The following is a 144,179-nucleotide window of genomic DNA, read 5'->3' on the forward strand; positions in this document are numbered from 1 at the left end:
TAGCTTATCTCAAGGCACCGTGTCAAAATCTTTTGTAGAGTCAACAAAACATCACAATAGATCGAACTTACTAATACGTAATTCCTTGGCAATGATCCTAAGAGTGACAAGATGGTCAATAGTTGAGTGATGTATTCTAAAGACAGCTTTCCCTTTAGCCCTTTTGCCATGGTTTTCAAGCCAAACATTAATCTTTTTTTTTTCTATAATGAGCCCATAAATATTGGCTAAGATGTGGCTAATCATAATGGACTGATAGTTAGAGGGAATGTTTTTGTCCCCACTTTTAAAGATGGGCACAATAGAGCTTTATGTCCAAGGCTTAGGGAAGCTGTGTTTTCACAACCAAATTGAAGTTTGTGAATATGAGGAACGATGATAGATGTTCCCATTTTGAAAATTTTAGCTTGGTAGCCCTCAATATCCCTGAATTTCCCATTGGCGAGTTTCTTAATCCCAAAATCCACATCTTCCAAAGAGAAAATATCCTCATTTATAGGAGAATTTATGATGTTTTTCATGGTGTCTGGAGAGTTACAGAGATTCTTAAGATAATTATCCCAATTCTTCAAGGGGGTCATATTATTTTCTTTTGTTTTATGAACAAGTATATATATGTGTGTGTGTGTGTGTATAAAGGTTGAGTACATGTTCTCAACAACTCACATAAGAGCCTTCAACTCTCTTTAATGTTGGGTCCATAATCCATAGTTTAATTTTTGTTAGAGTATGACAACAATTAAAAGAAATATCTGAATCAAATTTACTTACGTATATTTGTATACGATTACTCTACCAATGTTGGAAATTGAGTAGTTTTCGTAATGAATATAATGGTTCCTACTTCATTTTTAAGCCCGAGAGGTTGTGTAGCTATAAACTTGATTGTAAAATTTTCTCCGTGATAATAAAATCATTGCCTTGTCTGTAGATGTTTCCTTTGAAAATTTGTTAAGGTTTTACCACGTAAAATCATGTGTCTACTATTGATGAAAGTGTGGAAGTTTTGAAAGGTTTGAAGTATGTTGGGTAATGCAAAGTGAATGTAGATGGCTGGTTGGTCACTCATTATCATTTTGGAGCAAGAGAATTTAGTACAAGTTAAAAATTCGACTTTTGTTACGCAAATGCTACACAAGTTGAGAATAGTCATTTTACGTCGTAAAACCCTAACAATTTTTTTCTGTCATTATTTGTGTGTCTTAAATGTTTTTACAAACTATGAATACCAACAAGTGGTATTAGATCCAAGGACCTAAGCCTAGGGCCAAGCTTTGTCAAGTAATTTTGGATGCCCACATGCAGAAGAAGAGGGGCTATTAGGAGGATACGTTTTGGTGAATTTTGTCACACAGAGATACATAGCATTATTTGCAATTCCAACCATCAAAAAGGAGGAGAGAGATACCATTTGCAATCTTGTATTTGTAGGATTATTCATGTTTGAAACCCTAGCTACCATTCATAGCCTGTGTGTTTGACTCAGTTGTACAATTGCGCAAAAAGGTGTCAAGCTAGTGCTTATTAAAGTTGAATCCATTTGGGTTATTGACCACAACAAGGTGAAATCAATTATGCAAAGGAGAAAGGTCATGTGCATGATGTTAAAGTTGGTCAAAGGAGAGATTGTTGATATTCTAAGTCCACCTAGAGTATGTAGACTTGTGAAATGATTGTAATTCACCTTTTCATGCCTGATTGGTGAAGCAGGCAATTGAAAGAGAGTTGTTTGAGCGCATTTCATGTAGTTTTCCCACACAGAGGAGGACGAAAAAGGAAGTTCAAGGTGAACATTTGGTTCATGCTAGTGCATAGCTTGCCATGGAGTTTGGTGGTTATCCACACACACACACAGATATATATTTTGGTGGAGGTTTGAACTCATATTATATAAATACTTTTGTGTTATCTTTGTATCCTTATTTTTTTGCATTTAATATTTATTCAAGAAACTTTCAAGAAATCAAGTTTAAAAAACTAGGTTTGAAAAATAGAGTTTGTGAAGGAGGGTTTCTTAACAGAGTTTGTGAAATGGAGTTTTTGAATTGGCATATTTAAATATATATATATATATATATATATATATATATATATATATATATATATATATATATATATATATATATATATATATATATATATATATATATATTGGAGGGAGAGTCTATGTATAGCGAATAAAAGTGAAGGTGATGAATATTAAACTCAAAGTTAAAAAAATTAACGGAAAACATAATTTTAAATTGTGGAAAACTAAAAGTATGATATTTTACTAGTACAACAAGGCTTACATAAGGTGTTAGGGGGAAAGATGGAAAAACTTGCAACAATGATTGGTGAATAGGGGGAGCACATGGATGTCAAAGCCCTCAATACAATTTAGTTATGTCATGTGGATGATGCCTTGCTCAACATTATTGGAGAAGTAACAATAACAAGCATGTGGACCAAGTTAGAAGGAATTTATATGATGAAGCCCTTGATGAATCAGATCTAGTAGAAGAGACAATTATACAGTCTAAATATGAACAAAGGTATGAAAATTACAGATCATTTGAATGCGTTTAATACACTTATTTTTTAGTTGAGTAGTATGGATATTAAACTTGATGGTGAAGATAAGGAAGATACATTGTTGTGTTCATTTCTTGAACTGTGGGATAACAAAGTGATCCAGGTGGATATTGGTGGCCACCCGCCTATTCCACTTGGACCCCCACCATTGTGTATTTTTAGTTTCCTTAATTGTAGCACAACTTACTATTTTTGGTAGTTTTTCGAATCCTAAACTTCTAGAGCCGTTTTGAGGGACTAAAAGACGTTTTTAGGGAAAATGGAGAGACTGGAAAAGTCCCAAACCAACTTTTCTTCTTTAAGATATGTTTTGGCCTCCTCTTTAAGATATTTGATACGAGGTATTATGATAGCAAAATGGAGACTGTATGCCAAAGTTATGACCCATGGGAAGTTGATGTTCCAATTTACCCAAACGAGGCCCACAATTTTGACACTTCATCTCCTAGGGTTAGGTTTTTGGATGTTTATGGTTTTCCATTGTTTCTCAATAATAAATATGCATTTGAGCCTCATTGTAACATAATTCAGAGGCATGTAGCTGCCACATCTCTTCTCAGAGATAAGCTACCATTGCCCAAGCTAGTTTATTTTTGTTTTTGTATGTAAGCATATTTCAGTTCTTTGATATTAATGAAATGAAGTTTTATTTCTGTTGCATCTCTGTGTATATGGGTCTTTTTGTATTTTGTTGCATTCCTGCATAATTTTGGATCAGTGGTATCAGAGCGTTCTTCTCTTTCTCCGTTTTTCTTTGCATGCCCCCAACGAGGTCAGGATATAAGGAGTTAGGGCTTGATTTGGTTGAACCTTTGCAAGAATAACCTCACAAACCCCAATGACCTCACATGGCAGAATAAAAGAAAGGTGAGGGGGCAGGAGATTCTTCCAAAATGCTGCTCGAGGAAGGCCTTGAGCGATAGAGGAACACAATGATGGATAACTTTTCCTAGATCCTTCGACGGCTACCCACAGGCAACACATCTTCATCAAACAACCACTCTAGAGGCACAACTCCTTTTAAGATACAAGTTAACTTTGATATTCCCATATTTGAGAGCCAAATAGATGCAGATGTCATAGATGAATGGTTAAATATATTGGAAGGATATTTTTCAGATGACACGATATTTTGTGACACCTCTTGTACTCCCTCGTGAAACACCCTAAAGTGCCTGAAACATGACCATCATTCAGTGTACTTATTCAGATATGCAACTCATATCCTCCCTATAACATTGATTGGAAAATGCCTTAAGCTTTCCCCTCAAGAAATAGCTCTAAAACCCTAATTTTGAGACTCGTCATTCTTATGAAGTTAAACACTGTGATGGTCACCGGTTTCATCACTCTTGATCTGCGATGGCATCTCTTTGTTCACTAGTATACTCGTGATGATCCCCCAAAAGGAAATTTTCCCAAAGAGGATGAGAAGCTTTGTGATCTAGAAGCTTCCAGGGCGATGAGCTGGAGGTTGTTCAACATGGATGAGGTCGAATTCTCCCAACATGAGCTCTTGGTCTTATCCCTATGAGCTACCTCCTTGAGATGAGGGCCTACTCCTATATTTGGAGAGATCCTAACTCCCTTTCCCTACCTATATATTCATCTTTTCCCAATCAAAAATCATTGGTCTATGTCTATTTTCACCCTTATGTTAAGATTGTGCCTATATGCTACTCATTTGGCTTGGAGAAGGAGTGCTTGGAGAGCTTAGCTTGGACTTGGATATTCATTCAAGGAGATCCTATCAACATCAAGGCTTGGTTGTATGCTTCCATTTATTTTCTATTAATATATAACACATGGTTCATTTTCCCTAAATGTGTATGCTCATGTATCATTTAGCTTAACATTCCTTGATCAATTAAGTAGGTTGCTTTTGAATATGCTATTTGTATTTGCATGCCTTGTTGTGTCTTGACCTCTCATGCAAGTGCATAAACACTGAAAGCAACAGGAACGAGCCCGTGACACAAGTGATTCAAGGTCTTCAACAAAGGAGATCGAAATAGCATCAGAACGAGGTAGGTCATCTTCTTCATTTCTCTTTTCAATTGTAACTTAGGAAAGTGTCTGGTAGATTGTCACTTCAGTTACTAGACCCACTCATTGGGCTAGAGGGATCGTCTCTGTTTACCTACACAAAAAAATGGCAACTCCATTGGGGAAATTATAACCCTTTCCATCCATTCCTTCAATCAGATCCTATGACTAGTTAGACCAACCGTCGATTTCTCGACTTGTCTGCATCAGTCTGGGTTTATACCATCACTAATTACTGCCTTAGAGTGCTAATTTTGAATTGTTTCTTGGAATCCTTTTCATTTTTTCCCATATTCCTCACCCATCGCGGGTTTAGCTCTAATAGTTGCAATGAAAAAAAAAATCTTCACTGTTTGGTTGCGTTGAAATCATCACTACGTTTGCTATACAAAGTAGTGATGATGACCCCGACCATTGTGGGTTTGGGTGTGCAAAGTAGCGATGATAACCCAATCATCACGGGTTTGGGTATATAAAGTAGCAATGATAATTGAATGTGGGAATTGTTAAGGTTTCTTCCTTAGAATCCAGTGTGTCTTGGCCCCTAAGGTATTTTCCTATCCTGTATGCTTGGATTTGTCAATTTTTGATTGATTGTCTTGATTAATTTGCAAAATTTGTCTCATTGGCTTTGAAGTGAAATCTAACTGAGTTCTGGTTTTCTAGTTACTTGGTCATCACTTGCTGCTTGTTGATGTCATTGAGATGTTTATTTTGTTGATTGATTGAGTGTTGTTTTCTATAGAAATCATTGTTTTTTATTTGTTTTAGCTTGTATTTCGAAATTTACTTTTCGTTAAAATGCATTGGATTAGTTGCATTAAAAAGTTATTTTTTGAGATTCATCATTGAAAATAGATCACATTTTTTGGTATTTGAAAGCTAAAAACTTTATTAGGTGCATCAAATCATTCAAAATGAAAAGAAAAGCATAATTCATATAAATGCATCTTAGTAAAGTCAAAATCATTTTGTTTTCAAAAAAGTTGCATTTAGGATAGTGAAAAGTCATAATCATTTTTACTTTTGGCATTGCATTTGGAAGATGAAAATAAAATTTAGTGGAAGGCATTTTTGCATGATGCATTATTGATTGAAATTTCTTCCCTTGATTAGTCTAGCTTTCATTGAAACAAAAGTTTTCCTTTTCTCATATAGTTTCATCATAGGTGTTCAGGTGACATCGTTAAGGCCTTGAAACCGAAACATAATTTCAAGATCAACTTTAAAATCTATCAATTAACCTAAGGAGCATTTGAAACATTCACGCTCAAACTTAGTGGTCTAGGCTAGAGATGTGTTCCGACGTCTATAAAACTCAACAGTTGTCGTTCACAATACTCTTGCATTAGATAGCGGTAGCACGGTCTTGTGCTCCCCGTACCATTGAGTATATAAAGGGATACTCTCATAGGTTGCCGAGTCTACCGCCCTGTAAATGTGATACACTGAAAACAACATTCGGGGAGATTGCTTGCATGTATGTCAAGTCCTTAGTAAATTTATTTGCTAAGGTGTATATTGCAGTTCACGGTTACTTGGTAATCCCTTTTGAATAGAGTATCCTGAGTAGTCATTTTGTTTTCTTCTAACTCCTTGAATTTGAAAAGATCATTGAACACTTGTCATTTCAAGCTCGTTAAACCAACAAAAGAAACTAGAGTCACCTTTTCATCCTTTTCTCGTGATCTAGATCTTGGGGGGAGGCCCCCAAGATCTAAAAGATAGAAATGGACAGAAGAAAAAGAGGAGAATGCCCAATAAACAAAACCTCAAAGAAACTTTTTATTAAAATGGAGAATAACTGTAAAAGCTACATTTTGCTGGAAAAACTGTCCTTTTACAAAATGCAACTTGTTACTTATAGTGTTTTTCAGTTACAATACCACGGGTCAATTCCATGGGTGAATGAATACCATGGGTGGATGTCACAATACCATGGGAAAAATCCATGGGTGAATGAATACCATGGGTGTATGTCACTTACAATATCATGGGTGGATAAATACCATGGGTGGATGCGACTTACAATACCATGGGTAAATTCCATGGGTGGATGAATACCATGGGTTGATGCCATTTTCCATTCAGATCATCTTGACTCTTAAAACACGAAAAGGCAAAGTTTTTATTTCAAACTATAAAATTAATTGACCACGGAACAACATCCTTCCTATGGAAATACTCCTTGATTGACCATTGGTCTGCCATTTGGTTATTTTCAACCCTGGTGGTTTCGAGTGTCCAAACTACTTTTCAATCGAGTTCTCCTCCACCTAAACAAAATCAACTTCATGCTGATCCTAAAGTTGATCCCCCTCCTTCTTCACCTAGTTCTTCATCTTCACCTGGTGAAAGACTGAATTCTAGTAACCAAGAAGCTAAGAAGAAGAAGAAGAGGACGAAGAAGAAGAAGCAAAATAAGCAAGGGGACAACCAAGCAGTCATTTCTACCGATGCAACTAATGAAGAAAAATATTCCAACCAAGCCCAGAAAGTAAAATTCCCTTACATGTTATGTAAGGGTGACCATCTTTTTCAGAATTGTCCTGGTATTCCCAAGGTCTTAGAAGTGTGGTCCGTAAGTTCACATCGACCTTTGTCATTAACCTCTGGCGATCATGCTAGTGACAAACCCTCAACTAGTAACAATAAAGTCCATTGGAAAAAGTGAAAAGTCAAATTTCCTTGTAAGTTGTGTGAAGGTAATCATCCCATTTACCCTTGTCCTCTTATGGATGAAGCTTCCAAAGAGTTGGAAAACCTTACAGCTTCCCAACCTCATCCTCTGACTGGGTATCGAAAGCTTTCCCCTGATCCTTTGCTAGTTGATCAAGTGATTGATCAAAAGCCATCTTTGGTCAAACCTGTTGTCTCTGAAAGTGAGTCTCGTGAGTCCCTTATCGACCAAACATTGGTCAAGAAAATAATAGACTTGGTTCTGCCTTCAGTTAACCTTACCTTTTAGGTAGAGAGTGAACCCGATACCGCTCAAGTTCTTCTGGTTTCTTTAGTTTTGAATGAACTAGAGGGAAATCCTCCTATTCTTGAGCTGCATGAGAATAGTTCTCCTATTCCCATGGAGCAAGAGGGTAGTTCTCACGTTCCTATGACACCCCCTCAGAGTAGTTTGGTCACTTCTTTTGATTGGAGTTGATTGGGAGGATATTGCCATCCGTCTTATGTGCCTTTCCAGATTACAGTACATGCCTACCATCTGGCCATACCTAGCACAATTATAGATGAGGGCGCATCTATTAGCATCTTGTCCTCAACTACTTGGCAAGATTTAGGTTCTCCTCAACTTGTCCCCATCACCCAGAATCTGTTAGATTTTAACAGAGAAACCAGTCAATCGTTAGGGATCCTTCCTAAGTTACCTATTACTTTGGGAGGAAATATTGTCTATATAGATGTGATGGTTGTCCAAGGCCCTTTAGATTTTAATCTACTCCTTGGTCGTGACTATTTTTATGTCATGGGAGCTCTTATTTCCTCCCTCTTTCGAGTGATGTGTTTCCCACATGAAGGAAGCATTGTGATCATTGAACATCTTACATTCATTGATATTGAATCAACTACCACTAAACCATCATCCCTATATGGTTCTTATATGCAAGCGGTATCACCCTCGCCACAGGTTAATTACTTGGCCACCTATTCAATGCCCACATCTACTGATGATCTAGTAGGTGATGTAGTACACCATGTACTGGGGGCATTGGAGCCTAATTTTTCATTCAGATCCTTGGACATGTATCTCTTCCAAAGTGTTGTTCTCCCATCTAATAAGAACCTCTTGGAAGCCATGGCCTCTTTTGGTCTGTGATCAAAGGACCCTAGAGCAAAGTTCCTTGTCTTGTGTCAACCTCATTAAAAAATTAAATAGGTTCCCATGAGGATAGTTATTTTACTATTTCAACCTCGTTAAACAATGAAATAGGTTCCCATGAGGATAGTTCTTTTACTATGTCAACCTTGTTAAAAAATGAAATAGGTCCCCATGAGGGTAGTTCTTTTACTATTTCATCCTCGTTAAAAAATGAAATAGGTATCCATGAGCAAAGTTTTTTTACTTATGTCAAGCTCGTTAAAAAATGAAATAAATCCCCTTCCAATTCGAGTCTTTGACTAAATCTCGTAAAATCCCAGTCGAGTCTTTCACTTGATCTCGTAAGTGAACCTTCTACTGAGGTGAATGAGATGAACCTTTGGGGGCATGAACCTCGAATTGAGTCATTATGCTGGGGGCATGCAAACTCATCTCAAGCATAGTTTATATTTGTTTCAAGCTTGTGTAAAAATCAAACCAAATCCAAGCGTAGTTTGTTTTCGTTTTAAGCTTGTGAAAAATGAAACCATTCCCATTTTACATTTTGTGATTGCCATCTTTATCAGCCTGTTTTTGCTAGATAAGCCTTCGTTTTTTTCATTCCATCGTCACCATCTCTTTGGCTGATCATATGCTATTCACTTGATTGTTTTGCTTGTGCCTGAGGAACATCTATGATGGGTGGTCTTATTAGCCAACCTCTTGACCATTACATGTTTTGAGCGGTTCCATCATTATTGGAACCAGTTGCTATCCTTTTATACCACTCGTTCCTCGCGGAGGAGTCATCTTTAAGCTCTTTTTTGACTCTCTAAAAATGAAAATATACGTTTACCATTTTTCGGATGGAGATTGACTATTTACGAAAAAGGTACACCTTGGTCGAAATGGTCAAGAGGTTCTCTCAAATATTGTTTTCTACCTTTTTGGGTTCGAGGGACAGATTACGAAAAGGGACATGATGGAGTTTTCTTTTTCGCCTCTTTTTCAAACTCTCTAAATATGAAAGAGATACTGAGTTATTCTTTTGTCGAACTTGTTAAAATTTTTTACGACAAAAGACTCGTCATCATAACAAGATCGATTTTCTCCCTCCTAGGACCAGTAAAACTTACTAGGATGGATTTATCCTAAGGGTGAACTTATACGATAAGAATATGGTATCCTCTTCAAGCTTGTGTAAAAATAAAGAGGTACTCACTAGAAATAGTGGAGGTTGTTGGTGTCTGAGACTGAATACCTATTCAACCCTTTTCCACATTTAATTTATCAATCCAGGTGCGTACATTATTTCAAGGTAACGCACAAAATATATGCAGGTAGCAATGACACAATCAATCACCAATCTTAGATTCAATAACTAAGTTAATGAAAGAACCACTGTGATAGTAAATAAGAGTAAATTGCAGAACTATAAAATAAAGTACTGTAACAACAATTGAAATAAACCAACACACATGAAATAACAACACACAGAATTAATGCAACACCTAATCAGAAGAGTGGGCCCAACTCCCTGACCAAGGCTGCGGTGGATTCACAGCTTATAGAGAGAACAACAAAACGAATGGGATTCAATTAATTGACTAGTCTTTTGTTACAATCTCAATCTCTTTCATGGCTAACCTCAATTCACAACATTGAAACCCTTCTTATACAATACACAGAGAAAATTGTCTCTCAATATGGCAGCTAATGTCTATCATTATACAATCGTTGAAATGGCCAACTAGTTGCCGAGAGAAAGACAAGAAAGGTTTGGAATAGGCTTGAAATCCATTATGTTGTTACAGTGCTTGCCGATATGGTGCTGGAAGCTCGAAATTACTTCTGCGATTTGCAGTTGTAACCTTTGACCACCGGATCTGCGAAAAAGTCAAGATTAGTAACTTGCATAGGTAAAATCTCCATGACTATTACTTCATTAATTAAATATTCCAAGAAGACAATGGAAGAGGGCTTACCTTGTGCATTTAAAATGATTAGCGAATATAAATGATAGAAAAGGAGTGAGAGAGAGAGTGAAAAAGTATGCAAATTTGGCACCCAACATCTCCCCCCAACTAGTCTTTCTGCATGCCCTCATGCATCTCATCATCTCTTTAGATCTGGATTGGACCGGCTGTCTTCAACATGAAACTGAGCAAGGTCGTATTCTTTGGCCATCTTTGTCCCTAGAGGTTTATATCCTTTTTTCATAAGGACATCCTTCCACCAATCATTGCTCACATTGTATGCTGGAGTGTAATATTTTGCTGGCAACCAAATGAGGGGAAATTGAAACCTCAACCCCATCTGCTGAACCCCACAAGTCTGAATGCATGCAACAAAACGTGACACCCTCTCTAATGCCTGTGCAAATTGGGTGCTCCAAAAGGTTCCCAGTTTCTGACAGCTGAGGATGACATCATCCATATCCTTTGACAACTGTCAAGGTCTTCATCTTTGAAAGTGACTATCTATCTGACACAAACGTCAGTACACCATCTCTGTGTTGCCAACATTCATTCCTTAGATCCCTCAATTTGTAGAAAGGTGGAGTGTTTGTTATAAATAGTCATTGACTAACCATTCTCCCTCCTTATCATCAGTGGATTTGTAGCTTGATTCCTTTCAAAATTATCACAAGCCTTCCTCCATTTAACCTCGTTAATGGTGGAGGAGGTGAAGGCTCTCAGGTGAACATCTCCCATGAATGGAACCAGGTTAAAGCTCTCGTCATCCCTCAAGAAATAACCGTGCATGTAGAGCTCGCACATCAAGTGTTGGTTCACGATATCATGGATTCTTATAATATGAAGGAATTATATCGGCTTTTAGATTTCATGGTTAATCTCCTTATAGATGCCTTCTAGGAAGAAGAAAAAGAACTGCTCATGAAGAAACAAAGAGTCACTATGGGCAGGAGGCCGACAGGCCATTACCTGCTGTACTAGGATAAAGATTTGCTCCTTATCTACCTTTTGTTAGACTCGGTCTTTACATCCCTCTGTCAGAGATCATGTCTCTTATTGCATTTCATTTTAGGTGTCTCATCCTGCTCAATCACCTGCATTCCATTTAGGAGCATGCCATAATCTAACGGAAGGGCTTTGTCATTCATTCCCCTCATGTCTTGTACCTGCTAGCTTAGGTCTTTTTGTCAATGTTTATTAAAGTCCATGACAGTCAATGTTTGATATTTTAATGGACAAAGAGTCATGTCAATATTAGGTCTAGGGTTTCACAAATTGAGTCATTAAAGTGCCCAAATGCCAGCAGGCCAGAGGGAGGTTCTACACATTTTTTTTTTTTATTTCGCAAATTTCATCGTCGATGGATTATGATTGTTCTTCAAAACTCTGTTTTGAAGAAAATTTAACATTTTGTCTTTTGTAACATTTTCTAAAAAGTTCTTCAGTTATTGAATTCTTCAGGTGCAACCCTGGTCTCCTTTGCCAAATTCCATGTTAGTTATCCCTGCACAAAATTGCCAAGAATTTCATCATTTCAGTCAAAAATCAAAAAGGAAATTTAAAAATAGAGTTCTATTAAAGTGGAAAAGGTGCCAATGCCAAAACATTACAATGATGGGTCTTGGAGAGTCAAAAATTAAATCCATGTATTTATAAAGATATTTTCATGAAGATCAATTCATTTGCATGCTAAGACCAAAGAGAAGCCACTCAAAGCAAATTGGTTGAGTTAGTGCGCGATTTGGGTGAAGTTAGAGGAAACTTGGCTGGCGCAGTGCATAGAGCAGGTGGCGCGGTGCACCAGGGAGGCGCAGTGCACTGGGAGAATTTGCGCAGTGTAATTTTGAACGGGCGCAGCGCACTGGGACGACGCAGCGTGTTGGGCAAGCTGCGCAGCGCACTCAGCTGTCTGGCCCAAAAAATGCCATAACGGCCTCCAAACACCAAAATCATGCCATTTTCTCTTGAATTCAAGTAGGTTGAGCTCCTCCTTCGTTGTTCACACATTCAAGTTTATGGTGTATGTTATGGTTGATGTGTTGAGCTTCCAAATAAACGATCAAACCCTATCATTTTGAATTCTTCACATATAAGATGCTGCCTAGGGTTTCAAAACTTGTTTGCCACCAAGGTTACTCTTTTCCATTATTTCTTTTATCCTTGATTCCCTTTGTTCCTTGACTCCATTGTTCCCCATCCCCTAAAATTACTAAACCCCTATCCCAAATTCCCTGTCCCAAACTTTTAAATGTGAAAACCCTAAACCCTATTCCTACACCTAAATCCTAAACCCCCTCCTATATTTCCCCAAACAAATCTCTCCCAATAATTCCTAATCCATTAATATTATTTCCCCTTCCTAATAGCCCCTGTTTCATTTGTTTCCCCTTGGTGGCAGAGTTTGCACACATCACTAAAAGAGCAGTCCAAACAGTTTTCCTACACCAGCATCTTTTTCTCCAAGGCAGTTTGAATAAGAGCAGTCATGGCATCTGAGCATTCATCGGATTATGAAATGGAAACCCAAAGTGACTCCCCCATGGAGGAACATGCACCCCGGAGGCCTCATAGAGGAGGTAGACATATTAGAGAAGAGCCAGTCACCCTCACTAAATTACAGGCCTGCCCTCTTGCCATGTTTTGTTTTCAACATCAGTCATGCTATGAGTTTTGTCAAAAGGTGGCTAATGTTCAATTTCATCATGAGTTGGCTCATCTATTTGTGCTGCATTTACATGGAGATCAAGCTACCTTAGCCAGTGTCACCTTCACACTTACACCAAAATCTGTCTCACTAGCAACCGGCATACCAAACATTGGGGAACCATGGACCAAGAGGAAGAAGATTGACCGGCAGCATTATGAGCCATACATTAAAACCAGTTTCTTAAGGCAGCTCAAGAGATTGTTTCCATTCCGATATCTGAAAGATGAATATGCTCCACTAATGAAATTGATCATGAAATATTTCAGCTATGAGGGACGGTTCTCTCGTCTCTATGCTTAACACATCAGGTTGCTCACGCATTTCACCAGGGTACGGATGATGAACATTCCGTATTTCATTTGTCGGAACATAGAGAGGATGACACCCTTGTGCAACACAAAACACCTCAGCAGCAACTTAACAGTGTTTATCATTTTGCTCTTATTAAGATTTTGGTGGTTCATCAGCTTGGATTACAGGGCATCACTTGGGATGATTTCATCTCTCGTGACTTCTTCAGAGCTTCACAAGGATTATCAGAGGTCAAGCATGAGACAGCCGGACCCTCTCATCAATATGAGCGCCATGAGACCGCTAGTGTGCCAGTATTCATCACATATCAGAGGGGCACTAGACATTTGTTTGCAGCAGCAAAGCGAGTGTTATCTCCACCCGGGGTGGAAGGGGCCTCGCTTCCTCCATCAGCATCACAGGTACAGGACAAAGGCAAGAGGCCAATGCAGGATGAGGGGCCTTCAGGTGAACAAGAGACCAACTTCATTCTCATTCATGATGATGATACAGATACGGGCCCACAAAGTGCCAAACTTAGGGAGATCATCTAGGAGCAGCAAACAGAGATCCAAGCCTTATCCCTTGACTTGGAGAGAGCTAAGTGGACTATGAAATACTTGGAGCAGAGGAACAAATAGCTTGAAGATCAGCAAGCAATCATGGAGTTACAAAACATCCGCGAGAATCGCCAAGCTGCATAAAGGAGAAGAGTTGAGCTCACTTCATTGGAGCAAGAGATTAATGAGGATCGAGAGTCTAATCTCAAGAGAATCAACATCCACTTGGAGAGACTGCTGGACAAGGTTGATAAGGACCATGCATTGCTGAGACACATGGCTTTTCACTACATGGCACGGAACAAGGTCTGCAAGGCACGAATCAGGAATTTAAAGGCAAAATTGAGGAAGGCAATAAGGAAGCAAAAGAGGCAAAGGGAGCTTGATCATCTTTAGATATTGGCCGAAGCCTCTTTAGCCCAGCGTGACACTTAATGAAGAAACTCCAGCCCAAATCTCAAGCAATTTGGGGAATTTTTGGCATTTTGACAAATTTTGGCACAAAAAACAGGGTTTTTCTCCCTATGCACCACGCCATGTGCCGCGCGCTTTTGCTAGGGATCTCCAAATTGCAAAACGTTTACATCATTGGATTTGGCATGAAAAATCATGACTTCTGGTGCATGGCCAAGAAGTTTGGGCAAGTTTTGAGTCCTCAAGAGGTAAAAAACACTCACAAAATGACCTCTCTGCCCCTATTTTGACACACAGGAAGAAGCCCTGGGAGATTGTAGTTTTGGAGGGGTAAATGACGTCCAAATTGAAAAATTCCACTTGGGTTGGAAAGTAGACAGGCAAGGATTTCCAATGAGCTATCTTGGGCTCAATTTAGACTTCAGGAAGTGCCTCAAACTCAGCCTCAAAGTGGCGCGACGCATAGAGGATTTTTGCTCAAATTTTCACCTTCCAGCTCTGAAATTCGGTCAGTTTGACTAGTTTTGCTTTTTGATGTAATTTTTTATCTATCTTGATGTAACTGGATAAAAATGATGTAATTTTGGCACTTATTTACTTTTTCTAGAAGATTCATTCACTAAAAAGTGAAAATTTAATGAATGAATCGGTTTCCTACCTTATAGAGGCAAGTTGTTTTGATTGCCTAGATTTTAGTGCTTTGTTTAGAATTGGTTGAAACAGCTCCTAGAATGATGAGATCGACCCCTAGAGGCAAGGGAATGGGTTGGGCTAGTCTATATCATGTAATTCCTAAGTCATTTTTAGGGTTGGACACTAGGGATTGCTTTGGCATATCATTGTACATTCTATCTCTGCATTTTTGGCAAAGGAAAGACCAGGGTTTTGCAGCACTGTTTGGGATCCATGTGGCTTTATGTTTTGATGGTGTTCTTATCTAAGTAATTGTAAGTTCATTAGTGTTATGTGTATCATTTTCCTGTCTCTTCTTCTGAATTTAAACAAATGAGTGATTAAGGTAGAATCCATTAACTGCTATGCTCTGCCTTTGAATTTGTTTAAATTTCCATGTTTTCATCTGTTTAAGGAGAATTCTTGAGACTCTATTGCTCTCCTTAGCTCCTTACTAGTCTTATCTATCCATTCACTCACTTTAAAGCATCAAAACAATTGCCTTCCTTGCCCCAATCAGAACTCTACAGAAACTGTGCCTCATCCCCAAGCCCAATTTGCCTTTCCCTATTTCCAGCACAAAACCCCCAAAAACTCAAATCAAACCCTTGTACTTCATACCTAGCCTAAAATTAGCTTTTATTTCAGTCATCTCGAGCCCCATCGCTTGTCTTTTGCCGAGATCGACATGGAGAGAGCCCTCCCGTATTCTCGTAGGGCTAGCTACGAGGCTGAGCGTGGTTTGATGTGGACCTAGAATCTTAACTTTTCAGCCTAAGGTAAATCTAGGCTCTAACACCTTCAACACCTATATCTGCCCTTCTAAATCCCTTATCTTTCTCTATTGTTTCTCCTGCCTCTACTTTTATTTTTCCAGCTGGTCTACATACTCAGTGATAATCGCGGCGGCCTGCTCTCAAACCCTTGTTGTCTCCTTATTTTGTTCATCCATTGCAGATTGCCATCTTTGAATTATAGCCGCTAGGAAGAATTCTTGGGCCTCGAACAATTGTTCTGCAGGACCAGTCTGTGTAGCAGCAGAAGTTGTGGGAACATCTTCTATCTATACAATTGTTGAGGAGACCTTGACCTTGGGCCTTACAGCCTTCCATTTATATTTCTTTACCTTCTTCTTCAGCCAAGATACCTACTTCCGAACCTCCATCTTTAGCCACATTGTTTCTCCAAATTGAAGTTGACAACTCTCCTTGAGAGGTGGTCTCCTTCTCTCACACTATTCTACCCATTCTTGTTTAACAGTGAATTCATTTCCTAGCCCTGCAGCTAGTTCATGAAGTAGTGGATTTCCTTTAGAGGCATCAGCTAACTCGTCTACCAGGTCTTCCTTACTTGGTTTTCTGTCCTCAGAAGAACTTTCTTCCTTGACTCGTCTCAATTCGAAAACATTTGTCGCCTAGACAGTGCCCTCGTCAATCACTCTTTGCTCTAATCCTGCTGTAAAAATTTATTTCTCGGCTTGTTCTTTAGGAAGCTCTTATTGGGAATCTACAGGCACTGATCTAAAAATGGTTTCACACTCCTTCGGGCTGATGTACTTCAATATGGGGGGAACAAAAATTTATTCTATTAAATAACAGGGGGAACAAACCTTCCTCGCTCCTCTTGGCATTGTGGCATGGAATGGAGAGTGGGGAATGTCCTCCACTTGGTCTATATCGGTCATGTCTGCTACCTCTATCTCTTTTTCATCCTCGCCTTCATTCCTCAATTGGGCCGAGCCTTATTCATGTGGTGCCTCTTGCCCTGCGGTCGACGTTGTTTCTTGTTGAACAACATCAACCTCAGGGTTTGTCGCTTCCACATTATCCTGCCCTAACTGAGTTGGTGGTGATTCTTGTGTGGCACCCTTACTCATTTCAACATCCACATCTGTTTGGGCAAGTGATGCTAGTCCTGGTGTAACAACATCACTCGCTAGCTCTTTGACCAAAACTTCTTCTCCTTGTGCTTCATTAATGAAAGTTGATTCCTACAGAACAACATCAACTTCATCCATTATCTTCATATCTTCATCGATAGGTTCCACAGGCGAGGCTGGTTCTTGTGTGGCAGCCTCGACCGTATCACCAACTATTTCCTCCACTTCCATTTCTTCATTAACAGGTTCCACAGACAGGGTTGGTTCTTGTGTGACAGCCTCGACTGTGTCACCAACTGTTTCTTCCACTTCCATGTCTACAATAATAGGTTCCACAGTTTCTTCCACTTCCATCTCTGCATTAACAGGTTCCATAGACGGGGTTGGTTCTTGTGTGACAACCTCAACTATGTCACCAACTGTTTCTTCCACTTCCACTTCCATCTCTTCCGGTTCCTCTTCTTCTTTCTCCATTTCCTCAGGCTCTTCTTCTCCTCCTGCTGTACCAGCAGGGGATGCCAGTCTTTCCTTTGATCCCTCTGGTTCTTCCTCTCCTCCTGTTGTACCAGCAGGAGATGCTAGTTCTTCCTATGATCCTTCCAGTTCTTCCTCTCTTCCTGATGTACTAGCAGGAGATGCTAGTTCTTCCTCCCCCAATTCCTCAGGCTCTTCCTCTCTAGCAGTTATAATAGTTGCTACTTCCTCCTCTGCCATCTCAAGGAATTGTGCCCAAGGTACTTGCAATCAGGTCAATGCATGCATGACCAATAGTCGAACTAGTCCATGATTTGTGAGGACCACCAGCACTTGGCGTGAGCACTGAGTAGACTGCGCCATAAGTTGAAGACTCTTCATAAAGAAGAAAGGCCTGCTCAAAGAATGAACTTGTGCTTGCGAAAATCGAAGGTGGACTAGAATTTTGAAGTGGTATTTGAACAGGGTGGTAAACCACCCTTCACAGGTTATATATTTCATGACAAAGCCTGCTACCTCACCCCATGGATGCGGCAAGGACTTACGGTCATACCCCCTTCCCTTCAGAACAATGCTTTCTCCAGCCTGTAAAAATAATTCCGAGAATTCGGGCAGCAGAGCCTTCCTTGAGAACCACTTTTGTCCCTGCTGTGTTAACCCACTGACTTCTGCAATGGCCTCCTCTGTGACAGGGATTTCTAATCCTCTAACCTGCGAGAAATTCTCATCCAAATTCATTGTGAATTCTACCATGATCCCCTCATCGAACCCCTGCAATCTGTTGAAATAAATATCCCATCCTGCCTCTACAAAGACCCACCATACATCTGCATTGCTGTGGACCAGGGTTGTATCCTTGGGTTCATGATGCATAGCTAGTCCACCCATCCTGTAGAAACTGTAACAGCACTTCGGACACAACAAACCGTTGGGAGGAGTGACAACGACCAACTTCTTTTAGTAATAGCATGGTAAAAAAATGAATGAGGTGGAACGATGGTAAAATGGTAGGTGATTTCTTGGGAAACGAAGAGAATCATGGTGGATTATGGTGAATGCGGTGAATGGTGTGGTAATTATTCCACATTAAATGAGAAGGTACATGTTTCAAATCCCAATGCATGCCAATGATTATGCGAAATAATGATGGAGATCATGGAGCGTACCATCACACAAGGTTTAATGATGGTAATGGATTAATCATTAGTGCAGTTTAATTACACCGTCGTTTAATTATGATGGCAACCCCCAACTTATAAATAGTTGTCCACAGCATGCCAATGTCTTGTCCACAAAATATTTAATTAAATTCATAAAAGTCAATGGAGACGTACCTGGCCACCTACCTAAGAGAAGTGACAGTTGGCAGAGTAACGACGAACTGACAGTAACCAAGGAGTAACAACATCAGTGGAGTAACTGTGACCGAGGAGTAACAGCATCGGCAGAGTAACAAAAACCAAGGAGTAACAACATTGGCAGAGTAATAGCATCCGAGGAGTAACAATATCCAAGGAGTAATAGCAACTAAGGAGTAACAACATCGGTGGAGTAACAACAACCGAGGAGTAACAGCATCGGCGGAGTAACAACAACCGAGGAGTAACAACATCTGAGGAGTAACAACATCCAAGGAGTAACAACATCCCAGGAGTAATAGCAACAACGGAGTAACAACACCCTAGGAGTAACAACATCCGATACTTAGAAAAATTTCCAAGAAGATCAGTGTTAGTGGAGTGACTGTCCCAATTACTCAAGAAATTTTCAGCTCCTCAATTATTGCGCCTCAATAGTAGCTCCTACAAAAAGACAAACAAGTGAGTAGTAACAACATTATATATATATATATATATATATATATATATATATATATATATATATATATATATATATCTATATATATATCTATATATATATCGATATATATATATATATATATATATATATATATATATCTATATATATATATATATATATATATATATATATATATATATAGATATATATATATATATATATATATATATATATATATATATATATATAGATATATATCTATATATATATATATATATATATATAGGTCAAGGGTGCATATGAGGTATCTTTTGCACCAACAACCTTCAATCCAGATTTTTCAGAGAGATGTTTGATGAAGGCTTCTCTGGAGGCTGGGTGGTGGTAAAGTCTAAGTCGATGTCCATTCACAACAAAAGAAACATGGGAATCATCGATTGTAACCAATCTAACAGTCCCATTGTCAAATACCGCATCAACCTCATATGGGCCCAGCCATCGTGAGTGAAGCTTTCCCTTAAAATCCTTAAAATAGGAATCATACAGTAATGCCCAATCCCCTCTATGAAACACCTTATTTTTAATAAATTTATCGTGTCATTTTTCTCTCTATTTTTGCATGACAACAGTCCTCTGGACAACCATTAAACGAATTTCATCCAGTTCATTTAGCTATTCCAGCTGGTGTTTCTGGGCTTCTGAGAGGTCCAATCCTACTTCCAGAGCTATTCTGAGTGTACTGATTTCAAATTCCACTGAGAACAATGGGGATTTACCATAGACAAGTTCAAATGGTGAGAATCCTGTCGTGTTCCGCCATGTTGTTCTATACACCCAAAGAGCCTTAGGGAGTTTTTCAACCCAATCTTGGCAATGATTTGCCACGGTCTTGGTGAGAATGTTTTCCAATACTTTGTTTGTGCTCTCCACTTGACCGTTCGCCTGAGGATGATATGGGGTTGTTATCCTATGCTTGATCCCATATTTTTCCATAAGCTTTGCTATCATGTGTGACATGAATTGTGCTCCTCCATCTAAAATTATCTCTCTAGGAGTACCATATCTAGCAAATATTTCTTCAAATAAAAAGTTCGAGACAACCTGCTCTGTTGCTTTTGTTACAACCTTGGCTTCTACCCACTTCGTCACATAATCTGTGTAGACTAAAATGTGGAATTTCTGATGTGAAGGTGGGTTAAATGGACCCACAAAGTCAATAGCCCATCTTTTGAAGGGCTCAAGAACTACCTGTGGCTGTAATGGCATTTCATCTGAGTGACCAGGCTGACCCATCCATTGGCAGCTATCACATCTTTGAACATAATTCCATGCATCACTGAAGATAGAGGGCCAATAATATCCCATCTGTAACACCTTGTGGCCAGTTCGCTTGTCTACAAAATGCCCCCACAAGGGACATCATGAGCAGCTTTCAAAACCTCATAGATGTCACTTTCTGCTACACAATGACGGATCTGCCGATCACCCCTTGTATAAAATAGATATGCTGCTATCCATGAGTGATAGGAACTATGATGAATAATCCTTCATTGTTCCCTGTATGGCAAACGCTGAGGTACTTTTCCTGTAGAAAAATAGTTAGCAATGTCTGCATACCAACTGGTATTAGTAGAAATTGCAAATAAATTCTGATCTAGAAAGCTATCTTCTACAGGTTCTCCTTCACTATCAGCATTTAATCTAGACAGAAAATTAGCAACTACGTTATCCTTCCCTGGTTTATCTATAATGGTGATATCAAATTCTTGAAGTAATAATAGCCACTTTGTGATACGCCCAGGAGTTACAGGTTTGTTCATCAAATACCTAATTGCTGCATGGTGAGTGTGTACAAAAGTAGGATACCTAGTAATATAGTGTCGAAATTTATTAACAACATAGATGATAACCAAGAATTCCTTCTCTATAACTGTATAGTTTAGCTCAGTAGACGTTAAATTCTTGCTAACATAAAAGACCGCATACGAATTCTTGTCTTCTTGTTGTCCCAACACTGCCCCTATAGCCGTTTGAGAGGCATCTTCATGGATATGAAATGGGAGTTCCCAGTTGGGACAATGTAAGATTGGAGCTTGGCAGATTAGTTCCTTGATCTTCTCAAAAGCTACTTCACAATCATCTATCCATAAAAATTTTGCATCTTTAGTTAACAGCTGAAAAAGTGGAAATGTGATCTTGGAAAAAATTTCTATAAAACACCTATAGTAACCAGCACAACCAATAAAACTGTGTACCTGAGTCGGTGTCTTGGGAACAGGAAAATGCAAAATTACCTTTACCTTGGCAGGATCAACTTGTATTCCAGCAGCCGAAAGAAAATGTCCTAGCACTACTCCCTCTTCTCTCATCATATGACATTTCGTTGTACTCAGAGAAACATGCATTTGTCTACATATTTTAAGGACTTTCTCCAAGTTTGCAAACCCTTCTTCGAATGACCTCCCATATGGTGTAAAATCATCCATATAAATTTCAACATTGTCATCGAGTAAATTAGAAGAAAAAAAATCCATAGTATTTCCCTTTGAAAGGTAGTGAGCGCATTACAAAGACCAAACGGAAGGACTCGGTAAGCGAATGTTCCCCAAGGGCATGTAAAGGTAGTTTTGTCCTGATCCTCAGGAGCTATTTGGATTTGGTTATACCTACTAAACCCATCCAAGAAAGAGAAAAACTTCTTCCCGACTAGGGTATCAAGGACTTGGTCGATAAATGGCAAAGGAAAATGATCTTTCAAGGTTGCTTTATTCAACTCCCTATAGTCTACACAAATTCGCCATTTACCATTAATTTTAGGAACGATGACCAGCAGGGATACCCATTCGTTGTCCGAGATTGGGTTAATAAATCCTGCATCCAATAACTTCTAGAGCTGCTCTTTGACAATGTTCTTCAAGGCAGGGTTCATCCTTCTTTGGGGTTGTCTCACGGGTCAACAATATTCTTTAATGTAGATATGATGAGTACACAAATCGGTAGGGATACCTTTCATATCAGTATAATCCCAGACGAAAGCTTCTTTCTGTTCTTGAAGGATCTTTAGGAGTTGTTCAGTCTAGGCCGGTGAAAGATTTGGGTTGATATTCAATGTCTTCCCTTGCTCAATCTCCACTGGTATGCTGTCAGAAAGTGTTGTTACAAGAATGTCTTCCCCTTCGATTTCAGATCCAATAGTTTCATGTGTTTCACAACTCATGATTGATTCCAAAAACTGTCGAGTTGGATCTGCAATAGCATGAGGGCTACTAATAAAAGTGTTGATAGTATCATCCTCTGTCTCATTCTTAAAGCAGAGGGCTTGCCCCATGGTAAGCACTGGCTGGAGTTCCTGCTGTTTAGTTTCGATCCCATCCAAAGACAAAGAGTTCTGCTTTGGATTTTTCTGTGAGCTTGGTTCAGTAGGGGGATAGAGAATAAGATTTTTCGTATTTTCCCCATTATAAATTATCATGTTCCCTGACCGACATCCGATATAGGCATCAGTGGTTGCAAGCCACGACCGTCCTAAAATAAGGGGATGACCACCAGCTAGGGACTACGTATGTAAGACTAGGAGGTCAACAGGATAGCGCCAAGAATCCACCAAAATTGTTATGTCTTCCAATTTCCTATTGGTCTGATTGTAGATCTGTCGGCTAATTCTAAGACTATAGGGGTTGGCTTAAGACCACACAATCCCAGTGTAAGCATGGTTTCAAAAGTAATTACATTAATTGTAGCGCCCAAGTCTACCAACATGTTCGGAATATCTACCCCGTTAATTTGAACTGTTAGAATTGGGTTCCCAAGATCCCCATATTTTACAGGCATAACCTTTCCCAGCATAATGTCAGATAACCTCCCCATAACGTGAATTGTAAGCAGATCTTTTGTTTTCTTCCCAGGTTTCTTAGAAAAATATTCTCTTATATTTTTAGCATAAATTGGTACATCTTTCATGGCCTGAAGCAGGGGGATTTTTACAAACAAATTCTGCAATTCTCCTAAAAGATCAAATTCTGGTTGAGGGACCTGTTTACTCAAGGCTAATCATTCTGGATAAGGAGGATTGGTTTGACAGGCCTGAGTAACAGTCAAATGAGAAGGAGAATGTTCCACAGATGGTTGGGTTGTTTCATCCCTGACTGCTTGAGATTCTGGATTCTCATCGTCAAGATGTTCAACAATAACGGGCAATGTAGGAGCATTTACTACCCGGCCAGATCGTAGATTTATCTCATTAAACCCTGCAGTAGAAATGTTGTACGAAGGAAGGTTGAGGGTGTCTACTTGCTGAGCACCCTTATTGTTTGGATTTGGGTTTGGCTGAATAGGAAGTTGAAGCTGAAGAGGAGGATTATTGGAGGGAATGTTAGAGGGTAGATGTAGTTGCTGTTGCTATGTAGGTTGAGGAAATTGAGCAGAAGGGGGAACATGATTATGCCAGCCTTGAGACCATGAAGAACTTGAATTAGGTTGAGGACACCATGGTTGCCAAGGTGGGTATTGATAATATTGAGGCCAAAAAGGAATTGACTAAGGATTCATATTATAATATTGAAAAGGATTCTGAGACGTACTTGGATTTAAGCCTAATGATCATGGCTACCATGGTTTTTTAGACCCCATGAAGCATAGTTGATCCTATTCTTCATTCGTCCCCTGAAATACTACCTTTAGTGTTGGAAGAGATGGACATGCACCGATGGAGTGACTCTGTTCACAGATAGCCCATGTCTCTATAGTGTCTAGTGGGCACTCCTTCAGTGGGTGTTTCTCTCTACATCGTGGGCAGAAAATAGCCATAGTTTTTTCCAACTCCATCTATTTCTGCTTTGCCTATAATGTGTCCATTTGGGAGGATAATGTACTTAGGATATCAGTTTTCAAATTATCTAGCAAGCTCCCAATTTCTTCTTTTGTGATTCCCCCGCTTGATGCTTTAAAAGTTCAGATTCCTTGTTTATTCCTTGCAGCTCCCCTTCAACATTGAATACAAAGTTCACAAATGGTGTCAAAGTCTTCCTTAGATATATCTCCTTTACCTACTATGTTTAACAACTCCAAAGATTCTTCCTTCAGGGTCTGGAGAAAAATAACTTTCAAAATATCCTTATCCAGGTCATTATGGCCAGATCTCTAGAGAGTATACTCAAAACGTTCCACACAATCCTCCATGTTTTCATCCTCCTTCTGCATAAATTTGAAAATTTCTTCCTTAATGTCCTGGGTTTTACAGTAATCTGGATATTTTTCTAGGAAAGCCTTCTTCATGTCATCCATGGTAGAAATGGTCTTTCCTCATATACCCATAAACCATCGCAATGTTGTCCCTTTTAATGTAGTAGGGAAAATTTTCAGCTTCTTATCATCATTGACATAGGCATACCCTCTGCAAACGCTATCAAACTTGAATAGGAAGGTGTCTGGATCCTCCGTGGAAAGCCCATGGAAGTTTGGAAGTGTGGATAGTGGAATAGGCTTCATTATTGCATCACCCGTAATTTTCCCAATTGGGAATACAAATGAAGATGTTGCGGGTGCCATAAATATCCTCCAATACTCACTTGGAACTTCAACAGGTTCTTGCTGTGTAACAACTGGTGGTTGTGAAATTTTGACAGCACTCCCCTGATCGTGAGGTGAAGAAAATCCTTTGGTATTTCCTTCTTCAATCGTTGAGTGGAGTTCTTCTTTTGACCCTCTACTGGAAACCTCCTCCCTATCTGATACCATACGAAGTGTCTATGCTTTCTCTGATGCCCTGCTTATTGCTTCTGTTGTAGCTGTTGAAAGGGATACTTCCACCTTTGAAGGCTGTATAGGTTGTTCCACAGAATGTCCTTCGGATCTTGTGTGAACCTTCACCCTAGCAACAACTTGCGAAGAGGCTTTTGATGCAGCTTTTGTGATAATTTCCTGGATATAGGTATTCCTCCCCAAATCCTTCCTTCCTTGCCTTTGGGGTCCTCCTCTGCCCCTTTTATTTGAACCCTTGTTCATACATTTATTGGAAAGAAAACATAAAAAAATTATAGCTCAAGACCTAGAGCAGGGCGAAAAACTCTTTTCCCTCCCCAGGACGAGAGGAAGATTTGAAAACAATAAATCAGTAGAAAGAAAACTAAAGCTCAGGAACTGGAGCAGGGTGAGAAAACTCTTTCCCTCCCTAGGACGAGAGAGTGGCCCCTATGTAAAAATTGAAAAGAAAACAAAAGGAAAAACCAAAAAGAACAGCTAAGGCTCAGGATCTAGAGCAGGGTAACAATCCCCCCCCCCCCCCACAATAAAACGAGAGATTGGTTTCTAGGAAATCAGAAAAACAAAAAGCAATCAAAAAGAAAAGAAAACAGAACACTATGCTCAGGACTTAGAGCATGGTAATAAATTCCCTCCCTAAGACGAGAGATTGATCCATAGATCAGTGTAGATCATGTTCTTGCACCTTGTTAGCCTCCCCGGCAACGGTGCCAAAATGTTGGTGTCCGAGTGTGAATACATATTCAACCATTTTCCACAATTAATCTATCAATCCGGGTGCGTACATTATTTCAAGGTAATGTGAAAAATATATGCAGGCATCAATGACACAATCAATCACCAATCTTAGATTCAATAATTAAGTTAATGAAAGAACCATTGTGATAGTAAATAAGAGTAAATTGTAGAACTATAAAATAAATTATTGTAATAGCAATCGAAATAAACCAACACACATGAAATAACAACACACAGAATTAACACAACACCTGATCAGAAGATTGGGCCCAACTCCCTGACCAGGGTTGCGGTGGATTCACAGCTCATAGAGATAACAATAAAATAACTTGCATTCAATTGATTGATCAGTCTTCTGTTACAATCTCAATATCTTGCACGGCTAACCTCGATTCACAACATTGAAACCCTTCTTATACAATACACAGAGAAATTTTTTTCCCAATATGGCAGCTAATGTCTATCATTATACAATCGTTGAAACAGCCAACTAGTTGCCGAGAGAAAGACAAGAAAGGTCTAGAATAGGCATGAAATCTGTTATGTTGTTACAGTGCTTGCCGATATGGTGCTGGAAGCTCGGAATCACTTCTGTGATTTGCACCTGTAACCTTTGACCACTGGATCTACGGAAATGTCAAGATTAGTAACTCGCATAGGTAAAATCTCCATGACTATTACTTCATTAATTAAATATTCTAGGAAGACAATGGAAGAGGGTTTACCTTGTGCATTTAGAATGATTAGTGAATATAAATGATACAAAAGGAGTGAGAGAGAGATTGAAAATGGAGGGAAAAAGTATGCATATTTGGCACCTAACAGGGGGGAAATGAAAGTGAAACATCTCTTGTATAGATAGCATGTCGCTCTTGAACATGACACTCATCTGCGTCTCGTGTCAGGTTTGGGATATCCTCGCTCAGTCACTTGTCTTTCTGGGTTTGGGTGATCCATTTTGCCTCTCATTCCACTTTGTTATTATGACTCATTCTCCTATGTTGATTCAAATGCTACCACACTCCAGAGTCGTCTCACCACTATGTTCAAGAGAATTCCTATCCGCAGTTTACTTTAATCCTTGTTTCATGTAGATGATGAGGGAATCATTATGACCCTCCTTCGACAGGTCACTTCCTATCGACTTCAACTCATTATCCAAGGAGATGGATTAGAAACTCCCTTTCAGTACCTTAGATCTTGCATGTCTTAATGGAAAGTTCTTCTTATTCAACGACATGTTTTCATCATTGGCCTTCGATCGGGTGATTCCATGAGTGTTCGACTCCAAATTCATTTTTCACATTCATGGATTGTACTATTGTACCTTGAGATCCATTGTCATTACTGGTTGTTTCTCTCGTGCATGTTAATGGTTCACATCATTGACCGATAATCAGGTGGTTTAGCATGTTTGACTTCGGCACATCCATTCTTATGTTAGAAATCATGCTTTGATCGGGTTGGGATGGAGTGCAATACCCTAAGTTTACTCTGCTATGACTCAGGATGCATGGAGCTATGTATCGTTAATGATTGTACACATGTTTATACTATGTGGATGGTTGCGACCATATCGTGGGACTTTACATTTGTGATGATCCTTCTATATCGGATGGTTGCGACCATTCCTTGGATCTTAGATTTATATATGATCCTCATTATCTGCATGGTTGTTCCTATACCATGGATCTTTTCATATAGTCCTTATCATCCGTATGGCTCTGTCCATACCGCGGATACATGTTTTGATATCAGATATGTATATGTATATATGCATTCTTGATTTTCAAGTCTCCTGATAGTGGTTGTCCTCGTCCTTGCAAAATCTCATAAAGCATCTCAGCGATCACTCTCTATTCTACCTTCATGCTTTAGGGGGCATTTGTTACACAATATTTTTTCAGACATCCTGCACTTCCCCATGACATACCCTGAAGTGCCTGAAACATGACCATCAGGCAATATACTTATTCAGATATGCAACTCATATCCTCCCTTAAACATTGATTGGAAAATGCCTTAAGCTTTCCCCTGAAGAAATAGCTCTAAAACCCTAATTTTGAGACTCGTTGATCTTATGAAGTTAAAAATTGCGATAGTCACCTGTTGCATCACACTTAACTTGTGATGGCATCGCTATTTTCACTTGTATTCCCGCGATGATCCCCAAAAAGTAAATTTTCCCAAAGAGGATGAGAAGCTTCATGATCTAGAAGCTTCCAAGGCAACGAGCTGGAGGTTGTTCGGCTCGGATGAGGTTGAATTATCCCAACTTGGGCTCTTGGTCTTATCCCTATGAGCTACCTCCTTGAGATGAGGGTCTACTCCTGTATTTTGAGAGATCCTAACTCCCTTTCCCTGCCTATATATTCATCTTTTCGCATTCAAAAATCATTGGTCTATCTATTTTCACCCTTATGTTAAGATTGTGCTTATATGCTACTCATTTGGCTTGGAGAAGGAGTGCTTGGAGAGCTTAGCTTGGACAAGGATATTCATTCAAGGACAACCTATCGACATCAAGGCTTGGTTGTATGCTTCCCTTTATTTTCTATTAATATATAGCAGCTGGTTCCTTTTCCCTAAATGTGTATGCTCATGTATCATTTAGCTTAACATTCCTTGATTAGTTAAGTAGGTTGATTTTGAATATGCCATTTGTATTTGAATGCCTTGTTGTGTCTTGACCTCTTGTGCAGGTGCATAAATGTTGAGAGCAGTAGGAATGAGCCCGTGACGCAAGTGATTCAAGGTCATCAACAAAGGAGATCGAAATAACATCAAAACGAGGTAGGTCATCTTCTTCGTTTCTCTTTTCAATTGGAACTTAGGAAAGTGTCCGGTATATTGTCACTTCAGTTGATAGACCCACTCATTGGGCTAGAGGGATCGTCTCTGTCCGCAGAGAGGATTTACATAGACAACAACGTCTCTTCCACTCACAAATATGGGTGAAGGGTTCTCCACTATAGTTCATTATCGATAATGGGACCCAAAAGAACCTCATTTTGGTAGAGGTCATGAAGGAGCTGGGCCTACTGACTACAACACATCTATAGTCGTATACCATTAGTGGCTTCACCAAGGACATGATCTCCATGTCAGCCAGTAGTGTCAGCGTCACTACAACATCAAGCCCTTCACGGATGAGGTACTGTGTGATGTTGCTACTCCTGAATTTTGTGATGTATTATTAGGACAACCATACTTGTGGAAGTGACATGTTGTATATGAGTCTAGACCTTGCTCTGTGATTATTACTTTGGGTGATAAGTTTTATAGGATACCGAAGGTAGCCCTGCCTACTGCTATCTCTTTGATTACTGCAAAGAAATGTAGTGAGATCATTTCCCAGAGCAGGAAATTTGTTTTCCTTATGATTCGCCTTGAGGGCAAGAAGAAGGTTGTGTCCACGAATTTTAGAAAGGGCTCCTCTGCACAGAAACAACATATGGATAAGGTTGTGGAGGAGTACAGGGACATTTTCACCTCACCTACAAGGGTACCTCTGCACTGTCAAGTCAAGCACTCCATCGATCTGACCCCGGGCACGCCACTACCCAATGGACCGATATATTGATGCTTTGTTATGGATAATGATGAGATCAAGAGGTAGATTCAGGAGTTGTTTCAGAAATGGCACATCAGACCAAGCTCATCACACCATGGGAGCCCAATTATATTGGTACAGAAGAAAGACGAGACCTGGAGACTCTGTATTGACTATTGGGTGCTGAATGGAATCATTGTCCGGAATAGGTACCCAATCCCATTGATTGATGACCTTCTGGACCAGCTCAAGGGTGCCAAATATTTCAGCAAGATTAAGTTGAAGTCTAGTTATTACCAGGTGCCTATAGAACCCTCTGATGTGTGGAACACTGCCTTCAAATCCAAGGAGGGCCATTTCGAATGGTTGGTCATGCCTTTCGGGTTGACAAATGCCCCTACAACCTTCATGAGATTGATGGAAGACATATTGCAACCCTTTACAAATGCATTCATGGTGGTGTATTTAGATGACATATTGATATTCATCTAGAGTTTGGAAGAGCACCTCCACCATATCCGAATGATCCTTCAAACACCACGACAACAGAAGTTGTGTTCCAATTTGGAGAAATGCACTTTTGGCATGACTTAGGTTCAATATCTGGGGTACATCATTGATGAGAAGGGTGTTCATGTGGATCAAACCAAGATACAAGTCATTCGGGATTGGCCAGCCCCAACCACTCTAACAGAGATCCGCAACTTTCTGGGTCTTGCTAATTTCTATCGCAAGTTTTTGTTGGGGGTTCTCTCATATCACTTGGCCTTTAATTAAATTCACCAAGGGTGGAGTGAAAGAAAAGTTCTTTTGGCCTGAATCCCAATAGAAGGCATTTTCCAAGTTGAAGCATTGCCTCTTCTTTGCACCAATGCTCACACTACCAGACCTGCAACAACCATTTGAGATTGAGACAAATACCTCCAACTATGTTATTGGTGTAGTTCTTACTCAAAAGGAGCATCTAGTGGCATATCATAGTGAGACACTTTTAGACATAGTCCGAAAGTATCCCACCTAAGACAACGAGATGTATTCCATTGTGCAAGGCTATCGACAATGGAAGCATTACATTATAGGGAATGAAACGATCATCCAAAATAGACAAATGACCCTTGCAGTTCATACAAACACAAGGGAAGTTGCAGAATGATCACCATAAAAATGGTCCACAAACCTGCAACAATTCCAATTGAACATTAAGTAAAAGAAGGGCAGCACCAAAAATGTTGCAGACTGCCTCAGCCAACCACCAGTGATGGTGCTAACCACTATGCTCGACTCTTGTGGGCACGAGATGGAGGGGTGGTTTCATCTTTAGAAAAGCAATCCAGAATCCGGCAACACATACTAGACACTCTTGGAAAGTAAACAAGTTCCAAATTTTCACCTCCAGGATGCACTGTTATGCCACCTAGGAGACATATTTGTTCCTTCAAGCAAGTGTGTCAAGATGATTTGGGAGGCACACTATAGTTGGGTCGCTGGACATTTCAGGGTAGAGAAAACAGTGGCAGTTTTGTAGAAGTATTTTTATTAGTCAAACCTTCAATAGGATGTTGGGAAGTACATCAAATCCTACACTACCTGTGCCATTTCCAAACCGACCATCAAGAAACAAGGTCTATATACTCCTTTGCCTATTCCTATTTGACCTTGGGAATCCATCTCCATGGATTACATGTCAGACCTTCCTTCTAATAAGCATGACAACGACTGCATTTTCGTGGTAGTCGATAGATTCTCTAAGATGACCATTATGGTGGCTTGCAAGAAGAGTATCACAGCAGAAGCCACTACTAAGCTCTTCTTTGAACAAGTGTGGGTACATTTTGGGATCCCACAATCCATTATCTTAAATTGGGACAACAAGTTCCTAAGTACATTTTGGTCAAGTCTCTGGTCGAGTTTGGATACCAAGCTAACTAAGTCCACGAATTTCCACCCCCAAACTGATGGCCAAACAGAGGTCATCAACGAGATGAACGTACATATTTTGCATATGTACAACTCGAAGCATCCATGCACATGGGATGAAAGCCTCCCCTATGTCCAACACAGCTACAACAAAACTCTCCATAGCTCAGCTAGATTCCAGCCACTATGTCCCATTTATGTGGCCATACAATTAGCAGTTACTCAGGCAAATTTGGCCCATGTACAGTCTAAAGATGACAAGGCTAACAACATCATTGAGTGGATTCAACACATCCTCTAGTAGGTCCATGACATATTGGACACAGCCAATGCTAAGTACAAGCAGTGTCATGATCAACAATGGCTGCCACACAAGTTCCAGGTGGGTGACAAAGTTTGGTTACATTTGCAGAAGGAGTGCCTCGCTGGGCCCCACCGTAAGCTTTGTCTGCCCCAATATGGGCCTCACACCATCACTAAGGCCATAGGGGACAATGTTTTCGAGCTCAACATTCCACCATTCCTTGGCCTGCACCTAGTTTTCAATGTGGATCCCCTTTGACCATACTTTCCACCATTACTGGACACATTAAACATTGCAGAACAAATAACACAAATAGAGTTAAACCCATACTGCACGGAACATGCCACAACTGATCGGATCATGGACACGCATATCAAGAACACTCGCCAGCAGAAGATCCAACTGTATCAGGTTGTCAAAGTTGGCCAACTCCTGCACCAAGGCAAGTGGCTCACCAAGGACCAAGCTCAGCAAAAGTTTTCCCATCTCATGGAGGCACTCAATGCAATGGGGACCATTGCTTCCTAAGGGGGGAGGACTGATCTAGGTGGATATTGGTGGCCACCCGCATATTCCACTTAGACCCACACCATTGTTTCTTTTTAGTTTCCTTATTTGTAGCACAACTTACTATTTTTGGCAGTTTTTTGAGTTCTAAACTTTCAGAGCGGTTTTGAGGGAATAAAATACATTTTTACGGAAAACAGAGAGATCGCAAAGTTCTATATTAATTTATATTATTTTTTTTTGTCCTCCTCTTCCTCAAGATCTTCGAGACGAGGTATTATGATAGCCAAATGGAGATCGTATACCAAATTTACGACCCCGAGAAGTTGATGTACCAATTTACCCAAACAGGACCCACAGTTTTGGCACTTCATCTCCTAGGGTTAGGTTTTTGGATGTTTAGGGCTTTCCATTGTTTTTCAATAATAAGTAGGCCTTTGAGCCTCATTGTAACATAGTTAAGAGGAATGTAGCTGACACATGTCTTCTCATAGATAATTTGCCATCGCTCAAGTTAGTTTATTTTTATTTCTGTATGTAAGCATATTTTAGTTCTTTGATATTAATGAAATGAAGTTTTATTTCTGCTACATCTCCCTGTATATGGGTATTTATGTATTTTGTTACGTTCCTGCATAAGTCAGGATCAAAAAGTTTAATGAGAACTTTAACCTCAAAATGAGAAATCTAACTAAAAAACCCAAAAAAACATGAAAAACAACCCAAAAATGAAAAGCGTTGATGGCGAAATGACATATTTTTATTTTTATTCTTATTTTCAACATTTTTTAAAAATGACAGTAAAAACCATTTTTTTGCGCAAAAAACACCCTGAAAATGAAAAGTGATGATGTCGTAACAACATTCTTTTCCCGGGGTAAATTTTATAACATTTTTTAGTAATGACGTTAAAGATAAAATATCATGACTTCAAAAAACCTTAAAATTGCAATAATTTTCAGGCATGATGTTAACGACAAAATATCACGTCTATGAAAATCCTTAAAATTCCAATAATTTTCAACCATGGCGTTGAAGATAAATATTTTCAGGCCATGAGGTAACTCCTCAAAATGAATTGTGATTTTGTATTAAGGTTGATCATAGATATATACATGGAGGGAGAGACTCTTGGACTTCATCTCCCAGTGTCTCTTCATATTCCAATTCTCCTTATTTTCTATTTACACTATTTTACATGGATTACCTAATCCAAAAGATTAGGTGTCAACAAATATCATGACTTTGAAAAAAAATTAAAATTTTGACAGTTTTCAACCATGGTGTTAAAGGTAAAATATCATGCCTCCAAAAAACTTTAAAATTTCGAAATTTTTTAGTCATTGAACTAAAACCAAATATCATGACTAAAAAAATCCTAAAAAATGAATACATAAATCAAAGAGTCATTATACCATGAGTATTTTTTTTTTAATGTTAAAAATATAACTCTTTAAAAATAACCATGAAATTGACACACGGTGGGGCCAAACTTGATCCATTGTAACAAAAACATAAAAATCAACTAACAAATTAGCACATAGTGGTCCGGTTTGCTAGTATAACAAAAAATAAATAAAAAAATAAAAAATAAAAAAGATAAATAATGAAAAATGAAAAAATAAAATGTAACATATTTTTGAAATTTTCAAAAAATAGGTAAATAACTAAAAATAAAACAAAGTAAAAATTTAAAAATAAATGAAAACTAAACAAAAATTAAAATAAAACTAAACCGTAAAAATGTTAAAAAATATAAAACCCAATAATAATAATAATAATAATATTTTAAAAAAATAGAAAAAAATAACTCTTACATCAAAATAAGAAAAAAACAAACTTAAAAAACCAAAATAAAAACAAAAAATAAAAAACAAAAAAAAATATCCCATTAAAAATACATCATCTAAAAAAACCAAAAATTAAAAATAATTAATAAAAAAAACAAATGTGGCCCATGGTGGCAAGGGTGGCTCGAGGGCAAACTCGGGGTGGGCGTGCAACGGGGAATGGTAAGCAGCAAGTGATGTTTGAGGTTGGAGTTGTTGGGTGAGGCGGGAAGCATTGGTCTGGGTGTACAGGGGTTGCTAGCCGGCAGCGGTGCTCTAAGGATTGTCTAGACCTGATTCGGTCTGTCCTGGATCGCTTGGAAATTTATGATAAGGCTAGGAAGGAAGAACATGAAGTTGTTATTGCCACACTCAACCAATTGCATTACTTTCAATTCCATGTCAAGGAAAGGACCGTGGTGGTTTGGTGTGGTCAAAATTTGCTATCTTAAAAGGTGGAAAAGTTGGAAACATGGATGGCTCACTTCGAGCAACATGTCCAATACACTTATCATCCCCTTCCCCCTCTAGGGACTGGACCAGATAATTCTGCATCTATTAGCTCTGATGACTAGGCATGGTTATAGGTGTTCTACTAGTTCTATTTGTCTTTTGGTGCTTTTATCTCGTTAAGTTGTGGATTTTTCCTCTAGTTGTGCTTTTGTTTATTTTCCATATGCTACTAGCTTTAGTCAAGAAACCTAGTTGGGGTGAGACTACTTGCATTTTGATATCGATGTACTCAATTTTTTATGAATGAATAGAATCTTCATATATATATATATATATATATATATATATATATATATATATATATATATATATATATATATATATATATATATTAAAATAAAAAATTAACAAATTAAACATTAAAAAAAAAACAAATAACAAATATTAAATATTAGAAAAAATCATTTTTGGGGGCTTATGGGAATCAACTATGTGCCCCCTTCCGAGCGCCACGGGCCACGGGCAAGGTTGGGGAGCATCGCCCCACTCCACCAACGTTGCCTGTGGACCTATCTAGGTGGGGTGTGCCAAGCCAAAACGATCATTTATTTTTATTTTTTTTTCAATATTTTTGTTGTTATTGTCTTTTTAATATATATATATATATATATATATATATATATATATATATATATATATATATATATATATATATATATATATATATAGCTATTTCCATTCTATTTTCAAATTTTTTGGTTTTTGTTTTTTGTTTTTCAAATTTTTTTTTGTAAATTGTATTTTTTTCATCTTTATAATTTTATTTAATTTTTTTCCATTATAGGTTTATTTATTTATTTCTAAATTTTTACTAATGTTCTAATTTTTGAAACTCTTTGTTTTTCCTTTCATTTTTTTATAATTGTTATTTAATTTTCAATTTTGTTTTCTTATTTTTTTAAATAAAAAAATATTTTAACATGTTTATATGTTTTTGTTCTTTATATAATTATTTTCTTTTTTTGCTAAATATTTTTTTCTTAATTTTTGTTTTAAATGAGTTTTTTTTAATAATTTTTTTTCAACATTATTTTTGCTTAAAATTTTGTGTTAATCATTATTTTTGGAAAAATAACTTCAAATGTCAACATCTTTGGACATATAATACATAAAATTTGTTATTTTCTCAACATTTGTAATTCATTTTTCATAAAAATCCTTTATTTAATATGTTATTTTCGCTAAAAAGGTCCCTAAATATGTATTTTTTAAATTATATTTATATGCAAAATGTGTATTTTTTGTTGAATGTCTAAAATTATTTTTTTAGTGACAATTGTTTTATGTATATTTAAGTATTAATTAATGATATATAAATATATAAAAAACTCAAACTTCAAAATATTAATTTTATTATTATTTTTTCAACTTTGCAATAAAATTGAAAATTTCATTATAAAAAAACACCACAAAGAAAAACAAAAAACACAGGCCTGAAAAAACCTTAAAAAGCAAACATCTTTGAATGAAAAACAAGAAGAGGAATATTAAAATTTAAAAAAAAAGGTGCGTACTTAGGACATAAGAAAATTTGAAGTGTAAAAAATAAGCCCTCCAACAAAAAAACAAAAACAAAAACAAGAAGGAAAAAAAAGTTGATGATGCATCAATGCTTTTCAAAATCCACATGAAAATCATCAACATTTAAAAAAAGTATCCATACTTATTACATAAGAAAATTTAAAGTATCAAAAATAAGCAAAAAAAAGGGGGATTTGATGTTGGATCAACAATTTTCAATATTGACATGAAAATCATTAACATTTAAAAAAAAATTGTACATACTTAATACATAAGCAAATTTAAAATGTCCAAAATATGCTAAAAAAAAGTTGATGTTGTATCAACACATCTCAAAATCAGATGATTTTTTGCAACCTCAAAAAATTGAGAACTTGGTACAGTCCCTGTTAAGTTGGTAACTTTTTTGGATCATTTAGTACCTTCCATTAGTTTTATTACAACTGAGGCTCTAGAATTTGATTTTGTTGTTGGAGCCTTTTTGTCTTAGGAGATGAGGAGGAAATCCAGTATTGAGACCTCTACACTAGAAGTAATGGTGGCTAGAGCTTGGTCCAAGGAAAGAAGATAAAATGCAAGAGGTACATTTGGATCAAGGTTGAAAGGAAAAAAGAGTAAGCTCAAATGTTGGTACCATAATAAGAAATATCATTTCAAGAAGTATTACTAGAAAAGATAGGAATCCAAGACTCCAAAAAGGAGGAAAATTAGGTTGTATCAAGCTTAGCTATGATTGATGAAGTTTTGTTAATTAGTAATGTTCCTCAATGTTATGAAGAATGATTGTTAGATTCTAGTGCTTCTCATCACATGTGTCCACAAAGAAATTGTTTTTTTTCATATCAAGAAGTTGATGGTGGAATTGTTCTTATAGGAAATAACATTTCTTATAAGACTATTGTGGTGTGAAGTGTCAAAATTAAAATATTTGATGGTATTATAAGAACATTAATAAATGTGGACACTCTAAATTACTTCTTTTGTTTGGAAAAGGGATTTTTTGAGGGGAGGGATGGTGCATAACACTAGGGTTTCCTTTCATCACACCTCTAATTTCGTTGCAGTTGTCACGCTTGGAGCCCCTCCATACAATATCTTCTCCTTTGGTCATGATTTTATTGAGTCTATCCTTAACATCTGCAAGATTCATGGTTGTTGTTGGTTAGGTCCAACAAATTTTAAGTTGGTGTTCCAATGTTTGGTCATTACAGGCAACAAATTCAGATGGTCTGTCTCAATGCTCGCTCTCATTTATGTAGCACCATCATGGCCTGAGATTTATTTCAATAGTGCCTCCAGGGGTCCAATAGGATGTGATGTTGTTGATTTATATTGGTCGACTTGGCTGATGGTCAAACTTAATCTAGGTAATAAAGTCTAATTCCCCTTTTCTGGCGAAACAATTCTTATATACAGAGTGTTTTATGTGGATTACACAACGTCTTTTACCCATAAGATTTTACAAAACATGTTGGTGCTAGGGTAGAGTATCCCCTGTTCCTATCCACAACACCTTTCCTCCCTTTATCACGACAAAACAGGAAAATTATTTGAATTTTCAGATATTCATTAGAATTTTAGGGGGAAAATCATTTGTGCAATGGGAAAAAAATTCAGATCTAGTTATATCCCTAAAATTTCCCATTGAAAATAAATCGGGCATACCCATAAAATACCAGTGCCTGCAATATGAAGGAAAGGTCCTCCATGACTTCTCCTTACTCAAAGAAACTTGACATTTAGAAACTCAACAATAATATTGAACTCTAGACTATGTGGAGGTTCTCTTGATCCTAAGACATCAAATGGAACAACAATATCTTTCAAAGAAGTATTTCAAGGGGGGACCTCTGGATCTGCCAATTAAGCCCAAACTGTTTCAGGTCCCTATATTGTTGACCTAATGGAACATGCCCAAGCTTTAGAGATAAACAATGTAAAGGTTTCCTCTCCTTTTTTTGCCCTTCCAAAAAGGGAAATCATTCGCAAATTCAATGGTTTTTAGCCAAAACCAAAGGCTCTTACCCAATGGATATTCTCATTATGGACACCGAATTGTGACATGTGTCTATGCTCCAAAGGATTCTTCATAGTCTGATTTCACAACCAAAAGGAAATGGACTTTGTTCTTCAAGAAGGGCCATTGTTTTGGGGAAATATAGGTTTATTTATCACTATGTGGTTTTCATAGTTTGATGCCTCAACAATCATGGTTACTACCATGCCAATTTGGGCTAGGATTCTAAAGCTTCCCCTTCCTTTATGGAACCATAAATTTCTTTAAGACATATAAAATGCATTGGGAAAATTCAAAAAAAGGAATATGTAAAGAATTGAGAAAGGTATTTTCACCTATATGTGTGGAAATAGATCTCAGCAAAGGACTTCCATATCACATAACTTTGAATAAAAATATTTTTTAGTGGTCTCAAGTTTTGGACTATGAAAATGCGGTTTTCTAATGTCATGAATGTTTCCAAACAAGTCATTTCCAGAATACTTGCCCATGGGCTAATAAAACACCAAAAAAGGAGAAGAGGCAACCCAATCGTCCAAATGGAAGTTTTTGGAGCCAGCCCCTTCTAAGGATGAATAAAAAGAAATGAAATAGAAGTACCAAACCCAACATGATGAAAATAATATGGCTCATTCTAGAAATCAGCTAGCAGAGGACTCCCCACCACAGAGAAGGTCAATTATATAAATTCAACAGGGCTTTATCCCTGATAGTTTGTAGATTTCAGATGGTTTTGGAGGCACAAAAAGAGCCCACATTTTGGAGAGTTTTGATTATGATAAAGAAGTGCCTAAGGTGATCATTGAAAATGGATTGGTAATTGTTCCTACTGAATCAACTCCATATGTTTGGCACAAGGTACAAAAAAAGAAGGGCAAAAAGTCTGACTAACATGGAAAATTCTTGTTTTTCTATGGTCTCCTCCATGTTATGTCCATCATTTTGTTTACGTATCTTTTTGTTTTCATCTCTATGCTGAAAGGAATATTATCTCAGGAATGCTTTATAACATATGAAAAATGTAATTTTATTTTTCCTCTTGATGAATAAAGTTACTCATATTTTTTCCACGGAAAAAAAAAAAAAAAAAAAAAAAAAAAAAAAAAAAAAAACAAAACAAAACAAAACAAAACATTAATAAATGTTATAAAAATGTGTTTGAACTAAATAAAAAATTAGTTTCTTTGAGAGCTTTAAATTTTAGTGGTCATAATTTCATAGGTCAAGGTGGGGCACTAAAGGTGTCTAAGGGTGCATTAATCGTTATGAAGGATTCTAAGACAAGAAACCTTTACAAGTTGGATGGAAGTACTGACATCAATAAAGAAACAATGGTATTTGAGGAGGAAATTGAATCTACTCATTTATGGCATTAGAAACTAGGTCATATGAGAAAAAGAGGATTACAGGTACTAATGACTCACAAACTTCTTCCAAATTTGAAATCTTTGAATTTGAATTTTTGTAAATTATATATATTCAGAAAACAATGTCGACAAAAGTGTAAAGAAGACATCCATATGAGTAAGGGTATTCTTTATTACACTCATTCATGTGTTTAAGGGCCATTCCCTACATTTTCTTTTGGGGTATTGCCATATTTTCTTACATTTATAAATGATTCACTAGATACTTGTGGGTTTATGTACTACAAAGAAAAGTTGATGTGTTTAATACATTTAAACCATTTAAATTTATGGTATAAAAGAAAAATGGCTAAGACAATCAAATGTTTAAGAATGGATAACTAAGGCGAGTTCATTTCTTTATAATTCAAAAACATTACAAAGAAGTTAGGATTATAAGATAGAAAACCATGGTATATACACCCTAAAAATATGGCATAGTAGAAGCTTTGAACAAGATTCTTCTAGAAAGAGAAAGAAGCATGCTTAGTGATGCCAATTTGCAACAAGAGTTGTGGGAAAAAGCAGCACTATTTCTTTTTATCTTGAAAATCAATCACCATCAGTCACAATCAATTGTAAAATCCCTAAAGAGTTCAAGACATGTCATCCCTGTGCTTATTCAAAATTAAAAAATTTTGGTTGTGAAGCTTACACACTTATTCCTAAGAATCAATCCTCTAAGTTAGGACCTATATCAAAGAAATATATCTATTTTGGTTATGATAGTGTTGGATCTTACTACCCATAAAATAATCATAAATATAGATGTGATATTTGATTAATATTCTGTAATTGAAACAATGTAGAAGTTGATTTGAAATGGGAACTGGTCTCGTTAAATTAACAAATTTAGTTAGAGACCCAACCATCTAAAGACAAAAGGAAGTAAGAAGAATCTTTTGATGATAAAGAAGTTGTTGATGCTGAACATATTCAAGAAAATATGGAAATTCCACAACTAAAATTGAGAAGATCTACATGGGAGAGAAATCCTCATAAAAGTTATATCAATTTTACTTCGTTTTTTGCTTTGTTTACTAAACATGGGGAACCTTGTTATTATTAGGAAGAAATAGTATCAATAATGCAAAATGGAAGGTGGTTATGAAAGGAAAAGTAGATTCCTTGGATAAAAACGGAACTTGGGACCGTAGTAGAACCTTCTAAAGATAGAAAGTTAGATGGATGTAAATGGGTATACAAATTGAACAAAGGAATTGATGGTAATCTTGAAAGGTATAATGCTAGAATGGTGGCAAAATGTTACTCTTATATGGAAGGTTTATATGTTGGAAATGTTGGCATTGATTTCAAAAGAAGTGTGCCATGATCAGGAGATCTGCCATGTTAATGAGGTTTGGGTTGCTTGATGATTGATGAGTTTGTCATTGTTATAGTCTTGTTAATGAGGGTGTGTATGTCGATGAGATAGTCACAATGATGAAGAGAATTGCAAGGTTGATTGCTAGTGTTGCTTTATTTATAGTGCAAAGTTAATTGTTCAATGACTTGGTACGCTTTATGGTAAAGGAGTAGCAAGAAGTGTGTTCACCATATGTAATATAAGAACAAAATTATTCTTGTGAGATATTCCAGCAAAGGAGAACCATATAGGTGTTTTAATACTTTTTGTTATGCTTTCTTGACAGAAGTGTGTGTGAGAAGGTGCAACTAAGAGGTATGGCTTAGTTGGATGGATATGCTTATGTTGATAATTATTTTGCAAAGGGATTTGATGCAAGTGATGTAATACTTATTGGATGCATAAGATCATGCTATGATATTCATGCTTAATGCATTGTAAATGACTCCTTGAGAAATGTTTGCAAAGATGCAGCAGAGATTGTTGTGATGCAAAACAAAGGAAAGGAAAAGACATGATGCAAGACAAAGGCAAAGGAATTATCATTGTTGTGATGAAATACTAAGGCAAAGGAATGAAGTTGTGATGAAAAGGGTGATGGAAAAGGAGTAGCAAGTCAAACGTGGTTACAGTAGAACATAACTATTGAAACCAAATGTATTATGTCAATATATTATGTTGAGGTTGCTAATATATGAAGTTGCATAAATTGCAAAGGATATATTTTTGGTGTGCTTGATATGAAAATATATTGTTGATGCTTAGTAATGCTTGGTGAGTGGCGTATAAATTTTACATGGTCCTAGCATTATGTTGGTGTATTTAATCATTACAAGTGGTTGAAAATAATATTGGATGAAGCATTTTTTTTTAATATTCAAAATCTTAAAAGGTGTGAAACTAATTAGTGGAATGCAAAGAGGAAAGGTTGTTCACTTCATATTCTTGTGTGGAATACTAAAATCCAACAAACTATGTTTATAAAAACTATGTACTTTTGAAAGGATGAAAGGTTAGATAATGTGAGAATGTGAGAGTTGGTTTGATTGTTTATTACCTGGCACATGTAGAGCAGAAGTGAAGCATATTTGTGAAGAAGAAGAAGTGGAGACAAAGATGGAGGCATGAAAATTTATAGACCATGTAACTAGCACATTTTTTTCTTTATGTATGAGGGGATTGTAGCCTCCTTTCAAGTTGTATATTGATAAATAACAGTTTGGATCTTGTTGAGGTAGGACCATCCTGCGCGTTGTACCCAATAGAAAAATTATGGGAGTTGGAGTTTCCTTGTATGTTGTGGTTTGTAGAAAAATTCAGGTAGCAGCCTCCTGTAGGTTGTGTAGAAATTTTGAATAATATGACACTTATTCACAGAGATTATCCCGATTATACACTATTGCGGAATACATGCATAATACATAACCTCCTCTACATTGATCATCAATTTAGCAACATTAAAATCAATGAAACATCAATTGCATGCACACATTAACACAGTATGTAACCCGGGGAAAGCATACAGCTGAAAACCCCACACTATCTGTATATTATATTGATTGAGAACATGTAACAATACATAGTACAATACTCCTCACAAGTACTCAGTACTATCTCCACCTGTTACACACAAACTAGCTCAGATCTGATGCCTCAAATCTCCTCCACTGTTTTCCTGCCTCCACTGCGCAATCCTGCAAGAGAATAATGATGAATGGCTGAAGCAAACTCGTATTTCCTTGGCTGAACCATGCAATCCTCATTGGCATTACTCAATCCCACTGATTGTGCAAGATCTCATGCACAACTATAGTCACAACTGATAGCAATCTCAACCTCTAACACCTGTCTCCACTAAACTGTCCATGCACTGAGTTAGCTGATGTATTCTTTAGTTGCTTTATGAGTTAATAATTAGTGAATTAATTTAACAATTAATTCACATCACTCATCACTAGTGTATTCTGCAGTTAGACTAAATACAACTAGTTCAACCAAGTCAAACTGAACACAACTCCATCAACTCCACAATCAACTCCACCGAAACTCAACCACATGAGTTCTAACTGAAGTCCTGCATGCAATAGCTCAACTGACCCACAAGAAAAGCGTATTTCCTTCTGACAACTGCATGTGCCACATCTGTTGCTCAAACTGAAGTGCTCCTAGAGGATAAGATAATGTTTATAGTCCAAATATTATTATGAGCTAATGATATTCGACTGTTCTATTTTTAGCCTGGCAGTCTAAAAATAGAAATTGCCCATATGTCTAAAAATAGAAGTCCATCTATTTTTACCAACATGACCAATCATCCAAAAATAGAATCCTGCAACTCATAGACCATGATCCATATGTCTAAAAATAGACATAGTCTAAAAATAGACTTTGTGCCAAAAATAGCCTGCGGGCCCACTTAGTGAAGGCGACTTCTTTCCACTAAGCTCCATCATCTTGTTGCATTCTCAACACTCCCTCTAAAAGATATATGGATTATCAGCAACCCCTATCCTGCCTCGGTGGTATTCGAATTTGCTCTTGGTGAGCGCCTTCGTCAAGATATCAGCATCCTGATCCTCCGTTGGAATGTATGAAAGTAACATGATTCTTCGCTGCACACAATCTCTGATATGATGGTACCTGATGTCAATGTGCTTAGATCTATCATGAAATACTAGATTAGCCGAGAGTATAATGCAACTCTGGTTATCACACTAAATCACAGTAGGCTCCAAGTATGAACCGAACAACCCGACCAGGATCTTCCTCATCCATATAGCCTCACATGCAGCCAAACTTGCTGCCATATACTCGGTCTCTGTTGAACTGAGTGCCACGGATCTCTGCTTCCTACTGTACCAAGAAACTGTTGTCGACCCGATACTGAAGACCCCTCCAGATGTGCTCTTTTTGTCTGTTGGGCTCCCTGCCTAATCTGCATCTGTGAAGCCACATAGCTTCACCTCATCCTCTTGTTTGTACCACAATCCATATCCCGATGTGCCTCTGAGATAACGCAATACATGCTTTCCTGCCTTCCAGAAGAGCTTGGTTGGCTTAACCATAGCTTGTGAAAGCTGGTTAACAGCATAGCATATATCGGGTCGTGTATTGACCAAATACATAAGCGACCCCACCAACTGTCGATAAACAGTGGCATCCACTACTTCCGCTGAAGTAGCATCCTCCTTCCTCCAACCTCCAGGGAGAGGAGTATCAACAGGCTTGCAGCCATGCATGTTGAACTTCTCCAGTATCTCCCGAGCATACTTACCTTGAGAAACAAATAGTCCATCACTGTGTTGCCAGATTTCCAATCCCAGGAAATAATGAAGGAGGTCCAAGTCCTTCATCTCAAACTCCTTAGCAAGATCATCCTTGCATGAAAGTATCAACAGCTCATCACCCGTTAGAATCAAATCATCTACATAAAGTACAATGATAAGCAACTTACCCTCCACTACAATCTGGTATAGGTTAGGATCCACCTCACTCTTGGAGAATCCAAGTCCGGTGAAATAATTGTCTATTTGTGTGTACCAAGCACGTGGTGTTTGTTTCAACCCATACAACAATCTCTTGAGCCTGCACACATGCGACTTGCTGCTAAAGATCTCGAAACCTTCGTGCTGCTCTATGTACACCTCCTCCTCAATGACTCCTTTGAGGAACACAGTCTTCACATTCATCTGATGAATGTGCCACCCCATCTATGCTAAGAGAGCAAGAATCAACCATATGGAAGAATACCTTGCGACAGGTGCAAAGGTCTCCTCATAATCGATCCCCTCTATCTGTGAAAAGCCTCGGGCAACAAATCTTGCCTTGTACTTCTCCACACTCCCGTCAGCTGCCTCCTTAACTTTGTAGATCCATCTCGAACCCACCACTGATTTCCCTTCTAGTCTTGGGACAATCTCCCATGCACTGTTTCTGACAATCGAATCATACTCTTCCACCATGGCATCTACCCATGCGGGATCCTCCACAGCTTGCTCGAAAGAGGATGGCTTAGTCACAACACATTTGCTCACAAGAGCCATGTATCCAGTGTACCGATCGGGTGACTGTCTCTATCTACGTTGAGCTGTAGGTGGTCCTACAACCTTCTCTGCATCTTGAGCCAGTCGCTCAGCTTCTATCAAGTGCTTTCGCCCTCTGATGGTTGGTGCTACATGAGTGGTCTCTTCCACTCCATGAACTTCGTCTTGTGGCTGATCCACATCCTGAAGCTCATCCTTAGGAGCTAATAGCTCCTCATCTGCATGCAAGTGTGGCTCCCTCTCAAGCGAACACTTCATGGCTTTCTCCTCCTGAAATTTTATATCCCGTCGCACAACAGTCTTGCCACTGTCTGGCAAATACACACGATAGTTGTGGGGCATATCAGTGTACCCCACAAATATCCCAACCTCTGCAGTTGGCTCCAGCTTCTTCCTGGCATCCTTCGTCACATGCATGTAAACATTAGCACCAAAAATCCTCAAATGAGAAAGATGAGGCTTCTTACCAGAATAAGCCTCCTCGGGTGTACTCATGCCAAGTATCCTGTGAGGACAACGGTTCTGCACATATACTGCAGTATTGCATGCTTCCACCCACAAGTGAATGGGTAGGCCCTGATCATGCAACATCGCCCGTGCAGCACCCACGATCGTTCTGTTCTTCTACTCAGCAACCCCATTCTGTTGTGGGTTATGGGGAGCTATGAGCTCTCTTCGAATCCCTTCTGCATTGTAGAAGTCCTTGAACTCACCAGAGATGTATTCACCACCATTGTCACTCCTAAGAGCCTTCACCTTCTTCCCCGACTCCTTCTCGACCAGTGCTTTGAACTCACAGAACTTTGAGTATGTCTCGCTCTTCTTCTGCATGAAGAAGATCCAACACTTTCGAGAGAAATCATCAACAAATATCACATAATACCTGTGCTTTGCTATCAAAGCTACTGAGAAAGGTCCACACACGTCTGTGTGAATTCTCTCAAGGATTGTCGTGGCATGACTATCCTTCTCGTGAAAGGTGGCTTTCACAAACTTTCCCAAAGTACACCCCTTGCATTGATCTGACTGCGCAAGAGTGCCTTTAGGAAGCCCTGTAGTAATCTGCTATAGTATCTTCAAGGTTCCATGGTGAGGGTGACCCAATCTCCTGTCCCACAGCTCGCCATCATCCCGGCTCACCAATCCTTCTGCCTTGCATGCCATTGCTGCGCAGCCATCTACATGCAACTGATAAAGGTTCCTGACTCGAACCCCTATCTTCCGGGTTTCTCCAGTTGTCTTGTTGCGCAGGAAAGCCTTTCCCTCACTGAAAACAACATCATATCCCTTGTCTTCTAAAATCACCACTGAGATAAGATTCTTCTTCAATCCTGGAGCATGCATCACTTCCTTCAATAAGAAGGATTTACCAGACTCCCTCTCAAAGGAAATGGTACAAATACCGGTCGCACTGTATCTATCATCATCGCCCATCTCGATGTGCACTCCAAGATCTTTCTCCTCCAAATCAGAAAACAAATCTCGATCTCCTGTCATGTGAAAAGATGCACCACTATTCAAGAACCATACCAATCCCATCACACTTGATACCAAGCATGCGATCAATGAAAAATCAAGCTCAAACTGTGAGGCTAGAGCCTCTCCTGCTGCAGATCCAACAGCTTGCTTATTTTTCTTCTTCTGCGGATAATTTGTGGCATAGTGTCCGTGTTGGTGATAGTGAAAGCACTTCACCTTGGACATGTCCTGCTTCTTGCCTTTTGCACTGGAATGAGAAGCTTTCTTGTTCTTCCCCTTCTTTTCTTTGGTAGCCAAAGCCTGCACAAAATCTGACCAAAGTCTCTTCCATCCTGGCAATTTCTCCCGACCATTGACAGAGTCCTAATAGGAATGCCAACTCTTCGGAAGACCAAGGAGAGCCAATCTCACTAAGTCCTCATCATCGACTGTCACCCCCACACTTCCCAGCTCATCCCTGCACTGAGTGAACTTCGTGAGATACTTGGGCATACTATCTCCCTTCTCGCACTTAATGTTTCTGAGTTTATCCTCGAGCACCATCTTCCTCTAATTACTCTTGCTTTGGAATAGATCTGTCAACACTTTCCACATCCAGTATGGAGAAGCCTTTCCATGCAGGCTAGACACAATGTGATCCTTCACGCCCTCCAACAGAATCCTTCGACACTTTGTTGTCTTCATTTGCCCAGCATCAACTTGTGCAGTATCAGTAGGCTTTGGGATCTCAGACTCTATGAACTCCTTCAGCCCATTATCATCTAACACCGCCTCCATCCTGTCCTTCCATGCAATATAATTTGAGCTGCCCTCAAGAGCATACTCCAATCACAATCCATTGAAAGACATTGCAACATTGACACCAAGAAAACACTGCTGCAAATTCGAATTCCACCAGCTCAAAACTCAACCGCCTCTGATCTCAAATTCGTGAGAACAAAGTATTTCTCGTACAGATATTGACTGTATGGGCTTTTATCGGATACCTCACCTTCCAAAGGAAGGATGAATCCAGAGGCTACCTGGCCCGATTACAGACTCTACCTGAAGAAATAAAATGTAAACACTTTCTGAATAATAGATCTAATGATCAACAGCTCTGATACCATGTAGAAATTTTGAATAATATGACACTTATTCACAGATATTATCTCGATTATACACTATTGCGGAATACATGCATAATACATAACCTCCTCTACATTGATCATCAATTTAGCAACATTAAAATCAATGAAACATCAATCGCATGCACACATTAACACAGTATGTAACCCGAGGAAAGCACACAGCTGAAAACCCCACACTATCTGTATATTATATTGATTGATAACATGTAACAATACATAGTACAATACTCCTCACAAGTACTCAGTACTATCTCCACCTGTTACACACAAACTAGCTTAGATATGATGCCTCAAATCTCCTCCACTGTTTGCCTGCCTCCACTACGCAATCCTGCAAGAGAATAATGATGAATGGCTGAATCAAACTCGTATTTCCTTGGCTGAACCACGCAATCCTCATTGGCATTACTCAATCCCACTGATTGTGCAAGATCTCATGCACAACTATAGTCACAACTTGGCTCAAAATCTCCCCCTGCTAGAGGTCACTGCTTGAGTGGATGGCTCCTCTCTTCCTCCTTTCTTCTTCTCCATTTCTGGTTGCTCCACAACTTCCTGAGGCTTCTTCGGAGACTGCATGTTGAGAGGTCTAACATGCGCCCTATAAATCACCAAATATCGTGTCTATTCCTTTCTCCTCAAGGCTTTTCATGCATCTTCTGCCTCAAGTGCATACATGTTCTTATCTCTAACCATGATCTACTTCGCATGTGCCATGGCTATGTGTCTTAGGAATTCATTTCATTTGTTGAAGACACATCATAGCCACAATCTTCCAAAACTGCAATGGAGATATAATTCTTCTTTAGACCACGAAAAAACATCACATCCTTGAGTCTGGGAGGGGATCCCAACCCCCTCTGAAAGGTGACAGTAACAATCCTGGTTGCACTATACCTTCCATCATCTCCAAACTCAATTTTCATGTGGAGATCCTTCTCCTCCAAATCACAGAAAAAATATCTATTTCCCATCATATGGAATGAGGGACTATTGTCGAGATACCACATGCTTCCCATCAGTGTGCTCATCATGCATGCAATGAGAGTGAATTCAAGCTCAAACTATGAAGCTAAAGCTTCACCTAATACTGCTACTACAAGCTCTTTCTTGCTTGGCTTCTTATGTGGACACATCATGGGATAGTGCCCGAATTCATGATAGTGAAAGCACTTGATTTTGGACAAGTCTTTATGCTTTCCCTCTTGGCTAGAATGAATGCCACCTTGGGAATTCTTCCCTTTGGCCTTCTTTCCCTTGCTAAATAATGAGAATTCCTCTTCCTCTTATTTGGATGAGGTCCCATCTCTTATATTCTGCCTTATTTCTCCCTACACCAAATTAGACTAAAGGTGTTCCCAGTTTGGTAGCTTCTCCCTCCTATTCACCAAATCTTGGTGGTTGCACTAGCTCTTGGGAAGGCCTAGAAGGGCTAGGCTCACCAAATCATCCTTTGCTATAGTTACACCATCTTGAAAAAGTTCATGATGAAACTATGTGAACCTTCTCAGGTACTGTGGAATGGTCTCATTCCTATGCATCTTGATATTTCAAAACATGTCCCTGAGTACCAATTTCCTGTAGTCATTACTATTCTGGAAAACATCTGTCAACACTTGCCACATTTCATATGAAGTATCTTTCAAGTTTAGAGACAATATGGTCTCGTGCTCCCTCCAATATGATCCTCCTTGCCTTGGAAACACACTTCTTTAATATGCTAGATTCTGAGCATCAGTTGCGGCTGGTTTCAGAATATCATTATCAATGAATTCCTTTAACCCATTATCCTCCAATACTGCTTCCATCTGGTCCTCCCATGCAACACAATTTGAGCTTCCCTCAAGGGCATACTCGGGCCTTATTCCATTGAAGGGAATCTTCTTAGTCTTGAACAAAACTTGCAACCTGATCTGCAAATTTGAATCTCCTCCAATGACAACTTTGAAATCTCTTCTCTACAGTGGTTCCAACTTTGATACCATGTAGAATTAAGGAGTAGATTCAATACTTCTCATGAAATTTTCTAAATAACAAGACTTGAAGTTACTCTTATACTAACCTGCGAAAGTTAATTCACCATCTAAAACAATGATCATAGACATGCAAAAGGAAACATCACACATGCACAAAGATTTTTCTAGGGGAAAGTAACTTTTCAAAACCCCTTACTATCTACATTACATTAATGAAAGAATAGAGAAGAAATACAATGCTTTCTCAAGCCTGAGCACACCCTGCACTAGTACAGTCTATATGTCTTCCCAAATGAATGAAATTGGCCAACACTTAGCCAATTTCAAGCCTTCCCAAGCTCCTGTTTCCTTGCGTTGTTTCCTCAAGAATTAGGCCCCTATTTAATAGGAATTTTCCTCATATAGATTGCGCAATTCCTTTAGGTCAATTCTCTAATTGCATGCACCACCTATACAACTTGGAATAGTTTACAAATAATAGTACATTTCCCTTGAAATTCAATTTCAACTCGGTAACTCGAATTATTTTCATGCATGAGTTAATTTAGGCTGATTGATTAGTTATTTGGATGATCACTCAGTGTGGAAAAAGTTCCACAACCAGAACTTAACCTCCACTAGTTCCTCCAACAATTAGAACTAGTTTAACTAACCATAAATCAATTTAACTAAATTAAATTGCTACAACTAAAATTAAATCAACATAGGCTCCTAAAATTTAGGAACCCATTGCACACAACTAAACTTCATGCCCCTAACTCGAATTAACTGTATTAGACTCCTATTTTTAGGAATCAACACAAGTAAACTAAACTCCAACTTATTAACCCCAATTGAGTGTTCTTAACTGAGTGACAAGTGCTATGTCACCTCAATTAACTCCTCAAGTTATCCGCTAATATGGAATTTTGAATCTCCTCGATTTTAATTAAGGAAAAAACCAAAATTGAGACTTTTATTGTTGCATTTTCAACACTCCCTCTTAGCAATAAAGGGATTATCAACTACCCCAATCCCTCACCTTTGGAATGTACTGCATGAAAAACCTCTCACTATTGTTGTTGCTACTACAACATCTGCAACTGCAACACATCCAATAAAAAAATAACAAATTTAATCAACTGTGTCTACAACTGTCTACTAGGAAAATTATGTTGCTATTAACTCTGCTACTCAGCCTTCTAATTTGTTGTCATCATTCCTTTGAACTCTTCAATATTAGACTGACACTAATCCTCCTACTACTGAATAATGTGGGCCCCCGTAGAAAGGTAATAATGCATGAGGAGAATGCCTCAATGGACCCTACCCAAATTTTCGCAACTCCTCGACTAAGGATGTACATCGCTCCACCTCACTCCTGGAGGTATAGCTGCATGTGCTCCCTTTTCCCACTTGGATCGAACTCCCCCCCTACTAGAGGTATCTACTTGAGGTGATGTCTCCACTCTTCCTCCTGTCTACTTCTCCATTTGTTGATGCTCCACAACTTCCTAAGGCTTCTTTTGAGGCTGCATGTTTATAGGTCTAACATGCTCCCTCTCAACCACCAAATCTCTAGTCTCTACCTTGCTCCTCATGGATTTGAATGCATCTTCTACCTTAATTGCATACATGTTCTTGACTCGAACCCTGATTTTCTTCACCTATCCCGTGGATATGTGTCTCAAGAATGCCTTTCCTTTGTTGAAGATCACATCGTAGCCACTATCTTCCAAAACTGCAATGGAGATAAGATTCTTCTTTAGACCCGGAACAAACATCATATCCTTGAGTCTGAGAGGGGATATAGACTCCCTTTGAAAGGTGACAGTACATGTTAGGTCCCTATACTACTAGTGTAGCCCTTATTGTTATTAGTGCAACCCCCTTATTATATTTTTGTGCCCATGTAGTCCCCCTATTGTTATTATTGTGCCCCATAGAAGCCCACTATTGTTATTGTTGTGCCCTTACTTTATTATTATTATGTCAACTCTGATTATATTGTGACCCCTTAGAATCCTATATATAGAAAGGAGGTTTTTTCATTTGAATAATCCAAGAATTGTTCATTTATTTAATGTAAAGGACGTTCCCCCCTCAAAGAGGCTTATTTTGAAGTCATTGATCTATCGCTTCTTCTATTTTTTGAGCTGGTTGCATAACAATTGGTTTCAGAGCTTTGGATTCTAGGGTTTCGCTACTTCAAATAGGTCATCGTGGAATTTTTGCTATAATTTTGTTTCTACAAAGCTTCAGAAGATGAAATTAAAACCCATTCGAGACGAAATCTTGATGAACCTCATATCTAAATTTAAGATCTTCTCTCTCTATATTTTTGGAGATATGAACTGAGGAATTTAGGGTTTTTGAAGGCTCTCGAATTCCATCTCAAACAGGTGACCTTGGGAAAATCGTCATAACTTTCTCTTTGAGCATCAGATTCAAATTTCGTAAAAATTAACAGAAAGAGGATGGACTTTAGTTTGTTGGGTATCGTTTTTAGGGCCAAAGGTCGAAACAATAACACGTGGCACTTTGTACAATTTTGCTCTACTGAACTAGTATATAATTAGGTCATCGTGGGAGATTGGGCATAACGCTTTCTTGGAGAATCCAATCTCAATCAAACTTATGGGGTTAGAAAGAGGATTCAGAGGGATACGATAGGATGAAATGTCAAACCTTGAAAATATGAAATTAGAGATATGCAACATATTCAATATCGAGCTCCTACAAAGCGAAAAAATAAAAAAATAAAAATAAAAATGTGTAGTTTTTTTAAAAAATTGCATAAGTTTTGTTTGAAAAATTAGTTTTAAGTGATTCAAAGGGAATATTGAAGCATATATATCATTGTTTCATTTAAAAATGACTCGAAGCAAGAAAATAGAAACACCTATTAATAAACTCAAAATCTCTACCATGACACATGAAGAAGAGGAAGAAATACAACATGATTTATCAAAATTACGAGACCAAGTGCAATAAATTTCGCTCTCACAAAAAGTAACAGGATCTATTGAAGCTATGATCAATAAGATTAATGGTGTAGAATAAAAATTGAATGGAAACATGGAATACTTAAAGAAAGACATGGAAGGTTTGACGGAAGGTGGGACAAAGTTGCCACAAGAAAGACTTCCTAATGGCAAAAAGGTAGTAGAGGAAACTCATGATGAAAACAAAATAAATGTTAATTATGATTTCATAGAAGTTAACGTTGACTTGAAGACCCACCATATTCCAAAGATAGATATGAGGAAGTTTGATGGCAAGGATCCAGTAACTTGGATACTACATATTAAGAAATATTTTGATCTACATGATGTGAAAAACACACAAAAGGTATGTATTGCATCTTTATATTTAGAACCAAATTAGTTTGTATGGTATAGAGGGATTTGCTCTCGTAAACCACTTGTCACCTGGTTATTTTTCATGGAGGAAATTCTAGCACGCTAGTGATAAATCTAAAACAAACGGGTTTAATGGAATAGCACATTGAGGAATTCCAAAAATTGAATATAAGGGTAAATGATATTCCAGAGAAGCATAGGATTGAAGTCTTCATAGGGACTTTAAAGGATAACATCCAACATAAGGTTCGCCTTTGAGAACCTTATTCATTGGAGAAGGCATTCAAGTTGGAAAGAAAATTTTCAAGAAAATTATAGCAACAAGGAAGCCTACCACTCATAACTATAAAGATGGAAGTGTTGTTGCTCCTAGCCTTCCACAACCTATAAGGTTGACACCGCAACAATTGGAAGAAAAAAGAGCAAAAGGGATTTGTTACAGTGGTGATAGAAAATACACTAAAGGTCATAAGTGTGCTGAGAAGAAATTATTTTACATAGATTGTGAAGAGGAGGAAGAAAAGGATCAGGAAACATTAAAAGAAGAGGATATACACCAAGAACCAACCCCAGAGAAATAATAAATGAATCCGACCATATCTTGTAATGCATTGGCACTTTATTGATATCATCCACAATTCATCACATCATCTTTAAGATAATTTTTTAAGGTTCAAGCAGTGGATGATCACATCGAGCATCAACAACAGGTTCTCCAAATCTTAAAGGATAACCTCACTTTGGTGCAGAATCGAATGAAAAAACATGCAGATCAACATCACAGTGAAAGCAGTTTTGATGTAGGCAACTGGGCATTTTTATGGCTACAACAATACAAACAAATGTCCCTTAAGCAAGGAGGATAAAAAATTATCACCAAAGTACTATGGTCCTTACACGATGTTGCAAAATATTGGTACTATGCCATACGAATTGGAGCTTCCTGCATCTTCCTTAGTGCACCCAATTTTCCATGTTTCAGGCTTAAACAAGGTTATAGGTAACCAGCTCCCATTTCAAACAATATTTCTGTAACTTGAAGAGGAAGGAAAAATCATATTGGAACCTGAAGCAATCACAGAAATAAGAATCTGACAACTACGAAATCAATCAATTTCAGAGTATCTCATCAAGTGGAAGAACTTAACCGTTGAATATTCCACATGGGAGGATGAGAATTTTATCATAAGCATCCAGAACTACTCAAGTGTTGAGGAGAATAATTTTTTGAAGGGGAGGGGCATGTTAGGTCTTTATACTACTATTGTAGCCCTTATTTTTATTAGTGTAACCCCCTTATTGTATTTTGTGCCCATGTAGTCCCCCTATTGTTATTATTGTTCCCCATAGAAGCCCATTATTGTTATTGTTGTGCCTTTACATTATTATTGTTATGTCGACTTTGATTATATTGTGACCCCTTAGAATCCTATATATAGAAAGGAGGTTTTGTCATTTGAATCATCCAATAATTGTTCATTTGTGTAATGTAAAGGAGATTTCCCCCTCGAAGAGGCTTATTTTGAAGTCGTTGATCTATATATTCTTCTATTTTATGCGCTAGTTCCATAACAATACTAATCCTAGTTGCAGTGTACCTTCCATCGTATCCAAACTCAATGTTCATATGGAAATCTTTTTCCTCCAAATCATTGAAAACATCTCTATTCCCCATCATTGTGCTCGACATGCATGTGATGAGAGTGAAGTAAGGCTCAAATTGTTAATCCAAAGATTCACTTGTTGCTGCTATTGTAGGCTCTTTCTTTCTTGCCTTTTTCTCTGGACACTTTGTGGCATAGTGCCCAAATTCATGACTATGAAAACACTTTATTTTGGACAAGTCTTTCTACTTGCCCTCTTGGCTGGAATGAGCCTCACCTTGGGACTTATTCCCTTTTGCCTTCTTTCCCTTGTTGACTAATGAAAATTCCTCTTCATCTTATTTTGTTGAGGTCCCATCTTTGGTATTTTTCCTTATTTCGTCCTGCACCAAATCAAACCAAAGGCATTCCCAATTTGGTAGCTTATCCCTCCCATTAACCGAATCCCAGTAGTTGTGCCAGCTCTTGGGAAGGACTAGAAGGGTTAGGCTCACAAAATAATTCTCTGCTACAGTAACACCAACTTGACCAAGTTCATCACAACACTATGTGAACCTTCTCAAGTACTGTGCAATGGTCTTGTTCCTCTCCATCTTGATATTTTGAAGCTTGTCCTTGAGTGCCAATTTCCCATGGTCACTACTATTCTGGGGAAAAATTGTCAGCGCTTTCCACATTGCATACAAATTCTCTTTCTCATGGATATTAGAGACAATATGGTCTCGTACTACCTCCAATATGATCCTCCTTGCCTTGGTAATAGACTAACAATGTAAACTTTGAAACGGGAACTGATACTGTTACCCGTTTTGTAAAGATAGCAAAAAAGTGACCCGATTTGGAAAATGGGTGATGCAGAACACACATGTTTTTTTTAGAGCATAGTTTTTGGCACTTTAATTTTTTTTATGTACTTTACGTTTTAGAATGGTAGTGAATGGTACTGATTTTCATGCTGATTTCAAAAAATGGTTATTCTGCATCACACCCTTTTTTTAAAAGACCTATTTTTTGACTTTAAATTTTTTTATTGTATGAAATGTAAATAATTATTTTTTAAATTTAATAATTTTGGAAGTGGTCATCTTCTTCATATTATCTTGTTTTTATTTTTATTTTATTTTTTTTGTAGTGAGGTTTTTATTGTTTTGCATATTTAAAGAAGAAGGTCGATATTTTGCATTTTCGATATTCTACATATTTATCCATTGTTAATTAAATTTTCAATCCAAATGAAATAATTGTCTCTAAAAAACAAATATAAAAAAATATATAAAAAATAAAAAAATAAAAAATGTTAAAAAAAAATTATCTCATAAACCCTAAAAGAATTTGGAAAAAAACAAAAATAAAAAAAAAATAATATATATATATATATATATATATAAGTAAAAATAGAGAAATTAAGAAAAAAACATTAGCAAAAACTCGAAAAAAAAAAAAAAAAAAAAAAAAAAAAAAAAAACGAAAAAAATTTAAAAACTAGTAAAATTAATATTATAAAAAATAAAAATAAAATCAAATTAAAAAAAAAAAAAAAAAAAAAAAAAAAAAAAAAAAAAAAAAAAAACCCAAAAAAATATGAAAATGGCAGAAAATATATGTCTTTTCAAATGAAAAAATAAATAAAAAAACATTTAACAATTTAAAAAAAATTACCTATTTTTTTTTTTTTTTTTTTTAATTCAAATTATAAGAAAAAAACCAAAAAATAAATTAAAATTAAAAATAAAAAAAAAAAAAAAAAAAAAAAAACTAAAAAATGCATATTTTTTATTTTTTTTTAAGTTAATAATAATTATTTTTATTAAATGTAACATTTTTATTTAAAAAAATTTAAATTTTTTTTTTTTTTTTAAACAAACCTTTTTTTTTAATTAAAAAACTTATAATTTTTTTTAACATTTTTTTTTAAATTTAAAACTACAAATAATTAAAAAAAATATAATTTTTTTTCAAAAAAATATAATTTTTTTTCAAAAAAAAATAATTTTTTAATTTCAAATTAAAAAAATTATTACAAAAAAAAATAAAATTAAAATTTAAAAAAATTTTAACACATTTTTTTTTTTGTTTTTTATTAAAAAAATAAATAAATTTGCGGCCCCCGCCCCCCGGCCGCCCGTGGTGGCGCGGCCGTGGGCGGAGGGCCTGCGCACAGGCACCTCCGCCCACGACCGCGCCACCACGGCACCTGCGCGCAGGCCCTCCGCCCACGACCGCACCACCACGGGCGGCCGGGGGGCGGGGGCCGCAAATTTATTTATTTTTTTTAATAAAAAACAAAAAAAAATGCGTTAAATTTTTTTTAAAATTTAAAATTTTTTTTTGTTATAATTTTTTTAATTTGAAATTAAAAAATTAAATTTTTGTGAAAAAATAAAAATAAAAATTATGTGTATTTTTAAATTAAAAAAAAAATGTTTAAATAAAAATATGGTTTAAAATAAAATTTAAATTTAATTTTTGTTTTCTTTTTTTTTTTTTAAATAAAAATTGCAGGTTTAATAAAAAATAATTAGTTTTTTTTTTTAATAAAAAATAATTAGTTTTTTTTTTTAATAAAAAATATGCATTTTTTTTGTTTTTTTTTTTATAATTTTAATTTATTTTTGTTTTTTTTTTAATACTAATTTCACTAGTATTTTAATTTCTTTTCGTTAATTTTCTATTTTTTTTTAAACTAGTTTGTTTTTAATTTCTTTTTCTTTTTTTTCCCGGTTTTTGCTAATGTTTTTTTTTTAATTTCTCTGTTTTTACTTAATTTTTTTTATATATATATATTTAATTTTTTTTATTTTTTTTCCAAATTCTTTTTTGATTTGTGAGATAATTTTTTTTTAACTTTTTGTATTTTTGTTAATTTTCTATTTTTTTAAAATCTAGTTTGTTTTTAATTTTTTTTTTTTTTTTTTTTTTTTTCTATTTTTACCTAAATTTTTAGTTTTTTTTAAATGTTTTTTTTTTCTTTTCCGTATTTTTTTTTTTTTTGCCAATTTTTTGATGGTTTACAAGATAATTTTTATTTTTTTATTTTTTATTTTCACTATTTATTTGTTTATAATTTATCATTTTTTTTAGTTTTTTTAATTTTTACCATTAATCTTTTTTTTTTTACATTTTTATGATTGATATTTTTTTATATATATTTGAATTTTTTTAAGTTTCATATTTTTATTTTGTGTTTTGTTTTTATTATATATCTTAATTTATGTTTTGTTAAATTTTTAAACTTTTTTTTTTATTTGTGTTTTTCATTGCTTTAATTTATTTTATTTTTAATTTTATCTTTTCATTATTTTTTTAAAATTTAATGTTTTTCGGGGTCATGGTAAAATATTTTACGCCATTATTTCGAAATGTTGAAATTTTACTTTTGAAAAAAAAAAAAAGTGTTCTTCCAGAATTAACACTATTCATTTTGAGAGTGTTTTTTGGATAATTTTTGTGCAAAAAATTGGTTTTCACCACCATTTTTAAAACATGTTGAAAATTTACCCAAGAAAAAAAAAAGTGTTATTCCAGCATCAACACTTTTCATTTTCAGCACTGTTTTTTATGTTTTTTTGGGGTTTTTTGGCCAGAGTTCTTGTTTTGAGTTTATAGTTCCCGTTTCAAAGTTTACATTGTTGACTTCTTAAAATTTGTTATATTTTGAGCATCAGCTGTTGCTGGTTTCAGAATATCATTATCAATGAATTCCTTTAACCCATTATCCTCCAATAGTTCCTCCATCCGGTCCTTCCATGCAACATAATTTGAACTTCCCTCAAGGGCATACTCGAGCCTTAGTCCATTGAAGGCCATCTTCTCAATTCTGAAGAGAACCTGCAACCTGATCTACAAATTTGAATCTCCTGCAATGAAAAATTCGAAATCTATTCTCTACAGTTATTCCAATTTTGATGCCATGTATAAATTAATGTGTACATTCAATACTACTCGTGAATTTCGCTAAATCATAAGACTTGAAGCTACTCTACTGATATGCAGAAGTTAATTCACCATATAAAACAAGAATAATAGACATGTAAAATGAAACATCACACATGCACAAAGATTTATCCAGGGGAAAGAAACTACTCAAAACCCCTTACTATATGTATTGCATTAATCAGATTATAGAGAAGAAATACAATGCTTGCTCAAGCCTGAGCACACCCTACACTAGAATAGTCTATCTCTCTGCCTGACTGACTGAACCTGGCCAACACTTGGCCAATTTCAAGCCTTCCCAAGCTCCTATTTCCTTGTGTTATTCCCTTGGGAATTAGGCCCCTATTTAATAGGGTTTTTCCTCATATGGATTGTGCAATTCCTTAAGTTCAATTCCCTAACTACATGCACCACCTTGTAACAGTCCTAGTGAAAATTTCATGTAATAAAAGTTAATAAAGGAAAAATAAGACCACCGTTAGGGGACACTTATTCCAAGTTGATTGTTAGGCAAAGATATCCTAGTGGGCATCACTGGATGTGTGTTTTGGCTAAGGAAAATTGGCAAAGGCTAAGGTGAAGGCATTAAAAGGAAAAGGGGCATTTTGGCACATTTATTTATGAAAATAAAGGAAATTAGGAGAAAATTAAGGTGAAAGGTCACAAGTTGCATGTGATGAGGAAATTGAAGGAAAGTAATGTAAAATGAAGAAATCGGAGGCCTCATGCATAAAAAGGCTTCTGAGGATCAGTTCACATCCTTTTTTCAAGTTCAAGTTTGGAGCTCTCTCATGTTTTTCTCTCTCTCTCTCTCTCTCACTCTTGGTCACTTAGAGTTTTCTTGGAGCACTCTAGCTTTGGATCAAGGAAGGAAAAGAAAGCAAAGGGAAAGGAAGGAAAGCAAGGATCAAGGAAAGGAATGCAGGATAAAGCAACTTCAGCAGGAATACTTGCAGGTAACATTTTGCATTTGTGATTTCCTATCTGTTTTGGACATGCATGGATTTGGATTTTGGTGTATGGTTCTCTTGCAGTCGGTGGCACGGTTTTTTTGGGTTATGATAGTGGATTTCTGCCTATCCTTGACCTTTTTCAAATGCCATCATGTTTGGATGTTTATTTCGGTTTTTGAGCTTTAGTTTCCAGATGGATTTCAGAATAGGAGGCGGAGGTGGTCTCAAGGTTCATTTCCCAAAGGGCTAGGAATCCCTTGACTGGTTTTGGCAGGATATATGATAAAGGCTGAGGGAGGAATCTCAGTTTAGGGTCTAGTGATCCAGGTTTGGACTGCGGTAAAGCCTGAGAGACTGGTCTCAGTTTAGGGCCAAGTGATCCGAGATTGGATTGTGGTAAAGCCTAAGAGATAAGAAGACAGAAAATTCCTCAAGGATAGTGATGGATTCCATATGGCATTCCAAGTTAAGTTCGGTTGCGATCGGAGCACCAGTTTTGGTGTGATCACGGTTTGGTGAAGGTGGAGGTGGTTTAACCTCTGGATTCCCTTAGTTGTTCTTGGATTAGTTGTTCTATGAGATCCCACATTCATACTTGGAATATGGCACGGGAGTCATTGGATGAAAGAGAGATTTGGTTCAGCCATGTCTATGGTCAGGTGGTACGTGGAAGTCCCGAACCTAGTCAGATTTTCTTATGATTAATAAAGCTAAGTTCTCTTACTTTGTACTTGTTTGTATGTGGATTTAATGGTTGTCATATCTCACATATTTATATGGTTTAATGTTGGCTATAAGCATGGTTATGTGACTAGTTCATGTCATGGTTCTTTCATGTATTTACTTGTAATTGTTAAAGGGATGGATGAAATACCTAATTGATGTTATAATAGTCCAATGGGGAAAGAGGTGATCCTTCTGGTTATGTTTCATAAATTCTTTCAGTCATTTATGCTCTGTCTTGTATCTTAGACCTATAGGTTACATTCATGCCAAGTGTTTGATAGAAATTCAGTCCCGGTAGGGGATGCTTAAGCCTAGTCCTGAGGTTGATTTTTGATTTATCAACATTTTTATCATGTCCTTAATGAATTATGAAGGTTGTAGCAAGTTATGGGCATAGGCCGGGATTCTGGGCTAGAAAAGTGGCTCGAATCTCAAGGTCATTGGAATGGGTCTACTGAGAAAAGTCCACAGTCTCTAGCACAGGGGCCTATGAGAGAATATTTAGGTTGTTGGTCGCTCCCTTTCCCATAGCATAAGAGCGACTATGGCCTAAGAGATCTAGAACAACAGTGGGACCCAGGGAAAACTTGTTTGAGTGACTGACTTTTCTCCTTAGGGTTCTGATGATGATGTTGGATGACTCTGTGTGATGTTCCATCGATTCCATTTCCTTAAGATCACCAAGGACACTGAATCTCTTATAGTAACCTCTCTCATCACATTTTTTCCCTGCTAGTTGGCCACTTCGATGGACTTGGGAGGAGGGGGTGTTACACACCTGTACAACTTAGAATAGTTTACAAATGATAGTACATTGCCCTTAAACTCCAATCTCAACTAGGTAACTCGAATTATTTTCATGCATGAGTTAATTTAGGTTGATTGATTAGTTATATGGATGATCACTCAGTGTGGAAAAAGTTCCACACCCATAATTTGACCTCCAATAGTTCCTCCAACAATTAAAACTACTTCAACTGACCATAGCTCAATTTAACTGAATTAAATTGCTACAATTGAAATCAACTCAACCTAGGCTCCTAAAATTTAGGAACCCAATACACACAACTGAACTTCATGCCCCTAACTCGAATTAACTGAAATATACTCCTATTTTTTAGGAATCAACATAAGTAAACTGAACCTCAACTCATTAATTCCAATTGAGTGTTCTTAACTGAGTGACAAGTGCTATGTCATCTTAGTTAACTCCTCAAGTTGTCTGCTGATATGGAATTTCGAATTTCCTCAATTTTAATTAAGACAAAAATCAAAATTGAAACTTTTCTTACTACATTTTCAACACTCCCTCTCAGCAAGAGCATGCAAAACCTCTCATTATTGTTTCTTCTACTGCAAAATCTACAACTGAGAAGCATAAAAAAAAAAACAAACTGGATCAACTATGATTGCAACTATCTACTGGGAAAATTGTGTTTCTGCTCACTCTACTACTGGGCCTTCTGCTTTGCTGTCAACACTCCTATGCACTCTTTAGTACCTTATTGACGTTGATCCTCCTGCTACTGAATATTGTGGGCCTCCATAGCAAGGTAATGATCTATGAGGAGAATGCCTCCACATACCTTGCCCAAATTTTTACAACTCTTGAACTAAGGATCGACATCACTCCACTTCGCTCCTAGAGGTATAAATGCATGTGCTCCATTTTCCCACTTGACTCAAACTCTCCCCCTGCTGGAGATCTCTGCTTGAGTGGATTTCTCCACTCTTCCTCCTATCTTCTTCTCAATTTGTGGTTTCTTTATAACTTCTTGAGGCATCTTCTGAGGTTACATGTTGAGAGATCTAACATGCTCCCTCTCAACCACCAAATATTCAGTCTTTGTCTTGCTCCTCAAGGATTTTCATGAATATTCTACCTCAAGTGCATACATTTCCTTGACTTGAACCTCGATATGTTACCCCTGTCCAATGGATAAGTGTCTCAGGAATGCCTTTCCTTTGTCGAATATCACATCGTAGCCACAGTCTCCAAAAACTGCAATGGGGACAAGATCCTTCTTTAGACTCGAAACAACCCACATCCTTGAGTCTTAAAGGGGATCCCAACTCCCTCTAAAAGGTGATAGTACCAATCCTATTCGCACTGTACCTTCCATTGTCTCCAAAATCAATGTTCATCAAGAGATCCTTCTCCTCCAAATCACTAAAAAAATATCTATTCCCCGTCATATGGAATGAGGGACCATTATCTAGATACTACATGATCCCCATCACTATGCTCATCATGCATGTGATGAGAGTGAATTCAAGCTCTAACTTTGAAGCCAAAGCTTCACCTATTATTTCTACTGCAGGCTCTTTCTTGCTTTCCTTCTTCTGTGGACACTTAATAGCATAGTGCCCGAATTCATGATAGTGAAAGCAATTTATTTTGGACAAGTGTTTTTGCTTTCCCTCGTGGCTGGAATGAGCCCCACCTTCAAACTTCTTCCCTTTGGACTTATTTCCCTTGCTGGATAATGCAAAGTCCTCTTCCTCATCTTTGGATGAGTCCCCATCTCTGGTATTTTGCCTTATTTCTTCCTGCACCAAATCATACCAAATTGGTATCTTATCCCTCCCATTCACTGAATCCTAGTAGTTGTGCCAGCTCTTGGGAAGGCCTAGAAGAGATAGGCTCACAAAATCATCCTTTGCTACAATAAAACCAACTTGAGAAGTTCATCACGACACTATGTGAACCTACTCAGGTACTGTGGAATGGTCTCGTTCCTCTGCATCTTGATATTTCAAAGCTTGTCCCTGAGTGTCAATTTCCTGTGGTCACTACTATTCTGAAAAATAATTTTCAATGCTTTCCACATTGCATACAAAGTCTCTTTCCCATGGATATTAGAGTCAATATGGTCTCATACTCTCTCCAATATGATCCTCCTCACCTTGGCAACACACTTCTTCCAATCTGCTAGATTATGAGCATCCGCTATTGCTAGTTTTAGAATATCATTATCAATGAATTATGTCAACCCATTATCCTCCAGTACTGCTTCCATCTAGTCGTTCCATTCAACATAATTTGAGATTACGTCAAGGGCATATTTGGGCCTTAGTCCATTGAAGGCCATCTTCTCAGTCCTAGAGGAAACCTGCCACCTGATCTACAAATTTGAATCTGCTGCAATGAAAAAATCGAAATATCTTCTCTATAGTGATTTCAACTTTGATACCATGTAGAAATCAATGTGTAGATTCAATACTGCTAATGAAATTTTCTAAATTAAAATACTTGAAGATACACTACTGATCTGTAGAACTTAATTCACCATATAAAACAAGAATCATAGACATGCAAAAGGAAACATCACACATGCACAAATATTTATCTAGTAGAAATCAACTTCTCAAAACTACTTACTATTTGTATTGCATTAATTAGAGAATATAAAAGAAATACAATTCTATCTCAATCTTAAGAACACCTTGCACTAGTATAGTCTATCCCTCTGCCTGACTGACTGAACCTGGACCAAACTTAGCCAATTTGAAGCCTTCCCAAGCTCCTATTACCTTGTGTTGTCCCTTTGGGAATTAGGCCCCTATTTAATAAGAATTTTCCTCATCTAGATTGCACACTTCCATTAGGTCAATTCTCTTATTACATGCATCATATGTACAACTTGGAATAGTTTACCACTAATAGTACACTTCCCTTGAACTCCAATCTCAACTGGGTAACTCAAATTCTTTTCATGCATGAGTTAATTTAGGCTGATTGATTAGTTATCTAGATGATCACTCAGTGTGGAAAAAGTTCCACACCCACAACTTGACCTCCACTAGTTCCTCCAATAGTTAGAACTAGTTTAACTGACCATAACTCAATTTAACTGAAGTAAATTACTACAACTAAAATTAACTCAACCTAAGCTCCTAAAATTTAGGAACCCATTGCACACAACTGAACTTCATGCCCCTAACTCGAATTAATTGATCTAGACTCCTATTTTTTAGGAATCAACACAAGTAAATTGAACCTCAACTCATTAACTCCAATTAAGTGTTATTAGCTGAGTGGCAAGTGCTATGTCACCTCAGTTAACTCCTCAAATTGTCTGTTGATATGGAATTTTGAATTTCCCCAATTTTAATTAAGGCAAAAATAAATTTTGAGACTTTTCTTGTTGCATTTCCAACATTGAATTGAACAACGTGGTGGTTGTGATTGAAGTATGAACGACGTGGTGGTTGTGAAAAAAAACATTAGTTGTGAGCATTGAATTGGTATATTTTATTATATGACATCACTAGTGGTATTGTATACAAAATTTTGGTGCAATGCAGTTTTGATTGTGTTGCACCTTTAATTGGTAGTTCTTTTATAAATTAGGGTTGTGTGACCTCACTCCAAGAACAAGAAATACAATGTTTATTGCCTAATATTTTGAATGAGGGACTTTGTGGCATTCCAACAACTTCTTCCCTATACGTCTATATGGATTTTTCCACATATTGGCCACAAGCAACAATGGAATATCATTGCATCACATGATGGGTTCATGACCAAAAAGTCTCACCACACCATTGATTGTGAATGAGAGTGATGGTGTCTTCATATGGAGTTGGTACATTTGTGTACGTGAAATCAAGACTAGCACTAACTCATTAGGGAAGGAACCAGTGCTAGCACTAGCAGGATTATAAGTTGTGGTGTAGAAGCTTCAGTAATAAAATCGTTGGCTACAAAGCCTAGCTCAATATTCATTGTCAATTCAACCATGTACTAACACAAATATATTTGAGAACACAAAAAGACAGTTACAATGGGCCTTAGCTTACAACCATGTAACTCTTGAAATGACTCTCAAGAGACCAAGCATGAAATAATATCTCCTATGATTTGGATATTACAGTGTTGGTAGAGGAACTTTACATGGAATGTTATGGTATAGAGAATTGAATTAATTGATATTTAGTTGATTAATATTTTGAGAAATTATAATTATGGTGATTTGGAAATTAAATTCTATGAAAGTGACCAAAAGTCTATACAAAATTGATGTCCTCTTGTGTCCTTCTAGATGGCTTCTTGAACTAGAGGAAAGTAGAATATTATGGATGAATTAGGACCAATTTATCACCTTGAGGAATACATAGAAATGAGAGCATGAGGCTTGTGTATTTTTAGACAATGTAATGCTATCTTAAATTTTCAAGAGACTGAAAATCCATGGAATTTAAAGAGTGGATAATGTTAAAACTACAAATAATTGTTTAAGAAAGAGTTTGAGAGGACATGAACTTATCATTCATTGACTAACCTGAAAAGTAATTGAACATAGATCACATATTTTGGGTGGAGATAGTGATGTCATTGGTAGAGGAATTTAAGATCATGATGGAGGAAGAGAGTTCTGAGAGCATTACAATTGTGCAAGAAGAAATTGATTTTATTAGCAAACTTGTCGAGAAGAGAGTGGCCTAAAGAAAATCCATGACACATTATTTGGGTTTTGATGTAGAGGAATATCCAAGCCACTTGTTTCCATTATTTTTGTATTTTTGTTTTGTTTCTTAGAGGCACTTGCATTTCTCCTAGTGGTTTAAACAAGATGATTTCTGCAACTTTATCAAAACATGATGCTTACTATGGGTAAGATTTATTTAAAATAGAAGACTAAATGATACTTACTTTATCTAGAGGAGATTTCCTAAGACATTTGAAAATGAACCATGTAATATGATAATATATTATTGCAAAGTTTATAATGAATCTATACTAAAAGAGTGAAGGGTTTATTTAATCATTGATAATTTCAATCTTATATCTCCAAAACCCTTGTAATTGATGTCAAAGGGGGAGGTAAGTAGAGGTATGGAAGAATTTTTTTTCAAGACAAAAATGATGTTAGATGTGCATAGGGTGGATCAATGTGTTGTCACCAATTCAAAAGGGGGAGAATTTTGGTAATGTTGGCATTGATGTCAAAGAAGTGTGCCATGATAATGAGATGTGGCATGTTAATGAGGTTTGGGTTACTTGATGATTTATGATTTTTTCATATTGTTATAGTCTTGTTAATGAGGTGTGTATGTTGATGAGATTGTCATAGTGATGAAGAGAATTGCAAGGTCGATTGTTAGTGTTGCTTTCTTTATAGTGTAAGGTTAATTTCTTGATGACTTGGTATGCTTGATAGAAAAGGAGCAGCAAGAAGTGTGGTCACCATATGTAATATGAAAACAAATTTATGCTTGTGAGATCTTCCAACAAAGGAGCAACATATAGGTATTGTAATACTTGTTGTTATACTTGCTTGACAAAAGTATGCATGAGAAGGTGAAAATAGGAGGTATGGCCTAGCTAGATGGAGATGCTTGTGTTGATACTTATGATGAAAAGGGAGTTGTTGCAAGTGATGTAATACTAACTAGATGCATAAGCTCATGTTATGATATTCATGCTTGATGCATTGTAAATGACTTTGTGAGAAATGTTTGCAGAGATGTTGCATATATTGTTGTGATGCAAGGCAAAGACATGATGTAAGGCAAATGCAAAGGAATGATCATTGTTGTGATGAAATGCTAAGGCAAAGGCATGAATATAATTGTGATGCAAAGAGTGCTGGCAAAGGAGTAGCAAGGAATAGGTGTTGATAGTTGAACATAACTATTGAAAACAAATGTATCATGTGAATATATTATGTTGAGGTTGATGAAGCATGAAGTTGTAGAAATTACAAAGGATAGGTTGTTGGTATGCTTGACATGCAAATATATTATTGATGCTTGGTTATTCTTGGTGAGTGGAGTATAAAAATTACATGGTCTTGGCATTATGTTGGTGTATTTAATCATTACACGGGGCTAAAAATAATATTGGATGGAGTATTTATTTTTATTTTTAATATTCAAAATCTGAAAATGTGTGAAATGAATTGGTGGAAGGCAAAGAGGAAAGGGTTTTCACTTCATATTCTTGTGTGGAATACTAAAATCCAACAAGCTATATTTATATAAAAAAATATGTACTTTTGAAAGGTTGAAAGGTTAGTGAATGAGAGAATGTGAGGGTCAATTTGAGTTATTTATTACCTGGCACATATAGAGCATAAGTGAAGAAGATTTCTGAAGAAGAAGAAGCAGAGACAATGATGGAGTTATGCAAATTTATAGACCAGGTAACTAGCACATTGTGTTCTTTATGTATGAGGAGATTGTAGTCTCCTTCCAAGTTGTAGCTTGATAAATAACAGGTTGGAGCCTCTTGAGGTAGGAGCCTCCTGTGGGTTGTATCATGTTAAAAAATTATGGGAGTTGGAGCTTTATTTCATGTTGTAGCTTAAAGAAAAATCGAGGTAGCAGCCTCCTATAGGTTGGAACCTACAAAAAATCAAATTTAATAAGGGAGTAGGAGTTTTTCTTTGAATCACAACAATAACAAAGTCATGGTTTTCTCCCTTTATGGGTTTCCACTTATATCTCATGTCCATATGTGTTGATATTATGTGTTGATGTGATGTTTTGGCTTACTTATTACTTGTTTTTCACATATTAATTTTGTTGATCATTATGTGTTAAGTTTCTCATTTAATATTTCAATTAATCAATTAAAAGAAATCCAATTTATGTCCATGAATGTACTAAAAAGATTGACCCCCTCCCCTCTCAGTTTACTCAAGTTTCCATCAATATATTTCCAATAAATATTTTATCTAGTTATTAAGCTTTTACCTGTTCAGACTGCGTTAGCACTAGTTGCTTTGTTTGTTTTGGAGTTAGATCAATTAGATGTTAAAACATTCCTACATGGATATTTGGTCAAGGAGGTATACATGGAACAACCAAAAGGTTTTGTGCAAAATCACAAAAGAATAGTAGTTTGCAAATTCAAGAAGTCATTGTATGGCCTTAAACAATAATCTAAGTAATGGAACAAGAAGTTTGAGTCGAGCTAGAATTATACCACGAGTATGAACATTGTATGCATTTCAAAAGTTTGAATAGTATATTCATTAAAGTTGGTGTTATATGTTAACTATGTTCTTGTTGCAAGAAAAATCACAGACAATATCAATAGGTTGAAGGCTCAAATGGTTATGGCCTTTGATAAGAAGGATTTATGAGTAACAAAAAAAATCTTGGGCATTGAAATATAGTGATAGAGATGGAGAAAATGATAAGCTCAAGTTTTCACAACAGAACTATGTTAATAAAATACTTGTAAAATTCGGGATGAATAATATGAAACCTATAAATATCCTTTTTGCTCCCCATTTTAATATTTCTTCAAGTTTATTTCATATAGTAAGGAAGAAAAGGATTATGTGCCTCATATACCTTATGCTAATACAATTTATTTTTAAATTGTTGTGGATATTCCACTAGAAAATTCGTCACAACATGTCTAGTAAAGATATAAAGAAAATCCAAAATATATTGTATGAGAGTTAATTTTTCCTTATATTTCTAGATTCATTAATTACAACGTTATGCTTATGCATGAAATATATGAAATGATGAAAATGGAGAATAGACACAAATATAATCACTCACAACCATAATAACACAAAATATGACCTAAGAAACCTTTAAGGGAAAAAACCAAACTAGAAGGTGAGGCTATTTTCTCTCTCTTCCTTTGAATGGAAATGGATGCAAGTATAAAGAAGTGAGACCTATGGTTTATGGGTTGCTAAAGTACATAAACACTCTCCACTTTATATCTCTCTATCTACTCTTAGCTATTATACCCATTTATGGAACAAAATGCAATCAAATAGAATGGTACCCCTTTACCTCCTAGTGGCCCAATTATAACAAAACCTGGTTGTCAACTAGGGGTTAAATTTGACCCATTCAACCCTCAATATGATTTGAAATTTGACCCTTTAAGAGTCTTCTTCATAGTGCCCATATTTCTAGGCCATTTTCCATGAGTAACGGGGGTTGACGTGGCATCCTATCGAATTATGGTGGTCAATTTCAATAGGTCAACTTCCAAGAGGCATACATTTCTATATGAGCTCCAATTGAGGTGATTCTTATGTTGTTGGAAGGGTATCAATGTGTAGATTATGGAATCTAGATCCATGGTAAAGTCAAGCCCACAAAAAGTGGTCATTTAAGGCCTCAATATGGCTCCTAAAGTCTTTTACCTAAAATTTTTCAAACTAGGATCGTCGGTAAAAGTGACCTTACAAGTTGATTCCTCCAAATTTTCCACTCTAAAAGAATCAAGATGAATTACAAATAATATATTGATCCAATATTTATCAATAATTGTTAGTATGATGTATGCAATGGTATGTACCAAACCAAATATTTCACGTGAAGTGAGTGTTGTTAGTAAGTACATGGAAAATCCAGGAAAAGAACACTTGAATGCAGTGAAATGGGTGCTTCGGCATTTGAGAGGCACAAATGATTATTACATCACCTTTAACAATAACAATGATTCTTTATGTGGTTATGTTTATTCATAATTTACTAGTGATTTAGACAAGAGGAGTACTACCTCGGATAATGTACTTACTCTTGTAGGGGAGATCTATTAGTTGGATGTTGAAAGTTTAAAAAATATTTGTTTTATCCACCATAAAAGCAAAATATATTGTTGTCTCACATGCTTTCAAAGAGGAAATTTTCTTGAAGGGTCTTCTAGGCGAACATGGAAGAATTCAAAACAACGTAATTGTATTTTGTGATATTCAAAGTGTTGGCATTATGACGCAGATTTGGCTCTATGACACAGGTGTTGTCCTTGATGGCAACTCACTCAGATGATAGATCACAGTTCAGACTCACAGAATGAAGAAAGAGAAGTATATGCAGGTTCCTCATTGACCAAGTTGCGTGTACACGCTGGTTCGTAGACCAAAAGGAGCGTATAACATACACACGCATGTTCACGAAAGGAAAGGCATGTACATGTTGGAAAACTAAGTTTTGGTCCGTGGTATTTGGTACATGGTATTTTGAACCATGGTATTGGTCCAAGGTATCTTGTCTGAAGTGTTGACCCCAGGTATTTGGTCCAAGGTATTGGTTCTAAGTGGTTTTGGTCCATGGTATTGAGTAAGGGCTAAGACTATAAAAGGAGGAGAAGATCATTGGGCAAATGCACTCAAGTATTGAATATCTAATGATGAGCAAGATCTAGAATACAGGTTATTGGGTTATGGTGCATAGCTGGATCTAAATCAAGGATGAACCTTAGCGCTTGATGAAGGATAAGATCTAATGATGGGTCAAGATCTTAAGGCTTGAAGTGAAGTATCTTTTTGTGGTTTTGATCTTTTATATGAATAACTGGCGCATGTTATAATCTGTAAATATGATGATCTGGGTATAACTGAAGTCTGGAATTGTTGTGAAGATTAAATCATCATTTACAGATCTGTACGTAGGTTCACTTTAGCAAAGGCGAGTATACATGCTAGTTCTGCATATCAAAATAGTGTATTCATCTTAAATTTGATTTGCAGATCTATACATAGGTTCACCTTGAGAAAAGTGCGTATGCACGTAGGTTCAACATGTTATCACTTAGATTTTCCGAGGTAACCACAAACCAACTTTTAAGTACAGAATCTAGCCAATCTGTACTCAAAGAGGGCTCTCTCTTTAAGATTTAGCTTTGTTTTATAAGATATTAGGCTAGTTATGAAAGCTTTGGGGTTTTGATTGTGTTTGGTGGTGAAATTCAATAGCAGATGGGTAGAACTGAATATTTTAGGCCATTGGGCTAATGGAGTCAAAAGAAGATGGCTCAACTGGATTTGGTTTTTCAACAAAGGATGGTTTCACAGGGCAAGATAGCTAAACAGGGAGCAAATGGTAACTTGAGAGGATGGGATGGCCTCAAAAGGAAAGAAGGGAAATTAAGAATCCTTACACATGTTTTGAGAAGAGGGAATTTGGATGATCACCAATAAAAAGCAATTAAGGATTTTTTACTAAATGATCAAAATGACAAACTAAGAAGCAGGAGAAATTAAGAATTCCTTGCCTATGATAGTTTAGAGGAAAACATTTAGAATAAAAACGATTGAAGACAGATTGCACTTAAGCACTTTCTGAATTATTCTTTTTCGTTTTAATATTCAGATATGAAACATAATTGATATAATAAACAAGAAAACAATAACACATGAGATATAAAATACTTATTTGTTCGGTGTTTGACACATGAATCCTGTGAAAAGTCCTTTGTATTAATTCTTCATCCAGTCAACCATGCAAGATTTGTCCAACGACACTTTATTCCAAAGTAATTATTTTTATAGCAATGTCTAAGAATCCACACTCAATACTCCGAATGAGGGAGTATTTATACAAAAGTTTTACAATAAAATATCTCATAACAAAGAGAGATATATTCTAGGATGACTAACTATATGTTACATGAAAATAGAGACAGATGCTCTTGTAGATAAAAGATAAAGTAAACTGATGGCTTCCTATCCCTGTTTTTTGTGAATGAGTTGGAAGCAGGCCCTATGATAAGGCATCTTGTTGTCTTCCTCGTAAATTAGTGCTGGTTGTTCTACTTTTCACTTTCTTACTGATACACTTTGACCTGTTCTGATACTCTTTACCTGTTTGATCCTTGTTCATCCTCTTTTACCATCATTGACTGTAATAAATAATGAAAATTTACTTTTTTACCAAGGATAAATTACAAAATGTCTAGCATTTCTGTCCACCATTTTTCCTATGGTATTCTGGTCCTTTGAAGTTTTCTGAGGATTTCATCAATCTCGGTGTACTTGAAAAAAGTAGGCTAAACTGGAAACAAATTCTTTAACTCATGTTCAACATAAAAAAGGTTCTCTAGACTGTCATAGAGAACTCTACCTGTAGGCAGTGCCTTTGGTGCAAATGAACTAGCTGATGAGCTGGCCTGGTTATCTGCATATTGGGCCAATTTATCAACATAGTCTATATGTCTCATCAGTTTATCATTAATAACTAAAGGACTAGGGAGTCCTTTGCTCTGCAAAATTCCAAATTTCTCCATAAAAACATTAATTTCCTCTTGCATGTTTAGGCATCTCCTTTCCAAATTCTGCATCAGAGACCTTTTAGTCAATACCTTCTTGACTTCCAGAATAGTCCTTATTCTGTCTTCAATGCCCAGTTCTTCAAGTTGGTACTTATTCTTGCTATTCAAAAAATTTATTAGCCTGGTAGCTTCCTTAGGAATCCTTCCTAATTCTTCCTTAGTTCTTTCGACTTCTTCAAGAGCTACCTTTACCAAATCAATCTGGTCAAAAATTATTTGTATTGATGGCCAAACATCATTTATTGACTGAGTGATGTTGATCCAAAGAATCTTCCTGGTGTCCATTAAAGGCTTATCAAAAGTGAGGTCCTTCTCTAGTGCTTTTACCTGTTGAGTTAACCCTTTGTTCTCCCTCACCTTTTCAGCAAAATATATTTTAGAAAGATCATACTTTTTTTCTAAGGTGACAAAGTGTTCTTTTACCTTTTGTAATTCTGAAACTTGGAGCTTCATCTCTTCCATTGATTTTATCAACTCATCTGTGCTTAAACCTGAAGTTCCTGCTAGTGCCATTCCTATACTTGTACCTGTGATTACTTCAACTATGGCCAAAGGGATATTTGGAGCCAAAGTTGTTCCAAGGGTTGAAGGGACTGCAGTTGAGACCACTAGTATCACATTTGGAGGCTGAGAGGTTGACTCTCTCTGCTTGTCCTTCAATGATTTTTCTAGCTCTTGTTCAGTCTCCTTCAGTTTTTCATTAAGCTTGAGGACTAAGTCCATAAGCTCTTCTTCAGACCTTTGTTGTATGATCTCAGCAGTCTGTGGATTCCTTGAAGGAGACAACTTTAGCTGCTTGCTTAAGGCGGTTACGTCTTCATCTTTCTTTTTAATTAAGGCTTCTGCAGCCTTCACATCCTTTGGATTATGACCCAATCCAATGATCAATTCTTCTAAAGATTTAATTCTATTGTCTTTAGCCTGTGAGGAGGCTTTCTCTAGCTGTAATGGAGCAGTTGTATTATTTAAAGAATTTTCTAGTCTTTAAGCCATCATGGCCTTACCAGTAAATGTAGAATAGATCATTTCCCCTGTTTGTCTGTGTAACTCAATTTGATCCAGGGGATGAATGTCCTTTGCCATGACCTCAAAATCTGTTTGATGGTAATCAGCAATTGTTTGAGGTTGTTGCACTTTGGGTTTGAAGAAACTCATTTGCATTTTGCCTTCCTTGATGTCATAGGCTGACATCAACCTGTTCTGATTAGTGGGAGCCATTTTCAAATACTGATTGTAGACCCGGATCCTCAATGGCTCATTTCTGGCTTTTATTTCTTTGAATTTCTTCTTAATATCCAGGTTCTCTTTTGCTTAAGGATTGAAGGATGATACTTCAACACTTTTTTGTCTCTCCAGATCCTGTCTCTGTGAACTAGAAGGTGTCCCACCTGCTGGGAAAGTCTGATGACTGTCTGCACCTTCTTTTCTTTGGCTCTCTGTAGTTTCCTCAAAATATTCTTCTTATGAAAGAGGATTTAGCCTGTGCCTTTTAGCACCAGGCTGGTCTAATGGACCACTAGCAGTGGTAGTTTCTTCCCTGTCTCTCTTTTTGTTCTTTTCCTCATTCAGAGGAGTCTGCAAAATTGGGGGCTTTCTTACATTAACTTGAGTTTGGTGAACCTGTGTTTGAATCTGCTCCTGAGAATTTTCAGGCTGCTTTGACATGGTGGATTTTTCTATTGCTTGGGTGTTGGCATTTGTTTCTTTACCTTTGGATGTCCCTATAAGTGGTGTATTGGTCTGTTGTGAGTGCCTTTGAGAGGTTTCAGCTGTGGAGGCACTGATCCCTAATGCTGACCTTTGAGAAGACTCAAATTGTACCTGCCCAAAAGAATCCAGGTCAAGTGTTTTTTCAAGATCCTTCATTACATTTTCTATGTTGACCTGCTCACTATCAGTTTCTACTAAGGTCCCTTCCCTCCATTCATCCATGTTGGAAAATTGTTCAATCTCTGGGATTCTGTGATGCAAGTATGGTGACAGTTTATTTTTCATCCTTCTATCACGTATAAAGCTATGAGGGTCATATGGAATCCAACCAAAACTTTTGTGTAATTTAAGATGATCTTCTAGAATTTTCTCTGCTTCTTTCCATGCTTCTCTAGTGTTGTAGATGAAAGGGCCTAATTGATGTTTGATTCTGAGTTGTGCTTTCTTTTTGGCTTTAGTAAAATGAACCAGATCTGAGTTTATCATCTACCTATAGTATTCCAATGCAAACAGTCTCATTGGAACATATTTTGGTAACTTGAAAGGGGAAAGTTCACACCCATACATCCTGATTTCTGTATAATTCTGGTATAAATACCAGTCACCCACTCTATACTATTTGGAGAGCTGAAGGATCCTCTTAATGTCACCACTGATCCTGGGAGGGGAAATCCCTGTCAATAAGGTAGTTGCTGGATGAACAAACTGATCAATGAACTCATTATATGAGTAAGGGGAATCAAAGGATTCATGGAAGATGGAAGTCCAAAAGATAACAAACCTTGGATTACCCTTGGTATCAAGTTTCATGATAGGGAATGGGAAATTATCTGACTGATAATAGAGCATGAGATGATATATGAAGGTGGTATACTTGAAAACCCTTTCATTCTCTAGTCTCATGAACTGGTCATGAATTTTATCAGCAATAAAGGAGGCATAATCATACTTGACAGCAGGGGGTTGTCCAGGAGTAAATATTGACATCAACACTAGGGTTAACTCATCTACATACTCACTAGTGTTGAATCCCATAACTGCAGATATCATATCAACTATGAGTTTTCCCATATCTGTGAAGAAAGCTTGCATATAAGGAGGTGGGTCCTTAGGCTGATGCTCCTTTAGTATGAAAGTCTGACAGAGGTGATTAAGTTCGGATTGGGATAATTTAGTTGATTTCTCAAGTAAATTTCCAATGGAAATGGGAGTGAGAGCTTGACTGGGGTGAAATTGCAACATCTCATTGATTGATTCAGCAGTTATTGGGAAGAGGATTGTTTGGCTGGGAGACATAACTGCTCTGCGGTTGGGGTCATAATTGGCATGGCACTAATGGATTATGTCAGGGAAAACATGAACAGAGGGGAGAAAGTATATGGGAAGATTGGATTCCCATAGTCCTATGGCATCATAGCCATTCAAGTAGTTATCTCTACTTTGGAAAAAGACTTTGAGGTGATTTTTATCAGTGGTTAGGTCTTTTATTTGGAAGTCCTTATCTGCCAAAGGCAGATAGTCTAAATCTCGATGAGGGGCATTAATGGGTGCAACATTCAAAGCCACCGGGGTTTCCATTTTTGGTTCTTGTGGATTCAGAAGGAAATTGTGGTTTTCTTTGTGAAATGGGCAACACAGAGGCTATGGGGGACTTAAATGACGAAAATAATAACTGAATTATAATGAATTTGGGCCTTTTTCATCAATTTACAGTGGAAAACAAGTATTTGCAGGGTTTTTGTCGGGAATTTGATAAATACCTGTTTTGGGGGGATGAGCAATGAAATGCAGGTACTGGGTGTGGCTGGAGGGTTCTGGGCAGCGTCGGCTGCAAGGTTTGGAGTAGGTTGGCGACTGAAAGCTCGAACTAGTTGACCTCGACATTCATTTGCATGGGCACACAGGTTTACCGAATAAAACAGTGAAAATGATTTGTTTTTGTTTTATTTACAAAGTCAAAGATTGGCGGGTTTTTGGATTTAGACGGGTGACGTCAGTGGCAAACAACATGATGTTTTGTCATTTGTGGGAAGGTGGTAAGCGGTTTTATATCGCACCGCTTATGGGGAAGGGTGGTATTTAGCGTTGGGCTAGCGATTCCATAGAGCGGTTGACGCGTGGCGGGGTACTGTATGTGAAACCACTTTGTGATCACATGCTAATGTGTGGTCACAAAGGGTCGCGCGATATGCTTTATAGCCGTCAGATGTGGGAAGTGCGATCGGACGGTTGTCGGGGAGTATGAAGTGACGGGGTTTTAACAATGGCGGGCCCAATATATTTAAAAATTATTTAATCACATCGGGGGCGGCGGGATTGGCTGGTGAGGTTATTAATTAACCATGAGGGTTAATTAATCCCGTTTAATGTAGCGGAGGGTCAAGGTTCTTAATGGGTTACTGATTAACTCATTAATCCTATTTTAAAACAGATTATGGTTATATTTAACCGGGGGCGGGATATATAATATTTCGGGATTATTACATAATTACAATAATACGGGAGAGGGTAAACTTTATAAGGGATTTATAAATTAATATAAGTTAATAGTTAATATGTCATAATGAACGAAAAAGCACTAAGTATAAAAACATTTGATGTGTGTATTTAAACTTAGGCTTAAAGTGAAAAAGGGTTTTTATGGGAAATATTGTAATTTTCCTAAGTAAAATAGAATTTTACTTAGGAAAAACTCATTAGGAAATGAATGATTTTTATGAAGGGGTATGATGATTAATGAATGGTTTTAAGTACTTAGGCTTTATAAATTATTGGGCCGAGGGTCCGGTCCCTCCAGAAGTCAGAGAAATGCTCTGAGCCCCTTTAATTTAATAAATACCTTGGTACTTAGGGGAAATTAGTGAAAATTTAGGGAAAATGAGTAGGGGAGTTAATTATTCTGACTTTGCTTACTTGATATGTCTTTCATGTACTGCATGCCTTTGCCTTATGATGAAAATCAAGATTTACACATTTACACATCATCATTCACCACATGTTATTATGCTACCATCATCTACCTACCCTACCTACTTTAACCTAGCATTTTTACTTCTTTATTAGGGTGCACTTAGATTGGCAAACCCTTATCAAACTTTTTCTTTTCTTTTACATGGCAATGCCTATCTAAGTCTACACTTATTACATCCAAGGGCTCAGATTAAACTGTTGAGCTCCTTTTATTTACTCTACCTATCTACTTATCTGCCAAGATTACACTGTTTGGTCAGATATTTATTCTCTATTTCTACAACATGAAATTGAAATATGAACTAGCCAAGTTTAAACTATTTGGCTATTCATGAATTGTGGCATAAGTGACAAGCTGCACACAATAGTTTATTACATAAAAGTGAAAAAGTAGTGGCATTTAGACTTGCACACTTTCCTGGTCTTTCTTTTTGTTAGGGTTTATTTTCAATTCACTTTTTTGACCATCTTTTATTCTTTTTACCCTTTGATTTTTCTTTTAGGGTATACCCTCTTTACATTTTTCAATCTTTATTTTTATTTTTATTTTTTACAAATATGGAAAACCTTTGCAACAAGAAAAGGTATGAACATATTACAAAGCTCAACAAGTCAATCATGATATATGACACCTATTGGTATAGGGGCATAACAGTGGCTCCACTTGGGGATGGCTTTTCCTGGTGAAAAGTCAAGAACAGTAGATCAGAGGGCCTCTGAGTGACTTTGACTGTGCTCTGCAATCTTCTTTTCCTTGCTGCTTTATTGTATGTATGACAGTGGTACTTCTGAAGCTTAGGGCCTTCTCTTCGGGCTTCAACTCCAACAAGTTACTGTCCAATCAAAACTTTGACAATACAAAGGATATAGTATATACATGTTAAAATCATGGTGTCATTAATAAGTAGGATTAAAGTAATGTTTTAACATTCGACCATTAACTGGTCCTTCTTCTGCTTTTGTGCCATCGAAGTTTTTCAGAAAATATGTATTGTTTCCTTGTAGAGCATAGATAATATAAGGTCCCTTCCATAGAAAGTCAAACTTGCCATGTTTCCCCTTATCCTCTCTTCTGGAATCCCATCTTAACACTTTATCTCCAAGGTAGAAATCATCTGCCTTGGTCCTTTTGTCAAATATCTTCTTGAGTTTTCCCTGTAACTCTTGGGATCTTTGGTACACCTCCTCTCTAGTCTGCTGTAAATTGATGGTCTGGTTTACCCTTCTATGAATATCATTAGGTTCCACCTGTGCTTCTTGGAGTAGTTTCATAACAGGAACTCCTAATAATGAAGGAAATATAGCCTCCATGCCATATACTAATTCATAGGGACTGGTGACAATGGATTTTTTGGTTGTAAGCCTGTCTGCCCATAGTGCATTTATTAGTTTCTTGTGCCAAGTTTTCTTGTTCTCCTCCAATATGTTTTTAATGATATTAATGAGGCTCTTGTTGGAAGATTCAGCCAATCCATTCCCTTGAGGGTAATAGGCTATGGAATGGCCTAAGGTAATGTGGTACTTGTTACATAAACTGATCATCTTCTTTGATTTGAAAGCTGCAGCATTATTAGTTATGATTTTATTAGGGCAGCCAAATATAGACAATATATTGGTTTCTAGGAAACCTATGATCACTATACCATTGGCCTGTCTGGAGGGGATGGCCTCTATCCATTTGGTAAAATAGTCAGTGGTAGTGAGAATCCATTTGTGTTGGCCTAAAGAGGGTGGATGGATTTCTCCAATGAAGTCAAGACCCCATTGTTGGAAGGGTTTCTCAGTGGAAATTGGTTTTAGAGGTAAAGGTAACAATTTTCTCTTGCCCTCAAAAAATTGACATTTATGGCAAGAAGTTATAAATTTCTTCACATTAGCAAACAAGGTTGGCCAATAGAATCCAACCCTTAGGATCTTGTCTACAGTTGATTTCCAGTAAAGGTGTCCACCACAGTCTCCTGCATGAAATTCTTGGAGAGCCTTGTCAGCTTCATCTTTTAGCAAACAATTCAATAAAATTCCTTCATGATTTTTCCAAAAGAGAGCATTATCTAAAATACAAAACTTTGAAGCTTTCATTTTTAAAAACCTTTTCTTTGTTTTGGATAACCCTGGAGGAGCCTGCAGGTTTAGTAACACATAAATTACATCAGCATACCAAGGTGAGTCTAAAAAGGCCTAGCTGATTTGTGGAGTCGCCATCTCCTGTTCGTCATCCAGTTCATTTATGTCCAGGGCTTGACAATTGGTTTCTGCCATGAGTTTGGCCAATCCCTGTCCTTTTATTAGTTTTGTAGGTTTTATTTCAATATCATATTCTAAGATGGTAGCAATCCATTTACCCCTTTTGCCCTCAATTCCATCCTGAGTCAGGATGTCCTTGACAACTGCATTTGGTACATAGGCTATCACATGAGAGTATAATATATAGACTCTGAAGTCTTTAATGGCTTTTACAAGTGCAAAAGCTTGTTTCTCCATGATTTTGTATTTTAATGATGCATCTCTGAGTGCTTTACTAAAAAAGGCTATGGGTTTCTCACATCCTTGATCATCTTTTTGTAATAAAACAACTACTATAGTGTGTTTTGATGCAAATGAAAAGATTATGAAGTCTCTATCAAATTGAGGACTGGTTAGGACTGGTGTTCTAGTTAAAGCCATTTTGATTTCTTCAAATGCTTGTTTGGCTTCTACTGTCCATTTGATACTTGAATCCTTTTTTAACATATCATTAAGTAATCTAATGAGTTCAGCTAGGTTAGATATGAATCTTCTTAAAAAAATTATCTTTCCTAAGAAAGCTTGAAGTTCTTTGATATTTCTTGGATGAGGTATCTGTAAAATAGCTTCTATTCTGGCAGGGTCAATTCGAATACCATCTTTTGAAATAATATGACCTAAGAGTTTACCCTCCTCTAGAGTTTTTCCTGTAAAGGATATGCTCAACAAGAAGGTATAGACTTTGAAGAAACTTTTGCACCAGTTGCTAGACTTGAAGACATCAGAATGTTCCTTGCTCTTTCTAGTTTTCAGAAATTCAAAGTATACCAAATGGATGTAAAATCTGCCTTTCTTAATGGAGACTTAAAGAAGAAGTCTATATTGCGCAACTAGACGGATTCATTCTTGGAAATGATGCAAAACTTGTATGCAGACTTAGAAAGGCTCTCTATGGTCTAAAACAAGCTCCAAGGGCCTAGTATTATCGTCTTGACAAATATCTCCATCAACAAGGTTTTTCAAAGGGATCAGCTGATAGCAATTTATACACAAAGATTGACAATAATAAATTGCTAATACTTGTTGTGTATGTTGATGATATCATTTTTGGTAGCAATGAAGAAGCCATGAGTCGAAATTTTGCTTCGATAATGCAGCAAGAATTTGAAATGTCCCTGCCTGGCGAACTTACATATTTTCTTGGTCTACAAGTTCAACAAAACAAAGATGGTATTTTTCTATCACAAACCAAATATCCCAAAAAGATCCTGAAAAAGTACGGCATGGAAGATTCTAAACCAGTATGTACTCTAATGGTAACAAGATGCAGTCTCAGCTCAAATGATGAATCAGCAGCAGTGCATCAACCAACTTACAGATCCATGATTGGTAGCTTGCTTTATCTAACAAGTACCCGACCAAACATCATGCATGCAGTGGGAATAGTTAGAAGATTCCAAGAAAATCCAAAGGAATCACACCTTCAGGTAGTCAAAAGGATATTCAAATATCTTCAAGGAACATAGACTTTTGGTTTATGGTATCCTAGAGATACAGATCTTACACTTCATGCATATATAGATGCACATTGGGCAGGAAGCGTTGATGACAGAAAAAGCACTAGTGGTGGTGTATTCTATATGGTTTCCAAATTAGTGTCTTGGTTCAGCAAGAAACAAAGCTCAATTGCATTATCTACAGCTGAAGCAGAATATGTGGCTGTTGCATCTTGCTGCACACAACTCCTTTGGATGATGCAAACATTGCAAGACATTCAGATCACATGTACTCCACCCATCTCCATTCTTTGTGATAATACAAGTGCCATCAGTATTTCAAAGAATCCAGTCATGCATTCCAAGACCAAGCACATACCCATCAAATATCATTTTCTACATGAACAACTGCTTGAACAAAAGGTAAAATTGGAGTATGTTCCCTCCAAAGAACAGGTTGCTGATATATTCACCAAACCACTGCCCAGAGACATTGGAATATCTCAGACAGAAGCTGGAAGTAGTTGATGCATCATCCTGCTGTTAAATCTTATCTGTGTTATAGAAAGGAGGTTATACGTGAGTTTCATGAAGCGTAATCACGTACATACAGTGATTTATGTGGATACACTCGCTTATATGTTGGTTTGAAGAAAAGCAGTGGGCCAGACTCAGGAAGAAAGAGGTCTAATATGGTTTAGGTTCAGGGGGAGAACATGGTTGCTGGTTGACAGATGCTGCTGATGACTATCATGGTCCTGCTTAAAGATATTTTATCTCTGTTACATATATGTCATGTATATCTTTTAATGTAAAGGTCATGAAACGACCTAAGTTGTTACCCCACTATGCATGGAATGGATGTGTGTATAAGTCTTTAGTGATAGGAAGGTCATTGGTGATATGTGTATAGAGTCATGTTATCTTTCTGTAGACCTTGCTTATGCTCAAGGGGAGCATGGACTCGATCATAGGAGCTCAATCAGCACACTTCATCATATCAGAGAATTCAGCATGTACTCAGGGGGAGCATAACCCTTTGCCCTTGATGACAAAGGGGGAGAGTGACTTGGGGTTGCCATCAAGTTCAAAGGGGGAGATTGTTGGCATTATGACGCAGATTTGGCTCTATGACACAGGTGTTGTCCTTGATGGCAACTCACTCAGATGACAAATCACAGTTCAGACTTACAGAATGAAGAAAGAGAAGTATACACATGTTTTTCATTGACCAAGCTGCGTGTACACGTGGGTTCGCAGACCAAAAGGAGCGTATAACGTACACACACATGTTCACGGAAGGAAAGGCACGTACATGTTGGAAAACTAAGTTTTGGTCCATGGTATTTGGTCCATGTTATTTTGATCCATGGTATTGGTCCAAGGTATCTTGTCCAAAGTGTTGACCCCAGGTATTTGGTCTAAAGTATTGGTTCTAAGTGGTTTTGGACCATGGTATTGAGTAAGGGCTAAGACTATAAAACGAGGAGAATATCATTAGGCAAATGCACTCAAGTATTGCATATCTAATGATGAGCAAGATCTAGAATACAGGCTATTGGGTTATGGTGCATAGCTGGATCTGAATCAAGGATGAACCTTAGCGCTTGATGAAGGATAAGATCTAATAATGGGTCCAGATCTTAAGGCTTGAAGTGAAGTATATTTACGTGGTTTTGATCTTTTATCTGAATAACTGGCGCATGTTGTAGTCTGTAAATATGATGATCTGGGTATAACTAAAGTCTAGAATTGTTGTGAAGATTAAATCATCATTCGCGGATCTGTGCGCAGGTTCACTTTAGCAAAGGCGCGTATACACGCTGGTTCTGCATATCAAAACAGCGTATACATCTTAAATTTGATTTGCAGATCTGTACACATGTTCGCCTTGAGAAAAGTGCATATGCACGCAGGTTCAATACATTGAAGTAGCGTATACCTCATAAAATATGCTTTAGCTACTTCTGTTTGTTGTTGCAGTGTTCTGGGTTCTGGTTACTATATTCTGGTTACAGCATTCTAAAAAGTGATTGATTGATTCAGTTGTGGTTGGTGCAAAGGAGATTGGTTGATGCAGATATATTTGATGTTTGAATGATGTTATTGATGGATCCAATCTAAAAATTTATGAAACGTGGTCCTTGGAAGAAAAGAGAAGGTTGTAGTCTTGTATAGGCCGGCACCTACGTACTAGTAAACATATCAGCTAGTACAAGAGCTAGGGGGGTTGTAGCTCCCTTCCAGGAGAAGCTGGAGAACGAGAGAAGGTTGTAGCCTTCTGCAAGTAGAAGCCTATGTACTGGTATAAGACTACACCAGTACAAAAATTGTAAAAATAAGTTTCTTATTTGAAAGAAGATAGAGACGATTGCAGCAGGTGGTTTTCACCCACATTGGGTTTCCACCTTATATCTTGTGTTCATGTGTGTGATTGTATGTTCTGTTTTTACTGCACCTGGTTACTATTTATATGGTTCTGATGCACTAATTAAAGATCAACATATGATAAATTAACTAAATCATAAGTTTGCAGGATATACACTAGTTGTCTTAAATACAGTTGCGTATACACGAAAGTTCCATTAACTGAAGTAGCGTATATGAATCTGATTATGGAAATGAAATATTATTGACTTGCTAATACTGATTTATTCTCAACACAAAGTGTTATACATTGGACACTAATCAAACTTATCATGGTAAGATTAATCATATTGATATAAAATACCATTTCATAAGGCAAGTTATTGATGGAGGTGGAGTAGATCTTAAAAAGCTCCACACTCAAAAACACTGTGTAGACATTTTTATAAAACTAGTTTTATTGGAAGTTGTGGTGGTGTTTGGATTCTTTTGGCTTACAGGAGAAATGATAAAAGGACTATATTGTTAGAGTATGACAACAATTAAAATAAAATGTAAAAATTGAATTTTACCTCCCTAATTTTTTGTACGCTTACTCTAATAGTGTTGTGTTGGCCCCCCAACAACTCCCCTTACATTTTTGGTCAAAATGAAGTTGCTCTCGTTATAGATTTGGAAATTTCCCCTTCATTTCACTTGATCAGTCATTGGTTCCCTCTATCCTCATTATCTGGCTCTCTAGCCTCTTGATTTTCGAGGGTTTGATCATGTCTTAACTTATCTCTTGTTTCAATAATTCGTTCTATTTCTTTCATTACTTAGTCTTGACTAATTTTTCACATCATCTTCTTGGATTTAGTTGTCTAATGGTTGCCTCCATACCCCTTTAAATTGTATGAAGCTCCCTTGATTTTGAGTCATTCTAGTGATTTTATTTTCTGAGGCTATTTTGACGATTTCTTGAACTTTGGCACATTTCCTCTCGCATTTTCAAAGTTTAATTGCTTTGATCATTCCTCCTTTGACTTATTTAATGGGTCATGGTTTTGGTTTGGTAATTCCCCCTCTTTCAAAATATGTAAATATCTATATGTTAATGCACTTTATATATATGGTGTAATATAAGTATATTAATTATATATAGTTCATTTGTACAGATACAAACTTTTAATACATTATAAATTTACATTATATATGAGTTATTTTGTTGTTTATAATATATATATTTCGTACCTCATATATGACACACATGTTATGCGTGTACTTTAATCTTGCATATTATAAGAAAGAGAGAGGGAGGGAAGAGGAGGAAACATGTATATTGAACAAATATCATTCTATCGAATCAAACTCTCACTAGCTTATTCAATATTACTAAATATTACCAAACAACACCTCATTTCTTGGGATTTTTGGTAATTTCATCCACCATTATCACACCTTGGAACTCTTGATTTGATTTTACACAAGGATCTGATTAATCTCACCAACCATGAGTGCAATTCCTTTGTAATGACTCCCTGTATATCCATGTATATGCATATTTTTGTTGGTTTGCAGGTAACCAAATGAGAGAGCTCTTGCTAAAGGATCAAAAAGAGCACCAAAAAATCACGTCATTTGACAGGGAAAATATAATTATCCATTTCCGGCCAAACAGTGAGGAAACTTTTGAAAACCCATCTACAAAAGAGACCTCAAGGGATTTTGCAAATAATTTGATATTTTAGAATATATAGTCAATTTTCTAAACTGGTTTTTTCTATAATTCACACTTGGCCGTTTTCATCCTATAGCTGATTCAGGGACTTCACTCTGTACCACTCTATGCTCATTCTTCCAAAATGGGTGGAGATCGATCTGCAATGTAAAGGGGAGAAATTTTTGCAAAGAAATGTTGGTATATGTATGACTGTGGAACCATTCTAATATAGTCTATTTTTTTGTTATTCTCATCTTCCATGGTCTTATACATGTTTTCTCAATCCTCTGAAATTGTAAATTTAGATGTTTAGAAAATGTATGTGGTTTGTTTTATGGTATGATTCCTTAACCATAAGATTGTTACACTGCATTTCTTTTCTGAATCACAATACTTCGATTTCTAGTGGCTTAATATGATCAATATTTTTCTTCCATGACTCATGTCATGTGGTTGATATTTGATCCAGAGGTTTTACTTAATCCAAATTTCTGTGATTTTATTCTGGGGTTAAGGGTAAAAGAAAATGTCATTTTCAACATGCAAATTGAGTTAATGTTTAATTGTAATGATTGTCTCATTTATATTAGATGGTTTATTGATGGCATTCATAAAGTGATGGTTGAAGTGTGCTAAAATTTAAAGAGATTATTACAGCTACATCTTTATATTTATCTGGGCCAAGTAATACTAATTGTTATGCATTAGTTGTCTTCTGCATTTATTCTTGATGTAAAATTCTTAAAGTAAACATAGTTGAATTTGTGTTTGTTTAGAAAAATAAGGAACATGTATCCTTAGAGTCACATATTTTTTTATTATTTACATTAAGAATTAGTTTAGTTTTAGTTCGTACTTGCATGTAGCGAAATAGAATTAGATTTTATTTCCTAAATATCTTTCTACAAAGATTATTGATAGTGCATCTTTCTTTTGAGCTAGTTACGTTATGTTCTGGCTTATTTTACTTGTAATATAAGCTTGTACATAATGTATTATAGCTTGATTATTGTATTATAGCATTCATTTACTGATTCTATAGCAGCATTCTATAGCATAATTCTTCTATTATATTTGTAGCTTTAATTCTAATTTCTAAATGAAATATATAAATTAGAATTACATAGAATATCGTAGTTTTGGTGAAACATATAGTCCTTTGCTTTCAACAATCATATCAAGTCTAGGTTGTTTAATATTCACCATTTCATTTCATAGTTAAACTGACCATTAGGCTGTAATTTTATTTAATCATAAGTTAGTGTAGATTAGTTTTATATTAGTATAGGATAATCGTAGTTTAGATTAGGATTTGATTTCCCCGGATTCACTTCTTCATAAGAGGAAAGGAGCCAAGGACAACGAAGCCTATAAATCCATCAAGGGTAGCCACATCAAACAACTTGGGTTATTAAAAAGCCTTGGTCTGGGCTATTCTTCCCTTGAAGACTAAGGTGCATAAAACCCAAGTCAACATGTTGGAAGCCAAGATAGTTTTCATAATGAATATGATGATCCCTACTTCATTTATGAAGCATTAGAGGTTGTATGATTGTAAGCCTAACTGTAATTTTCTCCCTAATAATAAAATCTTTGCCTTTCTTGTGGTGTTTCCTTGACAAACCATCAAGGTTTTACCATGTAAAATCGTGTATGTATTATCTTTTTTTTAGATTTAAAATTTTTGGGCCTCTTCGTTAGTTGCAATTGATTTTCCAAATCCATCCCATTCATGTTGATTTGAAATCGACGTTTCAAACCCACTACTGAGGTTCATCATCAGGATACAATAGTATATGGAAAACTAATCAACCTTGGTATGATAAATAGAGAAATGTATCTTATGGTTTTTGAGAAAAATGTTCAACAATGCAATTGATTAAGAAAGGTTTTTGTGCATATTAATTAATTAGAATGATTATGTTATTGATAAAATTAATAAACTAATGTGAATTAAATAATTAGAATATTTTTACACAGGTTAATATATATGTTTGTATATTAATATTATTAAAAATTAAAAAAATATTTATTTTTGAAAATGATTAGTGAATTATTTTTATTCAACAATAACTAATGTATATGTAATATATTGAGATAAATTAATATATTAAAATATTTATATGAGGAATTAAAGTCAAATAGTGCAAGGAAAAATATAAGCAAAGAATTAATGATGAAAGGAAATTAAGTTAACGAGTTCCAAAATTTCTGGGTTTGGATGTCAATGTAGGGATCCAATTTTTGTTTATGCTCCATCCTTCATCTTTGTTTAGGTTTTTTTTACGGTGTTGGACCTAGCAACATTCAAGGGATCTCCCTGATATGAGGTCCCAATCAGACCTCACACCGTTTGGTGTAGGAGCCTCATCTGCTATAAAGGCTTGGTTGCCAAATCCTTAAAGATTTGCCTTGGCTCTAGCTACCAACACAAGAGAGTGATGCAACGGTATCTTCGAAAAGCAAGGTGAGCATGCCTGGTGAGTGTGCAGTGCAACTGTGTCTAGGTTCTCTTATTGCAAAAGGGGGGATAAAATTGAGCCTCTAAGTGAGAGGTAATAGTACTACCCAGGAAGAGACACACATGAACTAGAAGGACTTGTCCAACATCCAGTGGAATAGTCCTCAGCGGGTGCGACAGTCATTAACACCAATTAACAAGGGAAGATCCATCTAATATCCATCGGAATAGTCCACAACGGATGTGACGGTTGTTATAACCGATAAGCAAAGAAAGGTCTATCTAGTATCCCGCAGAATAGTCCACAAGGATGAGACAACAATAGCAACCATTACAACACATTCTCAACAAGATAAGCACTAAAATAACTTAAATAGTTCAACTATCTTACATGTGAAAGCAAACATGAAATACAAACGTTCACAAAATAGTCTTACAAACATTCATAAGTCATGCATGAAGAATGTGCTGGCCTTAAAAGGCTTATGTTATTAAGCAAAAGTTCCAAGACACATATTTACATTATAGATCACTAGCCCCAATAGTGGAACATTGGAGCCACTCCTTTCTCCTCAAATAACTAGCTGGTCTTTCTAATGCTTTGCGAGAGGATCGAAGGTGAAAATTCTTTTTCTCATACAATGAGGGAATATATATAACCAAGGGGTGATGCTTACCCCTTGTGACTCTTTGACTACCCTCATGACTGTTCAAATTCCTATGGATTTTCAACTTACATGACACTTCACATTCATGTGTGTCCATTGGACTTCCACTTTATAATACATTTGATTTACAATATACGTGGCCCACAATAGTGATGTGGTGTATGACAACTCATGACATGACTTGACATGACACTGCTGATATGGACTGGCTTGATGATGTGGAAATGTCAATCCTCTATTGCTACTGAGTGATGGATGTGTTCTTGGATATGCTTTATCTTCTCCTTTGCATAGCTTGGAGATGATGGATCTTCAATGATCTTCAGTCTTGGAAGTTGGTTGCACACTTGTGTTCCTTTTGCTTGCTCTTGATAGGTCCATTCGTTCGTTCAACTACAAGTGAGTCTTTAGGTATGCTTCCTGCTTCTTCTCTTTCTTCATCATCTCGCCATGACTTTATAGTACACCTGTTCCTGCAATTAACTGATGATGAGAAGACATCAATCTGAAAGCTCCCTTGTCTAAGATGATGCATTATTATCCATGAGCTGAGCTCAGGACTAGTGAAAGGTTGTGAGAGAAGTCCTATTAACTAAGCATTGTGTGGTTCTAGGTGACAAGCAGAGAGCTTGATCATTGAGACTTCACAAAGCGCAACTCATGCTTGACGGAGGAACTTTTCCGCACAATCCCTACTAGGAAAAGAAATTGTGCAGTGGCCACTTGGAGTAAGGATTGCGCAGTTCAGACCAACAATGGGTGATGTGGGATGTTGTAACATGCTTTATTTTTTATAAGTTAATTATTATTTTATAAAACAAGGTATGAAAAAATAAAGAAAAAATGAAAATAAAAATAAAATAAAAGAAGAGATGAAATAAAACCCCATCAAAATAAAATCAAAAGATTTGTATAAGTGCGCTTGTTTAAATGCCACTTCATGAATAAATTCCATTTGTAATAATAAGGTTTGTGTGTAGCTTTTTTTTTATGCCACAACCTTTTCTTATGATCTAAATTAAACTGTTTAATCTTGATCAGGTCATTTAAACTTTTGTTCTAGACTAGTGAATAAATTCAACCAAACAGTTTATCTTGGTTGAAAATTAGAATTTAGACTAGATTAGAGCAAATGAAAGGCCTAATATGCTTAAAAAATGGCCTAAAGTTGGTTTAGATTAGGTTTAGAATAGTTAAATTGTTTATTAAGGGAAACTAGTCTAAACACACCCTAGCTAGATTAATTTTCATTAGTGATTAATTACCTCATTAAAAAGGGTGATTAATATTTGTAAATGAATATGTTTTATGCTTTTTAAGCCAAAGTTATATGTGACAAAAATTTATTGTCGGCAAGTGTTAAGCTTCAGGAAAAGATCAATGGTCATTAGCATTCTCGCCCAGATCAATAGCAGGGAAGCTCTTTGTACCCCCTAGCCACGAAATGAGATAACGATGAGGGGGGGTGCGAAAAACAGTTTTTCCCACACTGGCCCCTCACCTATGTGTCGCTCCCTCAACACTTTGTACCTCCCTCGCTCCAAAGAACTTACAACTAAACCCCCCTCCGAAATCTGCCATCCACATTACTGCCCTTCCCAATACCGCGCCAACGGCCACTCCTCCCGTGCCATCCTCCTCCAATCACTCCATTCCACGTGCCCTCGCTCGATATCTCCTAACCATTCCCGCATATTCATTGTCACTATTAATTCCTTCCCATTGTTGCTCTTCATTCCCGTTAATACATTAATTTTCTGATTAGCTGATCAGCAATGGATTCTCATGTAATGGTTGTCCTAAATCGATGTTAAATATCCATTTCCCCCGTTACATTTTCCTTTCTTAAACATTTTTTCACTGTTTCTATTTATTGTTCTTGTCTGAAAATTCTCTGGTCAGTCGAGCTTGTAACTAGCAACATCCTCTTAGCCTACTTATGTATTTTTCTGCCCTACACCATTACATCTTTGTTATATCATGGCCCCAAGAAAAAGAACAAGCCCTCTGCCAGCCCCTCTACAACTCAGGAAACCCCAAAGACCTCTGATGCCTTGGACCTAGACCATATCCCATTAGCCAATCAATACTTCAAAATTGTAGACACTAAAAGTGAATTCGACATGTTCGAATTGCACAACTGGCTGAAGCAAACATATTTTGATTCTGAGGATGAAATAAACCTGTTGGAATCCAATTTACCCTTGTACATGTTTCCCCATACTTATTCCTTTCCTGACCTAGTTATCTGGTGCCAATCCAAATATAATCCCTTACAGAGAACAGTTGTAGCTCAGAATGGAGACATTCTGATAATTATTTCTGCAGAAACCATAAACAAAATGCTTCTAATACCTAACAGTGACTCCCTTCATTTTTTCTCCACTACAGCCCTAATCGACCTATATCACAAGTTGACCTTCCCTCAAAGAGCTCAAATATTTGAGATCTTTCTCCCTGAAGATGTTGAGCTCCCCAAGAAAAATCCTCCTTACCCAGCATCTATGTTCCCTGAAAGAGCCAAACATATAATTTCCCTTATTTCTTGCTTGTTAGGCTATCAATCAGACCAATGGGTAGATGAAGCTATCCTAGGCTATCTGTCTATATTTTCCAAAGAAAATAAGCCTGCCTTCATGTATAACTACAATCAATTTTTGGTTGAAGCTATGAATGAACAATTGATGAATCTCACTACTGAAGGAGTGTTTAAATACTCCTCTATCCTATTTCATATGTTTATTTTCCAGCAGGATGATAGGTTGTCTATTGTTTTAAACAAGCAGGATGATCAGCAAGAGAATCAAGCAGTTATTCACTAGACTTCATTGATTAGAAAGAAATCAATCGAGTTTAGTTTTTCAGACTTCATAGATTGTTTCATTCACCCAGTTGCATAGCTTCTCAACAGCCAGAGTGAACCCAGGATCAACACAAAAATTAAAAGGATCATTTACCTCAATGATCAAGTCAGAACAGGAGACTGGTATCTCTACCAGAACTACACAGAGATCAGAGTATATGGTTGCGAGTTGCCTCCATATAAGTTGTCAAAATATGTTTCAATGAGAATTTTCTCTCTGGAATATATTAGGAAGATGATGAACATGGATGAGCTCCATTTCATATCAGGGAAGAGGAGATCACAGTTTAAGATAAAGGCACAGGTTGGATCAATCATCTGTAACACCAGATCAATTGGTCTAGAGGCAGTTGCTATGTTAAAACAAATGGGTTTCCAACCCAACATCACCTGGTCCTACGATCCATTCAACATTATTTCACACTTAAGGGTGGAACTCAAAACCACTCCTTATAATCATACACTTAGACCAGAGATTGAGAAGTTCAGAAATCAGGAACAGTGGGAAGAGAATACTCTTCAAGAAGCAGAAGAACAGATTTTACCTCCTTCTACTTTAAAAATCCTATTTCTCAAACTAAGCATGACAAGAGGGCAAGGGTGGGATCATCATCATCAGCAATTGGAGAAAAGGAATTCATCCACTATCAGAAGAAATCAAGGACTGAATCAAAGGGAACTACAACTACTACTACTACTCAAGGTCAAAAAGAGCCTATTATCATCAATTTGGATGATTCACGGGTATCTATAGGAACAGAGGAACCTGTAATTTCTACCCCTTCTACTTCTTCTACTTCGCAGAATTTGATAGAAATTACTCAATCAGCAGGAGTAAGTGAAACAGAGGAGTCAAATGTTTTCACTAACTTCCTTGAAATCAAGTAGAAGAATGAAGCTTTGAAAGCTAATATTTATGCATAGTTTTGGAAGCAGATTTCCACATCATAGCACAGGTTGTTGACAACATTTGACAGTGAGAAGGGAAGAATGCAAATGGCCTTTCTGTAGGCTCAAGTTCATTTTCCTAAAGGTTCTTCTAATTATAAGAAAATTGTGTTTACATTTGATGCTAATCAGATACATTCAATTGATAAAATGGACATGCATAGACAATATGGTGAGATGCTGTTCTCAACCACGACCAACACTACTATGGCATTGTCAAAGCTTATAACTGTTCTGTCAAATGTGCAGTCACAGTTGAAGATTGAGAAGATCTCATCTTTAGCTAAGGACAACAGGTTTAAGTCACTATAGGACTTACTAATTAAAATTGGATATGACCCTACCGATGTCAAAGTTGTTGAAGATATTATCAGGAAGAAGAGAACATATATCGCATTATTGAGAAAACAGTTGAAACTACCTTCTACAGAGGATATTCAGACCAAGGAGATAGAATAGAATGAACAACGTAAGGAAAAAATGATCAAACTGATAATTGAGAAGAATGTACAGATTAAAACTATGGAGGAGCAGATTGAGAAATTGCTTAAGGAAAAAGAGCAATTTACTCAGTTAGTTATAGCTCCCGTCACAAATATTCCTATCACAGTGTCCATAACAATAGGGGAGTCTACATCAGCCATAGGGTAATCTACATCGACAACAGAGGATTTGAACAAACTTTCATAGGAGCTTACTCACCAGAAGCAAGAGAATGAAAGACTTCATAAGAAATTTCAGAATCTGGAAGCTCAGAAAATAAAGAATGATAGTTTGTATGTTGAGGAAATGCAAAAAACACACACGTTGAATAGAAGAATTGAAGAGTTGCATAGTCATTCATTGATGGCTCAGACCTTGGTCCAAGCCGAGGAAATCATATGGGCAGATATCAGTCAGACCATAACTAAAATATGGCCCTCCAGTCAGATCATTTTTTAGCAAGAGGAACTCATAAATAGATGTCAATTGGCATTGATCAAGTGAAGCAGCTTCTTAAAGATAAACCAAGTGAGGTTGTAGACATGATCAGAGTTCTTAACTCAAAAACTAGGGATGAGTTGTAGCAGATCCAAATTCTGGACAAAACATAAACCATCTTGGAAATCAAGAAGGTGTTGCAGAAAAAGAACTTAATGACGCAGTTGGAAACTAAGTGTCAAACCTTGAAGACTTTTGTCCAAAGCTTTCATTTTAAATTTCATTTACTGGATCAGAGAGGACTGCCAGGATTAATGGCCCTAAATGACAGGATGATCAGTCTGGAAGAATACTGCCAGAAGCTTTATACAATAGCCATTGATAAATCAAACTTTGCAAGTATAAAGGGGCATATTATAGGGAAACAAGCTTTAGAAGCTTTAGATTTTGATTTGACTATTAAGCATGAAATTAAACATATTTTTGTAAGTAAGCCCACTTTTGAGAAATACACCGAGGTTGATGAAGTCTACATAAAATTGGTAAATCTTGCCATACCAAGTGAAGATCGATGCGATCACTTGTGTGAATTTATTGAGTAACTTTCATCAACAACTGAAGGATAGCTGGGCAAAACTTTTTGGGGACCACATCATCAACAGATTCCTAAAGGATAGTGCCAGCAATTAGCAGTTTTGAAATTCCTACAATTTTGTAATATTTTTGTAATTTTGTTTTAAAAATATCTAGTAGAACTTTTTGTATAAAGAACTCCTCCTTCGAGTTATTAAGTGTTGAACCCTTATATGAGCTTTGAGAACAGAATTGTAATTGAGCTAGAGATTTGCAAAGTTAATGAAAGGATGCTGAATTTGCCCACTATAGTTCTGTCTTCTTGTAAGTTTTCATATGTTCTTATTTCATTATGTATTGCTTCATATATTTAAGTCTTTATGCAGATATCTAGGTAATATCATATTGAGTATCAGTCAGTCTTAAATCCCCTGTCAAGTTATCAGCAATAACTAGAGACTAGCTTATAAGACTATTTGTTATTATAAACTCCCCTATATCAATTAATTGTCACACAAATCTACATTCGTTTAAATATATTTTTTTCTATAGGAAATGTGATTTACATGTATTATTTGCTTATAACCAATCAAATATTTTGTTTGAATATTTAACAAGTTATACTTCATCAATATTCCATTATTCGTTCACTTTAAAGCAATTTAGCTATAGCTAGACAAATAATAGCCCTTTCATCTAGCTTAGTAACTCTTAAGGCTTAAGCACCTGTTTTCAATAATTCATATCATTGGTTATCCATAAAATTTAAAACCAACAAAATATTTTAGATTCTCTAGCATGACTAACTGACCTAGAGTCATCTCATAGGACAACATCAAACTGGCGTCGTTGCCGAGGAGTGAAATTTGAACTATTTTTCGTGGGACAACGATTAAAAAAAAATTCCTTAAGGTGAATAAATAAATTGTAGGTTAAAAATAATTCACCTGGCGACTCCACTAGACCAAGTTGTCTCCTTCAAAACATACCAAATCTCACATTATATCTCCTTTATCTGATCCCGAGAGACTGGGGAGAGAGGCTTCATTTAGAAGGAGACTTGAAGCTTCTGCTTCTTCCTCTGTACGATTACAACCTGAAGATATTCCAGCTTCTGATCCCTTTAGCTATATTCCATCCCAATTAGATTTGGCCGATCTAACACCTAGGGTTTTAGAACTTTTATCTAAAGGATTTGATCTATAGTAACTTTCTTAGTCCAATCTTTGGAATCTTACAAACTTCTTGAAATATTTTTAGATTCTCCCAAGTTAGAGGAAGAACTAGATGTATGTTTACCAGAGCTAAAACCAACTGATTTTATCTCCCCCACTCATTATACATTCCCATCCACTTCTGCTCAACCTAAAGAAACCTTCTTTGTATATTCAAACCCATTGTTTGAAAGTAAAGAGCAGGTTGAAACAGAGGTTCAAAAGTTAGTAATAAAACCATCTTTGAAAACTTTTAGATCTCCTCCTCTTTCCCATTCTCCTCCTCCCATTGTTACACCTCCATCTTCACCCACTACTTCACCTCCTGCCTCATCATCTTCCACTACATCATCTCCTACCTCTTCTACTGAATCATCATCTTCTGCATCTTTAGATATGGACTTTCAACCTATAATTCAAGCTAGATATGTTGCCCTACATCTTCCCAACCAGTTAAAATTTTTTCCTAATGGGTATTTGAAACACCTACCCAGGGTTAATGGTGAAACTGGCTTGTCTGTAGAAGATCATCTAGCTCCATTCCTAGATTTTGTAGATAATATGAATATAGAGCATGAGGATGTATATATTCGTTTATTTGTTCAGTCTTTAGAGGGAAATTTTAGGATATGATTTAGGCAACTGAGGGCTGATTCAATTCAGTCCTGCAATGATTTAACTACTATATTCAAGAATCAGTGGGGTGTCAAAAAGGATGCAATTTACTACCTTACTAAGTTTGAAGAGCTCAAGAGGAATCACAGAGAACCCGTGGTTGATTTCATTAAACGATTCAATAAACTCTACCACAAAATGCCTCCTGATTGTAAACCTCTTGTTGCAGCAACAAAGATTAGGTTTTCCAAAGCCTTTGATGATGACTTTGCAGTTATTTTGAGGGAAAGGATATCTCCTACGCTCCAGGATATGAAAACTAACTCTATAGAAGTTGAGGCTAACAGATCAACTTCCTCTAAACTCAAAGCTAAGGCTGAAAATGTTGAAAGAAAAATGAAGGCTAAGGATAAAGGATCTTCCTCAAAGTCCAAAAATGATGATAAAAAAATAGATGAGATAAAACCATTACTTAGAAACCTATCTAATAGGATTTCTAAAATTAAAACTCAACCTAAAACCATACAACAAACTGTTGTTAGACCACAGAATCAGTTTAGAAGAGCCCCTCAAACTCAAATTTTATAGAGGCCTAACACTGATCAACAGATCCAACCTCCTCTGATAATTGATGACCAACAACTAGATGATATTGGTCCTCTAATTTCCAAATATATAAATAATTTTGATTCTACCTCTGTAGATAATGCTATTGTTCCTCACCCTTCAAATCAATCTTCCCAAAATCAAGAAGATAATCAAATTTCTAAATACCAGGCCTTCTCTAAATTCCTAATTGGCGAATTAAATAGAATATATGATCATAGACCTAGGGAAGGACCTAGTAGACCTCTAAAAGGTCCCATTTAAAATGAACCTCAGATAAAATCTGCTGAAACCCAGACAACTATCAGTCAACCATTGAATCAAACAGGTGAAACAAGTCAATTTGATAAAATGATTTTGACAATATTCAATGTTGAAAGAGAGTTGGAAAGAGTTAAAATACAAATTCCCCTAGTTGAACTATAAAAAATCCAGAGTATAAGAACCAAGTTTCAAAATGGATTAAGTCATCCAGTGTGGATGCTGAAGGCGATGTGATAAGCCTACAAGACGAAAAACGCTCAGTAGTTTTTGGTCCTAGCTCTGACATGATAGATCATAATGTGCCACCATTTTATGTGACTTTGAAAATTCATGATTTCCTGTTATATAACTACATGTTAGATTCTAGGGCTTCCCATAATCTAATGCTTAAAGTGACCATGGACCAGTTGCAATTAGAAGTCACTAGAACTTACCATGATCTTTACACTTTTGAATCCAAGAAAGTTCCTTGTCTTGGACTCATTAAAGATTTTGTGGTTACCTTAGCTTAGATCCCTATCAAAAGTGTGGTTTTAGACATAGTAGTCACTGAAATTCCTCCAAAATTTGGCATGTTGTTGTCAAGATCTTGTTGTGCTAAACTAGGAGGAAGCCTACAAATGGATATGTCTTATGCCACTATTCCAGTGTATGGGGGTGAGCATTCCAGGCTGTATAGAGAGCTCAAATTTATGAACACTGTTTGTAGAGCTGATTAGGCTAGGAATCATCATATTTATACTATTGACCAAGACTTTGGGTGTTTTAAGCTATGTGTAAATAATTCACAACATACTCAACTTAGTATGAAGATATTGTTGATCAACCTAAAACCATTAAAACTGATATTTGGAAAATGTACTTTGATGGTTCTTGCTCAAAGGAAGGAGCAGGTGTTGGAATTGTATTAATTTCTCCATATAAAGAAAACATTACCCAATCATACAAACTTGAATTCGATGTAACCAATAATGTAGCAGTATATGAAGCTTTTATGCTAGGATTGGAGTTAGCAAGAAGTTGTAAGGTGCAGAACTTAAGTGTATACAGTGATTCTGAACTTATTGTCAGACAAGTTAGGAATCAGTGTCAAACCAAGCACCCAAGATTGAGATCTTATAGGAATGAAGTTTGGGATTCAATTGAAAATTTATTTTCAGCATTCAATATTACTGTTATTCCTAGAGATCAAAACATGCATGCAGATTCCCTGGTTGTTTCTGCAAATTCCTTTAAAATCCCTCATAAAATTCTTGTCCAATATCAAATTCAAGTCATGTATAGAGCATCTATTCCTAACAATCTTAAGTACTGGAAAATTTTTGATGATGACGAGCAACTAAAATCATTTTTGCAAGTCATAGATGGATTCTCAAACATGCAAGTTGAGGAAGAACCAATTGATAATCTTGAAATTGACAACAAAAATCAAACACTACAATTTGATTCTACAATTGATGATCATAACATTATCAAACTCTCTAAAAAATTTATTTCAAAAGGGTTAATCCCCCTTGAGAAGCTCTTTGATCATAATGATGTCCCCAAAAATCCACTTTCTAATTCACCTGATGAAAATATTGAAATTTATAACATTGGAAAATCTGAAGAGAGCAAAAACGTTAAAATTCCTGCATCCCTGCCAATGGAAGCTAAAGAAAAATATTTATCGCTCCTTAAAGCCTACAAAGATGTTTTTGCCTAGTTTTATATTGAATTAAAAACATATTATACATCTCTTATTGAACACAATATTCCATTAAAACCAGAGGCAAAACCTTTCAAACAAAAATTGAGGAGAATTAATTGTGTTCTTCTTCCTATAATTGAAAAAGAACTAAATAAGTTATTGCATGCTAAAATAATACTTCCATTAAGATATTCAGATTAGGTAGCCAATCTAGTTCCAATGAGAAAACAGAATGGTGAAATTAGATTATGTGTGGATTTTAGGAATTTGAATAAATCTTCTTTGAAGGACAATTATCCATTACCTAAGATGGATCAATTACTTCAGAAAGTTTCAAGAGCCCAGAGAATTTCCATGTTAGATGCTTTTTTGGATATAACCAGATTATGGTTAGTCCAGAGGATAGAGAAAAAACTACATTTACAACTCCATGGGGCACATTTATGTATAATCAGATGCCTTTTGGGTTAACTAATGTTGGAGCCACATTTCAACGTGATATGGACCTTGCATTTATAGGTAAGATCAAAAAAATTGTTGTTATTTATTTAGATGATTTAACTTCTTTTTCCAATTCTGATGAAAAGAATTTGAAGCATTTGAGAAAGGTTTTTGATAGGTGCAAGAAATTTGGGATTTCTCTTAATCCCAAGAAGTCTTTGTTTGCACTTCAAGAAGGAAAACTTCTCAGCCACATGATTCCCAAAGAAGGAGTAGTCATTGATCCTAAAAGAGTCTCAGCAATTCTGGCACTCATATTACCAACGAAGAAGAAGGAAGTTCAAGCTTTCCTTGGAAAAATTAATTTTTTAAGAAGATCTATCTCTAACTATGCTGAAATAGTTAAGGACATAACTGGTATGCTAAAAAAGAATCATGAAATCAAATGGACTTTTCCTACTAGGTATGCATTTGATCAGATTAAAATGTCCATTGTTGAAGCTCCCATCTTAGCTAGTCCATATTACTCTCAACCTTTCAGTGTCTTTTCTTTTTCTTCTAAAACCACATTAGTTGTTGTTCATTTGCAAAGGAACAAAGATGGAGGTGACCAACCCATTGCCTTTTTTAGCAAGGTTATGAGAGATGCTGAGATAAAGTATGAAATCATTGAAAAATAAGCCTACTCTTTAGGTCAAGCTTTGAAATCCTATAGAGTCTATCTCCTCCACTTTTCTATCATTTCCTATGTACCTAATAGTGTTGTCAAAATTGTTCTAACGCAGCCTGACACTGATGGAAGGAGAGGGAGATGGAGAACTAAAATTTTAGAGTATGATCTTATCATCAAGACTACCAAACTGATAAAATTTCAAGGCTTGTCCAAGCTTCTTGTTGAATCCAATTGTAAGATCTTAGGAATAAATTATGTTTTTGACATCCCAACTGAGAAGAAACCACAAGAAAGTTCTGAAATCCCCATACAAGAGAATCCACAAGAACCTTCTGCATCAGATTAGACAATTTTGATTCACATTGATAAAAAAGTTTTGTTATCAGATTGATACTTTCACATTGTGAACTTTCTTAGAGAACTTGAATGTCCAGCTGAATTTAGCAGAAATCAATGTAAAACACTGAAATTGAAAGCTATTAAGTATTGTATTGTGAATGCAAATTTGTACTAGAAGGATCCTCTTAATATCCTTTTACTTTTCCTAATAGAGAATGAAACAAAAGGTATCATCGATTAATTTCATGCAGGGATTTGTGGAGGCCACTATGCTTGGAGGGCCACAACATACAAGATCTTAAGGGCAAGATTTTATTGGCCTACTCTTTTTTCACACGTGGGAGAAAATGTTAGGAGTTGTACACAGTGTCAAATGTTTGTTGGAAAGCGGAGATTAGCATCTCTTCCATCAGTTTCTATCTCAATCCAGGCACCATTCCTTCAATGGGGATGGGATTTCATTGGTGAAATTCATCCTCCATCAAGCAGTTAGCATAGATGGATATTGAATGCTACAGACTACTTTACCAAATGGGTAGAATCCATTCCAGTCAAAAATACAACTGATACTGTTGTTATCAAGTTTATTGAAGAATATATATTGTCTATATTTGGATGCCCTCAACAAATAGTGACAGAAAATGGACAAGCATTCAACAGTACTAAGATGATTGAGTTCTACCCGAAATATCATATCTTGTTGCATCATTCTACACCATATTATCCATAGGGAAATGGACTACAGAGTCCTCAAATAAAAGTTTGGTTAAAGTTATAAAGAAAACATTGGAGGATCGTAAGAGGGGTTGGGATAGTCATCTTATTTATGTACCTTGGGCCAACAATATTCCACCCAAAAGATCAATCGATAAATCCCCTTTTTAGCTTGTTTATGGAAAAGAAGCAATATTTCCCACACATTTAGCTTTTCCTATTTTGAAGTTTTGCAACAGTCAAATGAAGAGGTTGATGGCTTCTCTCGAATTAAATCAAATCATAGAATTGAATGAGGATAGAGATGAAGTACAGTACAAGCTAAAGAAATATTAGAGTAAAATGAAAAGCTTGTTTGAAAGGAAAGCCAGGGAAAGAGATTTCAAGAAGGTGATTTGGTACTGAGATGGGATGTTAGGAGAGAAGACAAAGGAAAACACGGGAAGTTTGACAACCTTTGGTTGGGACCTTTTAGCATTGCTGAGGTCAAGGGTAATAACACTTTCATTTTATATAATTTGGAGGGAGAGTATTCCTCATTGCCTGTCAATGGGAAGCATTTGAAGCACTATATTCAGTATTGAGAGGTTTCCATTCATTAGCCATTGTATTTTATCGGAGAGTTTTATTTTACATGCATTGTGTATTTGTTTCAACAGAAGATCCCATTAGCCTGAGGAGAAGGCACATGGATCTCCAAGTTCTCTGCATCCTGTAGGAGGAGGCAGTCCCCAGTTGGAGCCGATGTTGTAACATGTTTTATTTTTGATAGGTTAGTTGTTATGTTATAAAAGAGGGTATGAAAAAATAAAGAAAAAATGAAAAAATAAAAAAAGAGATGAAATAAAATCCCATCAAAAGAAAATCAAAATATGTATATAAGTGTGCTTTTTTAAATGCCACTTCATGAATAAATTCCATTTGTAATAATAAAGGTTTATGTGCAACTTGTTTTTTATGCCACAACCTTTTCTTCTAATCTGAATCAAACTGTTTAATCTTGATCAGATCATTTAAATTTTTGTTCTATACTAGTGAATAAATTCAACCAAATAGTTTAATCTTGGTTGAAAATTAGAATTTAGAATAGATTAGAAAAAAGAAAAGGCCTAATATGCTTAAAAATTGTCCTAAATTTGGTTTATATTAGGTTTAGAATAGTTAAATTGTTTATTAAGGGCAACTAGTCTAAACGTGCCCTAGTTAGATTAATTTTCATTAGTGATTAATTACCTCGTTAAAAAGGGTGATTAACATTTGTAAATGAATATGTTTTATGCGTTTTAAGCCAAATTCATATGCAACAAAAATTTCTTGTCAGAAAGTGTTAAGCTTCGAGCAAAGATCAATGGTCATTAGCCTTCCCGCCCAGATCAATGGTGGGGAAGCGCTTCGCACCCCCTAGCCACTAAACGAGATAACGATGGGGGCGGGGGGGTGCGAAAAATGGTTTTTCCCACACGTGCCCCTCACCTACATGTCTCTCCATCAACACTTCGCACCCCCCTCACTCCAAACCACATACCACTACCCCCCCTCCGAAATCTGCCATCCACACTCCCACGCTTCTCGATACCGCGCCAACAGTCACTCCTCCCTCACCATACTCCTCTAATAACTCCATGCCACATGCCCTCGCCTGATATCTGCTAACTATTCCTGCATATCTATTGTCAATATTAATGCCTTCCCGTTGCTACTCTTCCTTCCCGTTAATACATTAATTTTTTGTTAGTTGAACAACAACGGCCTCTAATGTAACGGTCATCCTAAATCATTGTTAAATATCCATTTCCCATATTACATTTTCCTTTCATAAACATTTCTTCGCTGTTTCTATTTACTTTTCTTGTTTGAAAATTCTCTGGTCAACCGTGCCTGTAACTAGAAACATCCTCTTAGCCTACTTCTGTATTTTTCTACCCTACACCATTACAACTATGTTATATCATGCCCCCCCATAAAAAGGACAAGCCCTCTATCAACCCCTCTGCAACTCAGGAAACCCCAAAGGCCTTTGATGCCTTAGACCTGGACCATATCCCATTAGCCGATCAATACTTCAAAATCGCAGACACTGAAAGTGAATTCGACATGTTCGAATTGCACAACTGGCTCAAGCACACATATTTCGATTCTGAGGATGAAATAAACTTGTGGGAATCCAATTTACCCGTGTACATGTTTCCCAGAGCTATTCCTTTCTTGACCTAGTTATCTAGTGCCCATCCAAATACAATCCATTACAGAGAACAATTGTAGCTCAAAATGAAGACATTCTGATAACTATTTCTACAGAAACCATAAACAAAATGCTTCTGATACCTGATAGTGACTCCCTTAGTTTTTTCTCCACTGCAGACCTAATCTACCTATATCACAAGTTGACCTTCCCTCAAAGAGCTCAAATCTTTGAGATATTTCTCCCTAATGATGTTGTTCTCCCCAACAAAAATCGTCCTTACCTAGCATGTATGTTCCCTGAAAGAACCAAACATATGATTTCCCTAATTTCTTGCTTGTTAGGCTATCAATCAGACCAATGGGTAGATGAAGCTATCCTAGGCTATATGTCTATCTTTTCCAAAGAAAATAAGCATGCCTTCATGTATAACTACAGTCAATTTTTGGCTAAAGCTATGCATGAGCAATTGATGAATCTCACTACTGAAGGAGTGTTTAAATACTCCTCAATCCTATTTCATATGTTTATTTTTTAGCAAGAAGATAGGTTGCCTATTGTTTTAAACAAGTAGGATGATCAGCAAGAGAATCAAGCATTTATTCACTGGACTTCATTGATTAGAAAGAACTCAAATGAGTTCAGTTTTTTAGACTTCATAGATTGTTTCATTCACCCAGTTGCACAACTTCTTAGCAGTCAGAGTGAACCTAGGATCGAAACAACAATTAAAAGGATCCTACACCTCAGTGATCAAGTCAGAACAGGAGATTGGTATCTCTACTAGAACTACACAGAGATCGGAGTATATGGTTGCGAGTTGGCTCCATATAAGTTGCCAAAATATGTTCCAATGAGAATTTTCTCTCTGGAATATTAGGCAGATGGTGAACATGGATGAGGTCCATTTCATCTCAGGTAATAGGAGATCACAGTTTAAGATAAAGGCACAGGTTGGATCATTCATTTGTAACACTAGATCAGTTGGTTTAGAGGCAGATACTATGTTAAAACAAATGGGTTTCCAACCCAGCTTCACCTGGTCCTATGATCCATTTAGCATTATTTCAGACTTAAGGGTGGAATTCAAAAACACTCCTTATAATCATACACCTAGGCCAAATATTGAGAAGTTCATAAATCAGGAACAATGGGAAGAGAATACTCTTCAAGAAGCAGAAGAATAGGTTTTACCTCCTTCTACTTTGTAGACTCCTACTTCTTAAACAAAGCATGACAAGAGGACAAGGGAAGGATCATCATCATGAGAAATTGGAGAAAAGGAATTCATCCACTATCAGAAGCAATCAAGGACTTAATCAAAGGCTACTACAACTACTACTACTACTCAGGCTAAAAAAGAGCCTATTGTCATCAATTTGGATGATTCAAAGGTATCTATAGGAGCAAAGGAACCTGTAATTTCTACCCCTTCTTCTTCTTCTACTTCACAGAATTTTCTAGAAATTACTCAATCAGCATGAGCAAGTGAAATTTAGGAGTCAAATGTTTTCACTAACTTCCTTGAAATCAAGCAGACTTCCACATCACAACACAGGTTGTTGATAGCATTTGACAGTGAGAAGGGAAGAATGCAAATGGCCTTTCTGCAGGCTCACGTGCCTTTCCTAAAGGTTCTTCTGATTATAAGAAAATTGTGTTTACATTTGATTCTAATCAGATACATCCAATTGATCAAATGGACATGCATAGACAATCTGGTGAGATACTATTCTCAACAATGACCAACACTACTATGGCATTGTCAAAGATTATAACTGCTCTGTCAAATGTGCAGTCACAGTTGAAGATTGAGAAAATACCATCTTTAGCTAAGGACAACAGGGTTAAGTCACTGGAGGACTTATCAATTAAAATTGGATATGACCCTACTGATGCTAAAGTTGCTAAAGGTATTATCATGAAGAAGAACACAAATATTGCATTATTGAGAAAAAAGTTGAAACTGCCTTCTATAGAGGACCCTCAGACCAAGGAGATAGCAGAGAATGAACAACACAAGGAAGAAATGCTAAAACTCATAATTGAGAAGAATGTACAGATTAAAACTATGGAGGAGCAGATTGAGAAATTTCTTAAGGAAAAAGAGAAATTTACTATAGCTCCCATCACAGTTATTCCTATCACAGTGTCCAGAATAGCAGTGGAGTCTACATCAGCCACAGGGTAATCTACATCGACGGCAGAGGATTTGATCAAACATTCACAGGAGCTTACTCACTAGAAGCAAGAGAATGAAAGACTTCATAAGAAATTTCAGAATCTGGAAGCTCAGAAAATAAAGAATGATAGTTTGTATGTTGAGGAAATGCAGAAAACACACAGGTTGAACAGAAGAATTGAAGACTTGTAGAGTTAGTCATTGATGGATCAGACCTTGGCCCAAGCCAAGGAAATCATATGGGTAGATATCAGTCAGGCCATAACTAAAATATGGCCTTCCATTCAGATCATTTTTTAGTAGGAGGAACTCATAAACAGATGCCAGATGGCCATTGATCAAGTGAAGCAGCTTCTTAAATATAAACCAAGTGAGGCTGCAGACATGATCAAAGTTCTTAACTCAAAAACTAGAGTCGAGTTGGAGCAGATTCAAATTTTGGACAGAACAGAAACCATCTTGGAAATCAAGAAGGTGTTGCAAAAAATAATTTGATGACTTAGTTGGAAACTAAGTGTCAAACCTTGAAGACTTCTATCTAAAGTTTTCATTTTAAATTTAATTTACTGAATCACAGAGGACTGCCAGGATTAGTGGCCCTAAATGATAGGATGATCAGTCTGGAAGAATACTGCCATAAGCTTTATACCATAGCCATTGATAAATCAAACTTTGCAGGTATAAAGGGGCATATTATAGGGAAACAAGCTTTAGAAGGTTTAGATTTTGATTTGACTATTAAGCATGAAATTACACATCTTTTTGTAAATAAGCCCACTTTCGAGAAATACACCGAGGCTGATGAAGTCTACAGAAAATTGGTAAATATTTCCATACCAAGCTAAGACCGATGGGATCACGTGTGTGAATTTATTGAGTAACTTTCATCAAAAACTAAAGGACATTTGGACAACACTTTTTGGGGACCACATCATCAACAGATTCCTAAATAATAGTGTCAGCACTTAGCAGTTTTGAAATTCCTACAATTTTGTACTATTTTTGTAATTTTGTTTTGAAAATATCTAGTAGAACTTTTTGTATAAATAACTCCTCCTTCGAGTTATTAAGGTTTGAACCCTTGTATGAGATTTGAGAACAGAATTGTAACCAAGCTAGAGATTTGCAAAGTTAATGAAAGGATTATGAATTTGCCTACTATAGTTCGATCTTCCTATAAGTTTTCATATGTGTTAATTTCATTATGTATTGCTTCATATATTTAAGTCTTTATGCAGAGATCTGTGTAAGATCATACTAAGTATCAATCAGTCTTAAATCCCCTGTGAAGTTATCAGCAATAACTAGGGACTAGCTTATAAGACTATTTGTTATTATAAACTCCCCTATATCAATTAATTGTCACACAAATCTACATTCGTTTGAATATATTTTATTCTAGATGAAACGTGGTTTGCTTGTATTCTTTGCTTACAACTAATCAAATATTCTGTTTGAATATTTAGCAAGTTATAATTCATCAATAATATTTTATTCATTCACTTTAAAGCAATTTAACTATAGCTAGACAAATAGCAGCCCTTTCATCTAGCTTAGTAACTGTTAAGGCTTAAACACCTGTTTTCAATAATTCATATCATTGGTCATCCATAAAATTTAAAACCAACAAAATATTTTAGATTCTCTAGCATGACTAACTGACCTAGATTCATCTCAGAGGACAACATGGGATAAGGCCCTGAGGGGTCAGTTCTATGCAATTTCAGAGGTAAGGGGAATTGGGCAGCAGAGAGACCTGGAGGAAAAATTTGTGCAGTTCTTCAGATTAATGAGCTCTAGCTGGGGAGGGTATGGGGAACACCTCAGCGTAGTTCTGGAGGGCAAGGGAGTTTGGGTTCTTTGTGCATTATGGGTTCCAACAGGAAAGGGAAAAACCTTGAGGACTGAAAGTGCGAAGTGCACAGTTCAAGAAAGATTGGGAGGAACTACTGCACAATTTTGGGGGTCAAGGAAGGTTGTTGAGCTCTGGAATTGTGTAGTACAACTGTCCTGGAGGACAGTGACTATGCACTATGTAGTTCTAGGCATAAAAGTTGTGGGCTGAGATTGTGCAATGCACAGTTCAGCCAGGGATCAGTGCAGCTGAGTTGCCCGGTCGGGAAGATTTCTAGAAAAATGGCTAAATTCGGGAGGAAGATAGACTTGTGATGAACTTGAACTTGTGATCACACACTTAGCATACTTCGACAAAATGAAAACATAGATCACTAGACAAACAAGAAAGAATTTCCCTTTGTGTGACTGTCTCATAACAAGAAGCGATAAGTGTGACACTTGAGATAGACTTTAGGAAGACTATGACGAAACTTGTACGACAATGCTCGAAAAGTTTTGTGTGAGTGCAAAAAATGTTAGAATAGCTAGGACAAATCATATACAAAAAGACCAACTTCCAAACTGCCAGAAAAGGTTCACAAACATGGAAAAATAGTCAAACCTGCCAAAATACGACAAATAATCCAACAAGCTAAAGGGTTCAAAGAGCTTTGGGAAAGATTGTGAAATTAGCTTAAGTGTTTGCAACAATCAAGGGAAAGACCAAGGAAGGATCCAAAATTTGAGTGGAAGCGAAAATTTTAAAGGTTGTTGCACCCGCTACAACACTTGGTGACACATTGGTTGAATGTCAACTACTCTGTCTTGGTTAGTTTATTTTGTGCATGATCTGTAATGGAGCATATTATTAATGTTGTGCTAATTCCTCATTCAGAATATAAAAATGTTGTTAAGGGAATAAGTCCCCTAGGGCTTTGGGTCAGAACCCTAGCAGAGCAAGAGTATTCTACAGCAAGAAACAAGCATTCAACTCAGGCAACATGCTTAAACAAACTAACTATGCGAGGATGAACATACTCGGATGTCCTTCGTTTGGGTAGTTCCAGCCAGGGTTCAAACCCTTTGCAACTCCTAATGATCTTCGAACCTGCAAATCAGCCAATTCGAATACACATAGCAGCATATAGATAAAGCATTATAGTGAAATCAACTTTATATCATATATATAGATGGTTAGTTATACATTGAAATAGTCATTCATATATAAACCATAACAATAACATCAGATGCATAGACAAAGTTGATATCAGGAACAAGACAGCGTTTTTTTTATTGTAGAAAACTATAATAAAAACATGGAAAGAGTTCACCTGAGTCTTCCTCTTCCGGCTCCAAGCGGAACCGTCCTCCAAGTCCATCCAGTCCCAGTCTTCAACAACCTCCTTCCATAACCAATACCATGATATCTCCAAGCATATGAGAGAACATCAAAACTCAAGGAAACAAGGGTTTCCTAGACTTGAGGAAGTGCTTGAAGCATAGGGATTCTTCAAACTTGATCAGGGGATAATCTCAGTATAGTAATTCTATATCTTCTCTCCTCCTTAAGGCCTTCCCATGGAAGTCTTTTTATACTTCTCCCAAATTAGTTTTTTAGTTGGGAAACAGTTGGGAACACTTGGGCCACGGGCACTAATAGGTAATCAACAGGTAAAACTCGTGATCTCCACCCATAGTTAAGGAAATTTACTTTTTTTTAAGTGTTTTAACACATATACGCGGGTTGGGTATAGACTAACCCACGTGTACACGCTTTTAACACAGGGCAAAGAAGCGTACAGGGAGTAAAACATTGTTTTTAAAATATTTGGACCAAGTATGGAAGGAGGGGTTGCCCTATGCCATAAAACAAGCATTAAAAATACACAGGGTGGTATTTGGAGCTATAACAAATATGCTTGAGGTTTGTACTCCAAAATAGCAAGTAAAAACATGAATTTTATGTGTGTTTACTTAAGTTAGTTTCATGAAGAAAACTTAAAACATGAAACCAAAACACTGAATGGAAGCATGCATCAAATAGTAATACACCAGCCATTGTTAAAGGAGTTCACCCCTCCTGGGCTACATCTCCTTGGATCAGCTCTAAAGGCATGACCCCTTCTCATTATGCTCAATATCAAGAAAAGAAGAGTACATAAACTGCTGAAATGGAATGGTTAGTTTCTCCTTCAAAGAAAAAACTTCTGTAAAAGTTCTCATTCCATACACATGTTAACCTACAGTCAAACATGTAAACCTTCAATAAACACAGGCATCTTACACCAAGACCCCAAAGTCCAACTTCCAAGAGTATAAACAGTACTATAATCCACTTGAAGTACATGCAATTGCGATATGCAAGTACTTTTCTGCAATTGCGAGATGAGATAAATCACATCGCAACTGTGATTGCTCTGGGGGCTAATTACCTTATCCACTTGCAATATGTAATTTTGATCACATTGCAACCTCTCTGCGCCGGGGGCCGATTCTATAACACTCATCCACCTCTAATTTGCAATATGTAATATCGTTAATCGCAAATCGACACTGCTTAGGGGTCGATTCTTAACCCATGTACTTTGTTTTCCCCGATATGCGATATGCAAGACCCAATGGCAACCTACCTCTTGGCACTTCCCCATTCGTTGGAACCTTTGCCATGTCATCCAATCTTGCCAACTTGACAAGTCAACCATGAACTTTGACTTGCTCTAACTTTTGCATACGAGCTCAGATTTTAGTGTCGTTCACACCATTGGATTCAGAATGACGAGCTCTTCGATCTGAAGCTGAGATTATTAATATTTTGACACTTAGAATTTTTGACAAATTTTGAGCTCCTGATCACTCTTCCCCACTAAAAAACATTTGGTCTCCAAAAGTTTACTTTCAATTGTTCATCATTTGAAGGTATAGCTCCTTCATTTTTCCAAGTTCGATCCAATCGATGTTTGTTGTGTCTTGACTTGCACTTGTCTTCGCTTTTTCTCAAGATGAACTTAAAATATAACTTGACCAAAGAATTCAAGTTCGATGTTCTTCTTGGCTTGTCCATGTCTGTACGTCCATCCACAGCAACATCCTTTCCAAGAAGAATTACAAGGTGCTTATCTACAAAATCCTCACATAGTGAATACTTGTATAACTTGAGTGCTAAACACATTTGGAACATACTAAATGTGTTGCAACTAATCATATAATAGTTTTAAAATGCTTTCTCAAACTACAAATAGAAATCCATTTTACAAAATGGAATAAACTTGACTCCCAAATTTTCCATTCAAATTAACTAACAACAAGCCAAACTAGCATTGTAATTCTTAAAGAAAACATTGTTGCATATAAGTAATTTATTTATGAAAATCACTTTTACAAGTTACCCAACTATGGGGATATGCAACTAGTACAAAACAAAAATTTACAAACTTCAGCTGGACAAATAGTCTGCCCATTTCTTACCCAACTGGGAAAATGAACCCTCTATTTGAACTTTCTCTTCTTCTAAAGCTGCTTCAAGGATGGTCACATCTTGCACCACTTTTTTTTTTTTTTCTTCCTATTCTAGTGCTTGTATGATTTGCTTGCCCTTACTAGGATGAATTTGTGGAAACAATTTCCAACACTTCTCGACCCAATTCCCAATGATATTGTAGTAAGTACAGAAGTTCTTTTGAGCTCCTCTAAGCTCACTTGCCTTTAACCTTGGATGAGATTTTCTCTTTTCGATCTCAATTCCAGTAGACATAAACATCTTCTGAATGACTTCTTTCCTTTATCGCACTTATCTACACAATGGTTAGTTGAAAAGAAAAAAGTGCATGGAAACATATTCCTCAACACGTTATTCAAATCTACTTGTTGTTTTCCATTATGAACAACATTCAAATTAATAGAACGGATATACCTTTGTTTTTTGTCCTTTGACTTACGCTGCTTGTGTGAGGAACTTGCATGGCAAGAAGAATTTAGCTACCCTTCTTCTTCAACATTTTCATCTCTCTTTGGAGACGCTTTACACTTTGATTCCTCCTTACGCTTGAGGAACCAAGCGGGAACCAATTTTGGATGCAACTCCCAACATATTGTCTCCTCATGTCCTTTCTTATGACAAAAGGAACACGATACCCATGTGTTATCGCTAGAATACCATTCTTCTTTTGCTACATAGCCTAAGCATTCGTATTTAGGCCTCTCCATGGCCACAATTGGATTTTTAATTCCTTGTTGGTTTACTCAAAGGCCTCTTCCCCTGTAACCCATCTTGTTCAAGAGCTTGGATCCAATGCCTTTACAATGTTTTTCAAAGGCTGCAAATGAATTTACCTCAACACTTTCGCATAAGGAAGAAGCATGTAAATTCTTATCATTTTCCACATCTTGTGATTGACATACAAAGATGGTTTTGAACTCCCTTTCGATTCTGGATGTCCTCTTGGACTCTTTGGCTTTCTTATTTCAACTCCTCGAATTTGGGTGCTGATAGAACCTCATCTTCCACATTATGTGGAAAAAAGGTACAAACTTTTCTATCTATCTTCTCTTAGGGACTTTCTACACTAAAATATTGCATAAGAGTTGTAGAAAAACATGAATATTGTGGAGAAGATGCTGGTTTATCACCATTCTAGTTACCTTCGTCCCTTGGAGAACATTCTCCTCTTCGAGGTCTAGAGCTTTCACCTTGCAATTTGGTATTCCTCTCTTCATAGAGGACTTTCACCATTTATTCCATGTCTAAGAAAGCCTTCACATCCTTTGACATTCTTATAAGCTCTCCTCTTGGGAGAGACTTTGCTTGAAGCTTCTACTACAATTTGAGGTAGAACTTGGTGGTAGAGATTGTAACAATCTTGCTCTCCTTTCCAAAACCTTCTCCTCACTTGAGCTTCATAACACATTCACTTGCAAACAACAACCATTCCTCCTTGCACAAATAAAACCTATGCGTTGATACCAACTTGATCTAATGGAGCATATTAGTAATATTGTGCTAGTTCCCCATTCAGAATATAAAAATGTGCTTGAGGTTTGTACTCCAAAATAGCAAGTAAAAACATGAATTTTATGTGTGTTTACTTACTTTAGTTTTATGAATAAAACTTAAAACATGAAACCAAAATAATGAATGGAAGCATGCATCAAACAGTAATACACCAACCATTCTTAAAGGATTTCACCCCTCTTGGGCTACATCTCCTTGGATTAGCTCTAAAGGCATGACCCCTTCTCATTATGCTAAATATCAAGAAAAGAAGAGTACATAAACTGCTGAAATGGAATGGCTAGTTTCTCCTTCAAAGAAATTTTTTTTGTAAAAGTTCTCATTCCATACACATTTTAACCTACAAATAAACATGTAAACCCTCAACAAACACATGCATCTTACACCAAGACCCCATACTCCAACTTCCAAGAGCATATATAGTACTATAATCCACTTGAAGTACATAAACAAGTCTCTTTCTCCAAACACATATAGAGAAAAGAAGAAATAAAGCTACAACATTGTTGTAATGGTTGTTGTAGAAAGCACATGGAGGTTGGAAGACCCCTGCAAGGTCATCTCCATCTTCATACTCCTCCTTAAACTAAATCAACACTTTGGTTGACCAGATCACCCATAGGCTTCACTTTGAAAAAATCATATCCATAAGTGCTCCTTTGATCCTGCAACCTATTCCAGTGAGCTTAGAATGCCAAAAATGGCTATCTAGCCTCTTTTTGCATCCCCTTTGGTCGAAAATTTCCTTAGTTATGACTTATGTCAATCTTTCCACATTTTTCTCCTCCAAATCTGGCTTACTGCTAGTTAAATTCATTATCTGGAGTCAAATCTGGCAGTTCCGCCGAAATTCAAGGTCCCTCCAACTTCCCCGCCTATCTCGCGGTTAAGGGCAACTAGTTAGACTAAGGTTAGGTCTAGCGGTTAAGGCGATGGTTTCGCAACTTTGTCGCAACTCGCAATCAGCGTAAAATCTTGGCAGATGATCTTGTGAACAAAGAAGGAGATGAGCAATGCGATATCGGTGGACCCGACGGGAGTATTAACCGCAACCTATAGTGCCATCACATCCAGGATATCCTATCACATTTCGCATCGGCGGAGAACTGACGATAATATAATGCGGGACTTTTCTGCAATTGTGATATGCGATAAATCACATCACAACCGTGACTACTCTAGGGTCCGATTACCTTTTCCACTTGCGACATGCATTGCAGTCACATCACAACCTGTCTACGTCGGGGGCCAATTCTGTAATCCTCGTCCACCTCCGATTTGTGATATGAGATATCGTTAATCGCAAATCGGCATTGATTAGGGTTCGATTCTTAACCCACGACTTATGTTTTCCCCGATATGCGATATGCAGGACCCAATGGCAACCTCCACTTGGAGCTTCCCCATTCCCTAGAACCTTTGCCATGTCATCCAATCTTGCCATGTGGACAAGTTAAACCTGAACTTTGACTTTCTCTAACGTATGCATACGAGCTCAGATTTGAGTGTCGTTCACACCATTGGATTCAGAATGAGGAGCTCTTCGATATGAAGCTAAGCTTATCAAGATTCTAACGCTTTGAAATTTTGGTAAATTATGAGCTCCTGGTCACTCTTCCCCACTGAAAAACTTTTGATCTCCAAAAGTTTACTTTCAATTTTTCATCATTTGAAGGTACAGTTCCTTCATTTTTCCAAACTCAATCCAATCGATGTTTGCAGTGCCCTGACTTGTACTTGTCTTGGATTTTTCTCAAGCTGAACTTCAAATATAACTTGACTAAAGAATTCAAGTTCGATGTTCTTCTTGGCTTGTCCATGCCTCTATGGACATCCACAACAACATCCTTTCCAAGAAGAATTCCAAGGTGCTCATTTATAAAATCCTTATCAAGAATAAGATCCTAAAATACTTTTCCAAATGAACCGAAACAAGCCTCACATAGTGAATACTTGTATAACTTGAGTGCTAAACACATTTGGAACATATTAAATGTGTTGCAACTACTCATACAACAATTTTAAAATGGTTTCTCAAACTACAAATAGAAATGCATTTTACAAAATGGAATAAACTTGACTCCCAAATTTTCCATTCAATTGACTATCAACAAGGCAAACTAGCATTGTAATGCTGAAAGAAAACATTGTTACATATAAGTGATTTATTTATGAACATCATTTTTACAAGTTACCCAACTATGGGGATATGCAACTAGTAAAAAACAAAAATTTACAAACCTCAGCTGGACAAATAGTCCGCCCATTTCTTACCCAACCAGGAAAATGAACCATCTATTTGAACTTTCTCTTCTTCTAAAGCTGCTTCAAGGATGGTCGCATCTTGCACCAATTTTTCTTTTCTTTCTTCCTATTCTGGTGCTTTCATGATTTGCTTACCCTTACCAGGATGAAGTTGTGGAAACAATTTCCAACACTTCTCAACCCAATGCCCACTGATATTGCAATGAGTACAGAAGTTATTTTCAGCTCCTCTCGGCTCACTTGCCTTTAACCTTGGATGAGATTTTCTCTTTTCGGTCTCAATTATAGTAGACATAAACATATTCTTAATGACTTATTTCCTTTTATCGTACTTATCTACACAATGGTTAGTTGAAAGGAAAAAGGTGCATGGAAGCATATTCCTCAACACGTTATTCAAATCTATGTGTTGTTTTCCATTATGAACAACATTCGAATTAACAAAACGGATATACCTTTGTTTTTTGTCCTTTGGCTTACGCTTCTTGTGTGAGGAAACTACGTGGAAAGAAGAATTTAGCTTCCCTTCTTCTTCAACATTTTCATCTCTCTTTGGAGACGCTTTTCACTTTGATTCCTCCTTACACTTGAGGAACCAAGTGGGAATCAATTCTGGATGCAACTCCCAACATCTTGCCTCCTCATGTCCTTTCTTATGGCAAAAGGAACACGATACCCATGTGTTGTTGCTAGAAGACCATTCTTCTTTTGCTACATTGCCTAAGCCTTTGTATTTAGGCCTCTTTGTGGCCTCAATTAGATTTTTAATGCCTTGTTGGTTTACTCCAAGGCCTCCTCCCTTGTAACCCACCTTGGTCAAGAGCTTGGATCCAATGCCTTTACTGTGTTTTCCAAAGGCTGCAAATGAATTTACGCCAACACTTTCGCATAAGGAAGAATCATGTAAATTCTTACCATTTTCTGCATCTTTTGACTGACATACAAAGATGTTTACAAATTACCTTTTGATTTTAGATGTCTTCTTGGACTCTTTGGCTCTCTTCTTTTAGCTCCTAAAATTTGGGTGCTGATAGAACCTCATCTTCCACATTATGTGGACAACAGATACAAACTTTTCCATCTATCTTCTCTAAGGGACTTTCTACACTAGCATCTTGCATAAGAGTTGTAGAAAAACATGAAGATTGTGGAGAAGATGGTGGTTTATCACCATTCTTGTTACCTTCTTCCCTTGGAGAAAATTCTCCTCTTGGAGGTCTACAACTTTCACCTTGCAATTTGGTATTCCCCTCTTCATAGAGAACTTTCACCATTTATGCCATGTCTAAGAAAGCCTTTCTAAAATCCTTCACATCCTCTGACATTCTTGCAGGCTCTCCTCCTGGGGATAGGCTTTTCTTGAAGCTTCTACTACAATTTGAGGTAGAACTTGGTGGCATAGATTGTAACAATCTTCCTCTCCTTTCCAAAAACTTCTCCTCGCCTGAGCTTCAAAACACATTCACTTGCAAATAATAGTCAATTCCTCCTTGCACAAAGAAAACCTTTGCATTGATACCAACTTGATCTTTAATGGAGCAGATTAGTAATGTTGTGCTAATTCCCCATTGAGAATATCAAAATGTTCTTGAGGTTTTTACTCCAAAATGGCAAGTAAAAACATGAATTTTATGTGTGTTTACTTAAGTTAGTTTCATGAAGAAAACTTAAAACATGAAACCAAAACACTGAATCGAAGCACGCATCAAATTGTAATACACCAGCCATTGTTAAAGGAGTTCACCCCTCCTGGGCTACATCTCCTTAGATCAGCTCTAAAGGCATGACCCCTTCTCATTACGCTCAATATGAAGAAAAGAAGAGTATATAAACTGTTGAGATGGAATGGCTAGTTTCTCCTTCAAATAAACAACTTCTGTAAAAGTTATCATTCCATACACATTAACCTACAATCAAACATGTAAACCTTCAGCAAACACAAGCATCTTACACCAAGACACCATACTCCAACTTCCAAGAGTATAAACAGAACTACAATCCACTTGAAGTACATAAACAAGTCTCTTTCTCCAAACACATATAGAGAAAAGAAGAAATAAAGCTACAACACTATTGTAATGGCTACTGCAGAAAGAACTTGGAGGTTGGAAGACCCCTACAAAGTCATCTCCATCTTTATATTCCACCTTAAATTGAATCAACACTCTAGTTGACCAGAGCACCCATAGCCTTCACTTTGCAAAAAACCTATCCAGAAATGCTCCTTTGATCCTGCAACCTATTCCAATGAGTTTAGAATGTCTAAAAATGGCTATCTAGCCTCTTTTTGCATCCCATTTGGTCGAAATTTTCCTTAGTTATGACTTCTATCAGTCTTTCCACAAGTTTCTCCTCCAAATCTGGCTTACTTTGAGTTAAATTCATTATCTGGAGTCAAATCTGGCAGTTTCGCCGAAATTGATGGTCCCGCCAACTTCCCAGCCTATCTCGCGGTTAAGGTCAAGTTGTCACACTATGGTTAGGTTCAATAGTTAAGGCGACGGTTCTGTAGCTTTGTCGTAACTCGCAATCGGTGTAAAATCCCGGCAGATGATCTTGTGAACAAAGCGGGTGATGTGCGATGCGATATTGGTAGACCCAATGGGAGTATTAACCTTAACCTATAGTGGCCTCGCATCTAGGATATCCTATCGCATTTCGCATCGGCAGAGAATCGACGATAATATAATGCAAGACTTTTCTGCTATTGCGATATGCGATAAATCACATTGCAACCGTGACTGATATGAGGGCCAATTACCTTATCCACTTGCGATCGCATCGCAACCTGTTTGCGCTGGGGGCCAATTCTATAACGCTCATCAACCTCTGATTTGTGATATGCAATATCACTAATCGCAAATAAACACTGGTTAGGGGTTGATTCTTAACCCACGACCTCTTTTTCCCTGATATGCGATATGCGAGACCCAATGGCAACCTGCCAATTGGCATTTCCCTATTCGCTGGAACCTTTGCCATGTCATCCAATCTTGCCACCTGGACAAGTCAAACCTAAACTTTGACTTGCTCTAACTTCAACATACGAACTCAGATTTGAGTGTCATTCACACCATTGGATTCAAAATGACGAGATCTTCGATCTGAAGCTAAGCTTATCAAGATTCTGACACTTTTAATTTTTGTAAATTTTGAGCTCTTGATCAGTGCAGGGCCTTGGTCCTTCGGGGAGTATTGATTCATCATGCAAATTACTTCGGCCTCCCACTTACCCCGTGGACATACATGGTCTCTTCGATACCTTCTTAGTTGATCACAACATAATATTCAGCATAATCACAATGTTTTAAATTGGGAAGGGTGGTTTAGCTTGTGAGCTTAAGATTTTCAGAGTATATTTCTTCATCTTTGGTGTTACTCTGTTGCCAGCCTAGACAGTGCCCCGATGGAGTCACGTAGGAACACAAACATTGCTCCACTGCGAGCGAGCCTGGACAGTACCCTAATGGAGTTTCTTGCTTCATCGTTCTACACATGAAGCCTTTCCCTTCTTTCGCCTTTATTTATTTAAAGAGAACTGTGCATAGAAACAAATCTATTTTGGGGCAAAAGAGGGATCCCAACTTATTGAGAACAAGAGAGGTTGTTCCTTCAAAGAAGCATATAAATACCTCTGATTTAGGTTTTCTCGTTTAGATTTTCACCTTCCCCATTTCTACTAGTTGGATGGGCTTGAGAACACTAAAAAAGAAAATTGAGTGTAGGCATGAAGTTTCCAGACTAGACATAGGTTCATGGTTGGACCAAAACTCTCCTTACGGACAGATCGTAGTTTTCGTCATAACTTCATCGGCCAAAAGATACAACCAACACAAGGAAGACAAACAAAAGGCTAGCCAAGCACTACAGTGTCACAAGACTCTTTGAAATTTACCCGCACACACTTAGAAGCCATAATGCAGTAAGGCACAACAATTATTTACATGAAAAATCAATGTAAAACGGAACCAAAGTCATAAACAACAACAACAAAAAAGACAATGTACATAGTGCGATGCGTAGCCCTAGATCTCCATTGAAAATATTTCTTTAATTTTTGGCCATTGAATGGGAGAGATTCAATCTTCTCGTCAAGTGATTGAAGATTATATGTGTGTTGGGCAAGATTTTCGTGGATTGTGTAAGGACCAATCCACAAGGACTGAAAGATAGTGTGTTTGCTTATGTCCTCATGGACTTTGTCCCACTTCAAGACTAAGTCATCCACACTAAATTTATTCTTCCCTGTAGAATTTCTATCAAACTATCTCTTGATACGACTCTGGTGAAGTGAAAATTTTTCTTTTGCTTTCAACATTTCTTCCTGTAGCTTGTGAAAAGTGTCCATCCTACATTGAACTAGAAGACATGGCTTGCCTTGGGATTCTTGGGACAATTGGAGAGCGAGAAAGTAGATGTTCAGCGGGAGGATGGCTTCTTTTCCATACACCAGGAAGTAAGGGGAGGTGTTCATAGAAGGCTTAGGCATGACTTGGTCAGCCCATAAGGCATTCACCAAAGCAGAGTTCCAATTCCGTTGTTCAAAGAATATGGCCTTTTTATGATACATATGATGTTGTTATTCGTGGATTCAGCAAGACCATTCCCCTGTGGATAATAATTAGCATAATGTTTCAAGATGATACCATTTTCCAATGAAAAATCATAAAGTCTAAAGATGATAAATATTTTTCATTGTCAAAAAAAATTGGTGTAGGAACGTCGAACCTGGAGATGATATTCTGCTGCAGAAAGTTGATGACTTCCTGCTCGTTCACCTATTTTAGTGTAACTTCCTTTGTCTACCACGTGAAATAGATTGTAGTAGTAAAGATATAGCAATGTTGCTTTGATGAGTGAGGGAAAATTTCCCTAATGATATCCAAGCCCCACTATTGAAAAGTTTCTTCCATTGCAATGAGTTGTAGTAGGGCTGCTAACCTATGATTTCTGTTGGTACAAATTTGACAGACCAGACACTTGTGGGCATAGGCACGAGAATCCTTGAATAATGTAGGCCAGTAGAAGTTGGCTCACATAATCTTATGCACTGTAGTGTTTCTTGTGAAGTGCCCCCTTACTGGTCTGTCATGGAGATCACGTAACAACTTTTCTGAAGCATGTGCCTCCAGACACCTGAGCAATATCCCATTGTGGTGCTTCGTGAACAACACCCCATGCACCAATTGATATGAAAGTGTTTCGAGTCAGAGTGCCCTCTTCTACCGCATAGAGAAGTGAGAGGTCACGGTGCCATGCTCAAATTATTCATGCACATCCACATACCAAGAGTTTATGTCTGAATTGGTGGAGGATCCATCAACGTTGTACATATCGATCTCTTACTCCCATCCTGCGAGCTCTTCTTCTTCCTCTTTTGTATTGAATTCTTTTGTTGCTAATGTGAAAAGACCATGACCCTTGATGGTGTGGAATGGCTTGATTTCAAGACCCTATTCTTGTAATCTGATCATCTAGTTCACCCTTCCTTCACCCAGCTCTTGCTGGACAAGTAGTGATATGACTACTGGATGTGGAACAAAGTTAATACAATGGGTTTTCAACATATAGGGTCTAAAGTGTTTTACCACCTTGTACACTACATAATATTGTTTGTCCACGATGAGGTAATTGATCTCTCGTCCTTGCAGGCTTTCACTCATGAAGGAGATAGGTCGTTCATTGTTCAACTCGTCCTTCTGAGTGAGCATAGCAGCAAGAGAGATGTCGTAAGAAAAATTGTAGAGAAATAAGTATTTACTAAAGTTTGGTTTGTACAACGCGTTTGCTTCTGCTATAGCTTTATTGATACAGGAGAACACGTCCTTTTCCCTCTTATCCCATTTGTATATTGTGTCTTTCTTGATCATCTCTTGTATTGGTTTAACAATCTGAGCATAGCCAGAGATGAACTTTCGGAGGAAGTTGATCTTTCCCAAGAAAGACTGCATGGCTTTCTTGTTCTGACCCTATCTGGGTCCACCATGATCCTAATTTTCACAATGATGCATCCTAGGAGATTACCTTTGGACACTGCAAAGATACTCTTCTTGGGATTCAAGGATATCCCATATTTACAACATCACTAAAAAATATTCTTCAAATGGCATAGGTGATCTGACCTCTGGTTGGAAAATGTTGTCACGTCATCGAGTTAGATCACTACACTCTATCCAATAATCCTGCAAAAGGCAATGTCCATTTCACATTGGAATGTCACACCAGCATTGACCAGCCCAAATGACATTTGTTGGAATGCGAACGTGTCCCACTTTGTTTAGAAAGAAGTTTTTAATTTGTCAGGTTCTGCTACCAGGGCCTAGTTGTAACCAAAGAATCTATCAGGAAAAGAAAAAAATTTGGCCCCAAATACAATTTGCAATATCTTCTCCATGGACGACACTCGGTAATTATCCTTTTCTGAGGCACTGTTGACATTGTGAAAATCTACGCACAAACAGATCTCCCAGACTTTTTTCTCACAGGGACTAAGTTTGATACCCACGTTGAATATCGCACCTTGTAAATGATTTGAGCATCCAACAATTTTCTCAATTCCTTCTGTATGAGGGTCTCAAGCATTGGGTGAACTTTCCTTAATTTCTACTAGAATGGCTTGGCCCCTTCCTTGATCGTTATCACATACTGGATGATTTGCGTGTCATATGTCTTGAGATCATCGTATGTCCACGCAAATGAATCACGGTACTACTTGAGTAAGTGGATGAAGGCTTGTCGCTCTTGTGATGTGTAGCAAGTGTCGATATTAACATAATTCAAATCTTTCTCAGTTCCTAAGTTGATTTTCTCATGCAACAATGTAGAACTGTGGGTCATGGCATTCACAAGTCCCCAGAAGCAGTTATGTGGATCATACATATTTTCTATTAATACCACACCCTTAGGGATGAGGTTGCCTTTACTTGAGCTGGCTGCGTTCTGCGGTGTCTGTTCATGCTTGTCCTCGTCAATCGTTGCGCCTTTGAATACATCAGCATTTTCCATAAAGTAAAGTATTTGTCGGTCATCATAAAAAACGTGTAAGTTATTTATGTTATCTCAGATGGATGGTTTATACAAAATTTCAATAGAAAAGTCATCCCTTGAAGGTAACTTCCCAGGAGCATCATTTTCCAAGGCATTCGCAACCGCATTACACATTCTTAGTACTGAAATAATATTAAAAGCTTGGAAATGAGAGATGAGTTGCCATACCTCTTGTTGATAACTCTTAAGATGAGGTGACACACAATGTATAGTGTTATGTACCTGATGCACCACGATTTTGGAGTCACCTACCACTTTCAGAACAAAAACATTGAGGTCAATGGCCTTCTGTAAGCCCAAGATGAGTGCTTCATACTCTGCAGTGTTGTTCGTGCACTCGAATTCCAAGCGACTAGAGATCAAATGTTTTCTCTGCAGTGGGTCTATTAAAACACAACCAGCTCTAAAGCCCTCCTGTGTCTTAGATCTGTCAAAGTACATTGTCCACATATCATATGTACAAGGATTGCTTACTGCACTAGTACTACTATTGCTACTACTACTACTGCTAACTATACAAAGTTCATTATTGCTAGTTGGAAATGGAAGGAGATCCAACTGTGTGTCTAGTGGAACTGGGGATGGCTCTACAAGATAACACCCCAACTGCGTTTCCAGAAAATAATTGCAAAAAATAAGTTATGTGAAAACCATTGGCTCGTTATGCCCATTCAAGGGAGTCACTGTGTGCTTCATGTATCTCTGTAACTCTACCCGAATCTATTATTCCTGCCTCTATATGGAAGCCAAAAGTGTGACCAATATGTGGAAAATTACCCTTGTAGCTTACTTGACTAGTCCCTCCTCAGTAACACTCCATATGCTTTTGAAATGTCCACAATTACAATGTTGATGCATTGGTGAACTCATCCGTCACTTGATAACCAGATGATAACATCTCTGATTTCACCTATTGTTGGGACACGAGTTCTATCCCGCTGAATGATCTATGCATTTCTCTTGTCCCATTGAGCATTGATCTTCTTAGCGATGGATAGTGGCATGACATTTACTGATGCACCAGAATCAACCAAGAAATTGTGTACATTGAAGTTGAAGATTTCAAACGTTAACAAGAATGGTGGGTAGAGTGTGTTTGCCTCCAAGCGGAGTGCATTGAGTACATATGTGAGAGCATCAGGAGACTTACTAGATCTATTATCTAAAGAGGTAGCATTACCAGTAGAAGTTTGTCCAAGTGCCCGTAGAAGGATGTCTTGTTGGATCGTGATCCTTGTAAGTGAAAATAGGGAGATGTTTGCATGAACCTTATTCATATCTTGTACAATATTGTAATCTAAAGCGGGAAGATTGACTGAGGTGTCCGGGGATGGAGTTGGGTTTGTGCTTTCTGGAGGGATGGTTCCATCTTTACTGTTATCAGAAACACTTTTCATTGGAACTACTATCCCGGACTTGCTCTGAGTGTTTTGTGCTGAGTTAGCTGGAGGAATTAGTTTTCTTAACAAATTTTCTTTGAATTTATGTTTCGCACCTTAATCATAGTGGTTGGACCTTGACTTCTCAAGTTGTATCGGTTACTCTACTTCTAGGCTGGACCATCACTCAGAGGCTCCTTATCGACGGTACTTTTCTTGGCTGCGAGAACGTAATGATACATGTTTACTGCATGCCCAATGCTTGGAGGTTCATCAGCTACAGCAACTTCTTCCTTCTATTCATCAGGCTCAACCCATTTCTCAATTGTGAATGATTCAACAAATTATGCAAATATTCTTCTTGCAAGCTAGTTCCACTATGGGCACATATTTTCCGAATGATGCTCATTATGAAACGTGCAATACGAATTTGTGCCAATTTTTTCAATATTCAGCACCACATTGGAACTATGCACATATTCTGTCGGTTGATTGTTGCTGCTGTCGAAAGCTTCATTCCTTCTAAGCATGAATTTGGGTGGCCTGCTACTCAAGGTAGTCTCACTTGTCCTTTGTTTACATTTTGGTGGTCAAGGACTTGACGAGATGAGTAAGGCTTTCAATATCATTTGGTTCATTTTCCTTAGCCTTGCTCACAGAGGCCTGAGACCTATTACCCATGTCCTTGGAGTCCTTTGTGGGTTCATCATCTGTGATGACTCCAATAGGGCGTAGGTATTTTTCAACGACAATAGCCTCTTTTTAGTTTTCTATTAATGTTGACCTCCCAGTTTGCTTTACAAATTGCACAATACTTGTCGGCAAGGCATAAGTGTAGTAGTATATGGTCATGGAGTCATGAGGTTTTGTGTCATCCTAAAACTTGTTCAAGATGTGATTGAACCTCTGATTGAAATCTTTAACCCTTTCCTTTTTCTCGATCCCAAGACTACCCAACTCCTTCAATAACATGGCAGGGGTCTTATCTTCAGCAAATTTCTCAAGAAAGATTCTTTTGAATGCCCTCCAATTCTAGATGGAATTTTGAGGAAGGTTTTGATACCATAAAACTTATCTACCATCTAAGGTACATGGGAAAAGTCTTCATGCAACATCATCGTAATGTACCTCAAGTGTTTGTAGATGTAGGTAAAAAAATTTCAGGTTGTCTTCAGCCTTCACTGTCTTGTCAAGGTCATATTTTATCAAGAGCTTCTTCACGTGCCTCGACATCTTGTGCAGGACACCTGGAAGTGCCAGTGGGCCCTGAGTCATCCAATCCATATTTTTCTCTGCCGTGTCTTCTTCTTCGTTGTCCTCCTCCTCCTCTTCCGAATCTGATGGTTCCTCTTCTTCTTCTTCCTTTTCTTCCTCTTTACCTGTCCCGTCAAAGTTTGAACCCATGAGTAATGGGTTACCTCGAGTGGAGGCTCTTCTTCCCTTTCAACAATGTCTGCTAGTTCTTCAAGAGTAGCAAGTACTTCTTCTTCAATAGACGAGACCACTACTCCTGTGGGGGTGGTCATGTTATTCTTTTGAGAAGATGGAAGTGATATTACTACCGGAATCAAACCAACAACCTTTGCAAACTGACGGGTGATGGGGTGGATGACTCAAAGTTGATGATACATGATTTAACATTCATGCCTGGGTGGTGAAGAGTTGACAAATTTTGAATTACGAGTAGGGGAGATAGAGTGAATGTTGGGCCTTGACCAAAAGATGGATGAGTGGGGTTGGTGGGACAATCAACCATAAAATATTGGTTTCCCTCCTTCTAGCACTAAAATTGTTGACAGTGCTGAACCCACCAACATTCATGGGATCTCCCCAATATGAAGCCACAATAAGACCTCACACCATTTGGTGTAGGAATCCCATCCGATATAAAGGCTCGGTTTCCAAATCCTTAAAGATTTTCCTTGGCTCTAGCTGTCAGCACAAGAGAGTGATGCAATGGTATCTTTGAAAAGCAAGGTGAATGTGTCTGGTGAGTGTGCAACACAACTGTGTCTAGGTTCTCTTACTGCAAAAGGGGGGAGAAAAGTAAGCCTATAAGAGAGAGGGAATAGTACCACCTAGGAAGAGACACACATCAACCAAAAGGACCTTTCCAATATCCAACGGAATAGTCCATAGCGGATGCGATAGTTGTTACAACCAATGAAGAAGGGAAGATCCATCTAATATCCAGTGGAATAGTCCACAACGAATGTGATAGTCGTTATAACCGATAGGTAAAGAAAGGTCCATATAATATCTCGCGAATAGTCCACAAGGATGAGACAACAATAGCAACCATTACAACACATTATCGACAAGATAAGCGGTAAAATAATTGAAATAGTTCAAATATCTTAGTACATGTGAAAGTAAACATGAAATACAAACGTTCATAGAATACTCTTGCAAACATTCATAAGTCATGCATGAAGAATGTGCTGGCCTTAAAAATATTTTGTTATCAAGAAAAAGTTCTGAGACACATATTTACATTGCACATCACTAGCCACCATAGTGGGACATTGGAGCCACTCCTTGCGCCTCAAAGAACTAGTTGGTATTTCTAATGCCTTGCGGGAGGAGCCAAGGTGAAAAGTCCTTTGCTCATACAATGAGGGGATCTATATCACCAAGGGGAAATGCTTACCCCTTGTGACTATTTGACTACCCTCATGACTGTTCAACTTCTTATGACTTTTCAACTTACATGACTCTTCACATTCATGTGTGTCCATTGGACTTCCACTTTACAATACATTTGATTTATGATATACATGGCCCATAATAGTGATGTGGCATATGATAACTCATGACACGACTTGACATGACACTGTGGATATAGATTGGCTTGATGATGTGGCAATGTCAAGCCACTATTGTTTCTGGGTGATGGGTGTGTTCTTGGATATGCTTTCTCTTCTCCTCTGCATAACTTGGTGATGCGAGGTCTTCAATGATCTTCGGTATTGGAAGGTGGTTGCACATTTGTGTTCCTTTTGCTTGCTCTTGATAGGTCCACTCATCCGTTAAGCTACAAGTGAGTCTTTAGGCATGCTTCCTCCTTCTTCTCCTTCTTCATCATCTCGCCATGACTTGACATTGTACCTATTCCTACAATTCACTCATGACGGGACGACATCAATCTGAAAACTCTGTAGTCTAAGATGATGCATTATTATCCATGAACTGAGCTTGGGACTAGTGATAGGCTGGGAGAGAGGGCCCAGTAATTATGCATTTCCAAGTTCCATGTGACAAGGAGAGGGCTTGATCATTTAGACTACGTAGAGCGCAACTTAAGCTTGACTAAGGAACTTTTCAACACACTCCCTACTGGGGAAATAAATTTCGTAGTGGCCAATGGGAGTCAGGATTCCATAGTTCAAACCAGCAGTGGATGTTGCGGGATGACACCCTGAGGAGTCAGTTCTACACAATTTTCATAGGTAAGGGGGATTGTGCAGCAAAGAGTCCTGTAGGACGAATCTGCACATTTCTTGAGATCAGTGAGCTCTGGCTGAGGGAGGCAATTTGGGAACACCTCTGCGCATTTTTGGAGGGAAAGGGAGGCTAGGTTCTCTTTGAATTGCTGGGTTCCAGCAGGAAAGGGGAAAATCTTGATGACTGAAAGTGTGAAGTGTGTAGTTCAAGTAAAACTGGAAGGAACTGCTACGCAATTCTGAGGGTCAAGGAAGGTTGTTGAGCTCTGGAATTGCATAATACAACTTCCTTGGAGGACAGTAACTGCGCACTGTGTAGTTATAGAAAGCAAGGTCATGACACTAAGGGTTGAGACTGCACAGTGCACAGTTGAGTTAGGGCCCAATGCAGCTGAGTTTCCCGGTCGGGAAGATTTTCAGAAAAATGGCTAAGTACAGGAGGAAGACAGACTTGTGATGAACTTGGACTTGTGATCACACACTTATCATACTTTGATGACATGATGACATAGACCACCAGAGGAACAAGAAAGCATTTACCTTTCTGTGGATGTCTTATAACAAGAAGTGAAAAGTGCGACACTTGAGATAGACTTTAGGACGACCGTGACGATACTTGTGCGACAATGCTCAAAACTTTGTGTATGAGTGCGACAGGTGTTTACATGGCTAGGACAAATTGTATACACAAAGACCAACCTTCGAACCCACCAAAAAAGGTTCACAAACATGGAAAAATAGTCAAACATGCCAAAAGACGAAAATTAATCCAACAAGCGAAAGGGTTCAAAGAGCTTTGGGAAATCTTGTGAAATGAGCTTAAGTGTTTGCAACAATCAAGGGAAAGACCAAGTAAGGCTCTGAAATTTGAGTGCAACATGTTTTTAGGATGTTTATTGCTTTTGATGGCTTCTTTAAATTTTATGTGGAAATAGTGGTATATTTTAGCAAGGATGTGGGTATCCTCAATGCATATGTGATGTTTAGTATTATCGGAATGTTCTACAAGTGTAGATTTTTTTAATCTATTATGTTTTAATCTATTTCGTTCATTATTTCTTTGTCTTAAATGATTTTTATAGAATCCAAATACCAACAATTTTCAATTGAGATAGTGTTAAATTTAGTAAACAGTTGTATGTTCTATGCTTTAGAGAATTTTTACTTCAATTTCTCTATTAGCCTAATATCCATATCTCGATTAGCAATCACATCAACATGATAGTAAAATGAAAATAGAACATAAACATAAACATAAATAGTAGAAGACAAGAGGACACAAGATGTGGCACCGGCCAAGGACAAACCCCAATGTGGGGAAACCCTAGATCAATTCTTCTCTTATATATATATATATATATATATATATATATGCTTCAATAGTTCAGCAGAGAGAGAGAGATAGAGGACAATGATTTAAAGTCAATACTGGTTTGCCAAATAGGAGATCTGACATCAAAGTTCTTAACCATGCAGTTGACTCAATGAAATTGCAATTCTCGCATCAACAGCTTAATATTTCTATATTGCAATTCTAAATACTTGTCACTGTTGTTCATGGACTAATTTTTTATTATTGGTTAGGGCTTCTACTAAAACCTACAGTAACCCATTAACCCAACCAAAACTCACATAATTTGTTGTGCTTCCTTCCCTTTATCACATCTGGGAACTCTCTCTCCTAGATGACTACTCCTGCACTCCTTTTAAGCTTGTTTAGACCTCTAAAAACTGCTACAGGAGTGCGATAAGTTCACCATAGGTATGTCCCCTATTTGGAAGAATTCCCAACCATAACTATCCCAGAAAAACCCTCTTTTATTCCAGCCTCCCTTTTATAAGCTCCTATCCTCCATGCTGATTGACCTGGGCACTTCTTGCCCTCAAACAAACCCACACAACCCTAAAATAAGGTGATTAAGGCCTGTGGCCTACCCACATCTCCTTTCTGTGTTGTGGCCTACATGAGACAATGGATACTCACCTACAAATATGCCCCAACAGATTTGTGGTTATACCTCTCCTTCTCGGCCTTCCTGTAGATGCAACTGCCCTTCAAACAATCATGAGAAGGCTCCAACCACAACCTCTCTACCTCATTGAAGTACCTATCTTCTTACAACCCAAACAAAAGTATGAATGCCCTAATCCAAGTTTCTCCAACGAGCTCATTTTTCTCCCTTTTGTTACTACTAATGGATGAGGTCTTTTTATATGTCAAATGAGGGAGAAAGCACCTCTATATATACCAATCAGTGGGGGTCAAGAGACGTGACTATTGGATTAGGTGAGCCGACATATAGAAGAGGTCGACCTTGATAATTTGACCATAATCAAAATAAATTCATAACTTCATTTGTACATGTCAGAATCAGATGATCTTTAGATCAATCCTACACCTCTCGGAGAGAGGAATCCAAGAAAATTATCAGTTTTCATAAATAAGATGAACCATGTGGAGTTTGACCCTAGTTGCCAATTTCAACACTCCCTCTCAACTAGGGAGAACTCCATATGCTAATCCATCTTCTAGTCGGTACTATCTTTACCATCAATGCACTGCTCTGCTCTGTTGAACTATGAAGAAGAAGAAGTGATCGAGAATGTATCATACCATTCTTTACTAACCTGAAGTCAGTCCCAGATGAAAGAGAGTGTCTCATACCACTCTTACTAACCCAAAGTTAATTCCAATCAAAAGAGAGTGTCTCATACCACTCTTACTAACCCGCATTCAGTTCCAATCAAAAGAGAATGTCTCATACCACTCTTACTGACCTGAAGTTAGTTCCAAATGACCCCATATCAATATAGGTCATCCTATCATAGGGAGTACGGTAGTACACGATGCATCCATCGATAGGACTATGGTCCCTATCCTCATTTCCCTACTCATTGGCTAGATGAGAGGTACTTCCCATGAGTCCCAAACTGCATGGGTAGGATGTCTCAGCAGGAGAAGGATGAACCGCTCATCCTGCCTACATGTCTCCAGGGGATATCACAAGGGAAGGTTGAACCATTCACCCTGTATACAACAAACCACTAGGGGAAGGATGAACCACTCACCCTATGGTTTCTCATCACTCCAAGAAGTACCCCAAGTCCCCCGGAGCTCCCAGAGCTCAATGTCCATATCATACAGGGCCCTCACAAGAGGCTCTCTCCACAACTCTAAGTCATTCATGGAAGGCCAAGAACTTGACCTTCCCTAGGAGATTTTTCAGAATAACAATGACTTGCCCATCAATGCCAATGCGATGGAGCCTTATTTCTCCTCGTTGTACCATATCCCAGATAAAGTGGTACCTGATATCTATATGCTTGGAGCGATCATGAAATACAGGATTCTTTGATAATCAAATCCCACTCTGGTTGTCATAGAGGATCACGATGGCATCCATCACATGTCCAAAAAGCTCATTGAAGAGATGCCTCAACTAGACAGCTTCACAGGAGGCCACACTAGTAGTTGTGTATTTGCCCTTGGTGGTGCTCAAGGAAACCGATTTCTGATTCCAGCTCATCTAGGATATCGAAGAAAAACCCAAAGAAAAACATCATCCAGAAGTGCTCTTGCGATCCACAAAACTGCCAGCCCAATCAGTATCAAAATAACCATGTAGCCTCACATCTTAGGTAGTGTATCTTAGTCCATGAGTGATTGTGCCCCGAAGATATCTCAGAATATTCTTCGCACCAATCTAGTGTATATGATGAGGCTCAACCATATATTATCTCAGCATGATAACTGCAAAACATATGTCGGGACTGGAGTTCACCAAGAACATTAGTGCTCCTATGAGTTGACGATACTCAGAAGCATTTCCCAATTTAGGTCCAGAAGCACTACCACATAACTTCTTAAAGTTATGTTCCATTGAGGTAGTCACAGGCTTGCAGTCCACCATCCCAAATCTTTCCAGTATCTTCACAATATATTTTTCTTGAGATAGGAAAATTTCTCCTGCCTTTTTCCAGACCTCCAATCCTGGGAAGTAGTGCCTAGGTCCTTCATCTCAAATTCAGAAGCCAACTCCCTCTTGCATGAGAGGATCTCAATAAACATCATGGCTTCCTTTAAACATTGGAAATGTATGCTTGTTCAAAGTATATCCATCAAGCCATCTGCACCCTATTATTCATCCTTCGATCTATACATCAAATTCAGCCAATCATGCTGCCTCTTAAGTAACAAGGATATCATTTTAGAGTCATCAGATATCATATTATAATTAGCTATCATGAATCAGCACCCTTTGACATGGTTATCTTTATTGAAAAACTCTATGGCTCCCTCTGAGGCCATACGTTAGATGGTCAGTTAGATTTCAATGATGAGCTTGCTAAATGATTTCTGCCATGTGCATGAAACTACTCAATAAGGATGATTTTCTCATCCAGCCATTTGTATCCATATGACCATGATAAGTGACTTTTCTCTAACTTCTGAATTTCATCATCTTCCTTTGAATTGAGGAAGTATAACATCAACTACTGCACAAGAAACAAACAGTGTTGTTATATCAAGGATATCCAGTTTCAAATCATCTGTTGAGATGAGTGATATGTCGAAGTTGTTCCTAACTAGGATATTCCTTTATGTTGTATTCCTCCCAAAACTTGTCACACAACTAATTTTGTACTCCATTAAAAGATGTCAAGGACAAAGAATTAGATTTGTCCTTAAGATCATCAGACTATTTCAAACTTACACATCTTGTTCACAACTTCGATTGTGAACAAAATACATTTCCAATTCTCCTCTCATTGATGACCTTCCATGTTTGATGTTGAGTTTCTTAATATAATTGCTAACTGCTAATTGGTTATGGATTGGTAGGTTTGATTTCTTGGTTCAATGTTACAGTAACATCAGTGGTTAGTAGAAAATTTAGAAGAAAAAGAATAACAGTTGAGAAATGTTTCCCAAAGAGTTGGCTAGAGGGCCCCTTTGACCTGTATGTTTAAGGATGAATGTAGGAGACTGGTGCAAGGAAAGATACTTGACTAGTTAGACTTACTAGTTTTTCTATCCATTTAGGTACATGAATTAATCAATGTTTAACTCTTGTATGAATTTACTTAGGTATCTAGTGACACCTATAGGTGTGTTTTTTAGTTCTCTCATGCTAAAAAATATTATATTTGAACCTCACTAACACCAAGCCTATATAATTCTATCTTCATCCCTACTCCCATAGTCCATATGTGTGATTAGATGCATTGTTGTCATTTGAAAATATACTAAATCTTTAGTGGTTGGAGTTTGTTCTATCATTCTAGGTGAGGATAAGTATGTTGGGTTTTTTCCAATGACGGTTTCATTGTCACATCACTTGTAGCAATCTTGGTTTTGGGACCTTTTTTTTTCTCCTCCATTCTTGGTTGGTTTCAGTTAAGACTAAATGTCGCAACAGTTTAACTATGGTGAATTTGATATGTGTTATACCTCTCAAAAAAAGGAAACAATATCATGAAGAGGGAAAAGCACCAATTTGAAGCAAATAAACCTAGTAACAAAAGAAATAACACACAAAATGAAGAGTCTCGTGGAAAATGGCTTACTTTTTTCATCCTAACTAATGGTCTTATATAAGATTGCAAAGGATACATAGAAACATTCCACATAGTCTAATGGATAAGAGAAATCAATTGGATACCAATTTATGTAGCCTGAAGGTTGGAAATGTGCAACTACATGTTCACATATCAAATTACAAGCATAGCTACATATTTTATATAATCAAATGCTTCCTTAGAGGCTAAGCATTATTGTGCAAAATATAGGTGTTGCTAGGGGCGAGTTCTCATTATGCTCCCATTTAGTTCAAAACCATCCCTACTTTCCTCTCAATCTGTAAAGAAAAGCATATAAGATAAAGATGTTCCTCACAAGTGTTGGATATGATTATGTTCACTAAGAATGAATAATGGAGAATAAAATGTGAGGGTTGTGGGATATTGTGATGTTGAAGGAGTAGTGATAATATGTTTCTTGAACTATGAATTGAACTGGTTGATGTGACTACTAAAGAGAGAGATAATGAGGGTGTGATCATGTGAATATATGCATATACCTTGTAACACCCTCCTCCCACACTTACCCAATTTCACCGATCCACCAGGATAAATATGTGACGAAGAGTTACTATGATATGACTCATCCTCCTAGGTATAGTTAAGGAAGTGGAATCAACAAACAAAAACTTTATTGACCTTCCTGAGTAGCTACAGGACCCCCGGGAGCTAAACAACCACTCCAAGTGCCATAACGTTGAGTTAACTTGCTTTTCACTTCCCTATGCTGCCAGTCACATGCATAACAAGGCAAGACAACGAACGTAATCCTATAGTCATATACATAACCCTGTCTTCCAGCAACTGCAGTCTAAATAACTCAGTTCTTTGTATGTGACCCTGAGATCTAACCACTTTTCAAGGCTATGATCTAGACCTCTGCCTAGAACTTGATAGAACTTTCCAAAATGATGAATTTGTTAGGATATTCTGACACATAGGAAATAGTTAAGTATAACTTGGTCTGGTATAGAGTTAGGTAAAGTGTGTTTCTTTACTATGTACATTTTGTAACTTACAATCCGACGGTCACTATATGTAGTGATCCGACGGTTCATTCTCTCCTCGGTATTACCGACACTTGATCCATGGCTTAGCACCCGATTGGTCCATGATCTATATTTAAATAGCATGGAGGGTCATTTGTAGGTTAACTGTTCATGAGAGAAGCTTATGTAAATTTTCATTCTTTTTATTAATATATTGCCTGAAGTGGCCGCGTTGGCTCAGGCCGTGGACTGTTTCCCTCTTTGAGGGTTTTAACCACGTCAAAAGTACTGGTGTATTGATCTATGATCTTTTTGTGAGTGGTGTCCTTTGGTGTTCTATCTGAGGAACTTACCCTGTAAATTCCTACATGGCATCAAAGCTATTTGAGGGCCATGTCCGTTGGTGATCCAAATCTGAAGCCGATAGAATTGCATCCGACTGTCGTTTCCTAGATCTACTGTTTCTGACTGCTTTCGGGCCAAGAGGACTGCTCTGTTGTGTTGGGAGCATTTGTTCCAGTGAGGAACCCATTTCGTTTCACGTGAAAAGGTTTCCGGTAGCCCTAGCTGCGTCATTTTTAAGATCTGGAGGTATATAGTGTTTATTTGCAGTTTACAGTTATTTTCTCTCTATTTATTTCGGTTTCGGTTTATTTAGCTTTTTTTATTACCGGATCTATACCTTTCATTTCTGCGTATGCTCTTTGCCCCGCGACTCTGTGCGATCTGGGCAAATCAGAAACAGAAAGGAAGGATTTTTCTCATGCGTATGCTCTTTTCCGCTGCGCCTTAGTGTGATCTCGGAAAATCAGAAACATTGAGGAAAATATTTAGTTTCCAGCTAAAGCTAACTTCGAGCCGCAAGGTTCGTTTTTTTTGTATGTCCGTGTTGGGTTTTGTGTTTTTTGTTTTGTAGGGAAAAAGAGCTTTCTCAAAGCAAGCACGCAACCCAAAGCTTCAACCCACCCCCCCCCCCCCCCCCTCTCTCTCTCTCAAACTTTTTGTATAGCTCACTTGGTCCAAAGCTAATTTATGAGAGTAGAGGTCTTGAGTTCAAGTCTCCTTTTTGTGGGGGCAGATTTTTCATTTCCGCACATTCCTGCACTTTGTCGGCATCTTCATCAAATTTTCTTCAAAAAACCATAACTTCTTCATACGGAAGCCGTTTTCAGAACCGGTTTTTTTGAAACAGCCTAATTTTTCGAGATCTTTCCATTGGAACACTTAGTTTCAGCATCTATAGCTTCAGTTTCTGTTAAAATGGAAATTCCATGCCAAGTTATTCTTGACAACACCAACTACTTCCAATGGTGGTCCTACATTGTGGATTTACTTAGAAGTAAAGGTCTCTACAGAATAGCCTCAGGCCAAGAAACCAAACTGAAAGATGCAGATAATGCAGCTAAATGGGAAAATAGGCAAGATCAAGCACGAGGGTTGATAGGAATGTCTATTTCTCCAGATCTTAGATTCCATATTGTAGAACTTGATACTCCTGAAGAAGCAATGAAACAGATTACTAAAGTTTTTGAAATCAAAAATGAACTTAGAGCCCATCAACTTGAAAATGAGTTGCTTACATCGGACCCCAATAATTTTTCTTGCATTGAAGATTTTTTGTCCAAGTTCAAGACCCTTAGACTTCTCTTGGAAGGTGTTAAGGTTAAGAAAGAAGATAGTAACCTTATCTATTCCATTCTTACTAAGTTGGGACCAGCCTACTCTGTGTTTGTTTCCACCTTCCATTCTACAAGAGAAGCCTTCATTTCTCAAGGACAAGACTACAAGTCCCCTTCCTTTTATTCTTTTTGTGATTCTTTAATAAGAGAACAAGAAAAACTCTTACACCTTGGTCTTCTTAATCTTGGAAACTCTTCCAAGAAAGCGTTAGCCACCCAGCAGCAACCAAATCCAAAGAATCCTAAGAAGTTGTATCCTAAAAGGAATGGTCCTAAACCAAACAAGGGTCCTAAGCAATCTCAGCCTCAAAATGAAAAATCATTTCAACAAAATGATAAGACAAATAAAAACAAAGGGAAGAAGACTGATAGACATTGCACCTTTTGTAATCGAGATGGCCACTTAGAATCCAAATGCTTTAAGAAGATGGAAGCCTTGGAAGGAGCAATGAAGAAGCATAACATCCATTTGGAGCACTCTTCAAATTCAACTTCATCTTCAGGAATGGCACTTTCTGCATGTGGTTGTCAAGCATCTCAGTCTCGCTATGCACTAAATGTATCTTCTTCTTCTCATTCTCATGAGTGGCTCATTGATTCTGGAGCTTCTTATCACATGGCCAAAAACAAAGCCATGTTTTCTTCTTTAAATGATTCTAACACCAAAAATATATATGTTGGTGATGATAGATCTCTTAGTGTTGTAGGGACTGGAACTGTTCATATAGACAATGGCCAGTTTAATGATGTATTATGTGTTCCAACCTTATCCTGCAACCTTCTATCTGTATATCAGATAACTCATTCAGGTGAAGGTAAAATCGTTGAATTTTCACCTCACGATGTTGTAATTAAGGACCTAAGAGATCTTAGACAGATTTTAGCTACTGGCATTGCTGATGATTCTACAAGGTTGTATAAGTTTCACAACTTTGGGTCATCAAATCTTCCCTCAGTATTTGTTGCTCATAACGATGAAGTGAGCAAACTTTGGCATGAGCGATTTGGTCACTTAAACTATCGCTCTCTTCAGAATCTATGTAAAGAAAATATGGTGACAGGTCTTCCAATGGTATCTTGAAGAGATGGTGTTTGTTCCGGATGTGTACTCGGAAAACATCATCGGGACAGTTTTGAAAAACGTGCCTCTTGGCACACCTCAGCCCCTTTACAGCTCGTGTATAGTGATTTATGTGGTCCACTTCCAGTTGTTTCATTCTCTGGCTACAAGTATTTCTTAACTTTCATTGATAATTTCTCCAGACGCACTTGGGTATACTTCTTAAAACTCAAGAGTGAAGTATTTAACATGTTCTTGGCCTTTAAGGCCTTTGTTGAAAAACAATCTGGACATCAAATTCTTAAGCTAAGATCTGATAATGGCGAAGAATATGTTAACAACAAATTCATCAACTTTTGCACTGAGAATGGAATTCAAATGCAACATATTGTTCCATATACTCCACAACAAAATGGTGTAGCTGAAAGGAAGAATCACACCTTAAAGGAAATGGCTAATTGTATGCTTCAATCTAAAGGACTTAGTCTTAATTATTGGGCAGAAGCAATTAATTGTGCAAATTACATAATAAATCACACTCCTACTAAGGTTTTAAAGAATATCACTCCAGAAGAAGCATGGAGCTCAATTAAACCAGATGTAAGTCACTTTCGTGTTTTTGGAAGTGAAGCATGGGCCCATACTCCAGATGAGAAACATAAAGCTTTAGAACCTAAGAGTGAAAAATGTATCTTTGTTGGATATTCTGAAGATGTCAAAGGATATAGACTTATTCCACTTAAGTCCAAAAATGTTATCATTAGAAGAGATGTAAATTTTGCTGAAAATATATCGGCCTATGAGCCTAGTTCGGCGAATGTGCCACCTCTCCCTATCTCTTCTACTTTTGAAAATATTTCTTCTTTAGATGATGAAAGCGAGGATGAAAATCCTCCCCCACCTTCTTAGGATCCTCCTTCAGCTCCTCAGCTTCCAAAATGGGTCCATGCTACTCGGGATGCAGCAGGTGATCTTGCCGGTGATCCTACAGATCAGCGACGTACACGTTCTCAGTTTGATAGAGCCTCTTCTTTACTGGCTCAAGCTTCAGTGGATTATGATCCACCTTTGCAGAAGCTTCAGGCCATCCAGATTGGGAAGCAGCCATGAATGAAGAATATCATTCATTATTGGCAAATGATACATGGGATCTTGTTCCTCTACCAAAGGGACGAAAACTTGTTAGATGCAAATGGGTTTACAGAACCAAGTATGGACCAGATGGGAAAGTTGATAAACATAAAGCTCGTCTTGTTGCTAAGGGTTTTTCACAAGTTGAAGGCATTGACTACACTGAAACCTTCTCCCCTGTTGCCAAAATGAACTCTATCCGCCTTGTTCTTTCCCTTGCTGCCTCTTTCAAATGGGAAGTCCATCAAATGGATGTTAAATCTGCCTTCTTGCATGGGGACTTGAATGAAGAAATCTATATGGAACAACCTATTGGCTTTATACAAACAAACTCCAGCCTTGTATGTCGGCTTAAGAAATCCCTTTATGGTCTCAAGCAAGCTCCTCGAGCTTGGTATGCCAAAATGGATAACTTGCTTTTAGAAAATGGCTTTTCTAGGTGTCATTCTGACAATACTGTCTACACCAAGAAAGTGGGCAAGTCTCTTATCATTCTTGTTCTTTATGTTGATAATATTATCTTGACTGGTAGTGATCCCAACCCTATAAACCATGTGAAGTCTAACCTTAAAAGGAAGTTTGAAATGACAGACTTAGGACACTTACATTATTTTCTTGGTCTTGAAGTCTTGCAATCCAAGGAAGGTACTTCCCTTTCCCAGTCCAAGTATGCCTGTGATATTCTACGCCATTTTCACATGGAAGACTGTAAGCCAGCCCATTCTCCCTTTCAGTCTGGAGTCAAACTTTCAGTCACTTGTACTTCTCGTAAAGTTGATGCTACCTTATACCGTGAACTTGTAGGAAAACTTTTGTATCTAACCCATACTCGTCCTGACCTTTCCTTTGTTGTTGGCCTTGTTGCTAGGTTTATGCAAAACCCACGTGAAAGTCATTGGAAAGCAGCTAAAAGAATACTTCATTATGTTCAAGGTACAGTTCAGTTTGGGATTCATTACAGTGCCGAAGCATCTCCTCTATTGGTTGGTTTCACTGATTCCGATTGGGCTGGTGACCCTCATGATCGGAAGTCTACTGCAGGTTATGTGTTCACTCTTGGTTCAGGACCTATTACATGGGCTTGCAAGAAACAAGGTGCCATTTCTCTTTCTTCAGCAGAAGCAGAGTATCGTGGTGTCGTAGAAGCTAGTAAGGAAGCCTTGTGGCTTCGTCAGATCCTGTCAGAGTTTGGCTTTCAGCAGCAACATCCGACTACACTTTGGTGTGATAATCAAAGTGTCATTCAACTATGCAAAGATCCAGTCCAACATCAGCGCAGCAAAGAACTGCACATGCACTTCATCAGAAAGCTCATCCACGACCATGTTGTTGAAGTGAATATTGTTCAACAGATGATCAAGTTGCAGACATCTTTACAAAGGCTCTCACAGAGGCGAAGTTCACTAAACTTCGATTTATGGTTGGAGTTCAGGAAGTTGTCACTAAGGGGGGATAGGCTCTAGTGCCTCCTTCCTTCTCCTATTGTGTCATATTTGTAAATCCTTCAATCCTATCCCAATTTGTTCTTAAGGGGGGATGTTAGGATATTCCGACACATAGGAAATAGTTAAGTATAACTTGGTCTAGTATAGAGTTAGGTAAAGTGTGTTTCTTTACTATGTACATTTTGTAACTTACAATCTGACGGTCATGATATGTAGTGATCCGACGATTCATTCTCTCCTTGGTATTACCGACACTTGATCCGTGGCTTAACACCCGATTGGTCCATGATCTCTATTTAAAGAGCATGCAGGGTCATTTGTAGGTTAACCGTTCATGAGAGAAGCTTACGTAAATTTTCATTCTTTTTATTAATATATTGCCTGAAGTGGCCGCGTTGGCTCAGGCCGTGGACTGTTTCCCTCTTTGAGGGTTTCAACCACGTCAAAAGTACTGGTGTATTGATCTGTGATCTGTTTATGAGCGGTGTCCTTTGGTGTTATGTCTGAAGAACTTACCCTGTAAATTCCTACAGAATTACATAATGAGAAAGTCATTAATGCAAAAGTTAGACAAGAACTTGACTTAACAAGGCCTGAACATGATAGAAATTTCGTCAAACACATTGTGAGCATGTAATCTACAGGTTATGGATGCATATATGAACATAGGGGTCTCATACTTATCTTAAAATCATCAAGAACATTTGTTTCTCTCTCACAATAGTTGCAATAATATCTATTAGGTCATGCATTCATTAATCATTCATTTACTAATCAAAACATGATGAGAACCATAACTAAAGTTTGTCATAAAACCATGATTATAATCAACATATAACCAGAATAATAACAGTGATAGAAAAACCATCAAAGCCACATAATAACAAGTATAAATACTTATGAAATACAAGAGGAAAAGAACTCTTATTAACATATGCAAAATCCAACCAAGTTAGGGACTTCCACATACCACCCGACCATAGATTGAGCTGAACCAAATCTTTCTTTCAGTCAATCACCCTCGTGCCATATTCCAAGCATGAATGTGGGACTCACAACAAAACAACTAGGGCTTCCTTAGGCTTTACCGCATATCCCGCCATTACTAGTTAAGGGATTTCTAGGCTCAAAGCAAGCACCTACCCAACCAAGCTTTACTGCAATCCCACCATTACCGGTCAAGGGATTCCTAGGCCCAAAAAAGAAACATACACTACCATGCTTTACCGCAATCCTGCCAAAACTAGTCAAGGGATCTCTAGGCCTTGAACAAGCGTGGACGCCTTCGAATTTCTTCACCAATAGCTTGAGGATTTTTCTCGTCTCCATCCTCAGGATTTACCGCCTATCATGCCATTACCAGTCAAGGGATTTCTAGGCCCTTGGGAATTTTCCTAAGACCACCTCACCCAGTTCCAAAACCATCTAACAATCCAAGCTCAACCAAAGAGAGAACTCCATCACACTATAGCTATCAGGAAATGGAAAGGAAGGGTTGAAACCACTGTCACACCTAGAAAAACGCATGCCAATGACATCAAGAGAACCAAATACACACATGCATGTACCATACATGCCAAAACTAGCAAGGAAATCATACATGAAACTCGATACCTGCATGTAATCCCACAGTAGCTACTTGATCCAACTCTTCCTTGCTTGATCTTTAATTCCCCTTGATTTCTTGTCCTTCCTTTTCCTTCCTTTCTCCAATGTTAGAGTGCTCCAAGAATGCTCTAAGTGTGCAAGAGTATGAGAGAATAGAGAGAATAGAGAAAGAGCTCCAAAACTGAACTGACAAAAGGTTGTGAACTAATCATCATAAGCCTTTTTATCAATGAGGCCTCTATTTTATTCAATTTCCACTAATTTTCATTCAATTTCATCCTCACAGGTAACATGTGACCTTTCACCTTCCTTTTCTCTTATTTTCCATTACTTTCATAAATAAAATGTCAATTAATGTCTCTTTTCCTTTTTAATACCTTTTCCATTTTCTTTAGCCATAAATAACCAAATGAACAGCCACAAGAATGTTTTGCCCAACATTCAACCTGGAATAAGTGTCCCATGACCTTGGTCTTATTTTTTCCTGTATTAACTTTATTACATGAACTTTTAACCTGGAGCTATTACATATCGAGAGTTGGAACAGAAAGGATGTGAATTGCATCATCCATGTGAGTCACGAGAAATAGACTAGTAATGCTAAAAGCACCTATGATATGGGTTATAGCCTTTGGTTATGATGAGGCCCATGAAGGCTTCTGTATTCATTTCTCCTCCATATTTTAGTAGAGTAATTTAGTACCTAGTTGGAAGATGGATGACCATGTCTTGTTTGTTAAGGCATTGTGTATTAAGAGTTTCATGAGATTTGGATGCAATGGTGTTTGAGATGATTTGATCTCTTTTCATGAGGATTCTCTATGGGGAACCATGAGTGTTTGAGAGGATAGGTTAGATTTTAGAGGAGTTATAAAACCCTAGCATCTGTAGAACCATGGTGAAATAGAGGATGAAGGTGCACTATGCTCAGGTGAGCTAGCAAGAGGAAGGGAGGCAATGATCTAAGTTGAGAGATAGTCTCTTAGGGGAAAGCATTGAAAACTTAATAACTGATGTAAGAAAACTCCATCACAGATTTCAATGAGAGGGCAATTCTCTAACGAATTTTATTTGCAAAAGCTCCTTATTGGAGTAAATCTTCCACTTCAATTTGCATTCGGAGTTGTCTATAATGTGACTTTTTGGAGATTCCGGTGACGGAATCCGACGGAAAAAATTGAGGTTAAATCTTGATTTGTATTATTTAAAATGGTTTTTTAACTGCATATTTGGATTCAGCACCCTGAAAAACCCCTGGGATGCTTTGATTGTGCAGAAACTAGCTATCAAACTTGCGATTCCAATAAATTGCTGCCGGATTTTGACCGGAAAAACCCACCAAAAAAACTTCCAAAAAGTCACATTATAGACCACTGCTTTGCATTCAAGTAAGAATTAGTACAAAGAACATGAGTCTAACATAGAATTTGGATAACAACGTGCACTTCAAGGGGAATGGAATTTAATTTGAATAAGTAAGAAATTATTTTTTGATGGGGCACAAAGTTAAAAAAAAAACACAACTATGAAAAGAGGAGATTTGACCTACCTAAAGTAGATGAACTCAATAACTAGAGAATAACACAAGAAATGAAGCACCTCACGGAAAAATAGTTGACTTTATTAATCGATGCCAATGGCCACATATACCATTACAATGTTTCTACACATGCTGCACACAATTCAATGGTTGAAATGTTCAAAAAGTGCAACCAAAGACTCGCACATCAAATCAAAGGCTTAACTAATTGCATTAAATGATGAAATACTCGGAAATACTTCCTTATTAAATGGTTATTGCTATGTAGAAGTTGGGAATTGTTGGGGGGTGTATCCTCCTTGGTGAGCATACCTTGGTTATTCATATCAAATTTCCTCGTTATTTTAGTTTATATTGCATTGGTTTGGTTTTTGTGATTGATTCTATATTTTATAAAAGAAATTTTTTGAACAATTTGAAAGGGAGTTTGTGGTTGTATGATTAATAAAAAGCCATAGAGTGATTTCGAGGTCCATTTTCTTCTAATAGGAAGCTTACATCTTGATGGGTGTTGTCTATGTTGAATTGATTATGATCTTATGATAATTCATGCAAAAATATCTCTCTTTTAGTTGACTAAAAAGTGATTATGCAAAAATATCTCTCTTTTAGTTGACTAAAAAGTGATTATATTGTTGGATGTGAAATCTTTGTGAATGATACGGTTAACTTTGGATTATTTAAATTCTTTTGAGATTTGAAAAATTATTTAGTGAAATCAAAGTATGTTGAATTTATTATTTTTAGTTATATAAATTAAATGGTTTGTAAATTTTAATAGATAGGATAGTCATCCACATATTTATTTTATAATACATTTTATATGGCAATTTTCAAAAAATCATAAACACTAACATAACTATATAAATTAAAAATTAAATGACTGGTTAACAATAATAAACATAATAATAATAAAAAATGATTTTTTGAAAATTACAGTTCTTTTTATTTTATTTTGATTTATGTTCTAAAATTGTTTTTTTGTGGCTAAGAACTTGTTATAGTATAGGGAAATAGGTTAACGACCCAATACCCAGAGAAAGAGTGAAAACTTGCCCCCTTACAAATCATTAGCGATTAATATGGTTTTCTTTGAATAACAATAATAAATTACCTTATATTCATGAATAACAACCAATAATAATTGTTCCACTACTAACCACCAAATTATGATAAACAAGAAAAAAAATAATTACGCCTTCAATCAATTGGTCCACTTCAAAAACCCAACGTGTGTTGAGGTGAGTTTAAATGGAGAGCAGATTTCTCAATGTTGCAACCCGTCACCGTTTCTTGTAACGATCACATAGATTTTGCATGATTATTTTTGCTGACGTGGCATGCTACGCAGTATATAGAAATGGTAGGTAAAGGAGGTCATGTTGTTCGCACGTGGCCAGAAATAGACAAACGAACAACTAACCCACGAGGAATGATGGGACCGTCAGCCAGCTGGAGCATCGTTTATTGGTGGCCGTAACTGTCGGCGTCATTAGCGGACGCGCACATGGCCTGTCGCTGTTGCTGGCTGCCGATTCCACCGACCACCACGAGTCGTACAACAGTCAGCATTGAAGTTGGTGTGCGAAAAGATCGCTAAGAGCCGCAGTCAAAAACTCCAGACGTGATTTTCCATTTAAATATTTCCACCAACCTTGTGATCACCGAAAGATGGAAGAATCAGCTTCATGGTATTTAAATTGCCCTGGGCCACCTGACTAATGTTAACATAATTACAGGGGAGAAATGAGTTGCATTATAATTATTCTACATAATTGAGATACTTTTTATAATTAGAAAATGTTTTTATAAGGAAATATTATTCTTTAAATATATTGAAGAGTTTATAAATATTTTGTTTTGATGATGAGTCACACTTTTTGGTATGCGTTGATAAATGAATTTTAATGGAATTATCGCGGACAATTTCTCTATAAAATTTATGAATTTTTTATCTCAACTTTGTGACTAGAGAAATAAACTATATAAGAGAAATAAACTATATAAGAATCAGTTTCATATTAATATTTTTTTAATCAAAGAAATATATAAGAATCAACTGTATAGTATTTAAAGGGTTTTGGCCAATTGATATAATTACAAGAGAAAAAGACGAATGTTGTAAACAAGTGTGGTAGGGCAAGGTACTCTTTAAAAATTATGTTAATGGAATAATAGTATAAAAAATTATATAAAAAATTATATAAACTTGTCCTGACGATGAACCACACTAGTTGGTTCGAAACGCGTCGACAAATGGTATTCCATGTGATTTTCGCCGAAGAATTTTTCTCTAACTTGATATGGATGACAGAAGCCTGAACTCTATTAAAAAATTATATGTTACCAATGTTAATTAAATTAATTGTGGTTAATATGTAAATGAAATTCTATAGTCTTGTTTTGGGATAAAATAATAAATTGAGATGTGAAATAAATAAATTAATTCCTTGTTTAAGGACATGGACTTGAATAACTTGCACAAATTTTGGTGGGTAGTAAGTCTACACACTTACAATTTTATTGGTAAAGAAGTGTTCAACAAAATATAAATAATGGTGAGAAGTAACTCATGGTAAATATATTTATGTACATCTTATTCCTATCCATTTTTTATGCAAAGATGTAGTTTAAATTATATAGCTTGAGTGAGCCTTATTGTTAAGAGCATGTGTTTCCTCCTAAGATGTCTTCCTAAACTTAACTTATGCCTAAGTTCAAAACCAGAAGAGATAGAATATATATGTCTTCAAACCAAAAAATAAATTATATATGCCTTCAAACCAGAAAATGATAAACTAAAAAATAAAATTCAACTTTATAGTATTTAAATGCCATGAAGCATTTTATAGCTCAGAAATGTTATTTAGGCATTACATTCATTAGAGTGGAAGAACTTAGATGCATTTTATAATTTGGAAACGTTATTTATAGCATTAGTCATAGCGAGTGAAAGAAATGAGATGTAATTCATATGAGGAAATATAATCTGTCAAGCATACAAAAGGTTTATATTTTATGCATAGTCTAACAAGGCGGAAGAGTTGCCCTGAAAGCTATGGAAATTCCGCTTATATTTAGAGAAAATCCGACAAAGATTTTTCTAAATGCAAGTTATAGTTGTTAAAATTCAAAATTTTAGGTGTCCTAGACGTTTTTGATGGTGTTGAATCCATTTCCACCATCAAAAACACGATTCAAACACTGCCTCTACAAAAAAAATTGAATTTTTTTGCCCCAATTCCAGCTACTTTTGGCCGTCCGGGCAATTCCTCCACCTCGTTAGACGACTCCTATATTTTATATTACAATTAATATATTTGTTTATATTAATTAAATGTGTAAAATAAAAATTATTTTTTTATTATAATTAATTTTATTAATGGTAAATTAAATTTATTTATTAGTAAAATATTATTAAGTAAAATTTGTTATAATAGGTGGCATGTCAATTTTGGAATAGGATTTTTAGAATTTTAATTTAATTATTAATAATTATTTGGTGGATGATAATTGAATTATCTTCTACAAAATATTCTAAAATATTTTTAGTTGTAATCATAAATCAAAAGTTGATATTTATCTTAAAAGTAGTTATGTCTTTTCTACTTTTTTAATTAAATTAATTAATTGAAAACAATGTGACATGAACATGTGTCATATGAGCATAACTTATGGTTTTTTGGGCATGTGGTAGTTGTAAGCCATGGTATTGTCCCATAGTATTCTAACAAAGTTTATTTACAAATTAAGAATCTCCATGGTAAAGTGGGGATGAATATCTATGACTAATAATATTGCTATATGTTTTTTTAATTCTATATATGTTAACTCATCTATTAATAATAATAATATCCTTGATTGGGTGTTGTAAGTCAAGACGTTGGAGGAGGGTGGGGGAGAGCCCTCCATCCCACCGCCTCTCATTGCATTTAAGAAGGTGGGGTGGCATGGCCAAGCCACCTTATGCAACACATGTGAACAACATTTACCACCCTTCATTCTTATGATAGACAACACTATGCTCGAATGCTCTAGGATGTCAAGAGACCTTGCTCTCCAACTTTTTTACTATGTCTGGACTTCACCTCCACCATAGATGGGATGATTCCTTTAGGCAAATGACAATGGGGAGATTGCATTTGATAGAGAAGATGATAAACTATGGCATGGATGGTGGTTTCCCTCTCTCGTTTGAGCGACGATCTTTTGGTTTTTTTCCATGGCCATGAATTGACATACTCAGGGATTGCATGGTAACACGTAGTGGTCTCTTAAATTCTGTGTAACTTCGGATCTAAATAAATGAAGTCAAAGTCTTCCACTTTGGGTGAATTAGAGACAATCAAGTTCTTCAATTCATGCACTAGTGCCTGAGCAATGACACGGGGGAAAACCTGGGTAAAACAAAGGACGCATCACTTGGGTCTCTGGCGACAACCACAGTGCTTGACATTGTAGGAGCAACATAACCATCAACTAGCTCTCGT

This window comes from Pinus tabuliformis, chromosome 9, assembly GCF_031772625.1.
Source record: "Pinus tabuliformis cultivar Carrire ecotype Pingquan chromosome 9, CPIR1, whole genome shotgun sequence".
NCBI lineage: Eukaryota > Viridiplantae > Streptophyta > Pinopsida > Pinales > Pinaceae > Pinus > Pinus tabuliformis.